Source organism: Hyaena hyaena, unplaced genomic scaffold, assembly GCF_003009895.1.
Source record: "Hyaena hyaena isolate Hyena2069 unplaced genomic scaffold, ASM300989v1 scaffold_10, whole genome shotgun sequence".
NCBI lineage: Eukaryota > Metazoa > Chordata > Mammalia > Carnivora > Hyaenidae > Hyaena > Hyaena hyaena.
In genome coordinates, this window is record NW_024080642.1 from 1,538,563 (window position 1) to 1,661,682 (window position 123,120).

General features: G+C 46.9%; 3 protein-coding genes across 8 annotated transcripts; 1 reads left to right on the top strand and 2 right to left on the bottom strand.

The window, feature by feature from the left end:
- Positions 1-23,928: 23,928 nt before the first annotated feature.
- On the bottom strand, positions 23,929-40,991 carry ZNF207 (zinc finger protein 207). 6 transcript variants are annotated; one of them, XM_039254286.1, is made up of 12 exons: positions 40,769-40,991; positions 39,186-39,312; positions 34,950-35,088; positions 32,649-32,819; positions 32,450-32,525; positions 31,892-31,939; positions 30,775-30,845; positions 28,374-28,531; positions 27,119-27,211; positions 25,891-26,133; positions 24,915-25,074; positions 23,929-24,777 (listed from the first exon to the last, which is right to left on the bottom strand). In XM_039254286.1, exons 1-12 carry the CDS (start codon positions 40,807-40,809, stop codon positions 24,617-24,619), a joined length of 1,488 nt encoding a protein of 495 aa, XP_039110217.1. In that variant the 5' UTR covers positions 40,810-40,991; the 3' UTR covers positions 23,929-24,616. The 6 variants fall into 6 exon arrangements, with proteins under 6 accessions (XP_039110217.1, XP_039110221.1, XP_039110228.1 ...); XM_039254290.1 differs by having other exon boundaries at positions 32,649-32,816; positions 40,769-40,989; XM_039254297.1 differs by lacking the exon at positions 31,892-31,939 and having other exon boundaries at positions 40,769-40,989.
- Positions 40,992-44,112: 3,121 nt separating this feature from the next.
- On the top strand, positions 44,113-55,723 carry CUNH17orf75 (chromosome unknown C17orf75 homolog). Its single transcript, XM_039253770.1, has 10 exons — positions 44,113-44,296; positions 44,987-45,067; positions 46,345-46,470; positions 47,366-47,509; positions 47,744-47,801; positions 49,723-49,842; positions 51,056-51,120; positions 51,277-51,413; positions 52,693-52,796; positions 53,600-55,723. The coding sequence occupies exons 1-10, from the start codon at positions 44,157-44,159 to the stop codon at positions 53,813-53,815; spliced, it is 1,191 nt and encodes a 396-aa protein (XP_039109701.1). The 5' UTR covers positions 44,113-44,156; the 3' UTR covers positions 53,816-55,723.
- A 5,869-nt stretch (positions 55,724-61,592) lies between these two features.
- On the bottom strand, positions 61,593-107,809 carry RHBDL3 (rhomboid like 3). Its single transcript, XM_039253578.1, has 8 exons — positions 107,695-107,809; positions 90,282-90,440; positions 86,638-86,862; positions 83,694-83,842; positions 80,730-80,842; positions 75,293-75,393; positions 65,199-65,259; positions 61,593-61,929 (listed from the first exon to the last, which is right to left on the bottom strand). The coding sequence occupies exons 1-8, from the start codon at positions 107,803-107,805 to the stop codon at positions 61,658-61,660; spliced, it is 1,191 nt and encodes a 396-aa protein (XP_039109509.1). The 5' UTR covers positions 107,806-107,809; the 3' UTR covers positions 61,593-61,657.
- Positions 107,810-123,120: the final 15,311 nt, after the last annotated feature.

Below are 123,120 nucleotides of genomic sequence, written 5' to 3' on the forward strand. Positions count from 1 at the left end.
GGGGGGGGGGGGGGGGGGGGGTGGCGCAGAAAGCCAGTTACACTTAAGAATGCCCTTGATGAGGCAATAAAAATTGTTAAACTTATTAAATTTCGACCTGTGTCATTTTTAAACCCCTAAGTGATGTGGGAAATGTGCATAAAGCACTTATGCTGCACACAGAAGTACGAGAGCGGTCTCATGGAAAAGTACATGTGTGATCGTTTGAGTTGAACCTAACTAGGCACTTTTTTTTTTTCAAAGAACGTTTTATTTGAAAGAACAACTGAGAAGGGGCACCTGGGTGGCTCGGTTGGTTAAGCATCCAACATCAGCTCAGGTCATGATCTCGCGGTCTGTGAGTTCGAGTCCCGCGTCGGGCTCTGTGCTTACAGCTCAGAGCCCGGAACCTGCTTCGGAGTCTGTCTCCCTCTCTCTCTCTCTCAAGAATAAATAAACATTAAAAAACAATTTCTTTCTCACTGTCACTGGGCCCAGTTGTTAACAAGCAATAGCCCCGGACACAGAATCAACAGTTCTATCAGTCTGTTTTCACAAGCTGACATCCCAGGCCCGGGCTTCACCTCCCTGTCCCAGCTCACCGGTCTCGGTCATGGAGCTTTCAAGGAGGTCTGTTTTACCAACTGAGGTCATACTCCTAGTCACCCGGGTTTAGACCCAGAGTCCCAAGGTGAGGCCCACTCTCACCACTACGGCTTTCTCCTACATTTTTAATCATGTGAATTTATCTGTTTTTTCTTTTTCCATTTTCTCTGTTATTGCTGGGTGTGTGAGGCAAAGGGACTGTGTTGAAGCATGAACTCACTGTACTATCATAATCACAAGCCATACTTTATTTCTACATTCTTGAAAACAAAAATCTTGGGGCGCCTCGGTGGCTCTCTCAGTTAAGTGTCTGACTTCGGCTCAGGTCATGATCTCATGGTTCGTGGGTTTGAGCCCTGCTTCGGGCTCTGTGTTGACAGTTCAGAGCCAGGAGCCTGGAGCCTGCTTTGGATTCTGTGTCCCCATATCTCTCTGCCCCTCCCCCACTTGTGCTCTGTCTCTCTCTCTCAAAAATGAACACTTAAAAAATAAATAAAAATGAGGGGCTCCTGGGTGGCTTAGTCGGTTGAGTGTCCGACTTTCGCTTAGGTCATGATCTCACGGTTTGTGGGCTCGAGCCCCGCGTCGGGCTCTGTGCTGACTGCCAGCTCAGAGCCTGGAGCCTGTTTTGGTCTGTGTCTCCCTCTCTCTCTGACCCTCCCCTGCTCACGCTGTCTCTCTCTTTCCTGGAAATAAATAAAACATTAAAAAAATTTTAAAAAATAAGCAAATAAAAATGAGAATCTTATAATCAGAAAAAAATCAGGTGTATACATATGAATTTTTTTCCATATACTCTCTTCACTACACACTTACCATAACTGAGGCAAGTAAATAATAGAGTTATGGAGGCAAGGAGTAGAAAGGGCCAAATTCTGAGAGAGGGAACTGGAAAAGGCTTCGCATTTCAATCACTCGTTTGCCAGCATCCCAAGATGTTCTACGGATTCACTGGAACCAGAATGGCAGAAGTGAGAAAAACATCCAGGCCCATCTCATGAGCTTGTGGAAAAGCCCCGTGAGGCAGCACTGGGTAGAAAGGTCCCATCACAGACGAAGTGGCAGCAGTGCAGCTGGGACAGGGGCATAGATCCCAGCTTTCCTTTGTTGCAGCCTGTCTCACCGGGCTGCTCTACTGTCATACGTGGGAACAGAGCCAGTGTAGCAGTTCAATTAGAATCAACAGAGGGCCGCCCACGTGGCTCAGTCGGTTGAGCGTCTGACTTGGGCTCAGGTCATGATCTAGCAGTTCGCAAGTTTGAGCCCCACATCGGGCTCGCTGCTGTCAGCGCAGAACCCACTTGCTCTTTCTCTCTCTCTCTCTCTCTCTCCCAAAAATAAACCTTAAAAAAATTAAATATGCTACACTTCATGAATAAGTTTTCAATAATATTCATTCACTAAAATGTAAACACTAGGCAAGACGATGGGGAAAAATAAAACTCACATTTAATAGGGTGAATCAATATCATTCTTGATGAATCACGGTATGTACATGAACATTATTTTTAAATACAGAAAAGTAACGACTAACAAAAGCAGAAAGCCAACCACTTAATATACCAGAAGCTGGAGGTAAAGACCACAATACACAGAGACATGTCTGGAAGAACACGCATCAGAATGGTAACATGCTATCTCTGCATGATTGGATCGAGGGTAAATTCCATTTCTCGAAGAGTTTGTTTCTCACCTCATGGCCCCCACCCCTCGCTCCCACCGTCTGCCACTCTCTCAGCCCGTCTTCATTCTTCACATGGCTAACTCCTTCTCTGCGTGGCTGTCTCCTTCTCATTACTGAGACAGCTCACATATAATTCATTCATTTCCTCAGAAAGGCCTTCCTGATCATCCAGAGCAGTCCCAGCCCCACCAACCACTATTATTTTATTCTGTCTTATTATCAGTATCCGAAATGCAAAATTAGCTTTTTTCTTTTCCTTTCCATCTTGTTAGTCTCTCACACTAGCATGGAAGTTCCAGACGGAGAGGCTTGCCCTGTTTTGTTTCATTGCTGTCTTTATCTCTCCTCTAGGACTTTGAAGCATACCCTGGCACATAGTATTTGTTGAAAAATGAGTATGCACCAGTCAATTTTGTAACCAGAACAAAGAAAAAAAGCTATTTTTTCTTGAGAAAAGAAAGAGTGGAGTGATTAAGTCAGCTGAAAAAGTGAAGGATGGCCAGAGGATATTTCATGCACACTTAATAGGCAAAAACAAATGTTTTTGAGAACCTTGGGCACCTACTTGGCTCAGTCAGTGGAGCATGTGACTCTTGATTTTGGGGATGTGAGTTCAAGCCCCATGTTGGGTATGGAGACTACATAAAAATAAAACATTAGGGGTGCCTGGGTGGCTTAGTTAAGTGTCCAACTTTGGCTCAGGTCATGAACTCACAGTTTGTGAGTTTGAGCCCTGCATTAGGCTCAGCATGGAGCCCTGGGATTTTTTTCTCCCTCTCTTTCTGCCCCTCTTCTACTCACTCTCTCAAAATAAATTAAAAAAAAAAAAAAAGGAAAATGGATCAATGAATCCTGGTACATCGCACAACGGAATACTATACAACAGTGGAAATGAACACACTGCAGCTACAGGAAACAACATGGATGAATCTGGGGATTCAGCATCCCGTGATTCCTATCTTATAAAGCTTGGAGACAAACAGAACCATACATAGGTATAAGTAACGGATAATGAAACTCTACAAGTAAAACTTACAAACTTACAAAAAGCAAAAGTCTGGGGTTGCCTGAGTGGCTCAGTCGGCTAAGCATCCAACTTCAGCTCAGGTCATGATCTCATGGTTTGCGGGTTCGAGCCCTGTATCAGGCTCTGTGCTGATAGCTAGCTCAGAGCCTGAGGCTTGCTTCAGATTCTGTTATCTCCCTCTCTCTCAGAAAAAAAACATTAAAAAATTAAAAAAAAAAAAAGTATGGTAAGCACGTTTGTCTATTCTTTTGTATGTGTCAAATATCATGTTAAAAAAAGGAAAGAGGGGCTCCTGGCTGGCTCAGTCAGTGGAACGTGAGATTCTTGATCTTAATTAAGGTCATGAGTTCGAGCCCCACATGGATGTGAAGCCTACTGAAGAATAAAAAAAAAATTTAAGTGGAAAAAATACAGCTACTTTTATTGAGCTAGGAATGGTTTTATATTCTTCACATGAAGTACCACGTTTAATCTTAACTTTCACAATAATCTCACGAGGCAAGTTCCATTATTATCTGCGTTCATGGAAGTATTCTTTAGAAATCTTGACTTCAAAAAAACATGTAAAACGTACAGTACTGAGTTGAAGAAAGGAAATCACTAGATGACATTTGGTTGCACATAAAGCTGATTACTGAAAGGGTGGAAGGTATGTAAAGTATAATGAATTGGCAAAGTAAGAGTTCATTTTCAGGAAGGCAGAACATTCCTGATAAAATGCTTTTTTAATGTTTATTTTTGAGCGAGAGAGAGCATGCACGCGAGAGTGCGCACACAAGCAAGGAACGACAGAGAGGGAGACAGAATCTGAAGCAGGCTCCAGGCTGAAGTTGTCAGTACAGAGCCCAACATGGGGCCTGAACCTATAAACTGCGAGATCACGGCCTGAGCCGAAGTTGGACACTTAGCCAACAGAGCCACCCAGGTGTCCTTGATAAAATCCTAATGTATAAAATTTTAAGAAAAACTTTTAAGATAAAATGGGGCTTTAGGGCAACTCCTCCGTTGGTTAAGTGGCTGACTCTTGACTTCAGCTCAGGTCATGATGTCACAGTTCATGAGTTTGAGCCCCTCATTGGGTTCCGTGCGGACAGTGCAGAGCCTGCTTGGGTTTCTCTTCACTGCCCCCCACCCCCCACCCCTTCCCCATACTCTGTCTCAAAAATAAATGAAAACCTTCTTTTTAAAAATATTTGAGACAGAGCACAGGTGGGGGAGGGGTAGAGAGAAAAAGAGAGACACAGAATCTGAAGCAGGCTCCAGGCTCTGAGCTCTAAGCACAGAACTCGATGCAGGGCTCGAACCCACAAGCCATGAGATCATGACCTGAGCCAACGTCAGACGCTTAACCAACTGAGCCACCCAGGTGCCCCCTGAAAGAACTTTCAAGAAAAAAAATGAGGTTTTATTAAGTCTCTGTGATGATTAAATACTTTAGAAATTTACATTACAAATTCCCAGTATAAAGACGAAAAATGTCATATTACTATCGGACCCCTATCTCCTTCACCTCTAAAAAGAATTTCAAATAAACGAGACCAAAAAGTGAGAAACACATATGTCTACGTTTACAAGTTGGGAAAGAGTGTCAGATTTTTCTTTTATTTTCATTTTTTTAAAAGTAAGCTCTACAGTGAATGAGGGGCTCAAACCCATGACCCCAAGATCAAGAGTCACATGCTCCTCTGACTGAGCCATCCAGGAGCCCCTATTCGCTCCAGATCTTCAAGAAAATATGACAGATACAGGTGAAGCACTTTATCCGCCCTACCCAAGAGGTAACTTCTACCCTAAATGTGTATTTAGTATTCTCATCCCCATGCAAGTCTTCATACTTGTTACCCATATATGAATGCATAAATACTAGCATGTTGCATGTTTTCCATAATACTTTATGACATTTAAATAACTTTTACTGAACATTATTGATATTTTTCCATAGTGATACACGTAAATCTTGGTTCATTTTAACTGCTGTATTTTTCTGCATTTTTCTTTTTTTTTTTAATGTTTTTTTAATTTATTTCTAGGAGAGAGAGACAGCGTGAGCAGGGGAGGGTCAGAGAGAGAGGGAGTCACAGACTGAAACAGGCTCCAGGCTCTGAGCTGGCAGTCAGCACAGAGCCCGACGCAGGGCTCGAACCCACGAACCGTGAGATCATGACCCAAGCAAAAGTAGGACGCTTAACCGACTAAGCCACCCAGGCGCCCCTTTTCTGCATTTTTCTATATATCCTTAAATTATCCAGTTCTCTATTTAATGAACACTTCGGTTGTTTCCAACTTTTCAATTACAAATAATACCACAATAAGGTTTGGTACATCTCCTTGTACAGAGGGGCTAGGAATACGTACATCTCCAACTTCACTGAATTCTGCCAAATTGGTCTCCAAACTAAATGAACTAGTTTACTGTGTGTGGCGGCAGTGGCTAGGAGGTCCAAGCTATTAATTCTATCTTTTCTCCTTTAATAACAGTCCTCCCAATTTTATAACTTAAAAAAAAATTTATTGTTGAGAGACAGAGCATGAGTGGGGGAAGGGCCAAGAGAGAGACACACAGAATCGAAGCAGGCTCTAGGCTCCAAGCTGTTAGCAAAGTCTGACATGGGGCTTGAACTCACGAACCGTGAGATCATGACTTGAGCCAAAGACTAAGCCACCCAGGCGTCCCTTATAACTTTTTAAAATGTTTGTTAAGGTTTGAGAGAGAGCAAGTGGGGGAGGGCTAGAGAGGGAGGGAGAGAGAGGGAATCCCAAATAGTCTCCACATTCAGCACAGAGCCTGACACAGAGCTTTACCCCAAGACCCTGGGATCATGACCTAAGCTGAAATCAAGAGTCAGATACTCAACCAACTGAGCAACCCAGGTGCCCCCCACACCTAGGTGTTATAAAAGTGCACAACAATCAAACGGAAAAAGAGATTCCATTGATTGACACCATCTTTAAAAACCCATGAGAACTAAAGGACATAATAAAACTAGGCACAGAGAAGAGAGACTGACTCTAGGAAAAACAAAAAGCTCCAATGGAGAGGAAATGTAATCACATTACACTTTGGCCTTTTAAGTAATATTTACAATCATAAAAATCTTGGCCAATTTCCAATTTTAAATTCAATCTAGAGGGGCACCTGGGTTGCTCAGTCGGTTAAGCGTCCGACTTTGGCTCAGGTCATGATCTCACAGTTCGTAGTTTCAAGCTCCACGTCGGGCTCTGTGCTGACAGGTAGCTCAGAGCCTGGAGCCTGCTTCAGATTCTGTGTCTCCCTCTCTCTCTAACCTTCTCCTGATCATACTGTCTCTCTCAGAAATAAATAAAAACATTAAAATTTTTTTTAATCTAGAGATAAAACACCTGTTTACAGAATAAAATGCAAATGTCCCAACCTTGACACTACAAAGAGTATAAATGTCCAAAGCAGGAAGCGAAAGGTGGAAAAAGAAAAGGGTGATTATCTTTATCAAGCGAGGGGTTTGAGATACTGTCTTCAACTGATGGAACAGGGATAAAGGTATAAGATAGAGGTAAAAGTGGGGAGAAAATCTGATACATAAAGAGGGAAGGTGTGGTAGAGATAGAACAAGTGAGATAAATCCTTACCTAATGCAGTGGAACCTGATAGATACTATTAAGTCAATAATGTAAGGATGTTATTTAAGTACACTAAGGTGAAATAAGAAGAAATACTGTTAAAAGTAGTTCCCTGGGACTGTGACTGCAGGTGGGGCAGGGAACTATTGATTTTTATTTCATCCACATTAGGTTTCTTAAAGTGATATGCAATACTTTAAGCAAAAATGTACTTAGAAAAAAGACAGCATGGGGTGCCTGGGTGGCTGAGTAAAGCATCCAACTTCGGCTCAGTTCATGAACTCATGGTTCGTGAGCTCGAGCCCCCTATCAGGCTTTCTGCTGTCAGCACAGAGCCTGGTTTGGATCCTCTGTCCCCCCTCTGTCCCTTCCTCGGTTGTTCTCTCTCTTCCCCTCTCTCTCAAAAAGTAAATAAACATTAAGAAAAAATTTTCAAATGTTTTATTTATTTCTAGGAGAGAGAGAGAGACAGCGTGAGCAGGGGAGGGTCAGAGAGAGAGGGAGTCACAGGCTGAAACAGGCTCCAGGCTCTGAGCTGGCAGTCAGCAGAGCCCGACGCGGGGCCTGAACCCACGAACCACCCAGGTGCCCCAAGAAATATTTTTAAAAGAGGATATATATAGGGGTGCCTGGGTGGCTTTCCAGGGGAGGGAATTAATACCCCATGGAGCCTGTTCTAGGCTGGGCGGAGAGCCTGTGTCCTCATACACAGATTACACGTAGTCTTCTGTACCCCTCATAACATGGTTGATTAAAAATGTTGTCCATTGTGGGGCACCTGGGTGGCTCAGTCGGTTAAGCATCTGACTTTGGCTCAGGTCATGATCTCACGGTTTGTGGGTTTGAGCCCCGTATGGGGCTCTGTGCTGACAGCTAGCTCAGAGCCTGGAGCCTGTTTCGGATTCTGTGTCTCCTTCTCTCTCTGCCCCTCCCCCACTCATGCATTGTCTCAAAAATAAACTATATAAACAAATTTTTTTTAAAAAAAAGGATATGTATATATTAAAAGACAGTATGAACTCTGTACAAATTTCCAGGGACCAGGTAAATGATCATGTGCTCTTGGTAATTTTCAACTAGTAGAGTGAGATATGTTGTCTCATCATTGTCGACTGAGAAAGACTGCCAACAGCCAGACAGTTATCAGAGGTTTATGAAGGATGAACCATTTAGTGGCAATTGCAAAGGCATTATGAACCACACGTAGAATGACTTTTCCAAAAATCAAAGTAATAAACTCAGTCACCTATTATGACGATTACCAAGATAGGCTCTCTCCCATCCAAACATGTTCACATATTGTTCTGAAGTCTTACATTTGTAATCTCAACACTCTTGGTGTACTGCAGTGCCCCAAAATCCTCCTGGGAACTGAAATGATACTGAACACTCAACACCTGCATTGATTTCCACCTGCAACCTGCGGGCGGCTCACAGTGGCCACTTACAGGCTCAACTGCCCCGGTCTCAGTGCTGCTGAGACCTCGTGCTCCATTGTGCTGACAGATCATTTACCTCCTTTCCGTTATGAAACCTTGGTCTCTGGGACTGAGTTTCCTGCTATGGGCAGCCACTAAATTCCCACAAACATCAGCTTCCATTCAAGAAGTCCCACACTGGTAGTCCAGAGAACTGGCCTGTAAGTGGGTCTCATTTTTTTCTTCAAATGTTTATTTCTGAGAGAGAATGAGCATGAATGGGAGAGAAGCAAAAAGGGAGGGGGACAGAGGGCTCAAAGTGGGCTCAATGCTGAGAGCAAGCCCGACATGAGGTTCGAATTCATGAACCATGATATCTTGATCCAAGCCAAAGTCGGACGCTCAACCTACCAAGGTACCCAGGCGCCCCAAGTGGGTTTCATTTTAATTAAACAAAATCTTTTTGATGTTTATTTTTAGAGAGAGAGAGAGAGAGAGAGAGAGAGAACCTCAAGCAGGTACCGCACTGTCAGCGCAGAGCCCTATGCGGGGCTTGAACTCAGAAACCACGAGATCATCACCTGAACCAAAATTGAGTTGGACCCTTAAACCCACTGAGCCAACCAGGTGTCCCTAATAAACGGCTTTGCAGGTCAAAAATATACAACAAACTCTTAAAGTAACTCATTTAAAAAATTGACCAAAGACCTTTACATACACCTTACCAAGAGATAAGCACATGAAAAGATGCCCCACATTATGTTATCAGGGAAATACAAATTAAAATAACACTGCATACCTACTAAAATAGCCAAAATCTGGAACACCAAATGCAGACAAGTGGAGCAATGGGAACTCATACATGGTCAGTGGGAATGAAAGATGGTACAGCCACTGTGAAAATAGTTTGGCAGTTTCTTACAGTAAAGATATGACGGAGGGTAATTTAAATGCTTATTTCTAAATAAAACAAGCCAATTTGAGAAGGCTATCTACTATAGGTTTCCAACTTCATGACATTCTGGAAAAGCAACACTATGAGACAATTAAGAAAGACCAAAGCGGGGGCACCTGGGTGGCTCGGTTGGTTAGGCGCCTAACTTTGGCTCAGGTCATGATCTCCTAGTGTGAGTTCAAGCCCCACGTCTGGCTCTGTGCTGATAGCTAGGGGCCTGGAGCCTGTTTCAGATTCTCTGTCTCCATCTCTCTGCTCCCCTCCCCCCGCTCATTCTCTGACTCTTTCACTCAAAAATAAACATTAAAAAATCTTTTTAAAAAAGACCAAAGTGCTGGTGAGAATGAGAAAAGGGAACCTTTGTGCACTGCTGGTGGAAGTGTCATTGGTGCAGCCACTGTGTTAAACAGTATGAAGGTTCCTCAAAAAATTAAAAACAGAAATATCATACAGCCCAGCAATCCCACTTCAGAGTACTTACCTAGGGAAAAGAACACTAATCTGAAATGTTGTATTTAATTCTATGTTTACTGAGGCATTATTTACAACAGCCAAGATAGGGAAGCAAACCAAGTGTCCATATCAATAGGTGAATGGATAGCGTACACATACATTACTCATAACAAAAAGTGAAATCCTGCCACTCAAAAGATGAACCTTAAGAATATTATGCTGGGGCACCTCGGTGACTCAGTTGGGCGTCCGACTGTGGCTCAGGTCATGACCTCATGGTTTCGGGGTTCGAGCCCCACGTCGGGCTCTGTCTGTGCTGACAGCTAGCTCAGAGCCTGGAGCCTGCTTCAGATTCTACCTCTCTCTCAGAAATAAATAAATAATATATATATATATAAATAAAGAATATTATGGGGGCGCCTGGGTGGCTTAGTCGGTTAAGCGTCCGACTTTCGCTTGGTCATGATCTCGCGGTTCGTGGGTTCGGGCCCCGCGTCGGGCTCTGTGCTGACTGCCAGCTCAGAGCCTGGAGCCTGTTTGAGTCTGTGACTTCCTCTCTCTCTGACCCTCCCCTGCTCAGGCTGTCTCTCTCTCTCCTAGAAATAAATAAAAAACATTAAAAAAAATATTATGCTAAGTTAATTACGACAAAGAAAGGCAGGGGCACCTGGGTGGCTCAGTTGGTTAAGCAACTGACTTCGGCTCAGGTCAGATCTCCTGGTTTGAAAGTCGAGCCCCCAATCAATGAGTTCTCTGCTGTCTGCATGGAGCCCACTTTGGATCCTCTGTCTCCACTCCCCCCTCCTCAAAAATAAACATTAAAAAAGAGAGAAAGACAAACACGTATGATTTCACTTATATGTGAAACTTAAATAAAAACAGAAATAGACTTATACAGAGTACAAGCCAATGGTTGCCAGAGAAGAGGTGAAGGAATTAAAGATGCAAACTTCCAGTTGTCAGGATGAAGCACAGCACAAGCTATATAGTTAATAATATAGTTAATAATGTGCTGACAGATGGTCATAACTATGCTTACCATGGTGAGCATTCCATAATGTATGTAATTGTCCTGTCACTATGCTGTACACCTGAAACTATTACATGTCAACTTCTTCAAAGCAAAAAGAAATCAAGAACAAAAAGAAAATACAATCAGTAGTTGCCAAGTGTGGGAATGAGGGAGATGAACAGGCAGATCAGAGAGGATTTTCAGGGTGAAAACTCTGTATGACGACAAATACATGGCATCCTTTATCCAAACCCATAGAATGCACTACACCAAGAGCAAGCCGTAAGGCATAAACTACAGACTGAGTGATTGTGATAGATGAGTGTAGACTTATCTTTGGTTTTAAAAACAAAAAAAGGGGGGGTGCCACTGTGGTAAATGAGGAGAGGCTATCCATACATGTGAGGACAGACAGCCTAATCTCTCTGCCTCCCAATTTTGTTGTAAATCTAGAACTGCTCTAAAAAATATTTAAAAAGTAAAGGATGTGGTGGTATTCCAGAATGTAGTAAAAAGGGTCAGCCATTAAAAAAAAATGGATACCTAGTTCAAAGCAATAAAAAAAGCATAAACGTAGGCCTTTGTAGGTTATTTGATAGATACGGCATCTGAAAGCTATGGATCATGGATTTTACTATCTTCATGAATTAGGAAACAAAGTCATCAGACAAATGCATGTCAAGTGGCGCAGGGTGATGTTGGCAATGGACAAAGACTTGAAGAGATGTGGGAAAGGTGACTAGATCATTATACAGAATTGCTTTGCAGCATAAACCTAGCAAACACTGACATGTGTTTGATTGCAAGATTATGTGATTGTCTTTAGTACAGTACTAAAACCAATATTCAGAGAAAGAATATTGGGGCACCTGGGTGGCTCAGTCAGTTAAGCGTCCGACTTCCGCTCAGGTCATGATCTAACAGTTCGTGGGTTCGAGCCCCACATTGGGCTCTGTGCTGACAGCCAGCTCAGAGCCTGAAGCCTGCTTCAAGATTCTGTGTCTCCCTTTCTCTCTGACCCTTCCCTACTCATGCAGTCTCTCTCTCTCTAATAAAAACATTAAAAAAAGAGAGAATATTAACCATTCACTCAAAAAATTTATTGAGCACCTAGTACACAATATACCAAAGACTTCAATGAAGGAACTTCAAGAGTCCGTGGATTAAAGGCAGAGGGATAAAGATGTCATAAGGACAAATGGAACACGTTATTTATAAATGACTCATTTCATTTAAGATTAACGAGCAGCTCAGTGATTTGCTCTCTTAAACTCCAAGTACAAATAATCTGGAAGAATGAATAGCACATTCACTCCAGACAACTATTAACAACTGTACTTCATTGGAGAACCAAGTTTCAGGAAGGTTCTATGCAGAATTCAGGTAAGAGGGGAATTCAATTATATGCAACAGGACTTCTGTGGGCCTAAACAGAAAGGTTACTGAGAGAGAGGAGCAAAGTCTTTCCAGAGGGTAGAATGGCAAGAGAACTTGAGGCATTTACAGGAAGGTAACCAGGAAAAACAAAGGTCTGAGGTATACAGGATTTCTAAGACAGTTTAAGCTAGACTTGGTGAACAAAAAAAAAAATTGTAGTTGTGTGTGTGTGTGTGTGTTTTTAAGTAAGCTCTATGGCCAACATGGAGCTTGAACTCATGACACTGAAACTGAATTGCACGCTCCACTGAGCCAGCCAGACCCCCCAAGAAATTCTGGTTTTAACTTGACCAACTCAAAAGCGGTCAGGACCAATGACAATTTTCGAATCTTACTGCCCCCATATCACAAGGCCAACAGTAACGAAGAAACAGTGGCAGCCTCTGGTGACATGGGAATACAGATTTGGGGTACTTCTGAGATGTGAAGTCCAAAACCATAGCTCTATTCAGTGCTAATTTCTTTAAATCACTCCAATTCCTAGAGGAAATGTATATCCTGAATGTGGTATTCAAGGGCCTTTTACACATTAGCTTCAGTTTACCATATCCCATTCTCTTTCATTCATATAACTCTATATATTGGATTTTCCTGTCTCCCAAACACTATTTTCAACTTGTCCATATCCTAACAATCCATCAAGACCTAGTTCAAATGCCACCTTTATCCTAACACAATGCAGGCGGAATTCCCTTTGTCCAAAACTGAGTCCATTGGGGGGCGTTTTCACGTTATTGCTAGTATCTACCGACTCAAAGAAGACTTAAGTTTGGTTTTGTTTTTACCTCTCAATGTCTTACTAGATCCTCAACCAATATTTCCTAAAGGAAAGTCTTGCACATCAGGTGTGGATCAAACCATGTGTAAAGAACTTTAAATTCCAAATCTCCTTTTTGCCTTTTTCAGTGCTTCTTACATTAAAGAGGGTTGGCATCATCTAATTTCTCCAATGATCATCCAGTCAAGTATTTCATAACACAAGTTGTTCTTGAGTTGTTTTGAGCCAGGGTTCTTCCTGCGTTCTAACTAGTCTTTATAATGCCCACTAACCCCCAACACCCATACAACACAGAGGGAACCTCTAAAAGATATAGTACTCACCAGCTCCAAGTCCTTCATTGACTTTCACTGGGTAAAATTCAAATCACAGTCCTGTGTGATCTGACCATCTAACCTTTCCAATATCCTCATTATTATACCACAGCCCCTCCGAACCCACCACTCATATTTGTTCTTCCAAAAAAGGGTTATGCTTTTCCATTTGTGCAGCTATTATCCCTTCTGCATGATCACCCAGCAAGACCTGCCCTCTTAAACCCTCAGCTCCAAGGTTCCCATTCAGATCCATTTCCTAAATAAAAATTTTTTAGGTTTTCAGCCTGCCCCCACCCCATCCTTGCAATCTCCACTGGTATGACAAGGCTAATAAGTGTCTTCTCATACAGTAACATTTTCTCACAGGTCTAGAAATTTGTACTTACCATTTGAGAGAAGTAACTTAAGGTCATAAAAGCAGGCTCTTATTTTATGCTTAATCTAAACCACTACAACCCTCTTGTTCATTCTACCTGTTCAACCTCAATTAACACTTTATCACATACCCATATACCCACAGACTAAACATCCTCATGTACCTCTAATTTCACCCAGGAGACACACCATTTTTAACAAAAATAACTGCCCTGTCTTTTCCACACCAAAAAACTGTTCAGGACAATTGATGCTTATTATTTTAATCATTCTCAATAGAAACTGTTCTGGATACAACTTAATAAAATGGGCTCAGACAAGCAATATGATAAATAATAAATGAAAGACTTTATTCATCTTTGTAAAGAACAGGCACTCAAATGTTAATGGTCAACCATAATCCTGGAATAAAGAGGCTTACTTTTAATAAGAAGCAAAAAACCTTCAACTTTTAGATGAAAACACAAACCAAAAATTCCTTCAGCTATCAAAATAAAAAATACCATTTCATAAATGGTAGTTTTGGCTTTCTCAAAGCCAGGCAAACACCCCCCCCTCCCCCCCCGCCCAGACTACCTCAAAGAGAAACAAAAAACTTCAGTGCCTTTTGTCGAGTTTTAATCTTAGTGTATGGCTCTACACACTAAGAAACATCTCTTCCCCCCAAACCGCAAAAATAGACTAAAAATTCAACACAGTCCATAACTGTGGTCATCCACTTCATCTTCTTTGGCACTAGCTTCCAGGTGATACATCATAGTGACAAAATGCAGTAATAATACTTGTATATAATCCCCCACAAAATACAGTATTAATTACTAGAGTTTTCATGTTGGTAAATTTTTAGAGCAAATAATTATTATGCTACCAGTCAAAATTTTTGTATAGCTAGATCATTTATTCATACAAGCGGAGTAGCCATTTATTCTCCCTTGCTTGTTCAGGTCCTCCTTACCATCATATCCCTTGGAGAACTTGCTTTTCCATTCCACTCCTTGCCAGTACAATGCTAAGGTAAAACCTGTAGACTGAACTAGGAAGGGCCCCCTCTTTACTACAGACCCTTTGGGATCCTGAACTGCTTCACAAAATAATGCTAGTCTGGAAAGAAATGGACATATTACTCAGAAATAAATCACCTTCCCTGATGTAGCAAGTGAATGTTTCCATTTACTATCTTATTAATACAACGTCCCAGGGAAAATATGGGAGGTTCCAAATCTCATCACCTTTTCCTCTTAATTTATAAAGCACTGCTTCCATGAGCATCAAATAGTGGCTTAACAACATTTTACTATTAGACAAGAATTCCTACAATATTCCACAAAGAGCACAAAGGTTTTTGTTTCTCCCATTTTTGATCAGCTGTCTACTGTCAGTTTTAACTGGAGCTGAAAAACAAAAGGCTTTAAGTAAACTGAAAGTTATCACTGGGTTTTAAAATAGGAACATTTAAATAATTCTTCTTTAAGATATTTTCTTTATCACCACTTACTTCTACCCTGAAAAAAGCTTGGAATAACATTAGTATTTAAAGCACCATACAAAATAAAAAGAAACCAGACAAAGTAGTAAGGTACATTTCAATTTAATCATTGTGCACACAAATTTGTAAAAATGCTAGACACACATATATTAAGTCGCAAAGGAAATTCAACTCTTGTTCAGGTCTAAAGGTTATCTTTAAACTATGGAAGTTTGGTTACTTACTCTCACCATTATTACATGCATTCACAGTTACATACTTACCACATTTTCAATGTCTGCTTATCCTTGCTAGGAAAGGCAGAGTTCCTTAGAAATTTACTTCACTTTAAATCTTAAAGACATAAATTGATGGTCCATATTTTGTTTAGTGCTTATCTAGAAGAATACATCACCATTATCACATACGCAAGACATCAATTTTCAAATTTTAGAGAAGACTATCATTTTCCATACTAAAAAGCATTAGGAGCTTACTGTTCATTGTTGGTTTACAAAGATAACCGTAGGAAATACAATGTGAAAACATCCTTAGCTTATATTGACATCAGCTAGGATGTGGTTTATGATAGAGAAGAAAAAAAATCCAGGTGTTACACTGAAGGAAAGTACTAAACAGGACATAAAATAACTAGAAATATGCCCAGAAGCTAATTTCCACTGGCATACGCAGTCTCAGAAACCAGCATTTCTAACCCACGTTTTCCATGCAAGGTTAGAGAGATTTAAAAATACACATGAAATTTTCAAGCCTCATTCAAAGAGAATCCTGTAAAGCATTAGTTTGCAGGAGCACTTCAAGCAAGTCCTTCTTCAACCCTACCCTTGGCTTTAACTGTTCATGAATCACTGCAACAGCTTCACAGGGAAAAAGACAAACTCTATTTAAATTTTATACCTATGCAGTGCGGGAAGTGAAAGCATTGAGAAAACACTTTTGGTTGTCAGCTAAAAAGAAAATCTTAACATTAAAAAAAATACTAGATAACTCTGAGTAAAAACATTTTTTCCATCTCATTAAAAAGAAATAATTTATACGTTAATATGTTTTCCAGTTAGTCTGTTAAGTCAAAGTCAGAAAAGCGATCCTGGATTATCAAGGAAATGTCAGGAAGTTAAATAATAAACTCTTAAAATCCATTTCCAATTCAGGTATGATCTAAAGAGTGTAAAAATTCAGATTGCTCACTTTGATCAGTATCCCATTTCAGTTAAACTTAAAAGGAAAAATTGTGACATATAAGTATAAAACAGTACTCACCAGAAAGGCAGCTTTATAGAGATGGTTTTAAGGAAAACCATTTCCACTGTATCTACGTCATTTCTTATACAGATTAAACTGTGAAAGGCAACGAAACTTAAGCCCTTAGGCAATTTTATATTAAAAAACAAGTGGACATCTTACAAAATATATTTTTTATCAGTTGATATATTGAGATTTTTAAACTAGATGCATGACTTTCATACAAAATAACATTAAGATGGGTCAGTTTTCAGTTGCTAATCACCATTCCCAATTAACAAGAATACAAGACCAGCTAGTTTTATGGATGGAGGGTCTCAAATTAGACATCATTACACTTAGAGTGTAAAAGAGGTAGCCATGCATCCCAGTCAATGCTACAGAATAGAAGGGTGGTTCAGGCTTGTGCAAACCAAACTGTATGCTTTATTCTTTTTTCCTTCGCATTTAAAAATTTAAGCAATATCAAAGCATAGTATTTAAAGGCTAAAGGAAATCTCTCAAAGATGGTTCAAGACCACAATGAATTCTGACAACCAATGACAGTAATAAAAACCTTAACATTATCTTTTACAAGCCATTACGACCTTACTGCCCCTCAAAAGGAATATACAAGGAATTTGTCTAAGTTTCTTGATGGGTAGTCAGTTTTCATTTGAATATTGAAGTTTTGTTATTCTTAATTCAAAGTAAAATAAGCCCATAGTGGTGGTGCACCAACAGAACAGATTATAGTTTACAAAAAAAGATAAACAAAATTAGTACTTATTTACAGCAAGAGCTACTACAAACATTTAACAAAATACACAGTATGAAAACATTTTCTAGCTTATGACTGCACACCATTTATCCCTGTTAAAGGTGAGGAAACTTGACTTTTATCTTAGGTTGGTTCATACTGTAGAAAGTTAAAAGGTAAGTGGCTTCATCAAGAGCCTGGACCCAAAGCCCTGCACTCCAGATCATACACCAACATGTGCGCAGAGCAGAGCCAATTCAAACGTTCACTCTTTTCCTTTTATGTACAATGTATCTGTTTGGGGTCAACCACATCCAGATATTAAGGAGCAGTAATACACCCTCTCTTGCTACTGAGATTAGCAAACCTAGAACTATTTTGGCCCAAGTACTGAGTGTTTAAAAGTGTCCAATGGATCTATTATTAGTTATACTCACATTTAAGTAACTGCACAGCTTTCTTCCTTGTGTGGGTTATATGGATATGTTTGAAAAAAATAGGAACATCAGGTACTTACAGATTAAACTAACCTGTACTGGCAGGGCTGTGGGATTTTTCTTCTCTACCAGTAAGTAGCAAATGCTGAAATTCTGCTGCTAGTTAACAAAAACACAAATTGTATTAAACTGAGGAGTTCCATCCATAGTTTAAAAAGTCAATGTGCATTAAATTTCCTCAGAGCCTGACATTAATACATTTTAAACTTTTTCCCTAAGACTTTACAAAAGTAACCTTACATTGGCTCTTAACTTTAGAGTGACTTTATGAGGATGACTTAAAAACACTGTGTGTCTCTTGGACATACCTCACTTCTAATAAACTATATATTCCAATACGTTTATATTACGTGGAAATTTTGGTTACTCTTAAAAAGGGAGGAGGGCAGATATCTGGGGGGAAAAAAATCTCAACATGGTAATTTCTAAATTTAAGTGTGTGTAAACACACTCCACAGAGGAGAGAAATTTCTCCTAGTTTAAAACTCAATTTTCAAAATACTTGATTTCATTTTATTAGAGATTGTGGATTTAAAACATGGGCTGAAAAGTAAACGTATTGTCTCTCCTAGAAGTACTAACAAACTACTAAAAAGAAGGCTTTGCTCAATAAATACACACCCCTTATTATTCTAACTCAAACCTATAGAAACTTCAAAACTCTTCCCTTGGCTCACGTGGGTGCTTAAGCAGCCTTGTTTTATTAGTAGAGACAGGAAATAATGCTGCATATTTTATTTTCATCTGATTGCGCAAGCATTTAGGAATGAAATGTTAAGAATAAGCTACACTATAATAAAGGATTCGGTGAAACCTTAATCACAAATGCAAACCAGGAGTGCTGTTACCTTTTACTACATTTAAGGTTCTTAGGCCTAAACACACTATGTAATGACACCTCTCCCCCAAATAATACTGGTCTGTATGAATGTCATTCTTCATTTTTATCAAAGTTGAGCGTCAATAATTTCAATACCAGTTCCTCAAATTGAACCAAAAGTGAAGGCATACAGATTCTTTAAATATAAGCTTAAAAACAAAACAAAAAACTCAGACACAGTAAGAATGCCAAGGGCCAGGAGAATTCTAAAAAAGGCCTTCTCCTCTTTACAAACACAGCAGTACACAAAGCCCTGACCAAACACACACAGCACGTGACTGAAGCTGTGCCAGAATACCACCTTACACACCATTACAGCATTCAGAATCAATGGATGGGATCCAAGTTATCAATCGTTAAAATAGTTTACTCACATGTATCTTCTCTGTAATTTGATCAAAATTAAAACATATACACAAACATAATCTAATATAGCTGATTATATGCCTTCTAAAGAACCTAACCAGGAACCGATCTTGATTTATAGTAAAAGTATTCAATTTGCTTCAATAGAAATAGTTCAAATTAGCTTCAGTGAAGAGCTTCTTTAGATCTTCAATTTCTGCCTTAACATGACTTCTACATCCTGCTTAGTAAAATAAAGATATTTTCCCGAGGATACAGGAGATTAATTGAACAGAAATTTAAAGATAGATTGTTCAAAAAATTAAAATTAATATAGTTTCAAGCTATTATTTTTCCAGAGTTAGGAAGAAAATGAAAGGCTCTTCTCTTTATGGCCAATTATGCAAGAATGTATAGCTCAGAGCAAAAAAACAATGCTTATAAAAAGCAATTCTCTTCTGAGCTTTACTGAAGAAATCTTTTTTAAAAAATGCTACTTTCAAGCTTATTATTTCTCAACAAAAATGCCAAGTAAGAACATGAAGACACTGGAGGAAAAGTTGACGTTATTTCAAGTATTAGGGCACTCAAACTGAAATCCCACTTTCCCCATTTCCTCCACATTAGTTTGACTTAGATCCATAATAGGGGTTGCCTAAGAGCAAGACATCAAGAGTACTGCTCTGAAAATTCAACATTAATCACAAAACTGTGAATATCCACTATGTGCATAACATTATATACAACATCATTAAAGTAACTTTTTCATTTTGCCAAGAAATAGCACACAGAAAAGTTAGAGGATTTCTATGCTAGAAAAACAAAAGGTCATTTATTAAAAGGATTCAGATGACAGAAAATAAAATACTAAGAGTTAAAAAAAAAAAAAAGAGTAACCTTCACTAATATTCACGTCATGAGATAGCAAGCAAAAATATAACTAGGGGAATGTTAACTTACAAAACTGCCTCAGAGTCAAGAGTCTTATAGCTGAAGCTCTCTTTTAGAAGACTTTCCCATAAAAGTTACAGTAAGAGAACACCGATTTTGTTTTGGAATAACATACAATGGTTACTAATATTAGGCAGACAAATACTGCCTCTTTAAAAAGACATACCTAATTTATACAAAATCTTTGTATTTTAAATATTCTTTTTACCCCTAACCAAGTATCAGTTCACTCAAAACAAAATTTTATCACATTTCCTTTCATTTACCAAGTTTACCAGTGGAAGTAATAGATACCTGAGGAATTCTCAAAATCATACTACTTCAGAGATATCAAGAAAATTAACTTCAACAAATTATGCCACCCTTAGAAAACCCCTCCAACCCCCAGGAGTCAAGTATGTAAGAGCCTATTTCAATTATAATTATTTCAACTATCAATATTAGATTAGACAAGCAGCCTCACTCTTAAATATTTCACTATGCTGGGGGATGGTGGATGCAATAGCAAACATCTCCAATTAAGGAGACTTAAAGGTGTAATTACAGAACAAAGTTATGAATGTATTCCTTTGTTGTAACAAAATATTCTTCCAACATTAAACTCTTTTTTCCATAATTCAGTTACAGAGAAAATCGTATGTTCTAAATTACACAGTGAAAATTTGGAATTCATTTAACGCATAGTTTTTCTTTATGCTTCCAAGAATTAAAATCACAAAGAAAACAATCCTGGGGTTAGCTAAACATTGTACTATATGCTGTTACTGTTTGAAAGAAAATGCTATCTGGATGGAACAGTTGCTTACACACAGGAAGGAACAAAAGTAATCCAGGTTAATGTTTTGGCCTCTCTTCCAGTTCCTTCTTATCCCCATAACATGCACAAATAAACGTGTTCCTCACCGAATATAAGCAAATTTTAGTTGGAAACAACTGTGGATACTCTTCATGTGTGCATACTGCATAAAATATCATTTAGTAATACGAGGCTGAAAATGAACCACAAAATGATTGTTCCAAAACCACAGTTCAATGTACTAATTTTACGATTCAATTTCCGTGTGGCTACCTGAAAAACAGTAATCTATCCATACTGACAGGTCTGTACTACTTTTAGTATCCTTTTTATCAAATGTGTAGTGTATATGCATACATACCACACACACACCACCTTCCCACTCTTCACAGGGCTCTACATTAACATTTGCTCTAATGTGGTGAAGTTTGAAAATATTAAAAATCACAAGCATTTCCACATGACCTTCCAACCTTAATGTTCAAAGCATAAACTTTGGGATTAAGAATGCACATTTCAGTAACCAGCGGCATTTCCAATGATCAAACTTATCCGTGAGGTTAAATTTAATAGTTTGGGAAGAAAATGACAAGTTTTTCCTAAAAGTGAAAGTGGAAAATTTGAATGAAACAGTTCATGCCTCCAAATCAAAAACGTCAAATTTTGTTCATTTACTAAAGTTAGATATAGCAATATGAGCTTTACTGAGGCTGTTAACACAAAGTAAATACATATATCAAATATTTTTATTAACACCACAGTCAAACGTGAATATTAATATAGAGCCTTCTCTGCCAAAAGAGTATAAAAATCCTAAGTTTAAGTAAATTTAGGGGCCTTCACCAAACTTGCTGCAAGTTTGGGGACATAAATATCCAACAGCCATAAAGCTGTGAAAGCCCCTATAAGGAATAAAATAAATCCCACTTGCCTCAGACTGAACAGGGCAACACTGAGACTCAGCCTCAGCCTGTCCTATGGCAGGGCTATAGGAAGAAGAAAATTTTAATTTTAGAAAAACATTACCCAATTAATTTAAAAGACATGCATTAAAAAAAAAATCCCAGTGATCAAGCAAGCAAAGGAAAAAAGAGCAGCTCTTTTTTTAAAAAAAAGCTATTGTCTGCTATAATTCCACTCTGAACCCATACTTAGTTTTGTTGGGGATCTTCCCCCAAATCAATTAAGCTGAGTTTAAGCTCAATATATAACTTGATCAGTGGAACAAGAGTACACAAAGAGTATTTTCCCCATTCCTGATGGAAAATGTGTGAGATTATTACTAAAATATGTAAGTACTCAAATTAAAGGAGAATTCCAGCAGCCACTCAAAAGTCGATCCTCACCTGCTGGTCTTATTCTGTCACACAGTACATAAAATCTACACACAATAGAAACTAGTGCCAGACAAAATGTTAAGTCACTTCTCTTTTTAAAGCAGGATATAGGAGTGGATGTAAGGAAGGGACAGTCAGTCAAAGCTGGTAGTCCCATTAATCGTACAACTTTCTAAATTGTGGCAATCACAATGCCTGCCTGAATGAATACAGTAAGTCCTAAAGGTTTGTCTTCTGTGAGGGTAGTTTACTTCAACTCAACCCCACCTATTATTTAAAGGAAGCATAAGTCAAAGTAAGTTATTTCAACAGGATTTGTTACACTCATGTTTTAACCACATTATGGACCCCAGAAGCAGTTAGGTAAAAGGTATTTTCTAGAAGCTTAATTATGCTGATGCATGCACAAATTACATTATAAGTATACCCAAATGGCACCATTTGAACCACATATATCTAACACAACACAGGAGACAGTGTGCTTAAGTGCCATGCATTAACACTTTGGATCAACTTTTAATTAAACTTCTATCATTTAAAAGTACTGATATTTTCTTCCTTCAAACTTCAGAAAGCAACAAACCTTGGTATAAAATATATCATCTTTGCATTAAATGTAAATAAAACTTTATAGACGTTTTGAAACATTACTAACCCATTTGTATATTGCTGATAAGCCTGTACATGAAATGCTTGAGACGTTTGGTTTGGGAAAACATTTCCTATTTAATCATTCTAAATTTAATCATGCCATTTTTACCTTACAAATTTTCAACATAGGTTCTTCTTTGGCAATATGATAAACGTGCTGACAAATCTAAGGAGTATATATTCATTCCACAATTACTTAGTAGGCAGGTGAGAGAAAAAGTATGGGGCTTCGGGCTGGCAGAAGAAACAAATGCATTCTTGGTGATACATGGATGCTTCCTTTTCAAGCTATGAATTTTTAAACCTCAATGGTACCATAAGAAAAGAACTAGAAGACATTTTCACTGGAGCAAAATGTAGGATTTAAAATACCACTCAGCTTTGTAAATATTTGTAGGTTTTGTTTAAATGAGTAACTTTTACTTGTCACTTAAATACAGACTCTTTTACGATGATTAAAACAGTTTTCAACATTTTCCTATGAGGTTAAAACTTTTTTTCAAAGACAAAAAACTCAGACGTCAGGTCTTATCTGTATCTTCACACATATGTTATAAAGACTTATCGCCATTTTAAATCTTAACTTTACGTTGAGGAAAACTCAACTTGAGTTTTTAATAATTATGCTTTGTTATAGATCATTTAGTACTGCCTTGCAAAAGCAAAAATTTTTTAAAATGGATGCCAAAGAGTCAACAAGAGGTATTATTGTATGAGACTTGCAACACAAGATACTAATAGCAATCACCTCTACAAAAAAGTTCTTCACAGGACATAGTAACATTCAAATTTCCAAGATGAAAAGGTTAACAGGGAAGCCATTTAGGCTAAATAACAGAAGATAACCATCTAATCAAGGAAATAATGTAATTTTCCAGGAACATAATAAAAAATGTTGAATCCATCTGTTAACCGTTCTAACAGGCACATTTAGATTTTTTTTGGCATTACACTTAGAAAAGATTCCAATCCATTAACAGTAAAACAAAAACTATTACTGCATGCACCTAAGCTTCTAGAAGTTTGCACCTGAAAAGCTTCTGAGGTCCACGCAGTACTGCAGTCTCAAAAATACTCAAGGAACTGAATGGGTCTGGCACTAGGCTCTAAACTTCATCAGCAGGAAAGAGGGCACATCAAGGTGTATGTTTTAAATATCTAGGACATCTAGCAGGTAGTGACACCAAGGGCGTGGAAAGGTGACACAACACAAAGATTTCATACCAGGTAATGGCTCATATGTACCTAAGTTCTTCTGTCAACTTAAGCACTAACGTACAAGTCTATACATACTGTCCAGTTTAAAACATGCAGCTAAGGAACAACCTATAATTAAAAGACAGAATCCAATGATTTATCAAAACTGTATTGGGAACTATGAATTTTATTATGTGGACATCTACTGTGGCATGCATCTGTACAAACCTTTCAGGCAGTGGTCCACAGCTGGGTTTTGAATAAAAAGGCATAAGTTTTTCTCTCATTTTATTACAATGAAGTTTAACAGTACAGAAAAGTCACATGACCTTGGTGGGTCAGATTTCTTAAACCCTGCAACATGAGGAACTCTAAATACATTAAATATTGTTATACATTCAGACTTCCAATGTACAGGTCTCGGAAACAGTTACAGCCCTCACCAAGCTAGGTTGGGGACATGAAGTCCAACAGCATCTGAAATGCTGTGAAGGCATAACTTTACAAATAGCAATGTAAGCTTACAGAACTTGCCTTTATTAAGGTGGTATGTTCATGTAATTCCAGCGCCTTCACAATATAACGAACCAAATTTACTATACTTCACTTCTAAAAACCTAGATGAAACATGAAAAAGAAGCCATACAGTATAAATTGCAACTTCAGGAAAAGTTCCTGCTTTATTATTCCAAATAATTTTTCCCATGTAAAATAAATGTCCAATAGTTCCTGGTATGTGGGAAGATAATGTTTGTTAAAGTCACAATGAAGCCTTATTGACGGAAGCTTGGCTATATAAACAGCACAAGTTGAGAAAAGGTTTAATCTCCAAACCTATTAGATTGGATGAAGTAAGATCAGTAACGGCCACCTTGCGACATTACAGGAGGTCTCATTCCCATCGGAGGTCGAGGAGGCCCACCTTGGTAAGGGGGCACCATTGGCGGTCCCTGCCCATACGGTGGCATAGCACCAGGAAGGTAACCTGGCATGCCTTGATGATGACCACCATACTGACCTAAAAAACACATTTAAAACACAAAAAATTGATTGAGTTGGTTTGTGCACTGTACTTTCAAATACAATGTATTTTGCAGAAAAACTTATGTGTATACTCAGAAAATCCACTAAATAAACAAACATAAAAAGAAATACCATGAGGCGGCATTGGGGGTCTCATTCCTTGTTGCTGTGGGATGCCTGGCTGTGGTGGCATCATACCTCCAATAGGACCAACTGGTGGATTACCAATGGGAGCCTGTCCTGGTCGAGGAAGATTACGCTGATATTTAGGTAACTGTGCCCTTCTCTCTTCCTATGAATAAAAATGAACCCAACGTTAATACCTGAATGCAGAGATAGTCACTAAGAATAAAAGGCAAACATCTAAAATCTAAAATCTTACACAGTAACTTAAACTGTACCTTTGTCAACCATTACTTCTGCTCCACAAACCAGCCCAACTACCTAAAATCTCAATGACTGAAGAAAACCTAAGCTATTTTTATATTTGAAGAATAGCTAGTAACTTTTCAGGAAATACACACTTGCCTCAGCAAAAAAGGGTCTAGTGAGAAAGGTAGGTAAGTTTCAAAGGATCTGTAGATTCTAGCTCACACTTAACTGTTTCTTTGATTTACAAATTTATGTGTAACTGAAATGACTTTTGACAGTAAGAACCCAAATTAGTGTCTTCTTTAAGAAACAGTCTGGGAGTAGGAGGAGTGTGTCTAAGATCAAAACATTCACACATGCAATATTTATCTTGGGGATTTTAGAAATCAGAATGATAAAAAATACAGAGTAAGCATTAAATCAGATTATAAGATGGGGCGCTTGGGTGGCTCAGATGGTTAAGCATCTGACTGGCTCAGGTCATTATCTAACGGTTTGTGGGTTCAAGACCCACATCAGGCTCTGTGCTGACAGCTGAGCCTGGAGCCTGCTTCAGATTCTATGTCTCCCTCTCTCTCTGTCCCTCTCCTGCTCACGCTGTCTCTCAAAAAATAAATAAAAAATATAGAAATCAGATTATAAGACCATCAGTGTACAAATCAACACTTCTCAAGAGGAAGACAAACTGCTACAACAGTATCCAAACTATGCTAGTAAAAACCTGTAAAAAACTTACCAGTGATATATCCTCATCTGGATGGATCAACTTACTGGTTGCACTGGTTGTTGTGAGTGTGGCAGGCTTACTTGTTATTGAAGCCGCTGGTTTCGCTGCAGTGCTATTTGTTGTACTAGTGGTTGAAGCTGTAGACTGTGTATAAGCAGGGAATGTAGGCTTTGGGGGTTCTGTAGTTGTTGCAGGGGTACTATTTAAGGGCTTGAAATCTGTACCGACAGGTCCTTGGACAGCTGCCTGAGCCTGTAAAAATAAAATCTGTCATTAATGAAACTTCAAAACCCAAAATTGAGTTCATCTACTATAATTAACTTCAAAGTGAGACACGAACATTCAAAAAGGACTAAACTTTAAATGAAATTAAAACAAAGTTAATATAATAAGAACTCCACAAAAATCAAGATAACATATAAGAACATCTAAAGATGCTGGGTCAAAGTCACATCCGAAACTCAGCAGCAGAGATAAAAAAGACTGCATATGTAACTTCTAAGAGTTTATCTACCTACTCACCAAAATTTGCTTTACAAAGCTTTGTTTTTACTTCAGACTGATGAAATACACTGTATCACAATAGCATGTTCTACTGTTACTATTCTAAATTAGTTGTTTAATCAATCTACCAAGCAGCTCAAAAAAAAAAGTTCAGAAATGATAGAATACAAATGTTGCATAAACTGTATCAGTGATGACATATTAAAGATGTCCTTTGGAAATATTCTTTATATAGATAATACAATGTCCTCCCACTTAACAATGACTAAATGATTATCATGGACAAAAGGGTTTAGTAGGATCTCTTAAGCATAAAGTTACCAGTAATAAATAGGTTACTTTTCATAATACCAAACATCTGAAACATGAAGACTAGGCCAACTTTAGAACCAAATGCAGAGTACTAAATTTCCTTACATTATATGTGATGCATTAGATTAAACAGCATAAATCAAAAAAGCTTAATCATGCATCAGGCTAACCATTGGCCACTATTATGCATTTACTGCTTACATGCTTTTAACCCTTTAGAACCACAGGAGTTTGGGGTACATTTTTTTCTATTAGTAGGAGTTCAAATTTTCAAATACCATCGACTTTTATACCATTAACTTTACTTAAATAAAATTAAACATCGTATATTTTTCAGAAAATATTTAGTTTTAAATTAGGGTCCAAAGGGTTAAGTTTATAAAGCCATTTTAACAAGTTTAAACTGCAACTTCCTGCGTACTTGTGCTGTGCTAGGAAACAGAGCTTTAGAAGATGCAGACAGACTTTCTGAATTGGATGAAGCTGTACTTGAGCTTGTTACAGGTGTCCCCATCTGTAGCATAAAAGAAAGGAAACAATGAAAAGTCTCCAAACAAATGGGTGAAAATAAGCCATGTGGTAGACTTTTTTTTATTATAGATTGCATTTTTATAAATGCAAAATGTAATGCAATCAAATCTGATTTATTCAAAGAGGCAGGCAGTTAATGCATTTACAATAAACAGTGACAGTATGAGCCTCATAAAATTTTTAAAAATTCTACACCAATAAACCTAGTCATTAACCAGTTTCTTTTCTAAAACTGGATGTGTTCTGCACTGATATTTCAAAAATGATACCTTCAATTGAGACTAAAGATGCATTACTACTGACACTTCAATCCAATTCTCTATCAATGATTTTTGTTAGAAGTTTGACATTTCTCAATAAACAAAATCTCCACCCCCCTCTAAACGTAAGTTAATGTGTTTTAAGGGGACTTAAAAAGTAACACTTATACTTTTAATTAACTATAAACAAAAAACTGAGAAAAGAAAACCTCTACAGGATAATGTTAAAGTGGAAAAAAAAAAAAAGAACATACATCCTGATCTTAATTCTAATCAATTAAATACATCTGCTTAATTTTGAATATAACTTGGGGGAAAAAGCACAAAAGTAACCACCATTATACACTTACTATATATAATAAAGGTATCTTTAGCTTCTGAGTTCTGAATAAAGACAAGACTAGGAGGAAAGAGAAGTCTAACTAACTAGGTCAAATGACGCCCTTCCTGAAAAAGCGCAGCACTGTAGTCTGTCACTGTTCTACATTAAAGAGTCCAACAAATGATTTGCTAAGGTCTTAGGATTTTCACCTCTGACTTTGATTTCATTCCATTCATAGTTCAAGATGTGAAGGAAGACCTCCAAACGCTATTATGTATTTACGTCCCCAGAAACTAAACTCTCATTTCTAACTAAAGCTAAGAATAACCAGACTTCACAGCTATGAAAACAAAAAAACATGCTACACTATCTGGCTCCAATCTTTTCTGAGGAAATCAACGTGTGCAAACATGGAAGAGAATAGGACACTTCTTTGTATCTAATTAATTGTACGAAAATGTTTATACACAAAATATTGACCTATAACAATTTAAAAAATTTCTATAAACGACTACACTTTACCTTTAAATGTAAGTGCACTCCTTTCAGGAATTTCACCTTACCTGTCCGGCACTGGGGAAAAGAGGCTTAGTAACTGGAGGCTGTGGAGCAGGAACTGTTGCTGTCGGTGCAGGTGGTCTATTAAGAATGCCTGGAGCTGAAACAGCCTGTGCTTGAGTCATTGGAGGAATTCCAGGCCGAGGAACAGGAGGGGGCATACCTATAAAGACGAAATATTGGAAGAAAGGGAGTTGTTTGATCTCACGGTTCATGGGTTCGAGCCCCACGTCGGGCTCTGTGCTGAGAGCCAGCTCAGAGTCTGGAGCCTGCTTCGAATTGTGTCTCCCTCTCTCTGACCCTCCTCTGCTCACACTGTCTCTCTCAGAAATAGATAAAAGATTAAAAAAATAATAAAAATAAAAAATAATTCAATGTTACTGATGAACTGCTCAATTCAACGAAGTCCAAATAACTTAGGCATTTGCCCCTGAACAATCTTGCCTCAACCTTTCTATTCTTTTGTATCTCTTCAGAATTTTGGAAAGTGAAAGATACAACTACAGACTCTTTGTACAGGGAAAATAGCAATTAAGTTACTAATATTCCTGATTTAGCAAACTTTTGAAACACGTAAGAGAACTATTTTGATCATCCGACTACTGGATGTCCTCTAAACTCTAAATCAAATTATTGTAAAAACTCTGAATAGGTCATATACTCATGTAATTTTTTTTCAGAAAACTAAGTTATTCCTGCAAACACTTTTAACTTCACATTATCAATGTGGTTATTATTCTGCATTCCTTTAAAGGCCTGAAATTCTTTCAGAACCTATGTGGAGCTACCACCTATAAATTAATGCCTGTACTGACAATAACGCACATTTTGTCGCTGCCTTATTTTTCCTGTCCCTTTTACATCAACTATCTCTTGAGCACTTCTTAATCTGCTATGGTCTGCACACCAAACTTGCTAGGATTACATATAACAAACAAGGCAACCAAGAAAGCCTCATGAAGGTCTCTGTGGCACATGTACTTGGCTAACAAAATTTCATTCTCCACATTCCAGGATACAAAGACAAGATAGTTTTTAACACAGATTCCCTTTCAGCTAAAGAGTCTATTAGATCTATTTGTGGTCAACTGTAAGAGGCTACGGAGCTTGTGGGAGAGTTACTTTGCTCCCTAATGAAAAAAAGATGGGGTGCCTCAGTCGGTTAAGTGTCCAACTCTTGACTTCGGCTCAAGTCATCCATCATCTTACAGGCAGGAGATCAAGCCCCACGTCAAGCTCTGTGAGGACAGTGCAGAGCCTGCTTAGGATTCTCTCCCTGTCACTTCCTGGGTTGCTCATGCACACACGCACTCTCAAAATAAACTTAAAACAAGAGAGTGTCCACTGTTGTTGACATCCTTCCTTGCCTGCGTTATTTTGTAACAACTGAGTGACGTGTCCCAGGGAGAAAAGCTAAGGTTGGCAGAGGAGAAAATTTTGAACACATGAGTTCTTGATATCACCAGCCACTGAATCTACCACTTTTCTTTTCGTTGAGGCCATAAATGCCTAAACTGTTTAATACAGTTTGTTAGGTTTCTCTATTATTTTCTAAAAGACTCTCCATTACTCATCTAAAAAAATTCCTAACAAATACAACCCCATTTAGGTGTATGAGCTTCAGTGCATAGGTTCTGTGACTCATTCTGTCTGCTTTGAAACCGGTTTACTATTTCAAAACTCAAAAAAAAAAAAAAAAAAAAAAGCATAAATACTAACACTTCCCCAATTTAAAAAAGAACTCACCAACCTAAGGAAAATTTAATATTAAAATTCCACCAATGTCCACAAACCTGCTGTCCAAAATACTTAAGAATAAAGCATGCCAATAGCACTGCTAGGAATTTACCCAAGGGATACAGAAATGCTGATGCATAGGAGCACATGTACCCCAATGTTCATAGCAGCACTCTCCACAATAGCTAAAACATGGAAAGAGCCTAAGTGTCCATCAACGGATGAATGGATCAAGATGTGGTTTATCTATACCATGGAATACTACATGGCAATGAGAAACAATGAAATCTGGCCATGTGTAGCAACATGGATGGACCTTGAGGGTGTTATGCTGAGCGAAATAAGTCAGGCAGAGAAGGACAAATATCATATGTTTGCACGTTTAGGAGGATTAGGAGGAACTTAACAGAGGACCAAGGGGGAGAAGAAGGGCGGAAATGGTGGGGGAAAGGGAGAGAGGCAAACCATGAGAGACTCTTGAATGCTGACAAAAACTGAGGACTGATGGATGTGGGGGGGAGGAGGGATGGGCATGGAGGAGAACACTAGTGGGGATGAGCACTGAGTGTTATGTGGAAACTAATTTGACAATAAACTATTTGTAAAAAAAAAAAAAAAGAATAAAGCATGCCAATCCTATTAAAAAAGCTATTATCTAACATTGCATACCTGGTGGCATACCAGGCATCAGAGGTGGTATTCCTGGTCCAGGTGGCATCATTCCACCCATTGGCATCATTCTGTTAGAAAGCAAATTTCAAGAAACAAACCAAGTTAATCAACAGTATAAACCATTAGAAAACATTTTGGCTAAAGCCTGAAACAACAGATAAAAGACCTGAATTTGACCCCTAATATTGAAAATCAAGCTGAAAGAACACACAAGGCTAAAACAATTCTATCAAAGTAAGTCTTCTAAAAACCAGCAAACTCTTGGGTTTACCAGTAAAATAAGAGGGGTTGGGGGGAATCAGTATTGTTTACCAAACATTTTCATACATTTAAAGTCATTAAGAACAATGATACCCTCAATATATACAAGAGGCCTCATCTAAAATATGTGTAATCAGAAATCATATTCACCTTTTGTCTCATTTGGAAAATACCCACACAATATAAAAAGAAAAGCTATTTTAGAGTCGTTATATTTTTCAAAAGGAAATATACACTGTGGAGTAAAGTTTTGGGGGAGGGTTATAAAAGAACTCTCACCAAAATTAAAGACAGTCAAAAGTAAACTCACACAACTGCCTCATTTCTAACAGCTACCTAACACTAAACCATGACTAAAAACAACCCATATTTATTTTCCCTCCCTTAAAAGAGCTCACCTTCAAATATCAGTGTCCATTCATTTAAAACATTTACAAGTTTGTGAATTCTTATTTGAGGACTTTATCAGAAAAATAACTTCTATATATAGATATCATTACAAGAAGCCCAAAATACCTTCTATAATAAAGCATGTTAATTTGGCAAAAGAGTTATCTATTCTTTCTTAAATACCAACACTTTTTACTAAATTCCATTACTTTAGTAATCTGGAGGAAAACAGCTGCACATATAGAAAATGCTTTATTTATATGGGTCTATTACTAGTTCCTCACAGACGTCTTTTTTTTCCCTCCATTAAGAGACTTTGTGTCAACCAGCTTGCACATTCTAGAAGTTTTAGTGAGGAAGGTTAGAAAATTTCTGAAGTCAACTGAATAGATACCATTAAACACACAAAAAAAATGACATTATGATTATACCTCCTGAATTACATTATGAATGAGATGCTTACATGTTTTCACCGCAAAATGACTGGGTGTATTTTCTCTGATGATGCAATCTGTGAAAATGTATGACAAAATCAAAATCTAACTGTGATTTTCAAAATACAGTGGGAAAGTGTATTGTATACCTCTCACATCCAACAATATTTAAGTAAAAGTGATAGGCACGAGCACCTCATATTCATTTTAGTTCTTGAGGATTTGACAAATAAATCATTTACAGAGTCTGCTTCTTGTCACAACTACAAAGTGTCCTGGACAGTTCTGATCTCAGAAACACAAATCAACAACAAACAACTACTTTAATTACATCAAATGCAATTAAAGTAGATGGCTGCCTACACACATCCTAAAACCCAAAACTCTATATTCTCTCCAGAGGCAAATTTATGTTCCTTAAATTTATTGGTAGACCCCTTTTTTTAGACAAATTTAAGTTTATGGATCCCATTAGAAGCCGGGGGGAAAGAAAAAAGGCAAAGGAACATTTTAAAATCCATGTAACACCCAAGTTGAAAAGATTATTACTAGGCATAAGCCCACAAATCAATTACAAGTTTTCTTACCCAGGTGGCATGCCTGGCATAACCGGTGGCATTCCTGGCATCAGAGGAGGCACACCCGGCATTAATGGAGGTATGCCTATAAACAAAAATTTCAACACAAAAAGTCACAAATATTAAGGAGTTAAGAGAAAAATTTTTAATATCCTACAGCATATCATCAAAGTCCTAAGAATGTCAAATTGTAACCCTTATGTGATACCTGGAGGCATTCCAGGTGCCCCCGGCACTGGTGGCAGTCCTGGCTGTGCCATTGGAGGGATATAACCTTGTTGAGGCTGAACAGGCTGTGGCTGAAATGAAGTTGAAGCTGCAGAGTCATCATCATCATACTCATCAGAATCATCTTGTTGCTTCTTTTTTTGACTCTCTGCTAAAAAAAGTTCCAATTAATTTTTCCCATAAAGTGAGAAAAAAGAAAAACTAGGCAAGCTTAAGACATTCAACATTAAAAAAGTTTCAGTACAATTAGCTCATGAAATTTTTCTTGCAAAGAAATTCAGTCAATGCTATTCTTTTTACTCTTCAAATGTATTTTCAACGTCTATGAAGGTTAACGTCCTTTTTCTTTTTTTTTTTTTTTTAAATATTTTTATTTATTTCTAGGAGAGAGAGAGACAGCGTGAGCAGGGGAGGGTCAGAGAGAGAGGGAGTTATAGACTGACACAGGCTCCAGGCTCTGAGCTGGCAGTCAGCACAGAGCCCGACGCGGGGCTCGAACCCACGAGCCGCGAGATCATGACCTAAGCAAAAGTCGGATGCTTAACTGACTAAGCCACCCAGGCACCCCTTAACATCCTTTCCATATCTGTGACAGGTACAAATGATTTTCCTTAAGGGGCGCCCTTAAGTGTAGGACTTGTCCTACACTTACGACCTTTGTCTCAGGTCATAATCTTGCAGTTCAGGAGTTTGAGCCCCATGTCGTGCTCCGTGCTCATGGTGCAGTGCCTGCTTCCAATCTGTGCCCCTCCCCTGCTTGTGCTCTTTCTTAAAAGAAATAAATTAACTTTAAATAATTTTCCTCAGGGGCGCCTGGGTGGCTTAGTCAGTTAAGCGTCCGACTTTCGCTTAGGTCATGATCTCGCGGCTCGTGGGTTCGAGCCCCGCGTCGGGCTCTGTGCTGACTGCCAGCTCAGAGCCTGGAGCCGTTTCAGTCTGTGACTCCCTCTCTCTCTGACCCTCCCCTGCTCACGCTCTCTCTCTCTCTCTCTCTCCTAGAAATAAACATTAAAAAAAAAAATTTTTTTTAAAAACTATTCTTTAAAAATAAATAATTTTCCTCAGTTTTATTTAAAAAAAAAAAAACACAAAAACAGCTTCCTATTTCATCTCAAAAGGTAAACTATGAGAAAAAGGTCTGAGCTTTCTACAATGCTTTTCTTTTCCTTTTTAAAAAAATTTTTTATGTTTATATACTTTTTCTTTTTTTTTTTTTACAATATGTTTATATACTTTTGAGAGCAGAGAGACATAGCACGATTGAGGGAAGGCAGAGAGAGAGGACGACAGAATGCAAAGCAGGCTCTGGTCTCTGAGAGGTCAGCACAGAGCCCAACACGGGGCTCCAACCCACAAACCAAGAGATCATGACCTGAGCTGAAGTCAGACGCTTAACCGACTGAGCCACCCAGGCACCCATGCAATGCTTTTGAAAACAAGAACTTTCAAGGCACTTAGCTTGCTCAGTCAATAGAGCATTTGACTCTTGATCTCAGGGCTGTGAGTTCAAGCTTTACACTGGGTACAGAGCTTACTTAAAAAAAAATTTTTTTTCATAAGTGATTAATAACTTCTACCATCTGGATAATAAGTGATTGCAAATTCCAAGTAACAGCATTACCAAAAAATTTACTATTAGTTGTTATATAATCAAATCAGAACAAGCTACCTTCATTTTCAGAAACCTCAACACTTGCTAATTCCACTTGGAATGCAGTTATGAACAAAACTATATTAAAGTGTTTGGAATAATGCATGTGGTGTTACTTATATACAAATCCAAACTTATACACAACTCCAAACATTAAGACATAAGAAAATAATAAAACTCAGGGTGCCTGGGTACCTTAGTTGGTTGAACAGTCAAATCTTGGTTCTAGCACAGATAACGATCTGTTTCATGGGTTTGAGACACACACGGGACTGCACTGACATCATGGAGCCTGCTTGGGATTCCCTCTCCTCTCTCTGCCCCTCCCCCACTTGCGGGGTCTTTCTTTGCTCTCAAAATAATAAACTTAAAAAAAATAGGAGTGTTGGTGTCTAAGTTGGTTAAGAGCCAATTCTTGATTTCAGGTCAGGCCATAATCTCAGTGAGTTCTCTCTGCCACCCCCCTACTCACTAACATGTTCACTCTCTCAAATGAGTATTTTTTAAAAACCCTCAAAATTGGAATTTTGAATAAATCTAACATCCATTATTAAATTTGTACTTTAAAGTAGTAGTAATACACTCATTAGTGAAGCTGTATTAAGAAAAAGCATACATTTTAATGTTTACCTTGTGTTTTCTGTTCAAGAAGTCGTCTTCTTTCATCCATGTCTTTTTCTGGAATACCTTCCATACCATATATTTCCAATTCTATATCTGTTCTCCCAGGTATTGCATTTGGTACAGCATCTATTGTCTCTTTATGCACCTAACGTTAAAACAAACTTCCATTAGATCAATTAAAGTGTCTCATAAAGTCCTTTAAGAGCAATCTGAAATTACTGGGAAAACACTTAGTATAATCATTAAGAATAACTGGTTTTGTAGTGAGACTATCTGGATTCAATCCCCAGTTTTGCCACTTACTAACTAGGAATCTGAGACTAAGCAAATCAATTGACTTAAGATTACACCACCTAGGGGAACCTGGGTGGCTCAGTCAGTTAAGTGTCTGACTTCAGCTCAGGTCATGATCTCAGGGTCCATGAATTTGAGCCATGCATCGGGCTCTATACTGATAGCTCGGAGCCTGGAGCCTGCTTTATATTCTGTGTCTCCCTCTCTCTCTGCCTCTCCACTTATCCTCAGTCTCTCTCTGTCTCAAATATAAATAAACACTAAAAAAAAAAAAAAATTAAAAAAAGATTACATCACCTATATACTACCTAACATCTAGGATCATTTTTAGGATTAAATGCATTAAATTATATATTTACATACTTATATATATTATATACATACAAATATACTAAAATTACAGGTATTAAATTATATATGTTAAGTAAAACATAGTGAATACAGAAACTACTTGGCAGGATGTCTAACATAGCAAGGGCACAATAAACACTAAGTTTACCACATAATCTTGCTTGCTTGAATTATCAGCAATGAACTGGCAGTTCCGCTCAAATCAGAGAAGGTTCAAGTTTGACTTAAGCTTATGAAAGTGTTTATTATATGAAGAATTAAAATAAAAATTCCAAGAATGATCTTGAGACCAGCCTGTAGTTAACACTTAACACTGCCACAGGACTGACTCTGTCATTATGCTAAATTTGGTAGATTACAAAGGGAAAAGACTTTTTATTATGAAACACTGGAAATATATATAATTTCTTTAATGATGGTTTTTGCTAGATCAAATGTTTCTAACCCCCAAACATGGGTAACTTCTGCCATTAAGGTAAAATTCCTGTCAGTCTTTGGTTTCTTCAGCAACTTGCTTAATTAACTTAGGCTAAAAATGACAATGCACTTTGCCAAGATGATCAGCATCACCTGGAACCTCATTAGAAATGCAAATTCTCAGGACCACCCCCCCCCCCAGCCCCCCTCCCAAGGCCCCCAGCAGAAACTCTTGGTTAAGATTAACAATCGGTCTCAAGAGCCATGCAAGTGATTCGGAGACAAGCCCAAGCTGGAGAACCACTGCTTTAGGACACATATTTGTCCAATATTCAATTTCTCTCTCCTGCCAAGACATTTTCATGCAAGAATAAAAAATTAAAGAAAACTGTTTTCTTAGACATATATCTCAAAGACTTTAAACAGTGACATGTAAACGAAATTCAGAAATTATCTTAATTTTTGATTAATCTTTAACCAGTTTCTTATTGTGATTAAAAGATCAATGAATAAAGCTTCTCAACAAGCGACTTAATCACCCCAGTTCCTAAGTTTTTTGGCATGTTACTGTTCTTGACAAATGAAGATGAAGTAACTCACATGTTCCTCAAGGAAATAAAATTATATTCGTACATTTACTATTCTGTTATATTCTAAATGGTAAGAGCAAGAATATACTAATCAAAAGCTGTTGGAAAGAGAAGAAAAATAACATGACTTACTCAACTACCTCACAATATCCTAGCCAGAATTAAATTTCTTAAAACCTGCCTAGTAGAAATTATTATTATGATCTTAGTTGAAAAGATAGGCAGAGCATGCACTGATGTTAACCATCTAAATTACTAATGTCCTAGGTTTATTATCCATAAAATTGGAGGACCTGTCTGAGATAACTGCCATGCCCATTTCACAAGTTACTGTGAAATGACACCAAAACCATAAAAAAGGAAGCAGTTAGTCAATTAAAAGATGTTACTAAAATAGTTTCTCAACTAATCTTCCAGTTCCATTCCATTTCTGTTCTTCTCTAGTACAACTTCTTGAAAGATTGCCTCTATTTTCTCTTAGAAGTACTCCAATCAGGCTTTCATCCTCATCACTCTAGGCAAGTGACCAATGACCTCCACTTTGAGTAATTCAGTCTCTGTCATCATCACCTGCATTTGACTGTTAAATAACTCCTTTAATCTTCTCATTTGGTTTCCAGGGCACTAACTCTCTTGGATTTCCTACCTTTTCAATGTCATCAAATGCATTCTTTTAATCTAACATTTAAATACTGGGAGTGGCCTAAACTGGAGTCCTTGCACCTCTTCTGTACCTATATTCTACTCTCTAAGCTAAGAGAAAAGGACATCTAGTATCATAGATTAAAACAGCCATCCCTCCAAATTTCTATCTCCAGCTCCAACCTCTCTGAACTCCAGGCTTATAGATACAACTGCTTATGTGACATTTCCAACTAGATAGTCAACAGACCATCTCAAAATCAACAACACAACCTTGACATCCTCATCTCTAAGCCTAGTCTTCCTGCAGTTTTCAACATTTTAATATATGCTCAGTTCTCACACTCCTCAGGCCAAAAACCTTCAGATCAATCTGCATCTACTCTATCAGCAAATTCTGGTCTCTGTCACCATCACCTCTTGCCCGGAATACTCCAGTCATCCTAAGTGTTCTCACTGCATTCTGCAATCTATTCACAACTCTATGCCAGGAGAATCCTTATTTAAAAAAAAAAAAAAAAGGTACCAGAACATGCTGTACCTGTATTCAACCTTGCATTTCATTCAGAATGAAAGAAAATGGTCTACAACAAGTAAGCCCTTCTATATAAAGCACATTGCTACCCTTTCCTTTTCTTCAATATAGGAGAATGCTCCTAAATGTAAGGGTCTGTCAACTGCTGTTCTCTGGAAGTTCTCTTTCATGTCCTTTCAGATCTGTTCAGATGTCAGCTTCTCATTCAGGCCTTTCCTATCTTGTGGCCCTCCCTATCCCTCTTACCTAGTTTTAGTTTTCTCTATCACTTACACTGGAAAGGCAAACTAAATATTGTGGTTTGTTTTCTTCCACAATATAAATCTAAACTCCATGACGGTGACTTTGTTTCCTCCAAAGCTGTACACCTAGTGCCTATAACACTTGCCTAGCACAATGCCGTCTCGCAGAAATTTTCTGCGGTAAACATTCTTTCTGTATCTGTATCCAATACAAGTCATTCATCAGCCACATGTGACTGAGCACTGGAAATGTGGCTACAATGTGGAGAAATTAAAATTTTTTTAAGTTTTCTTGTAAGTAGTCACATGTAGCTAGTGATTTCCACAGTGGAAAGTTACGGATCTAGCACATTGCAGGCTCTAAAATATTTCTGAATGGGTATTAAGTTGTTATTAGAGTGCTATAATTGGAGTGAAGAGGATCTATATAAATTATTTTTTATATAAACTTAATTTTTAAACTTGGGGAAACATTTTAATTTACCTCCCTGCCTCCTACCAACAGTAGTTTCCAATGAATAAAGATTTGCTCATCTCACATCTCTCTAGGGTCCAATTATGCAAAAATTCAGGCAGCTCTAGGATTGGCAAAAGTAGAAGAAATAATGTTGAATAAGACATAAAGGCATGTACTAGATCTTTAAAAACAAATTGCAAGGCTCTCCCTACCTAAGTAGTGAAAAAACTGAAGAAACCCAGAAATCATCAAATGAAACACAACGTTACCATTCCACAAGAGATTCAAGGAATAACTAAAGTAAGCCTATCCTCAGGCAAGAGATTGTAACAAATCCTTCAACAGCAGAGAGTAATGGTAGCTAATTATGTATTCTCATGGGATTAGAACTGGTCAGCCCAACCACAAAGATTAAATCCCTGATCTTTGTTCTCTAACCCAAGTAACAGATAGTCTGGGACCTCAACTTGTCTCCAATCTAAGAGTAAAAAATATTATCAATAACTTTAAGATAAACACTATGAACAGAAGTTTTCTTCATTAAAAAAATCAATTATTTAACTTAACTTTAAAAAAAGTTTTAAAATGAATGACCAGATCTGATCTTTCACAATAGACAAAACCCTACAACTGTTAAAAGAAATTCAAAATTTTTTTCTCATGTTGTTTCCAAACAAGGAAGTAAAAGTTAAATACAGAAAAAAATATCCTTACCTGCATGCAATGAATAGCTAAGCCAGGTCCTGTGTACAATTTCTTATGACATATATGGCATTTGAAATGTTTTGCTTTTTGGTGCTGTATAAGGATCTTCTCATCATCAAAATCTCTATTACAATACCTGATCCATATTGTTAAGGAACAAAAATAGCACAATAATGACACTGCCTATTTTTAAAAAATCTTCTCATATTAAGGAATAGGAAGAATAACATTAAAATATGAGAACAGTTAAAATCAAAAAGGTACTTTATATATACCTTGTTTTTGATATTATGCAATTCAGAATTAACTTGACACGTAATTTTACTCTTTTAAGTTTCCTATATACCATCTCTAAATGAACACATCTCAGTAACCAGCAAGAGAGCTTTGTCCAATCCCTGCATTTAACAAAGATTTAAGTAAAACTAACTTTTCTTTGGTTCAATATTTCAACATTTATAAATGAACCCTGTGGACTAGACAGTTCAATGTTAAAAAAAATCCCCAAGTTTAGGTCAAGAATTAATTTCAAAACAACTCATTAACTAGAAAACAAAAACAATCAAAATATTAAAAATCCAACTAATATCTGGGATTTAGGAATATTTATTTTATTTAGATCCAAAAATAAGCTCACACTGAATAAGAAGAGACATAATTTCGTATGAATAATCCACAAGGTTGTTTGCAACTTCTTACGAATTTGTAGCCATGGAATGTATCTACACTCACAGATAAGTTACATCAATAAAAGTGAGAAATTTTCGCTCACGGGGCAGTCTTAGTTAAAAGCTCATTAAGGAAATTAGTGACCGTTTTTCAACTGGTATATAAATAAATGCAGTTCCCTAATCGTTTTTAGAAGTAAAATCAATTATAACGTAAAGTAGATTAGCGCTTCCCGAAAAAAGTATTAGAAAGACGCCACGTTTTAGTAAAGAATAATAAGTATTTTTTTTTCTAGTCTTACGAAGCTAGGTAATAGATAAAAGAAACTCCACCCATTACGCTTCTTGAAGATTAAGGCGCCAGCGGGTAGGACACGGAAGCTAGTTCTTCTCACCCCCACTCACCCACCCCCGGCAAAAAAAAAAAAAGGGGGGGGGAGGCTCGAAACCTTGGTTGACCAACACACGCCTTTCCTAAACCACCGATTCTACAATAAAACGGAAAAGTGGGTGACACACTCCGGAAGCTCTTCCCTAACCCTCCAGAGTCAATCAGCATATTATACTCGGAGAAAGACCCTTTGTTGAATCGTCACCAAAACAACAGAATGTGGCACAATATCCTTAGGGGACACTGTCCTTGGTGGAGGGGTCCAAGCCGCCTCCCAGTGGTTAGGTCAACGCTCGCACTAAAGCAGGAACCTCCTGAGTCACGGAGCCCACGATCTACAACTGCCAGAGCGTCTCGCCCTAGGAACTTCATTTCCCGCGAAGCCTTCCCAAATCCGGCTCCGGCCACCAAGCCACCCACCTCGAGGCCTAGATCCCAGACACTCTGCCACAGGCCAAAGCAAGGCCTCCCGGTCCCAGTCACCACCAACCGGCGCCCCCGCTCGGCCTAGACTTCAAACCCACAAAGGATATCAGCACCACGGCTTCAGCTGCTTCTTCTTCTTGCGACCCATAACTGCGCTCTACCGACAAAGTGAAGGGGGGAGAAAACAAACAGGAAAAACGAGGCAAAAATGGCTCACTCTTTCGACCCAACGGCCACCACCGCGTCCCACAGGAAACAGACACAAAATGGCCGACGCCCTCGTTCGCCGCTCTGCTCCCGTCAGGCACTGCGGCCGGAGGCGGTGCCAGGCAGGGAAGGGTCACATGACGCAGGCCTCCTCCCTGAGTGGGTGGAGACTCGTGGCGGCTGACGGGCGGCCGCCATCTTGTCCGCGTACGGCGTCCCGGCCCTCTTTGCTTGTACTTGCGGATCTCTGGTTTCCTTTGTGAGGGAGCTGGCGTCCGAGGTGCACCGACACACTCGCGAAATGAAGGGGGCGGGGAGGGGTGGGGGGAGGACCCGGAACGATTACCAGCGTAATTAGGGGCAGACTACAAATAAAGAATAATGAGACGGCGCCCAGTTTTAATTTTGGTTCGTTACCCGGATTAATCCTTTCTGTACTAAGTGTTGGGCATTTGCCTGCTAAGTCAAAGAAGTCGCAGTCTCTGCCTGGTGACTTACGGAGTGGTGGCAGATGAGGAAACGAGGCAGTGTGGTCAGCGCAGTGATGGGGGAAATACACGCGACTGCAGACCAGAAGGGGAACACACCAACGGGGCCTCGGAGGCCACGGGGACGTCAAGAAAGGTTTTCTGAGCTGAAAAGTTGACGGGAGCAAGGGAGGTGGAGGAGAGAGGATCACACTGAGAGAGCAAAATGTGCAAGTCTTTGAGGCTTAGCGCCTGAAACACACTAGCGGTACGAGGGCTGGAGCTTACAGTGGTGGGGCTGGTGGCAAGAGATTATCTCAGGGAGGGGCGCCTGGGTGGCTCAGTCGGTTAAACGTCCCACTTCGGCTCAGGGCATGATCGCCCGGTTCTGGATTCGAGCCCCGCGTTGGGCTCTGTGCTGACAGCTCAGAGCCTGGATGGAGCCTGCTTCAGATTCTGTGTCTCCCTCTCTCACCTCTCACCCTCCCCTGCTCACGCTGTCTCTCTTCCTCTCTCTCTCAGAAATAAATAAAAACATTAAAAAAAAACATTAAAAAAATAAATAATAAAAGATTATCCTAGGGAGAAAAAACGGAATCCAGGCTGGAAAGGAAGAAGTAAAACCGTAATCACAGATCGCATGATTTTGTTATGGGCTGAACTTCACCCTCAAAGAAAAATTAGTAAGTCCTAACCCCCAGTGCCTTTGAGCGGTGAGCAAGCTGCCACTCGAATAGAGGAAAACAGACGATAAATACATGTCAGGAGTGATAGCTGTACTGAAGAATTAAACAGTATGAGGGGACACGGTAGAGACTGATGGGTTGACAGCAGAGGTTCATGTGGGATATTTTGTACAGGACATTTTCTGTCTCAGGAGCCTGCATTTGTGCGACAAGTGAATAATGGGGGGGGGGGGTGGACAGGCAGAGAGAAGAGCAAATTCAAAGACTGTTACACTGGAGGGAAAAATTGAAATGTTTGAGAAACACAGGAAATGTGACCAGGACAGAGTGAGCAAGGAGAGAGTGATAGGAAATGAAGACGAGGGTGGGGGGTGGATAGAGGCTAAATGATGAAAGCCTCTGTGTATCACACAATCAGAGCCCTTTCCTTAGGGTTGTTTCTAAGACCTGAGCCGGAGAGTACGATATAAAATAGTAGTTAAGATTATAGCTTGATCACTTATATTGACTAAGCCTCCATTTTCGTCTCGTCTATAAAATGAGGATAAACCCCTCTGTTACAGAGTCTGTGCAAGGATAAATGAAATAAAACAGGTAAGTAACCTGGCCCATGGTTACTGCGAACTAAATGACAACTATTAAAGTACAAATGCTATATTCATATGACTATTGCTGTTGGCCTGTTGGCAGTTGATAGACCCAACTTGCAAAAACTAATGTCCTCAGATTATGTTCCTAGATGGTTGGTAAGAAGCCAGAAATGAGATTCCATAAGATCACCTGTCTACATTACTTTCTCGGCAGTAATCACATTCTGCCCTTCCCGTGTGCATGCCTTTTCTCCTTCAGTTGTGTTGTACCAGGACAAAAACTTAAATATTGGATTGTCTTTCTATACAAGCACATATTCGAATTCATTCTTTTTGGTAGCTACATAATCTTCTAGGACATATGTATTTTCTCCTGCTATAACAAATTAATCACAAATTAGTGGCTAAAACAATACAGATTTATTATATTGCGGATCTGGAGGTAGAAGTTTGAAATGTAGGGGCACCTGGGTGGCACAGTTAAAGCGTTGAACTCTCAGGGTTTTATCTCATGGTTTCGTGGGTTTGAGCCCCATGTCCAGCTCTGTGCTGACAGTGTGGAGTTGGCTTGGATTCTATCTCTCTACCTCTCTCTCTGCTCCTCCCCTGCTCACACTGTCTCTCTCTCTCTCTCAAAAATAAATACTTAAAAAGAGGGTTTTTTTAATTTAAAAAATCTTAAAAAATTAAAATTAACCACGTGTAGTAATTTTATTCCCATCAACTGTTTATGAGAACGACTGCTTCTTTACACACCCCCACAAGGTATTACCAAACTTTCAAATCTCTGCTAATCTGCCAGGTGAAAAGTTGTTCGATATACCATCAATTTCGTTAGAAATTGAACAGTTTACTTATGTATTTTTCATTTTATTTCTTCTGTGAACTGCCTATTGTCTTTTTTTTTTTTTTTTCTGAAGAACGAACAGCCATTCATCTATTACTTAGGTTGCAAATATTCTTCCTAGTTGGTCATTTGTGGTTTGACTTTGGGCCACACAGGGGTGTTTAGTTTTTACCTAGTCAGATTGATTCATCTTTTCCCATGTGCCTTCAAAGTGCTTCAAATATTTAGAAAGGCCTTCTTCAAGAATCTTTTAAAATTCTCCCATATTTTCACCTGGAAGCGGCATTTTAAAATTCTTTTATATCTTTTATCAAACGGGTGCATGTGAATGCGTGTCACGCACCCTGAAAGGGGGTACGAAGGCCGATTCAACCTTTCCCAGGTGGCTAGCTGGGCGCACCATATTTATCACATGCTAAATCTTCTAGACGTCTTGAACGAGAGCCACAGGAGAAAAGGAGTCAAAAGGGAACCGGTAAAAGATTCTGCGGGAGCTGACTTGGCGCGCCCGCGGGCCCCTGCGGGAGAAAAGCGCCCCCAGGCGGCCGGCTTACCGGCCTGCGACCCTGGGAAAGCGGCGGAACGCAGGTGTGCGAGGGCTGGGAGCCGCCCGAGCCCGGCCTCGCAGGACTGTACGGCAGCGGGGGAGCGGTTTGGCGGGAGCACAGGGCCGCTCGGAGGGCCCCGCCGCCGCCGCGATGCTCCCCTCCTTGCAGGAGTCTCTGGATGGGGATGAAAAGGAGCTAGAGAGCAGCGAGGAGGGAGGTTCGGCCGAGGAACGAAGACTCGAGCCGCCGCCCAGCAGCCACTACTGCCTCTACGGCTACCGCGGAAGCAGGTGCAGCGCCCGGCCGTCCCTACGGCCCCGCCCGGGCCCCGCAGCCCGGCCCCGCAGCCCGGCCCTGGCGGCTCGAAGAGCCTTCTTCCCCTCGCCTAGCTTGAGTGTCTGGCCCTAAGGGCCCTCCTCGCTTCACGCCGTTCTTCCTGGCCACCGTCCTGCACTATCGTGCCCCTTCTAAGCCTCTGCGCTCCAGCTCGTCTCTGTCGTCTCCTCAGCCCCTTCCTGTAGGCCCTGCCTTTCGGCGCTTCGCAGGCTCAATAATGTCAATTTCCACCTCTGTCCTTCCTGTCATTATCGCCCATTTTCTTCCATTAACTCCACGCATCCCTCCTCCCCCTCGCCCTAACCTCTGATTATCCTCTGCCCTCGCCGCCTCTTATTTCCTCGGTTGGGGCAGACATCCCTGGGGCTCTCTGGGTGCTGTAAGAAATTTCTTTGACTCTTGTGCATTTTTTATTTAAACCTTGCCTCCACCCCTTAGACGGCCTGGAGAGAGAAGGGGCTCATGTCAACACTGTTTCATGGGGTTTCCCTGCCATGAGTATAGGCAGTGGAGGATCCATACACTTTTACCTTGCAGCATTTTTAGTTAACTGTTCACCCCCACCCTGCTTGCAGGGGCAGGGGCCATACTCCGCTTGAGTTATAGCCCATTATTGATAGCTGTATTGCTTTTGCCGTGTGCAGGTTGGCACAGCAGCGAGGGGACAGTGATGATGGAAGCCCAAGTGGCACAAATGCAGGAACTCCCTCTGGTGATGATTTCAGGTAAAAACAGCTTGGCCATAACCTGTGCGTGTGCAGTTATCTTCTGTGCATCTCTGTCCTGTAGATATCAGTGGGTACCCCGTTTCCATTCGGCTTTCCCGGGGTCAGACCATCAAGCTCACCACCTCCCCTGGGAACCTCATCTGGATTTCCTCATTCGTTCATTCATTCAAGGCTGGGCAGTTCCACATACTGGTGGTGCCCCTGGTGATTAGCCAGAGGCAATTAATCTTAGTTCCTTGATTGGAAACTGCATTAAAGATTCAATATCATATGGGTCTAAATAAATGTAAAATCCTCCTTCTCCCGCCTTTCAGTACCCTTTCAGAGCTTCTCTGCTATGCACTAGAATGTAAACTCCAGGAGATTATTATCTCTCTGGTTCATTGATGTCTCCCTGCCCAGCACCTAGGCAGGTACTAGGAGTAGTGGTACTAGGGTAGACATCTTTTTGGTTTATTTATTCTTGAAAGAGACAGAGAAAGTGCAAACAGGGGAGGGGCAGAGAGAGACAGAGAAGGGGAGAGAAAGAGAATCCCAAGCGAGATTCAGTGCAGAGCCCGACACGGGGCTCAATTCCACAAACCACAAGATGGTGACCTGGGCCAAAACCAAGAGTCAGACACTCAACCGACTGAGCCACCCAAGTGCCCTTAAGGTAGACATTTAATACCTATTTAATAAACAAATGGTTGAATGAATGAACCTTAACACTTGATGCAAAGTAGGGTATACTACAAAAATAGTTTTGCTGACTGGCTGAAGGATGGTTTAAGGAATTTTTCAGATGTTACAATAGTATTGTGGTATTGTGAAAAGGAGGTAAGGTCCATGGAGGGGATTCCAGTGGAGACCTAATATTAGAGAGATGGAGCGCCTGGGTGGCTCAGTTGGTTAAGCATCCGACTTCGGCTCAAGTCATGGTCTCGCAGTCTGTGGGTTTGAGCCCCATATCGGGCTCTGTGCCGACAGCTCAGAGCCTGGAGCCTGCTTCGGGTTCTGTGTCTCCATCTCTCTTTGCCCCTTCCCTGTTCTCTCTCTCTCTCTGTCTGTGTCTCTCAAAAATAAACATTAGAGAGAATGACCTGGAAAGATAGGATTATGTTAAGTGTTAGATCCTACTTGGTGACACACACTCCTAGACGGCTCACCGACAGGAATCAGATAAGGAGTTTTTCCAAGTCTGTAAAGAGATTCTGGCTTTTGGTGATATTCTGCCTTCTGGGGTATGTGTGCAGTAGTCCCCCGGTAAGGGATGTGTTCTTTGGTTTGTCAAGCCTCTCCTTGCTGGACACCAATCTGCCCTGTGAAGCGGAGCCAGAGCTGCGCAGTTTCCTCGCCAGGCGTCTCTCTAAGGGAGCAGTGTTTGAAGGGCTGGGTAACGTTGCATCTGTGGAGCTGAGGTAAGCGTATAATGTGCTGTGTCCTGAATTTTCCTTTCTGAGCTAAATATGAGAAGTGATGAGAAATTCCGAAAGATCAGCTCTTACTAGGCTTGCAGAGTGCATCTTTATTCTCAGGCAACAGCCTGAGCACTGGGGGACACACACACGGAATGGAATTAATTGAATGGCCAACTCTGCCTCCCAGCACTTATTTAGTCTTGCGCTTGGAAGAAGAGCGTTAACTGCCGAAACTAAAATTGTACACTTTACAGTTTGTAAAGCACTTTCACAAACTTTGATGCCATTTTATCTACAAAGGGGTCACAGAGCAGACAGATCCTCTTCCTTCCATTTTCAGAGGAGCAAAGGTACTCGAAGACACTAAGATCACAGGCTGGTCATCTTGATGGAATTCAGGCTTAAACAGAGGTGTCCCCTGTTGAATTCTAGCCATCTTTCCATTACATCCCTTGATTGTAGTTGACTTCAGAATATGATTTTAGCATCAAGTCCCCTCAGAGGACAGCCACAGGCCAAAGATAAAGCTGCATGATAAACATGTTGCATCTGCCTAGAGCTTCAGGGATTCATGAAGGTTTAAGGGAGAGAAAGAACATGTTTGTAATGTAAATGTGGATATACTATGAATGACAGGAGAATCGCATGGGCTTCTCACATAAGATAGGAGAATTCAAACGAATTCTGTTAGGTGCTGCTTTCGCTAAAGCCCGTAATGGCGCATGTCAATTTTCTTCTGCTATTACAAGTGAACCAAGGAGAAGTCTGGGAAAGGCTGACCTAGTTTGCAATCTAATGGCATTGCCAGATCCAGATGACCAGGGTTCAGGGCAGTCCGTAAAACTAGATGCATGAGCTGGCAAAATGATATATTTTACTGTTTTTTCTTTCCCAGGATTCCAGATTACCGGGTTGGTTGTTATTACTGTCTTTTCCAGCAAGAAAAACTGCTTCCTGAAACAGCAACAGTGGACTCTGAACATAACACTTCAGAGTATGTGGTCTGTTTTTTAGGAGGGTCTGAAAAAGGACTTGAGCTATATCCTTTCTTTGGTCTTTGGTGATATCAGGAAGGAAAACGCGGGAAGCCGAGTGGAGGAGTATTACTACCAACCTCCAAAGAGCTTTTCTACCCCTTATGTATTTGCTTCATTTCATACAACCGCTTTGTCTTTGAACTTACAGGTTGCATTATTTGAGAGATTTTATATTTCTTATTGAGAGATCAGAGCACTGTCTTGATTCATCATTTATTGCTTCCTTAAGAAAGTACTTTCAGGCTTGAATTGGACAAGTATATTCAAGGGCTGAAAACTAACATGAACTGTGAGGTAAGATGATTGTTTTAACTGTTAAGCCTGAGATGATTAACATACTGTGACTGCTGTACTTATGAAGTCATTCAGGTGGATACGAAGACACACAGATTCTAAAAATGTACTGCTTTGTGGGCTAGTGGAAGGGTACTTATTACGGGAAGCAAGGAACCTCGTCCTGTAAAAGCTCTAAGTTTCACATGACTGCTTCTAATATTTTGTATCCATGAAAAATAAGGTCCATTAAATTCAATGTATGTGGTAACATGCCAAGTGAGGAAGAGTATGCTCTTTTCCTGATTTCTAGGCCCATAAGATTTATATTCAGGTCAGACTAATGTCCATGAAGCCTCAGGCACCAAAGTCATGCTGTATAGTGGTCTGCATATCCTTGAACTTAACATCAAAGATTTTTCGAAAAATTCCATTTTTCATTGATCGATCTTTTGTGACTTAGATATATCCATATTGATTCATTTATCATACCTTTGAGAAACTACACACTCAGATTGTAGCAGTTGTTAAAGTCACAACTCTTATGACTTTACTAACCATTACATGGGATAACAATTCTTTTTACTTGGCACGAGCTTAGAAGACTCTGTGGGAAAGGACAGCATAGGAGTGAGCCAGGGCGATGAGTCCGGGGCAAGCTGCTCTCCCAGAGTGGAACTCTTCCACTAGCCCCAGGGAGCAGCACAGCCTAGAAACCCGGGTGTGCTCATGGCAGCATGTCTGACAGCTGGCATGCTTTGATGAGCTAACTTATGTGTCCTTCTCTGATCCCTGAAAATAAAGTCTTGAAAAAAATCTCCAATGAGTGTATGCTGGGGGGAGATGGACATTTAAATGCCCAACATTTCCCAGTGATGACATAGCATGGAACCCTATTAATTTGGTCTCTTTATTGTATGTAATGCACTTCTAAGTGTGTGTGTATGTGTGTGTTTGGTTTGGTTTTGGTTTTAAATTTTTTTTGAATGCTTATTCATTTGTGAGAGACAGAGAGGACAGAGTGTGAACTGGGGAAGGGCAGAGAGAGAGGGAGACACAGAATTCGAAGCAGACTCCGGGCTCTGAGTTGTCAGCACAACAACACAGACAACACAGACAACACAGACGTGGGGCTCAATGTCACCAACTGCAAGATCATGACCTGAGCCGAAGTCAGATGCTTAGCCAATTGAGCCACCCAAGAACCCTTGTTTTGTTTTTAAAGTAGGCTCATGCCCAACTTGGGGCCTGAACTCACAACCCTGAGGTCAAGAGTCACATGCTCTACTGACTGAGCCAGCTAGATGCTCCTTAAGAAATTCAGTACAGGGGTACCTGGGTGGCTCAGTCGGTTAAGCGTCTAACTTCAGCTCAGGTCATGATCACACGGTTCGTGGGTTCAAGCCCCGTGTCAGGCTCTGTGCTGACAACTAGGTCAGAGCCTGGAGCTGCTTCGGATTCTGTATTTCCCTCTCTCTCTGACCCTCCCCTGCTCACACTGTTTCTCTCTCTCTCTCAGAAATAAATTAAAAAAAATAAAAAGAAATTCAGTACAAAATTAATCCCCACTGTGCTCAGCAAGCCTAGGAAAATTATATCACAATTCGTTTTCTTTTTAGTTGATGGTGTTACCTTAAAAAAAAGGAGGTATCTGTCCTTAGTTCTTTTCACTATCGAAAGTATAACAAATTGGGGCACTGGTTGGCTTAGTCATTTGAGTGTCTAACTGGGTAGTGGGGTCCAGCCCTGCATCGGACTCTGTGCTGAGCACGGAGTCTGCTTAGGATCTCTCTCTGTCCCTCTGCCCTTCTTCCCTTCGTGTGTGCTCTTCCTCCCCCTCTCTCTCAACAAATAAATAGACTGCTACATATCATGAAGAAAATGTTAAGTCTACTGAAGTGAAGGCTTATATTAAACCCAATGACATTCTTTCTTAATCTAGGAAAGAGGCCTGGAGAACCACATGAAGCCCTACTTGAGCAGCTGGTTTGAGGACGTTGTGTGCCCAATCCAAAGGGTGGTTCTTCTCTTTCAGGAGAAGCTTACCTTTCTGCTACATGCCGTGAGTATTGCCTGAACAAAAAAGCATTTCTTTAATCAAGAGTCACGTTGGCAGAGTTTGGATTTTTTTAAGACATACTCACTCCCTCTGAACATTCCTTTGTCTCTCCTGAATATTCACTCAAGCTATGCTTGCAGTCATGATAGACCACTCTGTTTCCTGAGATCTCAAAAGTTCCATCGCCAAGGTGGCATTGCAAGTACTAAATCTTCCTAATAGGATCAACATTTTTTTTTAAATGTTTTATTTATTTCTAGGAGAGAGAGAGAGAGAGAGAGCGTGAGCAGGGGAGGGTCAGAGAGAGGGAGTCACAGATTCTGAAATAGGCTCCAGGCTCTGAGCTGGCAGTCAGCACAGAGCCCGACGCGGGGCTCGAACCCACGAACCGCGAGATCATGACCTAAGCGAAAGTCAGACGCTTAACCGACTAAGCCACCCAGGCACCCCTAGGATCAGCATTTTTGAATAATACTTTTTGAGGTGATCTCTGGGAGACGTATAATTTCCAAACCAGTTTGAGAAGGAAAATAAAAATCCAGAGTGATTTTTAACCATATAAAAATGTCCAGGGGCGCCTGGGTGGCTTAGTCGGTTAAGCGTCCGACTTTCGCTTAGGTCATGATCTCGCGGTTCGTGGGTTCGAGCCCCGCGTCGGGCTCTGTGCTGACTGCCAGCTCAGAGCCTGGAACCTGTTTCAGTCTGTGACTCCCTCTCTCTCTGACCCTCCCCTGCTCATGCTGTCTCTCTCTCTCCTAGAAATAAAAAAAAAAAAAAAAAAATGTCCAAAGAGGGGCACCCGGCTGGCTCAGTCAGTAAAGCCTACAACCCTTAATCTTGGGGACATAAGTTCGAGCGCCACATTGGGGGTAGAGTTTACTTAAAAGAAAATGTCCAGATAAAAAATGAAAAATGCACTATCATATCTAGGCAATTGGAGAAGGCGGGAGTATATATATGGCCAGGCTTTTATGTAAATATGTGGTGGGTAAATTCAGCTGATACTGGATGGTGCATGAGACCAGAGTGGTAAGGCCACGTTTTGGACTGCCCACTGACAGCCTCTGAACAAGGCTCCGGAGAGCTCCGGGCTCGTACTTATCAAGCACCGTCTGGCGCAGTGGCTATTGGGGAAGTTGACGTTTAGTCTCAAGTAGCTGCTCAATGAGGAAAACTGGAATACATGTCTCAATTAGGCTTTATTTTTCTCTTGTAGGCTCTGAGTTATACTCCTGTTGAAGTTAAAGAATCAGATGAAAAAACAAAGAGAGACATTAACAGGTAAAGAACAGTTTTGCAAGGAGGGCACCTTTTCCCACAGCAAGCCCGGTGTTAACATATTTAACCCCCCCACCCTCACCCCCACACAGAATGAATTTGCTTTCTCCCTCCTGTCCCTCCCTACTGTGTGTGGACGAGAACTTGTGTGCATGGCAGGTTTCTGAGCGTGGCCAGTCTTCAAGGCCTTATTCACGAGGGCACCATGACATCTTTGTGCATGGCCATGACGGAGGAGCCGCGCAAATCCGTGGTCATCGACTGTAGTAGCTCCCAGCCCCAGTTCTACAATGCAGGTGAGCGAGACCCCTGAGGCAGCCTTCCGGGCACTATCCGGAGTCTCCGTTTTTGCACCGGAAACACATGATTGAAACGTATCCCTCCTGCCTTGTGCAGTTTACATGTTTATCTCAAACTCACCAAACACAATAGCAATTCCAGAACCATGGAAATCCCGCCACGCCAAGCAATTCCACTACTGTGTATATAGAGAAATCCTTGTATGTGTGCATAAGGAAACAAGTACAAAAATGTTCATAAAGGCATCGTTTGAAATAGCAAAGAACGGAAGCACATGTCTATCAGCAGGAAGACTGTAAACCTGCTATATTTGTATAATGGAGTCCTACATAGCAGTGAAAACACATGAACTAGAGCTACGTGCCTTGGTATATCTCAGAGGCGAATCAGCCATTAAACAAAAATACATAAAATTTTAACATATTTTATCATATGCAAAGTAATACTATCTAGGGCTTAAAGATGGAGAAAAAATATGTGGCAAAAGTTTAAAGAAATGGGGGGGGCGCCTAGATGGCTCAGTCGGTTAAGCGTCCAACTTCAGCTCAGGTCATGATCTCGCAGTTAGTGAGTTCGAGCCCTGTGTCTGGCTCTGCTGACAGCTCGGAGCCTGGAGCCTGCTTCAGATTCTGTGTCTCCCTCTCTGCTCCTTCCCCACTCATGCTCGTGCTCTCTCTCAAAAATAAAAACTATTTAAAAATAAATAAGTGGGAATCTTTTCTGATGGGAAAGGAGGGGAGTGTGATTCGGAAGAGGCATACAGGGCTCCAGCTAGGTTTTTGTTTTGTTTTGTTTTAATGTTTACTTTTGAGAGCGAGAGAGAGAGAGAGAGAGAGAGAGACAGAGTGTGAGTGGAGGAGGGGCAGAGAGGGAGACACAGAATCCGAAGCAGGCTCCAGGCTCCAGGCTCCAGGCTCCGAGCTGTCAGCACAGAGCCTGATGCGGGGCTTGAACTCAAGAACGGGAAGATCATGACCTACATGAAGTTGGATGCTTAACTGACTGAGCCACCCAGGCGCCCCGCCAATTGATATTTCTTAGCCAGGCAGTGACTAAATTATTTTATTAGATTGTTATAGAAGTCTTTTTAATCTATCAGTATTTTTATCAAGAAAGAAAACAAATCAAATGTGTACACATATTGAATCATTATGTTGTACACTTGAAGCTAGTACGTGAGATGTCATTTACACCTCAGTTCATAAAATAGAACAAATAGCTTATGCTTTGTAGGATTTCATTTTTATTAGTCTCATTTTTCTAAATACCTTACAGGAAGCAACCGGTTTTGTGAGGATTGGATGCAGGCTTTTCTGAATGGCGCCGAAGGAGGTAACCCTTTTCTTTTTCGACAAGTACTGGAGAACTTTAAACTAAAGGTAATTTAACTGGCTCTGTGCCAAATGCCACATATAGTTTTTGCCTGAATTGTGTCCAAGTAACAAATCTACTTTACAGCTGTGATGTCTCTTAAACAGGACGTTCTCAAAACTAGAATCCCCAGAAAGCATTTACTTTATATTTTTCAGGGGCTTCTGCATTTATATCATTGCATTTCCAGTTAATCAGGTTGAACACCTGCTTGCATCTCAGGGACATCAGTCCTGTAATTTGTGACGTATCTTAGTTGGAAAGCACGCACACACACACACACACACACACACACACACACACACACACCCAGTTCAGTGCCTAAGAGTTCAGGATTCTGATGGGGGTGGGGAGTGTTGTTACTTTATGTAGTTGATTTTAAAAGTATTTTTACCTGGAGCGCCTGGGTGGCTTAGTCGGTTAAGCGTCCGACTTTCACTCAGGTCATGATCTCGTGGTTCGTGGGTTCGAGCCCCGCGTTGGGCTCTGTGCTGACTGCCAGCTCAGAGCCTGGAGCCTGTTTGAGTCTGTGACTCCCTCTCTCTCTGACCCTCCCCTGCTCACGCTGTCTCTCTCTCTCTCTCCCCTAGAAATAAATAAAAAACATTTAAAAAAAAGTATTTTTGCCTTATATAAGAAATTTTGTTCTCCCGTGGGCAAAGCATATTGGCAGTAAGAATGATGGAAATATTTAAAATGAAAAGCAAACATCTCAGCAATGCATGTCAAGTTCTCAGCTGGACAGGAGATATTTTTCAGGCTTCATTATTATCTCAGTAAGCACGTGTTTAACTGGGTAATCTTTTTCTAGGCCATACAAGACACCAATAATTTGAAGAGATTTATCCGACAGGCAGAAATGAATCATTATGCTTTGTTTAAGTGTTACACGTTCCTAAAGAACTGTGGTAGTGGGGATATCCTTCTGAAGATTGTTAAAGTAGAACACGAGGAAATGCCCGAAGCCAAGAACGTGGTGGCTGTCCTTGAAGAATTTATGAAGGAAGCCCTTGCCCAAAGTTTGTGATCACATGTTTTGAGATCATTGGACTGTGAAGTCATACATGGATGCTGTGGTGTTTGAAACTGTGCTTGTCATAATTGCCATAGGATTGCTACCGAGGATTATTTGAAACCCACTCTAGATGTTTTCATTTTGTACCTCTAAAATTCAACTTACTTAGACATAAAAGTCCGAGGACCATCTTCACTGAGTCCTAGATAGACGTGCGTTAGAGTTGTGGAATTTTAGCATACCGCCGGCCCCATGAATTCTAGACTTAAAGGGGTTGATGCTCAAAACTCTTGAGAAGTAATTCTGTGGCTTCTCTGAGGAGTCGGCATTTAGCAGCTTTTCCTCTCAGAAAAATTGTAAAACTTCTGTCTCAATGTATCATAGCTTCTTTAAGAAAATGTCCTCCTCGTCTTCGGACAAGATTAGCCCTGCGACACCGTTTCAAAGATAGATCTGTGCATCCTGTGGGTGCGTGGATAGATTTTGTTGTCTGATTGATAATGGGATGGGTGATAAAGCCAGCTTTTAAGTCAGGACACAAATCATGAGTGTGTAAGAAATTAAATGAGCTTTAAAAATAGATGCAGGAGCTTCAAGATAAAACCTTATCTCGGATGGAAAGCTACTGCCGAAGTGGCCCCCATAATTCATTTTTTCACAGGTATTTTGCCAAGAGCCTGTACTTTCTTTTTACTACAAAAACGCTAGCTTTCAGAGTATTACAAAAGAAACAAAGTACATAAATTCTACAGGCACACTGTAACTTGAAGAACGCCAACAGAGTCTTCCTATCAGAGTTACCCATTGATTTCAGTTTTTTGTAGATTTGTTACAAGCCTCACGTTGTTTTACCCTCAATCCATTGAACGTGCCCTCAGCTGGAGCCATTTATAATTCCCGTGGAAGTCAACCATAGCTACACACATATAGTGGCTCTTTGTTCCGTGCAGCTCTTTAATAAATCCATTTGATAATGATTTTTGTTTAGAAGATCAGAAGCCTCATTCTCACTGCCGTCAGGATGCTCAGAGGAACACAAGCCCATAAAAATCCTCTCCTTAAACTCATCTCAATTCACATAAGTGCTGAGTTCTGACTTTCAAAATGACTGACAGTGGCTGCCTGCTTTCTCTTCTGCAGAAGTCGAGGGACATGACTCCCCAAGCCATTTCTTTTCCTTTAATGAGAAATACAATTCAGGATCTTCATGAAGACTCTCATATGGTTTTAAACTTTAATAACTTGGATTGTAGGCAGTATAGGAAAAAAAATCCAAATAGCATTTTTTATACCTTTACATTCAGAATGACTATGGGAAATAAGCAATTGTATGGCACTACCCTTGAATCTGACTTTTCCTAATGTACTCTGTTGCTCATTTAGAAATCAATTGTTTTTAATAGACAGCATTAGGACATCAACATCTGGAGTCTAAAAAAACATATTTTTCACTTTCAAATTCACATATCAACAGCCCATGATGTAAATGGCATTTAAAAGTAAATTATTACCTGCTTCAAGCTATTTATGGATACAGTCAAGGTATAATTATATATTTCTTACATGTACTTTCATATATATATTTTGTGATGCAGGCTCACTACATTACAGTTGTATACCATACAGTCTTACTTTACAAGTCTGTGACAAACTCACTACTGTAGGCAAGGACAACAGTGACTTGGAATCGAGTATCTTGTGGGCCACGAGAAGAAACTCACAGAGCTCGAATTTTAATAATCTAATGCATTAACTTTTAAAGTTTTTAAAAAGGATTTGTTCAGGTGTGGAATACATTTATGTATTACGTGTGTGCTCTACACACAGAGCAAATGTATGTTTGTCATGTATCAAAAATGGCCTCAGTTTACCTGTAATTAGATTTGTAATAATAATAATAAACTTAGCTTCTCACCAACAGAGTCATTTTTATTTAACTAGCTTCATTCTCAAGGCTGACGTTTTTATTCATCCCAGCAAGTTTATGGGGAAATGAACACTTGTTACGCTAAGGAATTTGTTGAAGACCATCACACCACCTGCTGGAATACACCTTTCTGTACCTCGCAGGAGGCATCAGGCAGGGTGTAAGGGCAGTCTCCATCACGGTGTGTTAGTCGCTGTCCAGAGAAGATAAACCTGTGGGACCCAATAATGCAGGTCACTGCTCTTCGCTCTCCCTCACTACTAACCGTGACAGAATGCCTGTCCTTCACCAGAGGCGCCCCTACACCGGACGCTAGGAAAGCCTGCGGGCATCTGGGAAGGAAAATTCAGTCACGTGGACCATGGTTTCCTCACCACATGTCTTCTCAGTAACAGAGACCCACCCCTGGCATCAATGAGGCCTCTCCACTTGGAGGTCTAGGAAGGCAGCCCCACTTCGACAACTGCTAACCTTCCTAGATGGGTCACAGACTTCAGATCATTCAGAGTTGGCATAAATGCTAGATCGTGGGAGTCAGGGGTGATTCGGGAGCAGTAATGAACTCATAGTTCTGGATTGTCCTGTAAACTACTTCCAGGAGGGCTGATAAAGAGTAGATCCTGTTAAGTGAACACCAAACGAACATTCCAAGGTTCATTACTGTTACTAATGCAATGAGACTGCATCTTTAAACATCCTGAGGGGCGCCTGGGTGGCTCAGTCGGTTAGGTGTCCGACTTCAGCTCAGGTCATGATCTCACGGTTCGTGGGTTCAAGCCTCGTGTTGGCTCTGTGCTGACAGCTAGCTCAGCCTGGAATCTGCTTCGGATTCTGTGTCTCCCTCTCTCTCTGACCCTCCCCTGCTCACGCTGTCTCTATCGCTCTCTCAGAAACAAATAAGACATTAAAAAAAAATTTAAACAAACACCCTGACATTTCAGTGTCCTTGAACTCCCGACAAACAGCTGAGGGTTGAGAGCATGAACTTTGCAACCATGGTATGAAGCCATGTATGCCATAAAGCACCTGCAAGTCACCAAACTCTTAGCCTTCTCCTCATGTGTAAATATGGGCATATTTATACTCACTTCACATAAGTAGCTATGCAACTGAGAATAATGTATTGAAAATGTCTCATCCAGTGCCCAGCACATACTAAGTAATCAGTAAATTGTCTTCATCATTACCTTATCACTGGTTAATGTCTGTTACAAAGTTATCAGAAGAATGAGAATCTGGTAGGAGGGAGGAACCAGAAAAGTGAAGGGGGAAGTGATAGGAGGCCAAAGGCAAAGCTAACTAAACAGCTTTCGGTTGTTCAGGGAGCTTACCTGTCAGCACCTCAAGTACTGCAGCCTAGAACTGATGGGGTGTGGGGCGTGCACGGTGCTCAGCCAGGGTCCCGATTTTCCCCCTAGGGAACTTAGTTATCCACACTTGAAACAGAAATGAGTTCTTTGACCTTTAGCCTGAGCTGTACTCCCAAATTTGTTCTGGGATAACTTCTGTAGCACTTAAAAATGTGTTTTGGGGTGGGGGTGGGCGCCTGGGTGGCTTAGTCAGTTGAGCGCCGACTTGGGTTCTGTGCTGACAGCTCAGAGCCTGGAGCCTGCTTCAGATCCTGTGTCTCCCTCTCTCTGTGCCTTCCCTGCTAAGCTCTCTCTCTCTCTCAAAAATAAAATCAACATTAAAAAAAATTTAACGTGTTTTTTTTTTTCCTTTTAATAACATACAGGAAACTGATGTGAAAGAACATGATGGGAAACAACTCCCATGGTGAATTTAACAGAGTAGTTTAATACCCGAATGAAATTTAATGGTTATGAATGGCAAAACCACATGCACTGTCATCGGTTTAGAAGAGCTGGAGAAAACGATCCGCTTTCTCAGACTTCATCCATTCAAAACGCACGTGGTTGTTAAACCTACCAAGCACTAGACCTGCCCGCTTACACCCTCTTGTTTTCCCCTTCTGTATGTGAACCATGTCCTTTTAACCTGAGACCGTTCCTATCCCTTCCTCAAGATCAGGGTGTTGACTGCCCCTAGAAAGACCTACACAATAGGCTATTGCGGTAAAGAAAGAAGTAATCAGGTATTTCAAAGATTACTCCAGTAACAGTAGTCAAAACATTAATCTCTCATTATAGTATAAGGGTAGAAGGGGAAGACGGGCACCCACCAGCACGGCTGGCACGAAAGCTCTTGACCTGAAGCCGGGAGTGAGTTTCTTTATTTGCAGACCATCTCCCCCCGCTCCACATTGTACACAAAATTGTCTACCTATACATTTTCATGGCAAGAGAAAACCTAGCTCTCATCAACTGCTCCAAAGAGTACAGTAATTCACAAAAGCTTCAGGACCACCAGACTAGAAGCGCCAGCACCAAGCACCGATTCCCAGCTCTGTCTTGTGCACATCACAGGCCCGGCACCACTGCTGTCCCTCCCCACGCCACCCCCTCCCCGGCCCCCCTCACTGCCTCCCACCTCCAGAGATGAAACAGGGCTCCCACACCAGCCCTTCACACCACTCCCTTCACAACCGATGGCTTTAAAAAAAATCTTTAATGGAATCTGTGCTCAAATAATATGTTACAACAAAAATATACAGAATGTACACGATACAAAAATATTTAGAAACAAACATTGCAGCTTGTGTTTCCTTTCTCTTCCCACTTACTCAAGTCCTTGGGGGTGGAATTCAGTGTGGGGCACGGTTTTTAAGGCAGAGGAGTCTCGGTGCTTTCCGGCCAGCCCCGGGAGCAACGTGAAGGCAGCCAGGAGATGGCTTCCGCTGCACCCGGAAATCTACATTATTTGCAAACGAAATTGGACACTGGGGGAAGATCTGGGTTTGGTGAGAAATGACTCCCCTAATCCTCTGGGTAGGAACGGTCCTCCTAGAAATGGAGAGTCCTATTAGCTGGCAAAAATGCCTCATCAGGGAGCTTTTCCTAATTAAAAAAATGAATGATGAATGGTATCATTAAAGCAAAATTTCTCCTTTGAAGATTTGTTTTCCCTTCCCTAGTTCCTGTGATTCCTCTTCTGTTTAATGAGCAGGCATATCTAGGGCTGCTGTTTGGGGAATCCCTGGCTTTCCATTTCTGTTTCCCATGGAAGCAAGACCAGCCACTGGCCACAGCCCCATGAGGCAAACCGCCTTCCACACTGGGCAGTAACTGTGCTGGACCAGGAAGGAGGGACAATGGGGACGCGCTGCTGGCAGGGCGCTGGGGGTGAGGGTGGAAAGCCAGACACCAAAAACCTTTCTTACCAGACTATGGTCTCTGGCCCTGGGTTGTGCAGAGTGACTATTGACACCACTGGGTGGCCCTGCTTGGAGCTGATGGTTGGGTGAGGCTGGTGGGGGGGGGGGGTGTTAAGCACACCGAAGAACTTTGGGGTTACTTTTGGATGCCACTGACAGGGAACAGCAGCTGGGCTGGTGGCCTGAGGTCAGATGAGGCTCCCCTAGTGCGTCTCAGAAAGGATGGCAAGTGGGATTTCTGCCTCAGGCAGCAAGCTCCCATCTGAAGACCTGAGGGACTTGGGTGCTTCTCTGAGGGCTTTCTAGAGTCTAGTCTAGAGTCTAGAGTTCACAGTCTTCTCACCCCTAAGAGAGGAAGACCCTCTCCAGGCCACACCCGATGAAGACGGGGGTGACTCTCCACTCCCTCCACCCACAACCCAGAGCACCCAGGTGCCAGGTCGGGTGGACAGTCCTCAGTACTGTCAGTTTGAGTGTGGAGTGACCTCGGTGGCCACATGTGGGCACCAGGACAATGTATTTAGCACTGGGCAAAGACGGGGGGGGCGGGGGGGGGAGAGCGCGGGTTGACATAGCCTGGGGCTGAATGAAGACCCTGCCCATTCACATGTGATCACTGAGGACAGGAAGCCATCATCGCAGAAGATCCCCAAACTGCCTGGCCCAGCTGACTTTGGACCGAGCTCCTGCCCTCACTCCTGCACGGACCCAGTCCCTTTGCTACCCAGACTGGAATCTTCATCTTTCTGGGTTATCAGTGATTGGGAGTTCCACGAGCAGTAGAAAGGGAATCGCAGATTTTGTTAAAGGCCATCTTCCCCTTCCCCTCTGCTCAGGGCCTGCATCAGCTCCTGCCCGGGAGTCATTCCCTGAGCCTCGCTTTCCCACTTGTGCAGTGGGGGCAGGGACGAACCTGCCAAGTTCCCTCCCCGCTCTGAGCATCTGAGTCTCTGGGCCGCCTTCACCTCGGACACTCCTCCAAACTAGAAGTCGTTTTCCGGCCTAAATTGGAATTCCTTTTACTGCAGCCTCCCGTCCCCCTACTCCAACGGACACATGGTCCAGCCTCTCTTACACCCCCACAGCTCCTCCCCTCCTAAGGGAAACAGAACAAAACCTTTTTATTTGTGAAGGTCACTCCAGAGGAAAACAAGAACGGAATTGGGCAAAGGCAAACCACAGCATCCTGAGGGTCCCTGGGGCGGGGGGGGGGGGGGGGGGGGCCCCCCCCCCCCCCCAGACAAGTCTCCCACTGGCCAGTGGCTCTCAGGGAGATGCCGGGAAAGGGTGAGGGGTGGGAAAGAAGAGGCGAGCTTTGCTGAAAGCAAGACCANGTCCAGCCTCTCTTACACCCCCACAGCTCCTCCCCTCCTAAGGGAAACAGAACAAAACCTTTTTATTTGTGAAGGTCACTCCAGAGGAAAACAAGCTGCCTACAACGGGGAGGTGAGTCAGAGCATCCGGAGGGTGGGGGGGGGGGGGGGGGGGGGGGGGGGAAGGGCTCCCTCCGCCACAGACAAGTCTCCCACTGGCCAGTGGCTCTCAGGGAGATGCCGGGAAAGGGTGAGGGGTGGGAAAGAAGAGGCGAGCTTTGCTGAAAGCAAGACCATGGGAGTCATACCCTCCCACCTCTCAGTGCTTTCTTTCCTCTCACACAGATCCTTACACACACACACACTCCCCCCACAGGCTTCCTCTGCACCCCCCAAGTCCCCTCACGTTCTTTCCATGGCATGTCCTACAAGCACACAGGATGGATGTCCTCATCCACCACACCCATACACACGCACGTACACACATACACACATGCACACACACACACGCGTGCGCGTGCGCACGCGTCCCCGTGAACAAAGGAGAGGCACCACATAGGGGCAGGAAAAGAAGGAAAATGCTCTAGAAACAAGGCAGGGACACTGATGGGAGATGTCAGCATTCTGGGAGACGGGGAGGGAGAAGTCCAAAGTTGGTACGGGGCCTTCCCTAGGGTGGAGCTTGGGATGAAGTTTATTCCTCCTCTTCAGTTTCGTTCACTCGATACCCCCGGGGCAGGAGGGAGGCCTGGACTCACAGCACCTCCGCCCTCTGCCCACCCCAGGCACTAGTGCCCATCAACAGGAGGGCACTGCGGGCTCCTCTAGCCCCAAACTAACACGCCCACCACACGGCCCTCTTGCACTCCAGAGCTCCAAGCCCAGCAGCTGTGCAGGGAGCGTCCTGGCCCGCGACTGCACCTCTGCACTGGGCTGGACAAGAGCCGCCTGGCTCCTCTGTCCTCGGGCCTTCCTGACATCTCAGCGTGCGGATGAGGGGAAAGGAAAGCCCAATCTGCGACCAGAGAGGGGTCCCCCGAACATACGGAAATGGCCCAGCCCAAGGGAAGGGTTACTTTCACCGCACCCCAGGCCTTCGCCTTGGCCCGCTGTCCTCTGAACAGTCTAGAAAAACAATGGCAGCCACATCCAACTCATCCGGGAGGTGCCTTTCAGAAAAGAGGCTCCGTTGTCCAAACCTGAACACAAGCATCCCAGCGGCCCAGCGTCTCGTCCTGTCCTCCTGGGCGCCGAGGAGCTGGCGCTGAGAACAAGAACGTACGCGTTCCTTCCTGCCGCTGCCTCTGCCTCCCCTCCCCGACCTCGGTCCCCCCAGCCTCCTACGGAGGCGGTGGCAGCTTTAAGTCCAGCAGGGTATAGGCGAAGATGTTCCAGAAGACAGCGAACAGCACGAAGACTGTGTACATGGCCACAAAGATCCACCACAACGACTGGTCCTGCAGCCTCTGCTCGTAGTTCCTCAGGACCACCACGCCCAGGGTGATGCCCACGGCCACACCGCCCAAGTGCGCCACAAAGCTCGGGTGAGGGCACGGCGGGTAGGCTGATGGGTGGAACCGGAGCCACACGGCCCGCCCAAACTCCATGCTCACTGCAAGGGGAGGAAGCACAGAGAAGTCACAGTAGAGCCATCGGGCAGGGGCTGAGAGAGAAGCCTTGCACTCCATCCATCCGTCCGTCCACCCACCCATCCCCCGCCTCCGCCACCCACCCATTAATTCATTCACTATGCATTAGGCTGAGCGCTGTCTGTTCTCTGAGCTGGAGCTACAGTAGTGAAGACAGATCAACCCTCCTCCAGGGCTTACAGATCTGGCAGTCGACCAGCATCAATTACAGACATAAGATAATTCCAGTAAGAAACATTCCAAGGGGGGGAAAATAGGTAACTTTAAATCAATGCTGGACATAAGGAGGGGGATCCTCTGGTTTGGGGAATCAGGCAAGATCTCCCTAGAGGTGTGAAATTTGAGCAGAGATGTGAAATATCAAGAGAAGACCCTAAGAAGAAAGAGCATTCCAGGCAGAAGGGACAGCTTGTGCAGAAACCCGAAGACCCCTGTCCCCGCCCCTCCTCCCCCGCATTCATGAGTCCTGGAGGCTCAGTTTCCCCATTTGCACAGTCTCAGCCTCTATGTACCAGGCCGCACTGCTGGAACATTAATAACAACTTCAGTATGAGCTAGCACTTTACAGTTTATAAAGGGTTTTCATGTATTGCTTCAAACCCTTTAGAGAACCCTCAGAACCAGTGCTTTTGTGACTGGAAACAAGGGATGGAGAAAAGGGCAGAGAAGGAGTGGAAATAAACAGTCCCAACAACGCGCTAAAATTTCTGTCTTAACAGAGTCTAAAAAGCCCCTGTCCCATTCTCCAATTCATTCTTCTTGCATGAACTTGACTCGGCCAACCCAATGGGGTATACTCTCCTGAAAGGATAATCGCTGGGAAGTAGCCATTTCATTGCCCGCCACCAAAATAACACTAAGGGCAAGAATTCTCATCCCCATTTTACAGATGAGGAAACCAAGGCAAATTTGACAGATTCAAAGGAAGTCCTTGGAGGTGGATTTTCTTGTTCAGTTACCATTTAAGAAGGCGGGGTGCCTCTGTCCACCTTAACCACTCTGGGGCCGAGCATTCCCCTGGGAATTGCCTGATCGGCTGGCCTGGGCCCTGCAACTCCAAGGATGGCCGACAGATGGCAGAAAAGGAGCAGCCAGGAACTGACACTGAGTCCTCCCTGACCCCCTCCCCAGGCTCTGGGGGCCGTAAAGGAGGTTTAAAACACACTGGTCCCTATCTCTAAAAACAGCATTTTCGTTTTTATGATGCTTAGAGTTGGGAATTTTTTAAACAGCAAGATTCAGGCTTCTCCTCCCTTCCTTGCATCCAGACAAACTCAGAGTCTGAGCAAGACAGGGAAGCAATGCTCAGCCCACCCCCACTCCACTGCACCCCACTGCCCCCCACTGCCCTGGCTCAAAGAATCTGTGGGCTTTTGAGCACGAGACGTGGATGTAGACGGAAGTGTGGTCCACACAGGCCCACGTCTGTTCTGGCTCACCTTCCTCTTCCCCATGCAGCAGATGGAGCCAGGCAGACAGCCCAGGTGCTCCGGCCCAGCCTCGCTAAAGAGCAGGCGTTAGAAACGGCACAAGTTGGCTCTGAGTTCTGCCTCTATCTCCATCAGCTGGGTGGCCCCGGACCAGCAGTGTCTGGGCCTCGGGTGTCTGCCTGTAACCCAAGCCTCATTAAAAATACTCCCTTCATGGCCACGTTCTGAGGACTGAATGACAGACCATGTGTCCCCTCTTCTCTCTGCCCCCATCGCTTCCGGAAGAGGCTCATCATCTCAAAACGAGCCTCGTAGGAGGCCTCTGGTCTCCCCTCCCCACCCCCAACTCCTTCTCTACTCTGAGCCTCACTGGTCTCCGGAATCTCGAATCTGCCAGTAACTCTCCTGCTTAAAGCCCTGCAGCGGCCTCCCGGCACATCCAGGACGAAGTCCAACTCTTCTCTTTGCATTTATGGCCCCGAGACCTGTCTCTTATTATCTCCGATCACTAACACCCACAGTCCCCAACCTCACGGGTCGGTCTTGCCAGCTGACTCGACAGCCGTGACCCTCCACGCACTGTATCTTTCTTCGTGCCGCATCTTTGCCCAAAATGTCCTCTTGAACCTTGTCTCTGCGGTGACCACCTGCCTGTCCTGGACGCTCAAAATGACCTCTGCAGGCAGAACTGGCTTCTCCCGACGAGGGCCCCACTACACCCTGGACACAGGGGCTCATGGATTAGTCACCAAACTGCAAGTGAGTGTGTGTGGGCATGCACGCACATGTGCACATGCGCGTTATCCTGGGGAAAGGGTCTCCAGCTATTTTTTTATTGTTTAATGTACATCCAAGAGAGTTAGCATATGGTGCAACGATGATTTCAGGAGTAGGTTCCCTAATGCCCCTTATCCATGTAGCCCATCCCCCTCCCACAACCCGTCCAGCAACCCTCTGTTTGCTCTCTATATTTAAGAGTCTTTTATGTTTTGTCCCCCTCCCTGTTTTTATATTATTGTTGCTTCTCTTCCCTTATGTTCGACTGTTTTATATCTTAAATTCCTCATATGAGTGAAGTCATGTATTTGTCTTTCTCTGACTGACTAACTTTGCTTTGCATAATACCCTCCAGTTCCATCCACATATTTGCAAATGGCAAGATTTCATTCTTTTTGATTGCTGAGTAATACTCCATTGTATATGTATATACATATACATATGTATATACATTTACATCATGTCTTCTTTATCCATTTATCCATCAATAAACATATGGGCTTTTTCCATACTTTGGCTATTGTTGATAGCGCTGCTATACATATTGGGGCGCATGTGCTCCTTTGAAACAACACACCTGTGTCCCTTGGATAAATACCTAGTAGTGCAATTGTTGAGTCGTAGGGTAGTTCTATTTTTAATTTTTTGACAAACCTCCATACTGTTTTCCAGAGTGGCTGCACCAGTGTGCATCCCCAAGCAGTCTCTAGCTTCTAACAGGAGATCTCAAAGGACTGACTCCATGACCTGAAAGATTATTTAATCTGGGTGCTGGTCATTGAGCTGATAACCCATTCCGAACCTTTCTCATTCCATATTATGTCAATAAAAAGTTTAAGGAAGGTTAAGTGGTAGCAGAGTGAGCCAGACTGCTCATAATAGCCCCACTTTGTCACACACTATTGACACGTCTCCGTTTCTCTCGTGATCACACACCCCTCAAGGGCAGGGGCTGTGCTATCTTTATAGCCTCCAGGCCTGGCGCAGGGTTCCATCCCACCCAGCCTGCCCCCTTCAGTACTTACTACAGATCAAGGCCACAGCCATCCGCAGCAGCTTGAACTGACACTTCATGCCTGACCAGTTCTATGGAAAAAGGAGAAAGTTCCATTAGATCCGGATCTGACCACCACTCCATGTATCTTGTTTAAGAAAACCTGTCATCGGGGCGCGCCTGGGTGGATCAGCTGGTTGAGTGTTGGACTTTGGCTCAGGCCATGACCTCAGGGTTTGTGAGTTTGAGCCCTGCATTGAGCTTGCTGCTGTCAGCCTGTCAGTGCAGAGCCTACTTCAAATCCTCTGGCCCCCTCTCTTCTGCCCCTCCCCTGCTCACGGGCATGCTCTCTTTTTTTCATCCCTCTCCCTCTCAAAAAATAAATAAAACATTTTTTAAAAAGTCAAGAAAAGAAAAGAAAACCTGACATTAAGGGGCCCCCGGGTGGCTCAGTCGGTTGAGCAGATGACTCTTGGTTTCAGCTCAAGTCTTGTTCTCACGATTCATGAGATTGAGCCCCACGTCAGGCTCTATGGTGAGCTTACTTGGGATTCTCTCCTTCCTTCTCTTTCTGTCCCGCCTTCCTTCTCCCTCTCTCCTTCCCTCTATTTCTCTCTCTCTCTCTCTCTCTCAAAATAATAATAAAAAAAGACAGAAAGAAAAAAAAAAAAACCCTGACATTAAAAAAAAATCTCTTGGGGCACCTGGGTGGCTCAGTTGGTTAAGCGTCCGACTTCGACTCAGGTCATGATCTCACGGTTCCTGGGTTCGAGCCCCGTGTCGGGCTCTGTCCTGACAGCCAGCTCAGAGCCTGGAGCCTGTCTTTGGATTCTGTGTCTCCCTCTCTCTCTGACCCTCCCCTGCTCATGCTGTCTCTCTCTCTCAAAAATAAATAAAACATTAAAAAAAAATCTCCACTATGTCTTGAATGAAGGAGTTACAGTTTGTTCGCACAGCACACCGGCATGAGATTTTAGGCAATGGCAAACCTATGACGGTCAGGAACGCACTTGAGCTGTGCTCACAGAGGAGGAGAATCCAGGTCTAGGGAGAGGAGGTCCCTGCCCCCCTCTACACGAGCAGAGGACACCTGAGAGCTGCATGAATTGTCGGGTCTCATGTTGGCAAAAGGGATGTGGGACAGCGGCCAAGCAGAGGCAAAGCAGAACCATCAGGATGAGAAAAGGAATCAAAATCCTGCATATGAGAAATGGATGAAGGGAAGACCCAGGGTCAAGTTCACTGTTACCGAGTATCAAATGAGTCACCATAAGGAAAGGGCACAGTCAGTGTGACCTGTAAATGGAAGGCTCAATGGACGAAAACATCAGAGAACTTTTTTAAAGCTCAGGATGTTTCCATTTCTAATAAGTAGAGCTGTCCAAAGATGGAATGCTCCATCCTAGGGGGTCGTGAGTTTCCCATCACTGAGAGGTGGGCTTTACGTCACTCGGAGGGGATGCTCTCCAGGATCAGGCACTGGAAAAGGGGGGAGCCAGATGGCCTTCAAACAAATCGCTCTTTTTCCTGAGAACCTCAGAACACTCTGAGCCTCCAAAGCAGACAGACATAGAGTACAATTATTCGCCTTACAAAAGGATTTTTCACTTTACAAAAGACTTCGCCACAGGGTTCCTTTGAGGGGCTCTCCTGCACTGCATTCAAAGTGCCATGTCGTTTATACAGACGCACGCACACACAGAAGCGAGCCTGGGCTCCCCCTGGCACACATCGGCCACAGGGAAGGAGGCTACTGGCCAGAGCCAGGGGCTTCTGCTCCCTCCCACCCCCCCCAACCCCCGCCTTCCCTGCCTGGCCCGGGCCCAGCTGAGGGTACGTCTCCCATTCCTTTGATGCTGGGGGAACACACGTGTTAAACTTTACCAAGGCCCTAAGCACTGGCACACACAATAACGCCTATGAGGGGCATCTGCCAAAAAGAGGGTGAAATCCTGCAGATTCGGCTTCCTGCCCATCGTCTCCCTTTGCCCCCAGTATCCTTCACTGACCAGCACGCCCTCTTCACATAAGGGGAGGTGGGCGACGTGCAGCCCCTCTTCAGGGGGGAAGTCTCATTTTTGCCTGCTGACATGTCCTATGCTAAGAAGCCGACGGCAGGCAATGTTGTCACCTGCCCCAGCAGAAGACAGGGAACAGGAATCGGTGTCCTTCCTGGATCTGGCAACACAATCTAACCTAGACGGCAGGCGGCCCCTCAGCTCCTCTCCAGGAGGCAACGGCAGGATGGGCAGGGACGTGGGAGTCCCTGGCGGATGGACCAGCTCCTCCCAAAGGGGGGCCCCTGCGGCCAAATGGCCCTCCCACCCCTGTGACACCCCTGTGAAGGGGCTCCAACCACTGAAAAAATCCTTTCTGCTGTCGTCCGGCCGGGCTTTGCCTCCGTCATGTCCACCCACGGATCCTAATTCTCCCCTAAAAGTGACACCCACGTTCCTAGCAGTCTTATTCTCAAAAAAAAAAAAAAAAAAAAAAAAAGTGGAAGCAATCCAGTGTCCCTAGATGGATGGATGAAGATATAAGGAAATATTATTTGCTTTAACAAGGAAAGCAATTCTGACCTGTTCTAATGAACGAACCTTGAAGACATTGTACTCAGTGAAATCAGCCGGTCAAAAAAGGACAAATACCGGAGGGTCCCCTCCTCAGAGACACAGAGAGGGACCGATTCATAGAGACATCAGGTAGAAGGTGTCTACTGCCAGCGATTAGGGGAGGGAGAATTGGGGAATGGGCACAGAGTTTCGGTTTTGCAAGACGAAGAGTTCTGGAGATCTATGGTGATGATTTCACAACCGTGAGAATGTACGAGACACAACTGAGCTGTGTACTTAAAAATGGTTAAGATGGTAAATTTTATGCTGTGTGTATTTTACCACAATTAAAAGCAAAAGTGATACAGAACACTTCCAATATTCCTTTTCCTCATAAAAACCCTGTGGGGGCGCTTGGGTGGCTCAGTCGGTTGAGCATCCAACTCTTGGTTTCGCCTCCGGTCGTGATCTCAGGGTCATGGGATGGAGCCCCGCATCGGGCTCTGCACTGGATTCTGCTTGGGATTCTCTTTCTCTCCCTCTGCCCTTCTTCCCTACTCGCTCGCTCTCTCTAAAATAAAAAATTTTTAGGGGCGCCTGAGTGGCTCAGTCGGTTAAGCATCCAACTTCAGCTCAGGTCATGATATCATGGTTTGTGGGTTCGAGCCCCGTGTCAGGCTCTGTGCTGACAGCTCAGAGCCTGGAGCCTGTTTCCGATTCTATGTCTCCCTTTCTCTCTGAGCCTCCCCTGCTCACACTGTCTCTCTCTCTCAGAAATAAATAAAAAACATTAAAATAAATAAATAAAATAAAATAAAATCTGAAAAGAAATATCTTACCTAAAGACGGCGTCTCTTTCACTGTGTCCTGAGTGATACTATCAGGGAAAAATTCAGTCTAGAATACATTGGCCACTCTCTCCTTCAGCTGAGGTCCATACCTCCTTCAGTCCCTACCTGGGGTCTGTCTTCAAAAGCACCGTCTGTATTTTTGGTCTGGCAAGGCCAGCAGGGAGGTGGCTCAGAACTCCTCTTTGGCTAAGGTCTTCATTTGTAAATCTGGAGTGACACCAGCGCTCACCTCAGCTCCTACCTCACGGGGTCGTGAAGGTAAAATGAACTCAGACGCATAAAGCACTAAGAACATTGCCCGGCATGTGGTAAGCGTCATTTAAGTGTCTGATATGATCATCTAGCCCTGAGACAAGGGTGGTGGGTTGCCCCGCACAGCACCTTTACACTTTCTAAAGGACCCTGGACTAGCCAGGCAAGTCCAGCTTCGCCACAGGGCTGCCCAGGCCGGCCTCACTCCCGATCCCTGCCTGGCCCCTGAAGCCATTGGACTTGACCAGCTCGATCCAGTCACACCTCCTGAACTTTAGGAAGGAAGAAATGGAGGGAGAGTCGAAGAGGGCTGGTTCAAGGTCACGGTAAGTTAATGTCAAGGTCACTAGGGCCCTCAGTCCAGGGCTCCGTCTGCCCGCACTTCTGAGACAGGCTCCCATTCTGTCTGTGCCCGCTGTCCCCGCTGGCCGTTCCACCTGCCTCCAAAGCTGAGCAAACATGGGGAAATGACTAGTCTCCCAGCAGCTGAGGGGTTAAACTCCAGTCACCCCTTCCCACCAGCCGCTTCCTTTCCCGGACCCATGATTCCCTCCAATGAAATGAAAGCAGTGAAAAAACAGGAGGAAAGGAAGAGATCTCCCCACAGCCAGCATGGCTGCTGCTATAAATGTGGAAACGCCTGCGGCCCCAGGGCACGCACGGCCCTTGCAGACCCTTTTAATTTATTTCTCTCCCAGACCCTTGCAGGGTGAGAAAGAACCCACTCTCAGCACAGCAAACAAGGGGGTAACCAGTCCCCTGGCATTTCGCTCACCCAACCAGGTAAGAGCTCAGAGGCTGGAACCCAGTCAGGAAACTCACAGCTTCGCATATCCTGGGGGAAGCGGTTTCTTGTCAAAAGACTTGGAGAAATCCCAGCACAGGAAAGAGGAAAGCATGACACAGACAAACTGGGGAGTGATTATCTGGCCCATGAAAGGATTTTTAGTAATAAAATGAACCTTATGACATAAGAAAAACCTTAGACTTTTATGACCAGTCTAAAAGTCTGGTGTCTTTTAGACAATGCTCTTTCTTTGTGCTTTGACAAGATGGTCCTGTCGCAAAAACTGAGGATCTCGAACATTTTAGGGAAACATCTATCGCATAGAGCAAAGTGTAAGTAAATATCTTGTAGAAGTAATAATAGGACTCTGGGGGCGCCTGGGTGACTCAGTCGGTTCAGCGTCTGGCTTCAGCTCAGGTCATGATCTCGCAGTTCGGGAGTTCGAGCCCTGCGTCGGGCTCTGTGCTGACAGCTCAGAACCTGGAGCCTTCTGCATCTCCCTCTCTCTCTGCCCCTCACCCACTCACGCTCTCTCTCTCTCTCAAAAACAAATAAATGTTAAAAATGTTTTAAAAAATAATGGAACTCTGGCCTGTGGGTCCCAGCAAAAAGCAATTAATAAATTATTCAATTATGTTTATCTCAATACTTCTAGCCTTTAAGCTAAGAAGTCTTGGGACACATTCTATAGCTCCCTCTCTCTGCCCCTCCCCCAATCATGCTCTGTCTCTGTCTCCTTCAAAAAGAAATAAACATTAAAAAAATTTTTTAAATTTTTTTCTGTTTATCAATTTTGCCTGTTATCTATAGGAAGCAATTAGAAAATGTGTCCTTTTTTGGGGCGCCTGGGTGGCTTAGTCAGTTAAGCGTCCGACTTTCGCTTAGGTCATGATCTCGTGGTTCGTGGGTTCGAGCCCCGCATCGGGCTCTGTGCTGACTGCCAGCTCGGAGCCTGGAGTCTGTTTCAGACTCTGTGACTCCCTCTCTCTCTGCCCCTCCCCTGCTCATGCTGTCTCTCTCTCTCTCCTAGAAATAAATAAAATATTTAAAAAAAATTTTTAAAAAATGTGTCCTTTTTTACTTCATATACAAAATAGAAGTGTTCAGTACTTCTGTTACCAAGACTGTCTAAGTGAGAGATTCCGCCTTAAATGAAAGCCTGTCTTGTTTTTCATAAAAACCCTCTGGGTTCCAGGGATGCCTGGCTGGCTCCGTCGATGGAGTGTGCCACTCTTGATCTCAGGGCTGTGGGTTTGAGCCCCATGTTGAGAGTAGACATTACTCAAAAGTAAAATCTTGGAGCACCTGGTGGCTCAGTCAGTTGAGCATCCAACTCTTGATTTCAGCTCAGGTCATGATCTCACAGTTCATGAGATCGAGCCCCATGTCGGGCTCCGTGCTGACAGTGCAGAGCCTGCTTGGGATTCTCTGTCTCCCTTGCTCTCTGCCCCTCCCCTGCTGACATGCATGTGTGTGCTCTCTCCTTCTCTCTCTCTCATAATAAATTAAATAAATAAGTAAATAAGTAAATAAATAAATAAAATCTTTGAAAAACACACACGTTCTGAGTTCCAAAAAGCTTGCAGTTTACATCAAGGGAATAAGTTCAGAAAACATTTCAACCAAAAAACTGGATAGCATGAAAGAATTGCAATCAAGACTTCTTAGCTTAGTTTTTTATTTCTTTAAAAAAATTTTTAACATTATCTATTTTTGAGAGAGAGAGAGACAGAGAGTGAGCAAGGGAGGGAGGGCAGAGAAAGGAAGACACAGAATCTGAAGCAGGCTCCAGGCTCTAAACTGTCAGCACAGAGCCTGACGCGGGGCTGGAACTCGAACTGAGATCACGACTTGAGCCGAAGTCATGACTGAGCCAAACAGGTGCCCCAATAAACATAGAAAATTATACATATTCAAGGATATGTAAACACAACCCTGCGAGGGTGCATGTACACACACCCATGCACACGCAGGACCTCCCAGCTATATGGTGATTTGCCACACGGAAAGCATTTTCACATCTATTTTTTCCACGTCTGTCTCACAACTACCTTGTGAAGAAGGCGCTGCAGATGAGGGGACAGAGGCCCTGAGAAGTGAAGGAACTCACAGCTTTTAAGATGGTGAGTCCAGTACTCACATCTAGATTCTCTGACCATCATGCTGTTTCTCCTGTGTGTTCTGACAAGGTGCTTCATTGCACACGTGCAAGCACGCACGCACGCACAGAAATCTTCATTTGGGAATCTAAAATTCTAGCATACCTATTGGATGGAGCCACATGAAACTGCCAATGTTTCAATGCTTCTGACCCACAGAAATGGCTTCATCCTAATGCATCTCTGACGTGCTGGGCGCTGAGCTAATTTGGGTAAAGGCGGCCTCTTGTTGAAAGGAAACCAACCTTTCTAATGAGAAAATGAGGTTTTTTTCACCATCAAATAAGCATCGCACAACTTTCTAGGGAAGGCTACCATATGTCATGCTCCGGGGACTGTGATGCTCCCAATTGGCCAGCGAAAGCCATGTCTTTCTAGAAGGGCAGTGGGCTCTCGGATGGGACTGCTCAAATGCCCCACCACAGGCCATGGGCTACTTGCCAGAAAGAAGTGTAAACTGGAGGAAGACTGTTTTCACACCTCCCTCCTCAACCCCCACGCCCGCCCCGTGGCTCTTGGGGTGAGATGTGCCCTCACCACGGGAACTCCTGGGGCGTCAGGGCTGTGTTCTATGCTGCGGGGCAAGGGGTGGAAACGGGACATCTCCACGAACTCCTGTCTATTTCCTCTTAGCGGTGCTGGTCGGTGCCCTCACACACGTACACATCTGGGGGGGGAGGGGGTTAGCATTTCCATCCCCTCCAGAAAGGAACTGGGGCAGGGGGAGGGGGGAGTGGCGGTGGTGGAATTCAGAGAAAAAGCTGTGTCTGGGGAAAGCTGTGGCACCGATACAGAATGACCCATTTAAAAGGGTTGTGTGAGGCAGCCCTGTGCTGCCAGGTTCCTCAGCAGATCAGGCTGCGCGTGCCTGTGTGTACGCACGCGTGTGTAAGCCCACGTGCCCAGACACACACTCGCATGTCCACACAAGCTTTCCTACACCTGCTGTGTCGCTCCAGGTGCTACGTGACGTTGCCAAAATTCAGATGAGGAGTAAGTGTCGTCGGTGTCCGTCTGTCAATCCCTCCTTTCCTTCCCTCTGTCCCTCTCCCGCTCCCTCTCTGTGTATAAAGGGGACTTTGGCGAAAAGAAAACGGATGGTGTGCTGAGCCTGGCAGGTGACAGCGACAATAAATAATAAAGAAGAAATGGGAGAATTTAGGAACTGCAGACGTTGTAACAACCTTCACACATCAGCCACGTGGGTGAAGACAGTGACAGAGGAGGGAGGTGAGAACGGGAGGACCCTGGGGGGAAGCTATGCCTTTTCTAGACACCGCTCATTCCTTCTTCCCTTCCTTCATTCAAAATTTAGTTGGGGGAGAGGGAGGGGGAGGGGTCCTGGCTGGCTCTGTGGGTGGAGTGTGCGACTCTGGATCTCGGGGTTGTTAGAGCCCCACGTTGGGGATAAAGATTACTTTTAAAAAATGGGGCATCTGGGTGGTTCAGTTGGTTAAGCGTTGAGCTCTTGATTTCGGCTCAGGTCATGATCCTAGGGTCATGGGATGGAGCCCCGTGTGGGGCTCTGTGTTGAGCATGAGGCCTGCTTGGGATTCTCTTTCCCTCTCTCTCTCTGCCCCTCCCCCACTTGCATACGTGTACACTCTCTCAAAATAGACTTTTTTTTTTAATCTTAAAAACATTTTACTTGGCACCACCTACGATTTGGCCAGCCCTGTGCCAGGCATGGGGATGAGTAAGACCTGGGCCCTCCCTAGAGGGGATTCCCTCCTCCCACTGCCTCTAAAACAAGGATTCTGGCTTCCTCTGAGACTATCAGACTGATTCCAATTTCTCTCTTTAGACTCTGTCTCCGTTTGGAGTCCACCCTGGCCTCTTCTGGGAGGAGAAGGGAGTCAACATTTACATTGAGTGCTAATTTTCACTTTATCTCCTTTATCAATATCATTCCATTTCACAGAGGTAGAAACAGGCACAGCATGGTTAAGTAATCTGCCCAAGGTCCCTCTCTGGGAAGTAAGTAGCCAGGACTCAGATCTGGGCTGACCGGCTCCAGAGCCTGGGCTCTCAGCTCATGTACTAGAACGCCTCTCAGGACGGGCGCCTGGCTCAGTCAGCAGAGCGTGGGACTCCTGGTCTCGGGGTTGTGAGTTCGAGCCCCATGTTGGGCATAGAGATTCCTTGAGAAACAAAATATTAAAAAAAAAAAAAAAAGCCCTTCATTAAAAAGCAAAAAAAGAGCATGGGAAAGGAATGGCTGGTCCCAACACTATGAGAGGCTGGTGTAAGGGAGTAACACCTGAGTGGCTGTCAGGAAGTATGGGTTCAAGTCCTGATTTTGCCACAACCTTCACTGTGACTGTGGACAAATCATTTAACCTCTTAGAGGCTCCTTTCCCTTTTGAGAATTTTGATGAGGTCCCTTTACTTTTAATCATCTGTGACAAGCAACGGATTACAATTATGATGCATGCTAGTGGTCGAGGATTGCAATACTTTTCAAAGTTGCCTTTTTTTACATTTTTTATTATTTTTCTTAAAGTTTACTTATTTATTTTGAGAGAGAGAGAGTAAGAGAGCGGCAAAGAGAGAATCCCAAGCAGGCTCTGCACCATCAGCACAGAGCCAAATGTAGGGCTGGAACTCACAAACCAAGAGATCATGACCTGAGAGGAAATCAAGAGTCGATGGCTCAACTGACTGAGCCACGCAGGTGCCCTTTTAAATTAACTAAGTAATTATTTTTTTTTTAACATTTATTCATTTTTGAGAGACAGAGAGAAACACAGTGTGGGGGGGGCAGACACACACACACACACACACACACACACACACACACACACACAGAAATCTAAAGCAGGTTCCAGGCTCTGAGCTGTCAGCACAGAGCCTGACACGGGGTTCAAACCCACAAACTTGAGATCATGACCTGGGCCGAAATTGGATGCTCGAATGACTGAGCCACTCAGGCACCCCAAATTAATTAATTTATTTTTTAATGTTTATTTGTTTTGAAAAAGAGTGAGAGAGAACGGGGCAGGGGCAGAGAGAGAGGGAGAGGCAGGACCCCAAACAGGCCCTGCACTGTCAACGTGGAGCCCGATGCAGGGCTCGAACTCAAGAACTGTGAGATCATGACTTGAGCCAAAATCAAGAGTTGGATGCTTAGCTGACTGAGCCACCCACGTGCCCCTAAAGTTGTCTTTTTTTAAAACTAGGCTCTGGTCCCAACGTGGGGCTTGAACTCACAACCCCAATGGGGTCAAGAGTCACATGCTCTACTGATGAAGCCAGCCAGGCACCTCTACTGTCACACTTTTTAAAGCTGAATGGGAAAGGGGTAGAATAGGGAAATGGGTAACTTCATAGGCAAGAAGAAAAAGTATGAATCGTATATGAAATGTATTTGAAATCAGCCTGCAGAAAGTGAGGAGTGAAGCTAATACCAGCCAGGTCTGCCTGGCATTCCCGGGCCTGGGCTGGGGAGTCGACGAAGATCCCCAGGGAGGACTGGCATGCAGAGGGGAGGCCGAGATATGCATGCTGGGGCAGGAGGTGCTCACCATCACAATGTTGGCCAGATGGGCGGAGACGAGTGCATACACGCCTCCGGAGGAGCCCACCACAGGTGCAGTCATGTCGGCCACAGACACCGCCAAGGACCCTGGTACAGAGAGACATCAGGAGTTCAAGGGTGCTGGCGCGCACTCCCCACCCCTGCCCCAGGCCCTTGCACACAGCAGCTCTGGGTAAGACTCCAGAGCAAAGGCTCCGTCTCCTCCTTTCATCCAGGAGCCTTGGATGCCTTGGAGCCTCCTAGAGGCTTGATTTATGGCTTGAAAGAGCCATCTGATTTGAACTTCTTTTACGGGAGACCCAGTAGAGGGAAGGGATCAGCCGTCTGTCACTGCAGCCCTGCCTCACTTCACGCTACCTTGGAGTTCTGAGCAATAACAAATAGTAGTGGCACTTACTGCAGAAGCGGCTACCACGCATGGGCCACTGCGTGTCACGCACTGGCCACATGCTTTACTTACCTCGGCCCCTTTAGCCCCCAAGACTGCCCTTTGAGGAAGGTGACAGCAGCCTTACTGCAGAGGTGAGGAGGCTGAGTGGAGTCCCTTGGTACCAGGGCTGGAACCAGGATTTGAGTCCAGCTTTGCCGACACAAAGCCCACGTTCTTGGCCTCCATAGCAGCCACTCCCCAAACTGGTACAGAGAGAGGTCAGCCTCCACCCCCCACCATCGCTCTCCCTGCTCAACAGCATCTCAAAACCCACTTGGCCTCACCTCCGACCTCCCTCCAGCCGAGAGACAGACAAAAGGCCAGCAGAATCTTCAGAGTGGGGGTTCCGCTGGAGGGAAAATGTCCTTGAAAAGTCCCAGGAAGGGGAAGGTGATGTCATACCCTCTGGGGGAAAGGAAGGGTGCAGACTGGGGGATGACAAACTTTTGTGCTGGCAGGGAAGTTGGGCAGAGAAGAGAAGGGAAATGTATTGTTCTGGTCTCATTTAAGTGTGATCAATGCTTTGGCTTCCAGGGAAGGACACGCGAGACTAAAAATAACTGGGAGGTAGAGCCCAGGGCTCAGAGGCTGAGAGGTGGCTGGCCTGGGTGAGCGCGCAGAAATCACCGCTGGAAGATGCCCGCAGGCTCAGGACCCAATTAGCCGCTGCCTGGGTGGAGGCAGAAGGCACGGGCAGAAGTCCAGGCTGCAGGCTCTACAGAGATGGAGGGTCCACTACCTGGGAGGCTGGGCTCAGCCCGGGAACCAGGGCTCCTGACACATCTGGGCATGAAGAACCTCCCAGAACGGCATCATCTGCCTTCTCCCCATCTCCCTGCCCCCTCAGACCTCTCTCAAGGCCCCTCAGCAAATCCTTGGTCTCAAGGGGGATGTGATCTCCCAGGGAAAAGCACTGTCATGAACCGAGAACTCCCAAGTCCTTCTACCCTCCCAGGGTGACTATAAATCTTTCTTCTCCCCTTTCATGCTTTGCCTCTGGCTTTAATTAGGTATTGATCTATTGTCAGATAATTTTTTTTTTTTTACTGCCTAGCCAAGGGGTCAGCCATATATAACAGAGGGAAAAAAATCCCAGGGTGGCAAACAGACAGGCAGTGGGATCTGCATGACAAAGGATTCCCACGCTCCCGCTCTCAGGCAGGGACCTGCGAGGAAGGCTGCATTGCAGGGCTGCGGAGGGCTGGCTGCCGGAGGAGCCGCTCATTAATTACCGCGTGGACAGAGGAAGCCCCAGCCTCCCCGGGCTGGCCCTTTGCCTCTAGCAGGCCCAGCTTCTGCTCCGTCCGCCTCCCGAGTGCGGGGGATCGCATCGGTAGGGAGGCAGTAGGGAAGGCTCCGGGGTCCAGCCTCCCCACACTGACCTTTCTCTCACCCTACCCATGGATAGCGGGGTCTGCGACCCCAGGGTCAGGGGTCAGGTTGGGACTGTGGCAGGAGTCTGGAATGGGGGCGTGGCTGGCTAGTCGAGTGACCTTGGGCACAGCCCCGGCATTCTTTGGGCCTCAGCTTTCACGTCTGTGACATAAAGAGGTCTAAGCTTTCCGACTTCCGAGCAGCGAAACCCTCTTTTTCAAAGGAAACCTTACCCCCACCCCTACCCCACAGAGCGGAGCACAGAGAGCCTAGGGCTGAGTAGGGGTGGGGCCTAGGGAGTCAAATGTGGCACTCGCTGGAGGGGACCTCAAGAGTCCATCCAGGTCAGAGACTCAACAGTCCGAGATCCTGAGATCCAGGATTTGAGGTTTGGATCCTGGTTCTAGAACCCTGAAGGTAACAATCTGAAGTCACCAGTCCTCTGTGTGTGGCAGAGAGATTTTCCTCAAGTGGCCGCAGGTTACCCCTGGACTAGAGGGACTCAGAGCAATGGCACCCATGCATATCAATACGGTCATGAAGGCCATCCCGGGACAGGATTCCAGACAAGCTGTCTGGAACCTAGCCTGACAGCTGACAGTTCCATAAGGCCTGTATGAAGGCCCCAGAGGTCATGGGGGCAGAGGATGGGGACTGGATGGCAAGCTGGAGTGACACACACCTCTGGACGGCAGCAGGCCAAGGGACTAGTTACAGTGGCGGCTCTGAACTCTCTCGAGAAAGTTCTGGGCCTACACCAGCACGCAGACAAATCGGTGACTTTATCATACTGCACAGTTGCAGTCATGTTAGCCTGAAATAATTTAAAGCAGGTGTTTTCCAACATCTCCCTTGGCCATTACAACAAAAAAATCCAAATAGAAATCAGCAGAACATCTACCTTTAAGCAAAATAACTTTATTTATGTTACGTATTCTCTCCTTTGTTCTACAAATATTTGTTGCTTAACATATGCCAAACCCTGAGTCTCTGGGGATGCCCACATGGCTTATCATCTATGTAATCTGTAAGAAAAGCTTGGTAGAGCCCTTAAAATACTGGTTTTTCAAGTCCCTACATTTTAGCCATGTGATTGTGAGCTAGAAGCCAGAGACACGTTGGTCTCAAGCATTGGCTAGAAGCATGGGGTTCCCATTCCAAGTACTTCTTAGTCTTTCTGAGAAAACGAAGCCAGTCGTTTCACCTCTCTGAACTGCCATGAAATGGAGGTGACAGTACCCACCTCCTAAGATTTGTCACTCCGGAAAAACTCACGTGAATCCTCTATCACAAGCCCAGAGTATTGCCAAGAGCTCAGCAAAGGTTGGCTGTCATTGCTACAAGATGTGATGGCCTTGCCTTTGCAATAGTTTCTTTGGGTGGGGAGCTAAAGGTTGGGTCCTGCCATCTATTTAAGACCTCTCTTGGTGGGGGCACCTGGGTGGCTCAATTGGTTAGTGTCTGACCTCTGCTCAAGTCACCATCTCACGATTCGTGAGTTCGAGCCCCATGACGGGCTTCGAGATAACAGTGCAGAGCCTGCTTGGAATTCTCTCTCTCTCTCTCTGCCCCTCCCCTGCTTGCTCTCTCTCAATCTCTCTGTCTCTCAAAAATAAATAAAAACATTACAAAAAAAAAAAGGACATCCTTGGCTTCTGACAATAAATAACCTGCACAAGGAAAGGTCTATCTTTTGGTTCTCATAACATATGATAGTGGTTTGAAGCACAGCCTTTGGGGTCAGGCAGCCCGGGTCTGGGGCCAGCTCGTCTCGGGCAAGTCTTCTGAGACACTCTAAGGCTGTGTCTACACCTGTAGCAAGTGGAGAGTAACAGTACTGGCCTCGAGGGGGTGCTGTGAGGATTAAATACAGGCTGCGCAGGGCAGGCACTTGATAATGACTAGCTATCCACTCAGGGTCTGCCTGGCTGGGAATGGAGCCCCCTCTACACTGGGATGCACACAGAGGAAGGAAAGGGTGCAGGCAGATCAATCAACTCAATCCTGGAGATCAATGACATGATTTATGGTGACCAGAGTGCCCTCTGGTCCGAATCAATGCCTCAGACAGAATAGTACATGTAACTTGCTTTATGATACGGCCCCACACCCTCCTGTCTGCTTGGCAAGGCCTCCCTCTGCGCACCATCCCACTCTGCCCTGGTGTCCCTGGGGAGTGATACCTGCACTGCCTCCCTGCTGGGTATCATCTGGTTTGGGTGAGGCCTGAGTCATCTTGAACCTTACTTCTGTCTTCTGGGTTACGGACACTCCCATCTAATTGACTACTAACTGCAAGTGTTAGGAGTGTCTTTCCTGTTCCTCGCCATTAACCATCTGGGTCTCTGGGTATCTAGGTATAGAAAATGTGGCTATAAATCTCCAGATGTCAAGACTTGGGGACTGCGTGGGCGGCTAAGTCTGGCTCACAGAGATCCTCATGAGACCTTTGTTCAAGGATGTGGAAGGTGCTGGATGCGGGAGGCGCATGTGGGTGCTGTCCAAGGTAGCCAAGTTTTCATTCTCCGCACACAGAGAAATGAAGAAGCTCAGTGAGGGGCCCATCTCCCATGCTGAGAGTTCATGAACTGGGGGATGAGCCTTGCATGGGTGAGTGGGGTGGGACCCTTCCCTCTTGGATTCCTGAAGCCACTTCAGTTACTCCCAGAGTCCCTGTCTGCTCACTGTTTACAAGGTCAACGCTGCCCTGCTCTCCTGATGACAACTTCAATGCCACTCAGAAAGGATTAAGATCTTACTTAAACATACACACAAAGCTCCCTTGGGCACAGCTGTCAAGGTGAAGAGCTGAGGCGGCAAACCTTGTAAAAAAAAAAAAAAAAAAAGAAGCCAGCTATAAAGTTGGAAGCATCACGAGGGAGATCCCTCTGTTCAGAAACACGGCTGGTGCAGACTCTTCCTGCAGAAATGCAGTCTGCTCTCCCCAGCTCACCCTGGCCAGCCTAACCTCCCCTCCGGGGAAGGAGAGGGGGAGTCCTGCTGGCCACAGGGCCCACCATCCTCAAGGTCATGGTCTTTCACCATGTGATCAGAGTCGGCTGGGGCCCAAGTCCCCTCCAGCTGGCACGAGTGCTCACCACCTCTTAGGCCAGACGTGCTTCCTGCACGCAGCAGGTCAATCAAGGGGACAGGGGTTGGCCTGGTGGGTGGGCCTGGCCCCGCCCACACCCTGAATGTCCCTGCAGGGATCTTACTGTGCCTGTGCACAGTTTACATGGCACAGTTACTCCATTGTCACCTCACTCCACCCTCGTAACACCCTACGGGCATATCTTATTAGTTCCTTCCTAAAACCTAATGGGGCCAAGAGAGGTTAAGGAATTTCCCCAGGCTCACACAGCTACAACACGGCAGTATAAAGATGGAAACCCCAGGCAATCGCCCGTTCCGGATCCTGTGGTCTCCCCCGCTTGCCATCACATGCCTCTCTCTTTGGCTGGCAGTTCCCTTTCCAGGGGAGATTTGCTAACCCTGGTAGTCAGGAGCCTTGGGGATGGGGGTCCTGAAGCGCTGGAAGCCTGGGGCTTGCCCAATCCCATGGGGTCCCCAGCCACCCTGGGGAAGTGTACCCCCACGGACTTGTGGCCCGCCCGCCTACCTGCCACAACGCCAGCCACGTAGACAAGCCCGATGCGGGTTGCTCCGTGCACCATCTCCAAGGGCACCCCTACCAGGAGCTGCAGCACCACGTTGAGTCCCAGGTGTTCTATCCTGTACAGAAAGACCACTCCATCCATTCATTCATTCATTCATTCCTTCATCAAACAGTGTATGCCAAGATGCTGGGAATCCTGCAGGGACTGAGACCCTATACCTGCCTTTGAAGAGCTCATGGTCTGAGTCTAAGGGACAGGAGTTATAGTGCAGACAGTCCATCTTGGAAACAGCACACCTTGCCTGCCACCTGGGACAGGAAGGACCAGGGCAGGGCCTGGGCAGTGCTTGTGACGCCTGCACCTGCCATAGTGAGAGGGCGCCTAACCATGATCAAGATCCAGCAAGTCCGTCCGCTCACACATGAGAAGCCAAGACTCAGAGAGGGGCACTCACTGGCCTACAGTCACACAGCCCGGATTCCTGATGGTCAGAATCCACTCCGTTCACCAGGCCACGGAGTTATTCTGGCTCACTACACATTTGTAAGAGCTACTGATGTTCACAGAAAAAGAGTTTTTCAAAACAGGTGTAAGCATTAGATGGCCGCCTGGGTGGCTCAGTCAGTTAAGCATCTGGCTCTTGATTTTGGCTCAGGTCATGATCTCACAGTTCATGAGATGGAGTCCTGAGTCAGGCTCTGTGCTCTCTCCCTCTCTCTCTCTGCCCCTCCCCTACTCACTCTCTCTCTCCCCCCAAAATAATAAATATTAAAAAAAAATTGCAAGTTTTAGAGATATCTCGTAGAACTTAACAATTCGGTTATCCCTTAAAATCTCATGAAATCCCTTAAAATCTCATTCTACACCCCAACACTCAGGGTTGGGTTTTCTTACCCTGGGAATACTTTCCTTTTTACCCTATCATACATCTGTGACCAGATCTTGTTGCTAAGTGGTGTCTAGCCATTTAACATCCACTGTCTCGTGTAAATTGAGCCTATGGCGTCTGTACAGCTTCCTGAAGATGTTTAAGTTATAGGGTAACAGAGCCCGGCACGAGGGGTCTGGACCCTGGCCTGGGCCACAGCCTTGATCCTGGCCTGCAGGGCCCTGCCTGGAGGCTGAACGCTGTGCCATGTTGGGCACACGTGAGCAGCTGCTTCCCCAGGAGGGCACCTGCAAGCTGGCTCAGACAGATGGGGCTCTGTTCTAAACTCCTATCATGCCTGGAGTCTTCCAGCACCCAAGGCCAGCTGAAGGATCAGAAATGTCAGACAAACGCACTAGAAAAGAGCTGGCCACTGGCATCAGATTCATAGTCAGAGGGACCGCAGAGGTTTTCCGGTCCTGTCTCCTGGCTTACAGACAAGATCCTGAGGCTAGAAGTCACCAGGTGAGGGGAATCCAGGGCTCCTGCCTCCCAATCCAAGCTCCCTCCTCTCTACTGCACTGGATTCACTGGCCCAGAGTGGGCCCCTGGGTCACAGGCCACCTTGCTGGGCTCTCCCCAGATGCTGGCCAGCTGTCCCTATCTCCTGTCTGCTGCAGCACCAGCCAAGAGCCCCTCCCTCCCTCAGAATCACAGACCTGGAATCTCCGCCCAGGGCTCTCCCAGGCAGACACTGCCCCATTAGCAAGCGATAGCCAGAGAAAGAACTGAAGCCACCGCTATGGGCCTCAGCTAAGAGCATCTGTGCCCTGTCCACTTGGACCTCCAGGCTTTTAGCTCCCAGAGGCAAGGAATGGACAAAGAGGTTTTGGAGACTCTGTCCGTTCTTGTTCCTCACCCCAAAAGATCAAGGAAGGCCACCGGTCAGTCCTGGAACTAAGGCAGGCAGTCTTACCCGCTGTGGACTCAAACGCGTGGGCAGCCTGACAGGGAAGCCTCCCCCCGCCCCCCAACTTCCTGCAGTCTCCAGATCTTGGTTCACAAGAAGCCCCATGCATGAGGCTCCCCTTTCATTCCGCTCCTTAGTCCCGTCAGATCGAAGCCTGGGATACAGCAGGCAAGGCAGCTGCCCGCACTAACCATCCGCTCTGGCTCAGAGTGGGGACATTCATCGGTAACCATCGACATGTCTCCTCAAAGCCCCTTCTCACCAAGTGTGGCCTCTCAGGACGGGAGACTCACAGTGAGGCTCCCTCTTGGCCACTGTGGGTCTTTCTTCTAAGGAACAGGAGTGATGGAGCCTCAGGGACCAGGGTGATCCTCTCCCCATCCCCAACCTCAGGGACAGGCTCGCCCACAGCTCTTCCCAGGCTAACAGTGAGCCCTTTCACTTCTCTCCCCGGAGAGGCTGTAGAAGACACCGCAGAGGTGTGGTGTCTGGGGATCCTGATTCCCCAACTCAGTGCTTTTTCTGTGTAAAAACAGTCTGCAGCTAAGATCATGCTCAAGGGGACTGGGACCTGTGTGGCCACCCAGCCAGCCAATAGGTCTTTGTCATGGGGTAGACGGTACCAGTGAGAACTGACTGCATTCCACCCCCAAAAGAAGCTACATGGACTGGTCAACAGAAACTAGAATTATTGCTAGAATTCCTCAAAGAAACTCTCACCACCCATGGAGACCACCTTGGGAGAAAGGCACTTTCAAGAAATCTGTCCTTTATTTCACTTATGGGGGGCATTTTACACACACACATACACACAGTTTGTGGATAGTGTTAACCATGCTTCCCTTTTTGCTTTGGCCACTAGGAAGCTCAGAACGAACTTATAACCTACATTTGTATTGTTCTCACTGTGGGCTTACATTTAACATTTTCCTCCATCTATTTCCCCTTTCCCATACTCTGTCAATAATGAACTGATAGCTTCCGGTATTAGGTAAGTTTCAAGGAGCCGCCTCAAATCCTGTGTCCAGGAAGATAAAAATAAATGGAAACGTATTTCATTCTAGTCTCTCTGGACCTCTCATTTTCCCACAGGGACTGTGGCTAGAGTGAAAAGCAGCAGGCACTCACCCCGCATGCATGAAGATGTACGTCAGGTAGCGCCACGCCTGTGCGCGGAGCTGTGGGTGGTACACCAGCGAGTTCTTCAGGTACCGCGGATGGGTTACCTGCAGCACGAACTGACCCAGCGACACTCCGTTGTAGAGGAAAAAGGCAACCTGGGTGAAAACACAGAACGGTGAGGACCTGTTACTAGAGGCGAGACTGGCCAGGAGTCCAAATCCCCTACAGGAAGTTGTAACTTGTCCTCGGAGAATGAGGGCTGACCCCTAAGGCCAGCGCCCTGCCTTGCTTTCAGCCACCTCTCACCCCACTTCAGTTTGATTGTTTTGTGTTAAATGGTCACGTAGGCTCTGCCCACACCTCCTGGTGCCAGGCAGGAAGGGCTAGGAGGATTTTAAAATAATTGCAGTAATAACTTACATATCCATTTGGGGAAAGAGGGAGTTCTACATTAGGTGATTTTTTTTTTACTGTGGTAAAATACACATAATATAAAATGTACCATCTTCATTAGCTTTATTTTAAAAAATTTTTTAATGTTTATTTATTTGGGGGGGGGAGGAGGGGCAGAGACAGAGGGAGACACAGAATCTGAAGCAGGCTCCAGGCTCTGAGCTGTTAGCACAGAGCCCGATGAGGGGCTCAAACCCATGAGCCATGAGATCATGACCTGAGCCAAAGTCAATTGCTTAACCAACTGAGCCACCCAGGTGCCTCATTCTTTTTTTTTTTCTTTTTAATGTTTATTTCTTAGGGAGACACAGAATCTGAAGCAGACTCTGAGCTGTTGGCACAGAGCCCAACGTGGGGCTTGAACCCACAAACCATGAGATCATGACCTGAGCCGAAGCTGGATGCACAACCGAGCCACCCGGGTTCTCTTTTTGTTTTTTTTTTAAAGTTTATTTATTTAAGTAATCTCTACACCCAACATGGGGCTTGAACTCACGACCCTGAGATAGAGTCGCATGCTCCTCTGACTAAGCCAGCCAGGTGTCCCTGGGGTGTTCACTCCTACAGTAAATGGCCCCGAATTTCTGTTTCTTTAAGACTCAAGCCTGCTTCAGGCACCTGGGTGGCTCAGTGGGTTAAACACCCACCTTCGGCTCAGGGCATGATCTCACGGGTCATGGGTTCGAGCCCCGCATCGGGCTCTGTGCTGACAGCTCAGAGCCTGGAACCTGCTTCAGATTCTGTCTCCTTCTCTCTCTGCTCTTGCCCTGCTCACAACTCTGTCTCTGTCTCTCAAAATTGAATAAATATTAAAAAAAAATTTTTTTAAAGACTCAGGTCTGCTTCTAAATTTTCTTTTGTTCTCACCCATACTTCCAGGTTGTCAGCAGCCTGTTAACCAGGTGTGACAACCAGGCTCTTACTCCCTATTGCTGGCTGGTCGTGGGTGCCTTCTAGTAGCTTCCTGCCACGTCCTTTCCATTCCCTGTTATGGAACCAGAAATCCAAGGTACTGGAACTGTATGTAAAACACAAGCTTTGGGCGTTAGTACGAGTACTTTGAAACAGTTATTTCAGCATTTTCTTCTAGATCGGTGGTTTGAGTTTCCATAGCTGAGGTTTCTGGAAATTGGAAACCAATCTGGACGCCTCTCTGGATGACCTTGGACAAATTACTGGAATGCTCTGGCCCTTGGTCTCCTCATCTGGAAGCGGGGATGCCCACGCCCCCAGGGTGGTCCTGAGGTTTGAAAGTGCTGAGGCACACAAAGGGCCAGCTGTGCATGTCATGTACTCAGCAAATGAAGCTATAATCGGTGTGGGGCTCAGGCCTCCTGGGCTGGACCCGTGCCATTCCCAGCGCCCCCCACCTCCAGCAGATGGACCCCCCTGGGTTCTCTGGGGAGCCGTTCTGTCCATCTTACATGACACGGGTGGTCTGGCGGCAAATACAGCTCCCAAGGCAGCTCATTATTATTGGTCCTCAAATAGAATTTAATAAATAGACCAACACAGTAAGCGTTTGGAGAACGATTCCAAGAATATCTCAGAAACATCGGATCTTCAACATGTACTTGGATGAAGCTGTAACAACAGGCAGAGGAGCGCCTGGCCTGCAGACCAGCTATTGCTTTTCTGATTCGGGGGAAAAAAGAAGGACGCCATGGAGCCTAATGATCCTGCCATTTGATTCGGCATCAACTTCACGGGAACACATGCCAGGGTGGTAATGAGGCCCATGGCTCTGGAAGGGAAACGCTGCAGACTATAAAACACCATTCAGGGGCTGGGGTTGGGGGCCCACAGGTTCTAGGCTCGGCACAAAAGAATTCAGAGTGTCTCACACGTGGGCACGGACTGAGAAAGCGGTACCTTTGGAATCTACTGCCTCCTAAGCAGGAGACGTTTAGAATAGCGATAGGGACAGATCCTTCCCTAAGGGGAGAACATTCTTTCAAAATATGTTCAGCCCACATTTGCCTGTTCATAAACACTCCCTCCTATATGCATTTTGAGGAGTGCTTTTGCGTTCAGAAAGCGCCACCAGCCACTCTGGCGCTAAATAGAGGAGTCCTGTGGGAGGAGGCAGTGGGCCCGGTGATCCCTGCTCTATGGGAGGGAGATGGCCTCCTGGGGGAGCAAACGACTGGTCCACGTTCCTCACACAGGGAGGAACTAAAATAACTTAGTTTTAAGGAGTTAGCTTGGCCCAAATCAACAAGCTTAGGGCATTGTTCTTGGTCGTATGGGGATTTGGCTGCGGTGAGCGTCATTAGGTAGTAACAGCCTTTGGAACATCCTTGCGGTCCAGAGGTTCTCACACCCACAGGCCCCGTAACGCGGCCTGATCCGCACACCCGCAACTGAGCCCCGCCCACTGCCTTTCGGTGGAGAAGACGTTGCCCTTCCTGTCTGGATCTCAAGACACCCTCTTGCCCGCCCCCTCGGCGCCCCCCACCCGGGGGCTGGGCAGCCCCTCCCCCACCCTCGTCCTTGCCTCCAGCAGCGTGACCGTGATCATAAACCAGGGTGGGGGGCAGCAGGTGTAGCTGTCGTAGTACCACTTCCGGTCGATCTCCCGGGGCAGGGTCTCGTAGGCCACGTGGCGGATGAGCCGCTGGGAGAGGTTCAGGCCTTTCTCCTCCAGCAGGGCCTTGCTGCAGAGCCTGCGATTGCCCTGCATGATGGCCTGGCGGAAGCTGTTGGAGCGCTTGTTGCTCATCTGTGCAGGAGACACGGTGGGGGGGCGGGGAGGGCTCAGAACTGGGGTTGCGGGGTCTCATTACGTACCTCGGCCCAGTCCTCATCCGACCTTTCTCTTTCTTCTATAACAGTTAATGAGAAAAACAACACTCCCTGGGGTCTTACGTGGCCGATGTTCTAAACCAACATGTTTTGGACTCATTGGATATTCTTACCGAGTCTACCTGTTAGAGAAGGACTGCGAACATCCCCGTTCTACACAATCATAGAGTTTTAGGAACCCAGCAAGTTCAAACCCAGTGAGGGTCCAGATCCTGTTCTCATGTTCACCGTACCTTCCTTCCATCAACCTACCCATCACCCATCCGTCACAAGTGACTGTGTCTGCACACAATGGTGCTCGAGATAAGTAAGTAAGCAGCCATCGCGGGTCGTTGTGAAGGCTGCTGGGGGAGCACACGGGAGGCAGCCCAGCGCTGTCCCATGGTAGTCAGGGAGGGCTTCCTCGAGGAAGGGGTAACTGAGTGAGAACTGAAGGATGAGTAGGAGTTAGTGTCCGCAGAGGTGCTAGCTTGGGAAGAGGTGGGCAGCCGTGGTTAGGTGGACGAGTTTGTAGAGAGGTCCCTAGAACTAGAACCCAGAGCTGTGTTTGCGGAAGGTCATCACTCCTGAGTGCCTCTGAGGGGCCTGTAATGCTTGGCGAGCCCGGGGACTGCTTGAGCCTTGTCTGAGGACCGGCCCTATCCTCCAGCTGCCCCGATGCCCCCTCACTAGCGCCCTGGCGGCCTCCCTCTGTGGTCAGCCCGACTCCCAGAAACCAGACGGCCGGCCCTGCTGACTTCCAGCTCCCGCGGCCGCTGTTGCCTCCCACCCGCCCTCCATGAGCACACTCCAGGCCATTCTTACGGGGAGATAGAGCTCTCCCAACCCCAGAGCCCACAGGGCTGCCTGGGTAGCTGGGGCGGGGGCTATCAACATATTCCTGGGGCTGTGGCCCTATCAGGGAACGTGTGGCTAAACCCGATAGCAGAAGTCCAGAGAGGGCTGGCTGGGTGAACCAGGCCACACCAAGGCCTGGGCGGTTAAGGTGGAATGAGCCTCAGTCGGCAGCGCCCCTGCTCTATTCCTGAGTCCCACGGACTTCCGCCTTCAAAATCTGGTATAAACCTCGTCCCCTCTAGGAGACCTGTCCAGATGAAGCCCTACCGCTGCTCCCCAATTCCCATCCTCTCCATGGCCACACCCTGAAGACCGGGTGGGGGGCGGGGGGCTCAGCACGAGCAGCGTGCACACACTCTTGCCATTTGCCTGCACCCTTGATGGGTCTAGAAGCATCCTGGGTCTCGGGCCTCGTGGAGCCTACAAGGAGAGGCACATGAGTGTTATTCGGTGCATAGCATCATCTTCACGTTATGAAGCTGGGACTAAACCCTGGATGTGAGTACTTTTCTCAAAGACCCAAAGAGTCAGGATTCAAATCCAGCTACGTGCGACTCCGGAGTCCATGGCGGCCCGTAGGGTGCTTTCGTGCCAGTTAGATAAGGAAGCCTCTTCTTCCAGGTGGATGCACAGAACCCAAGCCACACTGCAGTCCCCGTTCGCCTCACTGGCAGGCGTCCTTGTACAGTACACAGGCCGCACGCCCGTACACGACAACCCTGACCACCCAGCTGTAATGCAATGTAGTCTGTGTTATAAGAGAGGCCTGGGCAAAGCACACTGGGGGCTCTGGATAAGGCGGGTTCGTTCTGCCTGGGCTGGGTTGGGGAAGGGCCCACCGAAGATGCAGGCAGGTTTAGCTGGTTAAAGAACATCAGAGAGGACCCCACAGACCCTCAGCTGGAAAAGCACCTCACTGGCCCAGCCAAGCCTTCGCTCTGCCCCAAGACTGAGCAGGGCATGTAGCAGTCACGCTGGCACTGCGGCTGTGGATGAGCCTATGCAGGCTCAAACCCGTGGCCCGGCCTCTGGTGGCGCTGCTGGGCTCCAAGTCCACCGCCCGATCCACGCATCCTGACCCCTCCATTTAGCTCGGCTCCAGCCCCCAGCCTCTAGGAGGTCTGCTCTCTGGCTCCACTCTGAGCAGTAGATTTCTTCACCCCTAAAAGCCCTACAGCTGTTCCCTGCAATCATGCTAACCTCCGAGCAAAGGCCGGTCTCCATCACGAGGCAATTACAACAACCCCAAAGCCTGGGCGCCCACGTCAGAGAGCTCACCAGCACAAGGGCAGGGGCAGCTGGTACTGGCCCCCGTCACCGCTGCCCTTGAATTCGAGGAGCCTGGGGAACTTTGCACGAGTCATTTCACTCTTTCCCCTCCCTGGGCGACAAGAAAAGGGGTGACTATTCTCACTTCACCAACAGGGACGCCGAGAGGAGGCTGTGGCCTTGGTTGACCCAGCTGGTTCACACAGCTTCCGCTCACGTCCCATCCATCCGCATCCCTGGTGGGATGCTTCCTGCTGAAGCCCACTGAACGCCGTTCCATCCCCACACAGTGGCCCCCATGACAGCGCAGCAGTGACTTCTGCTGAGGAGGAAGTCTCTGCTTCAAGAAACTGGACCAGTGGGCGGGGCTCACAGGCCTCCTGTCTCTGGCCTCTTTGATGACCCAGGACATCAGCCAGCAGGTCTGAGGAGCCCTGGCCTCCATCCGAGCGCCCCAATGCTCTCAGCATCCACTCCCCAGCTCTTCTCCTTCCACGATAACCTCCCACCTCCTACTCTGAGCCCCACCTCTCGGTGGAACCGACCCCACCCCCAGCGCCACGGGTGGGCACTGACTGGCCTGAGTCAATCAACACATGCCCCTGACCCAATCTAGGCCCAATGGGAGGGAGGAAATCTCAAGCCTTGTGTGGGAACTACCACAAAAGAGAGCCTCTCTTTCTCTGCATGGTGAGGGCCTGAGGGTGTAAGGGCTGGAGCAGCTGCAGCCACTTTGCTGCCACATGAGAGAGTTTGGAACTGCCAGGGGCTTCTTTAAGTATGGGCTGATGCTGAAGAAGGCAGAACTGAGTGACAGTGAGAAACCCGGTCCCTGGCGATCTCCTTTCACCTTCTGAAGCCTACACTTTTTCAAAGTTGCAAGTCAACAGATCCCTGCAGTTGTCCCAAAAGCCAAAAAGGTCTTTTTTTCTTTGAGGAGAGGGCATGAGCGAGCGAGGGGCAGAGAGAGAGAGAATCCCACAAGGTACAGAGAGACAGAGGGAAAGAGAGAGGGAGAAAGAGAGAGAATGCCATGCAGGCTCTACACTGTCAGTGGGAGCAGAAAGTGAGGCTTGAGCTCATGAACCATGGGATCATGACCTGAGCCAAAGTGGGATGCTTAACCGAATGAGCCACCCAGCACCCCCACCCCTGCCTCCACCAAAAGGTCTTCTAAGCCATAAACCCCAAACATGTCCCTTCCAACAGTGAGGGCCGCAGAGTGCTCACCAGGTTGACAAAATCCTGGTAGCAGATCTGTCCGTCCGCATGGCTGTCGGCGAGAGCCAGGAGCACCTCCCGTTTGTGTGGGTCAAGCTTGGAGCTGTGGCTCTCCAGGAGGTTCCGGAACTTTCCTGTGCTGATGTAGCCTGTGTTCCCAGGGTCAAACTGAGGGAGAAGCACACACAGCAGTGGGGTCAGTGGGGCCCTGCAGGTGCCCATCTCCATCCACACTCACGGGCTTCTGTCCCCAGCCCTCCGCCAGCAGAGGCCCAGGCCGCTTCTGGAATATTCCCAAGGCCCCCGTGGGAAACATCCAAATAGTGTACAGACAACCACTTAAAAGTCCTCGAAGGCCCCCGAAGGCCCCCGAGCCCTTTGAGATCGCCCAACCCAACCATCTCGTGCGTGGACAGGGAAACAGGCTCAGACAGGTCCGCCCCAACCCTGACCCCGGACAGAAGGAAAGCAGGAAGGGAAAGGCAAGGAGGGGAGGAAGATGAGGAATTCTGGGGCGTGGGCTAGGGGGACTCCAGTGGGGAATGCTGAGCCTCCGCACCGGGAAGCAGGGGCCCAGCCTTGCCAATCCTTCTGCACAACTGCCGGCGTCGCTCACACCTGCGCCCACGCACACCTAAAGCCACGCACACGGTGCTGCTTTGCGTCCCTCCCCCCAGGGGTCCCTTTCCACCCTCATCTCCCTGGGAGTCTCCCACTCACCCTACCCAGCTACTCCATGCAGTCTCAGGATTCCCCGGGGCGCAGGCTGCTCTGGCTGCTCCCCTGCACATGGGACAGACCTCGGCCGCCAGCCTACCCGGCCCTCCACTCTTCTCCCTGAGCCTCTTCACTGCATTGCTGGGCCACCGGCACTGGCGGCACCGTGTAGCCCAGCGTTTAGCAGGAGCCGAGTGTGATCGGCACTCAGTAACATTTCTTGGGTGTATAAATAGTGGGTGTTGGGACGAGCAGACAGGTACTAATCTTCCAGGGAAGGTACCATCGGTTCAGTAGCTAAAGATCTTCATTGTCTCTCCCAGGGAAGCCCATGGCCTTCTGTGCCTAGCCCACAGCCCCTCTTCACTCACAGAGCCCTCCCACCCACCACAGAGCACACACCCTGCTAGAGAACGATGCCAGCTGTCTGTCGCCGATGCTGAGAGCTGTCCTGTTCACAAAGTGCTTCCCCGCACGAGTTCGCTGTGCCCACAGGCACTGCAGTGTGTTGCTCAGATTGTAAAAAGCAAACAGACTGTGGATGTCCGTGAGGCCACGGCAGGGGAGCCCAGGTGACCAAACCCATGTTTCCCCCCTTTTCTTTACTTTTTTTATATTTATTTTGAGAGAGACAGAGACAAAGAGCTTGAGGGGGGGAGGGGCAGAGAGAGAAGCTGAAGCAGGCTTCGTGCTGCCAGCACAGAGCCCAATGTGGGGCTCGATCCCACGACCCTGGGATCATGACCGGAGTCAAAATCAACAGGCGGAGGCTCAACCGACTGAGCCATGCAGGCACCTCTCCCCCTTTTCTAGGTAAGGTCAACGGAGACTATTTTAGGAAGGCTGTTTCCGCGAGCAGTACCTCTAGGACAATCCAAGAGAAAACAGCCAAAACTCACAAGTCAATTCTTCCCAGAACTCAACGAGGGAGGACATCTCTAAAGAGGTCTATTTAAAACTCTGCACGTGTCCCCACCCTCAAGTCCAAGTATCAGGTTCCAGGGATGGCACCTATTTGGTTCACACTGCTGAGACTTTCAGGAAACTCGGCCCCTTCCTGCGCCATGACGGTCTTTAAAGGATGAAAACTCCTAACGTTTGCTGACTGCCTCATGGGGCCAAATACCTTTCTGGGCACTTTATGTGTATAATTTCTTTGACTCCCTATGACAACTTCACAAGCAGGTCCTATTACTATCCCCATAGGACAGAGGAGGAAACAGAGGCACAGGAAAAAGGAGCACAGAGAGGTCAGATGCTGTGCCTGGCAGGCGGCATTCTGCACCCAGCTGGCTTAGCAGCACTGGAGGCCCCCGACTTTCCTTTCCGCCTCCAGGGGCTGCCCTGGAGCAAATGTGAAGGATCAAACGCAGTGAGAGGAGGGAGAGGAGGAGGCTCTGGGGGTCTCCCGGGCCCATCGTAAACAGAGATCTTGAAAGCGGGATAGAGCCTCACCTAGCAACAGTTCTGACTTCCTTAGTGCTCAGCTAGGGAAGCGAGGCCTGGAGAAGGAAAGTGGCAATGACAGCCAGCGAGGGTCTCCTTCTGATGCCTGGGACCCGTTGCACCCCTGAGGGCCGATGCAGGGCACCTGACTCCCCAGCCCGGCCTCATACAGGCTCCTTTGTGCGAGGTGGGCTGATGGTAGGGGTGAGGAGTGGAAGTTGAGAAGCAGCCCCGAGTCCTGAGAAGATCCACTTTTCCTCACTGCCGCCCCCCATGAGCATAGCAAGGGGCGGGCACTGATATGCTCACAGGCTGGAGTCTCTGCTGACATGGTCTCGGGGAGGAAGCCTGATGGCCTCTCATTCAAGAGCAGAGACACCAATCGCTTCCCAGGGGCCGCCTCAGAGGCCTGGGAGGGCAGTGGGGTGGAGGGGCTGGGATCAGGCAAGGGCCCATCTCCCTTGTTCCAGCTCCAGACAAAGAACCACCTGCTCCCCTGCTCTCCCTCCGCCTCCAGGGCTCCCTGCTGTTGTCCTAGTGACAGGGGCTGCCCTGTGGCTCTGGGGGCCCCCACCCCCTGCCAGTCCTGCCCCAAGCACACTACAGGCTCCAGACTACTGAGAATGAGCTGGAAGCAGGCCGAGTCTCCCTTCTCTGCCAAAACTCTACCTTTCATGCCAGGACCAGACAAGCCAGACAATGGGGGTCATCGCTACCCTAATAATGAGGCCTCAGGGATGAAAGAGGGTGCCTAGCAGGGAGAGAGAGAGGCAGGGAAGGGGCTGGCTCCACACAGGATGCCTTCCACCCACCCCCCCATCCTCCCCACCTGGTGAAGATGAGGGCAAGAGCAGAGGCAGACACTGGGCATGGGGGTCGCAGAGAGAGGAAGACAAAGGGAGAGACAGAGTCCCAGAGAGAGGACGTAAACAGAAGGCAGACAGAGGCACATCCCGATGGCCCAGGAGAAAGCCCAGGGCTTTGAAAGGAGAATGCAAGGAACAAGGCAAAACCTCATCCTTGTCACAGCCACTAACTAGTTTGTATAATTTAGGGTAAACATCTCAAGCCATAATTGCCTCATCTATCAAGCATGCCTAACGTCCCTTCAGGTTGCAGTGGGTTAGCTGCTCTCCAGGGCCGAGGGCTTCATGGACTCGGTGTCCACTTCTACTTGCCTCATTCAAAGTGACACCCGTGTCACGGGGGCTTGGCTGACGCTCCTGGGCACACTTCCTGCCTTTGGGCCTCCTTCAAGGCCAGGTATGGGGGATAAGATCCACGGTTTGGAGATTTAGGGAAAATAAACTCTACAAATACAATCTTCCTTGTTAATAACGTACTGAGGACCCCAAAGCTCCCCGCTGCCATGTGCCCTGTGCCCTGGACTCATCCACTGTTAGCACTGGGTCGCCTTCTGGATGAGGTCTGGCTGGGCGGGGGGTGCAGGGGCATTCCGGTGTCTGGGGCTGGTGTGGGGGCATGGGGGGAGCAGTGACTGTGAAAGGGCTGCAGGCAGGGGCCCAGCAGGCAGCCAGGAGTCAGGAGCATCCAGGCAGCTGCCTCCTGAATGGGGCCCCGGCACTGCGGAGGGAGGGGGCAGGCCAAGTCCACATTCAGTCTGAGTGGAGGACGCTGGTGGCAGGGGGAGGAGAAAGGCAAAGAGCGAGGGCTGACCCTCCCACAGGCTCCCCGCCCACCTGCTCTGCCCTGAAAAGAGCTGCCAGAGGCTCCTCAGGGACATTTAATCCAGGCAGCACCCAGCCCTCTGGCCCCTTAATCCCCCGGGTGGCCAGTTTTCCCCAGCCTGGGGCCCCACACAAACTCTGTCACGTACCCCATCTCCTGCCCTCAACCCCTTCCTGGGGCACTGATTACCCAGGGTGGGGAAAGAGCCTGGGAATCACAGCCTGTACCACCTAGGGCTCCTTCCCCCTCTTTGGGGCAGGGAGTAGGGGGAGTTTCAAAAGGAGCCCTGCCCCACCTGCTGTGCTATCTCAGGCAGATCACTAACCACACTGCCTCAGTTTCTCTTCCAGTCACATGGTAGGAACTCTCCTTTCTCAGGGTAATGTAAGGGGGTCCATCCCCATTGGTGCACACATAAGCAAACCATATGCAAATGGGGCTTGGGGAGAGAGAAATCTACAACCCACACAGCACGTAGAGGCAGCCAGTCTTCTCTGTCTTTGCTCGGTCAAAGGGCTGACGGGAAATTTGGGATCAGGATGAGGCAGCTCACATCATGGGGGGAAGTGAGTGAGGTCTCCCTGCTGTCAGGGGGATCTGAGGATGCGGGGGGGGGCGGGCAGCAGCAGGCCAGGATCATAACTTACGGCTCAGGAGAGCTGAAAGGAATCTCTGTGGTTCTCAACTGCTCTGCAGAAACTTAGGGGCCCTGAGGCCCAGGGAGGGCACTCAGTAACCCCCCTCTGCCTAGCACTCGGCTGAACAACAACACGAGTGGAGCTACATATGTAGAATGGCTGCTAGGTATCAGGCACTACCTGAGGTCACCCTGCGTCCTGGTTTGCCTGAGACACTCAATAGGTTTATACCTATTGTCTCAGCATGATTATTACCATTGCCCCTTGCACCCTCAAAATGATCCCAATTTGGATGACAACTTATATATAGTCCCCCAGTTCACCCTCACAGCAACCCTCTGAGGCAGATACTATCATGAGCTCCCGCTTACAGGGGAGAGAAAGGAAGCGTGTGGGGAGCTGAGTTGGCCAAGTCTGAACAGCCCATGATTGGTGCAGACGGTTTCACATCTGGGCAGAGGGGCCCAAAGCCTGCACTCTCCCATGATTAGGACAGAGTGGCTAGGGGCGCCTGGGTGGCTTGGTCGGTTAAGCATCCGACTTTCGCTTAGGTCATGATCTCGCGGTTCGTGAGTTCGAGCCCCGCGTCGGGCTCTGTGCTGACTGCCAGCTCAGAGCCTGGAGCCTGTTTCAGAGTCCGTGATTCCCTCTCTCTCTGACCTCCCCTGCTCACGCTGTCTCTCTCTCTCTCCTAGAAATAAATAAAAACATTAAAAAAAAAAAAAGGAGAGAGTGGCTAAAAAAGTGTGAGACACCTCAGTCTAATCCTCTCCTTTGTTCATTTAACAAATATTTACCAAGGATCCACCACGTGCCAGGCACCGCGCCTCATTTCCTGGACAGGGAACCACAGGTGCAGAGAGCAAAAGAAACTAGCCCAAGGTCACAGTGTAAGTTAGCGATCAAGATGGGAACAGTTCTGGGTTCCTCCGTGGGAACCTGCCCCAGTCTTGCCCTTCCTTGTCTTTCTCTGTGCCATCTTGGGTGTGAAATACAGCCTCTGGCTCAGGGTTTTGTGGAACATCAGGCCCAAGATGGTGTCTAAGATAAGGGTTCCGAGGTCCCATAAGTTTGGGAAACGCTTTTGGAAGAGCCTGATGTATAAAACCATACTAAGGGGGTGCGCCTGGGTGGCTCAGTTGGTTAAGCGTCTGACTTTGGCTCAGGTCGTGATCTTGAGGCTCATGAGTTCAAGCCCTGCGTCGGGCTCTGTGCTGACAGCTGGAGCCTGCTTCGGATCCTGTGTCTCCCTCTCTCTCTCTCTGCCCCTGTTCATGCTCTGTCTCTCTGTCTCTTAAAAATAAATGTTAAAAATTTTTTAAAAATACCATACTAAGGGCCCTGCGAGGTCTCACAGTGTAGAGACCAGTCTGATTTTGTTCAGCCCAGGATTTCCCAAACTTACCGGCCCTCTGAGCATCATATTTTCCACACCAACACTCCACAGAACACCCTTTGGAAAAAACGCATGAGTCCACTGCAGTCATTGCTCCCTTTTGTTCCAAACCAGCCTGTCACACCCATTTCCTGAGTGGCAAAGGCCCTCAAGTCAACTGACACTTTGTCTGGAGGCCCCCAGCAGTTAGAAATCTGTGGGACCCAGAACACAGCCCGGGGGCTGAGGGGGGTGTCGCCAGGGAGAGGCTGAAGAATCAGGGACTGGCCTAAGGGACGGCTGGGCTGAGCTCTCAGAGAACAGCCCTGCGGGAGCCAGGATCTGCCTGTTCAGCACCCAGGACAGCGGCGCCACTCCCCTCCCCCCTCCCCCCCAACTCCTCCTGCTGGCTGGGGAGCCAGGCCAAGGTTTCAGAGTTTACCCAGCAGCAGCGAAGCATCAGAGAAAGAAGAAAGGCGCACACACGCCTATTTTCTATCTATTATGTATGTGTGAGTTGTACAAACTGCATTTCCAGGACAATTACACGTCTGGTCCCAGTTCCCAGCACTCGGATTTCCTTCCTGCTCTGAAGATGGCCCTCTCCCTCTCCTTGATCTAAAGAGGCCCAGGATCTCAGGGAAGGCCGTGGGCACCTTCGAGGACCCCAAAGGCAGCACCTGGAGTGCCATCCAGATGGAGACCTCTCCAGTCTGGAACTCAGGACCTGGAATCTCGGGAAGGCTCCCATCCCTGGCCCCGGTGTACCATCGCTGTCCTTCAAGACAGAATGAGCCCTGGGAAATGACCACATGGCATGCGGGTGGGCGGGCAGGGGGGAGTATGAACAGCTGCCCCTGCTCACTTTGGGGGTGGTTACCAAAGCTCATCTGCTGGGTCCCTGCACAATTAACCAGGCTACCCAGGGGCTGTGCTTACCCAACAGCCACAGCCCCTCAGGGAACCCTGGCCCATTATGGATATTTACTGCCCCATAAATTAGGTCCAGGCCTGCAGCTGCTGAGGTCAGGAGGTGAGGTTATGGGAATAGCAGCTTTCTCTTCCTCACAAATGAGGATGCTAATTCTCCCCATAGAGAAAACCACCTCACACCATTCCCCTGACTTCTCCCCCTAGCTCTGAAATGCTGATTTTCACAAATCTTTTATTACTTTTCTTCTCACTTCAACCCTGGACTGAGTGCATGATTAGTCCCATTTAACAGATACAGAAACTGAGGTCCACAGAGATAAATGGCTTGCCCAGAGGCTCCCCCCAGGCAGTGGAGCAGGGCACCACATGGTTGCTCAAGCTGGGGCTGGAGTGGACTTTCGGACCTTAAGCCTCCCTGGGAAGAAGAGAGACCAGTTCCCAAAAACCAGGTTCTGGGGCACCTGGGTGGCTGAGTCGGTTAAGCGTCCAACTTCCGCTCAAGTCATGATCTCACGGATCGTGAGTTCAAGCCCCGCGTCAGGCTCTGTGCTGACAGCTAGCTCAGAGCCTGGAGCCGGTTTCAGATTCTGTGTCTCCCTCTCTCTGACCCTCCCCTGCTCACTCTGTCTGTCTGTCTGTCTGTCTGTCTCTGGCTCTGGCTCTGGCTCTCTCTCTCTGTCAGAAATAAAACATTAAAAAACAAAAAAAACCCAAAAAAACAAAAAACCAGGTTCTGACTCTCCTGTCCTTGGGTCTCCCCACATGGAGGCAGGAGAAACCCCTGAGCTCCCCTGGGTTTTAGCCAGGCCAGGCCTCTGACAGCTGGAGCAGCTTTCGTGCTACTTCCCAGCCATATTATTTCTGTTCTTTCAGCTGCCACGGGAAGGGTCTGCGGGGAGGCAGCTCATCCCCTCTCAAGAGGCTTCTCCCAGAAGCCCCAAGCCAGGCTCCTGAGCCACCCTCCTCCCCACAAGTCAAACAGCTGAACGGGGCTCTGAGGTTGGTTAGGGAGCTGGAACACCCTCCCCTCAGCAGAGAAGTGGGCATCCTGGCCTGAGTCCAGGCTGAGTCGCCGGATAACGGGCATGTTTCCAGAAACCACCCAATGCTCTCAACACCTGGGCTGGAGGGGAAGCACTCCCAGACTCTCCCCGGGATGCAGGACGCTGGGGTTAGGAGGGCAGTGAGGGGTGGGGGCCCCTCTTTCCTCCAGGCTATGTCTCTTTCCACTCTGAAAGCCCCTTGGAAGACCCTGCTTCTTTTTCAGAGTCCCCTCCAAAGGTCTTGGAGACTCTGGGGGGCAGCTGGGGGCTGGGACTCAGAGGCAGGTCTCTTGGGTCCCCAGGAGCAGACATAATGCCCATGCTGACTCATCCAGGCACAGCCATCACAGCCGCCTGGGGACTGAAGCTGAGTCACAGCATCAGCCACAAAGGCAGGCATCCCGGAGGTGAGGGGGCTGTCAGGTCACAGGGGGGAGGGGAGGGGTCAGTGCGGAGGGATTGAGTGGGGGAAAGGGCTTACATCTGCTCCATCCTTCCCCTCCCTTCAGCCTAAACCCATTTCCTCCTGATGCTCCTAGAAGCCACCACCAAAGGGTCCCTTGGGTCCCTCGTTCCCCAGAAAAAGAGTCGGCTGAGAGAACCAGAGAGGAGGGGAGTGGGGGCAGGGAGCCAGGATAAGGTAGGATAAAAAGCCACCAAGCTCCTCCGCCTCCTGGGCCCCCCACCCTGTTTCAGAAGCCACCTTGTGGACAATCACATAGAACCCCTTCCACAGAGGACCCTCCTTGGCTTTGTGTCTCTGGGCAGGCCCCGCTCCCTCAGGCCTCAGTTTCCTCCTCTGTAAAGAGGGTCTAGCAACCTCACGGGGCTGCTGAGAGATCAAAATGAGATGAGGAGATATGTTCATGCAGTAGGCACTCAACACCTGCTCTCTCGAAGACCCAAACCTGTAATGCGCTTCAGGAAAGCTGGTGGGCGTGGGCGGGGGCTCCTCCCGGGTGTTCATGGCTCACGATACACAAGGACAGAAGAGTGGCCTATTCTCACAGTGGACCACCAGGCAGAGGAGGCTGGCTCTGGTCACCCGGCTGGCGGGACCCTTCACCCTTAGCCATGCAGGCAGCCAGCCAGTGACCAGAGGGGACACTTGGGCGTCATCCCTGCCCCGGCCAGCCTTGGTCCCCAAGCTTCCCTTCTTCCCCTGTGGAAAGTTCGGGAGGAATGTGGATGTCCTGAAGCCAGCTTGACAGGTAGGAGGAACCCCACCTGATTCCTGGGGGTCTGAATACTCCGATTCAACACCTGTGACCTTTACATGTCGGACGTGCTTTTGAAATGAAAACAGGGCCCATTTCCCTACATCCCAGTGACATGAAACGACCTCCATGTTTATCAGGTGCTCACGACATACTGTCCCAAGTGCCACACACACACTCTCTCTCGTGAGCCTCACAGCAACCCCGAAGGAAGGGCGTTATTCTAGGCAGCTTCCAGGTGAGAAAACTGAGGTCTGGAGCGGGTGTCTGGCTTGTCCATCACCACACAGCTGGGAGCAGAACTGGGACTTGAGCCAGACGTGTGTCCTCTCTGCTGCCCTCCTCACTCAGGATGCCAAGTAAGCAAATGGAAGTCTGCGCGGCCTGGCGGCGGGAACACCGGTCAGAGGGGAGCTCTGCTAGGACTGCACCGAGCGACCTCAGAAGGTCGCTGACCTCTGCTTCTGCGTTTGCAAAACAAGCAGATTGGACACGATGCTTCCATCAACCTTCTACTGACCTCGGGTCCTTCAGGTGGTAGCAGCCCCAGAGAGGCCAGCCTGAGCGAGGCGGCCCCGCGGTCAGGGCCTGCTCGTGGAGGGGACATCTGGACCCAAGACAACACTTGCAGACCTGGAGCCCGACGTGGCGATCGCTTGACCACGTGTGTGCCAGTACGTGGCAGGCCCCATACAAACTCGGATCCCTTGGCTCCACTGCTCAACTGCTATCAAATGTACTCCTGTGAGAGGTCAGGGACACAGGGGTCGACTCAGCACGACTGCCAGGGTCACCGGGACTGCAGCAGGGCAGGAAAGCTGGCTTTGCGGTGGAGCGACTTCCACAGCCTCAAGGGCCCTTGGAGGCCACCCAATAACGGGGTTGGAGGTACAGAGCCTGAACAAGGGCTCCCGTCAAATCCATGGCTTTGTCGTTCTCTGGGAACCTTGTTCCGCTGGCTAATCCTGTGTTCTGGGGGCCGCCATCAATGCCCTGTTTCTGGGGCAGGTGTTTCCTCTGTGGCCCCTCACTCATCCATTCAGTAGCCCCCGCGTGAACCTCTTTCCAGCTCCCAGAACTTAAGCCAGCTTGCCGGAGAATTGCAAATGAGGTAGGCTTTAGGGTCAGGCCCAGGGAAGACCCCCAAGCTGGAAGAAAGGGGGCTGAGCAAGGGAGATACTTGGGGAAAGCAAGCAAAAAAGTCCTCTGGACACAGAAATGGCTTTTTTGAGGAGCCCAGATTGGGAAGGAGCTGGTTTAGGGGGGCTACTGCCTTCCCCATGGGGGCCTGCATCTCAGAAGCAGCCCTAGGATTCTTCCAGTAAAGTCTGAATCCCTGTCCAGAGACAGTTGTCAAATGTCCACTGGGTATCAGACATTGTGAAGAGTCTCCATTTCCATTTCATTTCTACAGTTGCCCCCGGAGTTCAAAATGACTGTCCTTGTTTGGGGCGCCTGGGTGGCTCAGTCGGTTAAGCGTCTGACTTTGGCTCAGGTCATGATCTCGCAGTTTGTCAGCTCGAGCCTTGCGTCAGGCTCTGTGCTGACAGCTCAGAGTCTGGAGCCTGCTTCGGGTTCTCTCTCTCTCTCTCTCTCTCACTCTGCCTCTCCCCTGCTCACTCACTCCCTCTCTCTCTGTCTCTCAAAAAGTAAATAATAAACATTAATTTTTTTTTTAAAGATTACTGTCCTTGTTTTACAAGTAAGGAAACTGAGGCTCAGAGAGCTAATGTCACTTGCCCCCAGTCAAAGTCAGTAAGGCTTGAAGCCAGCTCTATGTGGCTCTGTACCCAGAAGGCTGCCTAAGTTGGTCTTCAAGCTGGTTGTCACATGTTTATAATTTCAGTGGTGGGACAGTCAAAACCTGTCTGCTTTCCTTCTGGGAGATTAGCAGAGTTGGGGCTCTTCTGGCAGTCTGAGAAATGCAGGCTCCCAGTGGAAGGGGGAAAACACACACAAACACACACGATCGAATTACTTTCAATCTTTCCTTTTCCTTCTTGTTCATCTGAGTTCAACATTGCGCTGTGTTGACTTCTGCTCATTAAACATTTGTAGATCTTGAAGGCATTTTAAGGGTGAACCCAGAAATGGTTTTCCCAGCCTGGAAGCCCTTTATGGGTCCTCTATCTGCCATTGACTCATTCTTTGACTTTGGATCCCTGAGGGCACTTCCCTGGGGTTCAGGAAGGGACCGAGAGGGAGACTTTCCAAGTGTAACCTGAAAACGGGGAGCCTGAAGGGAACCTATGGAAGAATATAAAGCAAGGACTGCACAGTTACAAATGTCAGCAGAATAGATAAGAAGTAAAGAATAAACCCGGGGCGGCTGGGTGGCTCAGTCAGTTAAGCGTCTGACTTCAGCTCAGGTCATGACCTTGAGATTCTTAGGTTCAGGCCCCACATTGGGCTCTGTGGTGACAGCTCAGAGTCTGGAGCCAGCTTCCCATTCTGTGTCTCCCTCTCTCTCTGCCCCTTCCCTACTTGCACTCTGTCTCTCTCTCTTTCTCTCTCAAAAATAAATATTTAAAAAAATAAGCCCAACCACATATAAAAATTTACCAAGTGATAAAATTTTCCAAACAATACCTAAAGGAAGTATTTCTTTTCTTTTTTTTTTTTAAATTTTTAATGTTTTTATTTATTTCTAGGAGAGAGAGAGAGAGACAGCGTGAGCAGGGGAGGGTCAGAGAGAGAGGGAGTCACAGACTGAAATAGGCTCCAGGCTCTGAGCTGGTAGTCAGCACAGAGCCCGATGCGGGGCTCGAACCCACGAACCGCGAGATCATGACCTAAGCGAAAGTCAGATGCTTAACTGACTAAGCCACCCAGGTGCCCCTAAAGGAAGTATTTCTTAATAAATTATGCTTGCATAACTGGATAGGAAAAAGGTCTGGATGGAATAAGGGGTTAGATGATTTTTTTAGTCATAGAAAAAGTAGTAGGAAATAGAAGTGCATATTCATAAGATCTGAAGAGGGAATGAAGACAGGGGCACTTTAGTCAGAAAAGCGAGCAACTGACTCGATCTCAAGGTTATGAGTTTGAACCCCATGTTGGGTGTAGAGATTGCTTAAGTAAATAAATGAACTTTTAAAAAAATGTTTATTGGGGCACCTGGGTGGCTCAGTCAGTTAGGCATCCGGCTTCACCTCAGGTCACGATCTCATGGTTCATGAGTTCTAGCCCTGCATCGGGCTCTGTGCTGATAGCTTGGAGCCTGGATGGAGCCTGCTTTGGGTTCTGTGTCTCCCTCTGTCTCTGCCCCTCCCCTGCTTGCACTCTGTCTCTCTGTCTCTCTCTCAAAAATAAATAAACGTTTAAAAAAACATAAAATAAAAAAACGGTTATTGATTTATTTTGAGAAAGAGAGAGAATGAGCAGGGGTGGGGCAGAGAGAGAGAGAGGGAGAGAGAATCCAAGGCAGGCTCAGCCCAGTGCGGGACCTAAACCCACAACCCGTGAGATCATGACCTGAGCCAAGATCAAGAGTTAGCTACTTAACCGACTGAACCACCCAGGCTCCTCTAAACAAATAAACTTCTAAAAAATAAGATAATCAAATAAATAAAGACAGATGAAGACTGCCCTGGGTCCAAAGCAATAGGAGGAATCATGAAGGAAAAGTTCAACCAATCCAACTATAGAAAAATAAGAAATATAGAAAAATATCATGTAATACCATGATATTACACTATAACCACAGATTTGTATTTAGGTAACTTTAAAATCTAATATTTTGGAAAACCATTAAGATCCTGAGTCTATGCGAAGGCAATTCTCCCAGCAGAAGTGTACATAGGAAACAAAGCATACGGAACATCTAGGGGTTGGAGCGATGACCTCTGCGTGTCCTGCCTGCTACAACTTCCAGGACCCACGGGGAAGAGGTCAGGGGTGGGGTGAGGAGGGATGACATGCTACTCTCCTGCTTGACAAATTCCCAGAACACCTGTGGGGCAGGTAAACCTCCAGGGACGGGGGTCACCTGTTTCCTTCACTTCGAACTCCCACAAAAGGCATCCTGGCCATTTAGTTGGGGGGGGGGGTGACCACACAGGATGAATAGGCGAAGGGACAGCGTCTCGACCTTGAGGCTTAATTAGCTTCATGTTGGGTCAAAGGGACTCTATGTGCTGAAGAACCAGACAGCAGGTCCCAATTTGAAACTGGATGATCACTGGGGTTTCCTTGACCCAGGAGGGAAAGGAGGACTGACGGGGGCCGGCTTCTCATCCCACCGACCTCCGGAAGGGGGACACATCAGCTTGCAGAGACTTGCAGAGACTCTGACAGGCGTCAGACCCCACCCACCCCACCCACCCCAGTTCAACTAGTTAGGACTCTTTCTGTCTGTCTGTCTTTCTTTTTTAATTTGAGAAAGAGAGAGAGAGAGAGAGAGCAAGCACAAGTAGAGGGGAGGGTAGAGGGAGAATCTTAAGCAAGCTCTGTGCTCAGCATGGAGCCCAATGTGGGGCTTGATCCCTCAACCCTGGGATCATGACCTGAGCTGAAATCACGAGTCGGATGCTCAACCCACTGAGCCACCCAGGTGCTCCAGGGCTAGTTCTGTATGAGATGGTTGGGCGACCGCCTCAACCCCCAGTCAAACAATCTTTCCTAGTGCACCAAGTCCACCAACCCTCAAGTCGTACCTTCTAGCAGGCCCACAGGAAGAGGCAAGGGGAAAACCCTTCCGCTTTCTGAAGGACCTAGCATCCTGAAGTTCCGAGTCTGAAGCTTCCTACCTACTCTCCGGTTAGCCCCTTGGGGGGAATGACCCCAGGGGCAGCTTCACAAAGCAGGGGGACAGGAACACAGAGGAAATCTGCCAGAGGTCAACCCCTGCCCAGGAGAGGCTCTCCTTAAACACAAAGTACCCCCAGGAAGGAAGGCAACAGAAATGGGCTTCTAATGTCACGTGAGGGACGGGGAAGAAATTACTGTGACCAAAAAAATGCTTTACCCGGGAGAAAGTCTGGGAGTTTCTTTCCTAGAATTAATTTTGTCTGTCTGGAAGGGTATCTGGGTGGGCTTTCCCAGAAGTAGGGGATGTTCGGTTGTGGCACGAGGGACCCCCCCTCCAGTAGGAGGAAATGGATTTCACAGACCACCCGCTATTTCGCTACACATTGGCTCTGCTCTCAGCACTTCCTCTCCCCTCTCTGCTCCAAATTCTTCCTACTAAAAGTTTTCCTCCATTCACCCAAACAGTTCCTTTTAAAATGTAAACACAGACACAGAAAACCAATCGAATGAGAAAGAGACACAGAGGGGAAAAAAAAAAAAGAAAAAAAGAAAAAGAAACACTTTGTTCTAGGTTCTGATTCTAAATCTGGCAGGAGGTGTGAAGGGCTGACAGCTTGCTGGTCTTAGTATCGGTGGCAGCAGGCGGCCCCTCCTGCCTCAGGGCAGCAGGCCAGCAGCTGCTGTGCTCTTAGGAGCCGGAGGGAGAGTGGGTGGCATGTGGGAGCAGAGGGAGAGATGCGCCAGCCCCCTGGGACAGGAGCCGGGTGGACGCTCCCCAGACCATGGCCAGGCCTCGTGCTAATGTGGAGGACACCCCCAAGCCCCGGCCCAGGCCTGCCAGGACGCCCGGCTGTCGCTCTGCGTACCTCAGTCCCACTTGGGCACCTGCGTTTAGTGGGTTCCCCGAACTGAACTTGTCTGAAACCAAAGCTGTCGTCTTTGCCAGCAGCCGCCCCCACCCAGACTTTCCCTTTTTCCTCCCAGCTTCAGAATCTCAAAGTTTTATCTATGTGCTTCACTCATCGACTCAGGGGCAATAAGGTCTTCCAATCGCCCCACTGCCATGTCCCTCTTCCTTTCCGTTCTCACCGTCATCCAAACACCCTGACTAGTTTCCCTCATGCCTGCAACCCACCTCGCCTCCACCCTGCAATCACGCAGGACCTTTCCAGAGCACTGCTTGGATCCCTGCTAAAAAACAAAAGAAAACAACAACAAAACTTTCAAACGCTTTCCCTGCATGCAACAGGACAATGTCTGGTCCAAGCTACTTTTAAAGCTCCATCTTCTTCTCCAATCCAACAGGTGCCCTCTGGCCCGACCAGACAGGGCTCTTAAAGTTGCACAAACTTCGTGGCACAACCATGCTGACTGCGGGATGGCAGCGTTCACTATTCCCCCTGCATCGAGGAATGGAGAGGGAGAGGGAAACACACAAACGCTTTCAACAGGAGCACCCAGCAAAGAAGAAACTGTTTCCTTGCTGAAGGTCAAACGTCCATCCATGGATTCCAAAGCTGGCGTTTCTAACTCCATCCCCCACACCTAGACGCGAGGTGTTGCAAACAATCACGTGCAATTTCCCCCTAACTCTCTCATCCGTGTGCCGCAAAGTTAGAGTCAGCTTTCAAAAGAGCCCATACTGTGAGTCACCCTCCAAGGACGCCAGAGATCTGACTTCAGTGGTAGCCACCTGGATCTCTGAGGGTGGAGGTAGGAAAGGCAGGGGATGTTAACCTCAGCCCTCCCCAGCCCCCCACTGCAATCGCCTGGCATAAAGAGAATGTCCCAGGCTCTCGATACCTATTGTCCAATTTCTATGTGGTTTAAACGGAGCTCTGGGGAGGCGGAGCTGGGAGGAGGAGGGAGGAAAGGATCTCTCCGGGGAGCCCACCGCCTACTCCTGAAACCTGGAGAGCAGTGGAGAGCCGCGTTCGGAGATGCGCTAAGCCACGCCCCCACCCCGCGTCACCGTCTCAGGAGTGCAGAGCCGGGGAAGCCCACGCAGGCAGGGAGGCCGATTGCGGGGAGCGCTGGGAGGAAGTGGGGGGATTTAAATGCTCACGTACCTGATCAAACAGGACTTTCCAGTGCTGGTAGAGAGGGAGGCCATGCACAAGAGGAGGAAGAGAAGAGAGAGAGAAAGAGAAACACACACTTATCACCAAGGACTCTCTAGCCCCCTGAGACTCCGGACATTGCCTCCCAGTTGCTGTCCAGACTCAGGGACCCGCCACAAGACACCAGGGGGAATGTGGGAACAGCTCCCCAAGTGCACTAAGCAAAGGGAGGGAACTCAGTTGTCCCCCACTTGGAGACAGGCAGAAGGGATAAACAGAACAGGGGTGATTCTCAACAATGACTAAATAAAGGCATCCAACTCTGCCCAAGGGCCTCTAATAACTTGCGCCTAAAGCTTGTGGCCGTGTTTCTTCCCATACCTGGGAAAGCACACCCGGGTGCAATCCCATCAGTCCCACCCTGCTGGGGGCCAGAGACCCCTAGTCAGGAAACCTCAGCCTGCATAACTACGAACATCTTGCCTGCAGTTTGGGAGGAGGGGTCTCTGGAAAGCACTGAAATCTAAGCAGCCTCTCTCAAGGCTGAGTCTAACTGGTGATACCTGAGGGCGGGGAGCACAGGGCTTCGGGGCCCGGGGCCCGGGGCCCGGGAGGCAGGTGAGAGGTTTAACCGCGGGAACCAGAGGGAAGGGAAGACGTTAAGCTCCCCTGGGGCACATTCATTCAGACTTGTCGGCTGAGGTTTAGCAGGTTGGGGGACCTGGCGTCACCTCCATTTCCCCATTCTGAGAGACGGCGAGGGCAAGGCAGAGCGTCTGCCCAGGTTTTCGCCGGGGTCTGCAGGTTAACCTCGGGAGGGAGTAGCTCAGGAAATTCCAGTTCCCAGGACTCCCCGGCGCGGGCTCCGCAGATGGCTCCCCGGACCGGAGGGAAGGAGACTCTCCGGCGGCAGATGGCAGGGAAGCCCTCTGGGGCAGCCCCCGCCCCCATCCTCGCCCGGGGGACCGTCGCAGGCACCGACTCGGTCTGGGACTCCTGGGCTCCCAGTACGCCCCCTCTCCCTCCTCCGGCCCGGTTCGCGGACTGGGGCCGGCTTGAATTTCAATCAGTGTCGCGACAGGGCAGGTGCAAGGAGGGAGCTAATCCGGAAGCGAAGAAGGGGGTCGCCAGGCCGGTCGGCGCTGCTGGGTGCCAGGGACTCTGCGGCGCCCGCTCGTCCCCCGGGCTCAGAGAGCCCGCAGGTCGCGAGTGGGAGGGGAGGGGGAGTCACTGCTGTGACGCGGCCGCCTCTGCGGGAAAACGCCGTGTCCCGGGCACTGCACCAGCCGGCGGGGAGGGGGCTCCGGCGGCAGACGGGTCCCCAGCGCAGCGGCCCGGCCGCGTCCCGCAGGGAAACCGCCGGAGCGGGGGGTGGCGCGCGCGCGTTTGGGGGAGACCGGCCCCTCCGCCCTCTCCTGCCCGCGGGGACCCGGCCAATCCGGGGCGCTCCCGCGTCACCTTGAAGCCTCCGAGTTGCCCCGCCGGGGAGAGACGGGGGCAGCTCCCCCACAGTGGCCCCCAGAAAGTTTGCCCGGGCGGGGGAGGGGGCACTCACGTCCTCCGGCGCCGCTGGCTGCCGCTCCTCGGCCTCGGGTTCCAGCTCCTCGATGCGCTCCGCCTCGGCGCAGGCGGCCACTGCGGGGCCCGGGCTGGGATGCTCGCCCATGCCGACGCGGGGTCCAGGGCTGGCGGGCGGCTGCGGGGCTCGTCCCGGGGCGCCGGGCTAACTTTGCTCGACGCCGGCCGCACAGCCCCGGGGGCTCTGTGCGCACCGCGCCGCCTCCGCGCCAGCCCCGCCGCCCGCGCCCGCCCCCATGGCCCCGGCCCCCGCGCCGCCGCCTCGCCACCCCGGGACGCCCGGCCCCTCGCCGCCAAACTTCTCCGTGCCCGCGGCCCCGCCGGTCTCAGCCTCCGCCCCGGCCCCCACGCCCGGCTCGGAGGCGAGGGCGCCCTTGGGCCGGCCCCGGCCCCGCGGCTCCCCGCGCTCCCTTCCCGCTTCCCGCGGCCCCAGCTCTGCGCCGGAGTCTCCTCCTCCCCGCGGACTCCTCGGGGGCGGCGCGCGGGAGGGGGCGGGGCTGCTCCCGGGGACCGCCGTCCCCCGCCCCGGGCGCCACCACCAGAGCCAAATCGGTCAGAGCGGCGCGGCCCCGGGAGGAGAAGGGGCCGAGCTGCGGCGGGGCTGGCGGGGAAGTGGCTGCACCGCCCGGGGCGGGGGCGGGGGCGGGGGCGGGGAGGGGAGCGCCGCGCCGGCCCTGGCCCCGTTACCACCAGCCTCCATCCGAGGCCCGGGTTTGTCTCGGGGCGGGGGTGGGGTGCAGTGCCCACTTCCCGAGTCCCACCGGGTTAACGATCACTTGGAGGCTGCAGATGCGTGAAGGAGGCAGAGGAGAGGTTTTCACTAAGTTGGCAGCGTCGGGGTTAACTGGGAGTGAACTGGGGGCGGGGTGCTGGCAGGACGGGATCCTGAACACCCTTCTGTGTCTCTTCCCCTCCTTTCGGCCTCAGATTCTGGGAGGTCCAGATAGGTCCAGTGATTCTGGGATGGGAGAAGTCAGACAGGGGCTGCCGGGACCCCAGATCCTCCCTACGGGAGACCTCTGTGACAGTGCCCCGGGCTTCATTGGACCAGGTTGACAGGAGCAAGCCCAGAGAAGTGCCCCAAGTGGGAGATGGGAGGGAAAGAAACGAAAGCAAATAGCGATGAAGTTAGATCAGAGGAATAGGGGATCTTTTAAAGAAAAAAAAAGGGAGGGGTGTTGTTTCCCTGCAGCAAAGTCCTCTCGGGAGACTGTCTCCCCAGAAACCGAGGCTTTGCCGCAAACGGGTCCAGCGGTCTGCTGGGACAGGTGCCATCTCTCCCAAGAAGCGCAGGGACTGGCTCCTGGTCAGTCAGTCCCCTTGCAGTCGTCGTCCTAACAGCCGACACCCACCCACTCACTGGTCTCTGCTCCTCTCTCTCCCTCTCAGCGAGGGAGACTCTTCCAACACCGAAAGTTGCAGTTAATGCTCTCATCATAAAGCAGACTCGCAACCCCAGCCCCGGGATCTAACCTGTGACCCTCTCACCCGACACTGGCTGCTCCCCTTAAACACGGAGGAGGAAATTAACTCTGTTCTAATTAGGTGAGTTTGCAACAGACACCAATTTTCATCTCAGTTTCAGAAAGTGTGATGGCTTCAACTATTTTTGTTTCTCACCACCCTCCCCCACCCCTACTCTACTAACAAGTCAAGATCCTGCCAAGATTTCCTTGTAAATAAAACTGTCTGCCTGGGTGTGATTTTGAAAACAGCCTTCGGGGGGACAGAAGAGAGGCCTAACTCCTTTGTGGAAAGGAGCCCAGAAGGACAAAAGGAAGCATGAGGCCCTGAGGTGGTGTCACTGCCTCCTCCCCACCCTCCCCATATCATCTGCATGACCACTATGGGTGCTGGTTCCACTTAGGTGCCTGGGACTGGACCAGTGGGTCAACAAGCCTGGGGGCGCGGTGAGGGGAAGCAGGGCTCAGAGGGGCAGCAGCCACTCTGCTGAGATGCCCAGCAGGCTGCACGGTGTTCTGGCCCCAGCTGCCCTTTGGTTTCTTTGCACCTCTTATCCACCTGCTGGACTCTGTCATCGCCTCTAGAAGGGACCTTGGCGGGGCGCCTGGGTGGCTCAGTCGGCTAAGCGTCCGACTTCGGCTCAGGTCATGATCTCACAGTTTGTGGGTTCGAGCCCCGTGCAGGCTCTGTGCTGACAGCCAGCTCAGAGCCTGGAGCCTGCTTCTGATTCTGTGTCTCCCTCTGTCTCTGACCCTCCCCTGCTCACACACTCTCTCTCTCTCTCTCTCAGAAATAAATAAACCATTAAAAAAAAATTAAAAAAAAAATAGAAGGGACCTTGGCAGGCTCAGTTCCATTCTCTGAACATTTACGAAGCTCTTCCTGAGTGCCAGTGACAGGGCTTTGGGAATACAGAGATAAATAGGTTCCGGACCCTGCCCTCCAGAAACCGTTTGGTTGGTGGGGACAGCCAGAGACCTCCAGGGGGTATAGAAACTCAAAGGATGGGGTCCTTGAAGGCCCAAGAAGACTTCCCAAAGGATATGTCTCCAGAACCAGGCAAACAGAAACCCAAAGGGAAGGCATTCCAGGCAGAGGAAACACCGTGGGCAAAGGCCGGGCACACGAGGGGGTCTGGCTTGGCAGCGAAACTGCACACAACCTGGTGTGGCGGCACATGAGATCGGGATATTTCATGTGAAGAGGCCGGCCGCGAAGGGATGGTGTAAAGGGCTGTGAGTTTCATGAGAAAGAGGCTTGGACTCTACCTAAGGCCAAAGGGGAGCCATTGAAGGATTGTGAGCGCAAGAATCCTATTTTAAAAGATCCTTCTGGCTGGAATATGGAAGATAGACAGGAGGAGGTTGGCTTAAGCACTGGAAGGTGGAGATGCCGTCCAAGGAAGAGATCACGAGCACAGCAGCAGTTAGGGGAGAGGGGGGATCTGAGAAGTATCCAGAAGGGTGTCTTGTTCCTCTGTCTGCCCAAGGAACATCTCACCCACACCAGAAGTATCCTAGGAGAGAATTGCCAACCACTACCCAGACTCTTCCCTTCAGGAGACTGCTTCCCTTTCCCTGGCCCTGGCTGGAAGGAGAATGGCCATCTGGCCTTGGAGGCGAGGTGTAACATCCAATCTCTTCTGTGAACCTGAGGCCATACTCTCACCTTTTGCCTTCAGTGTTGCCTCAGCCTTGCCAGCCAGCCAGTCCATTTCACCCCTGAGCCCCAGGGGAATCCGCAGCTAGGTACAGCCCACTCCCCAGCGAGCCGCGCAGCGGGACATGGGGCCTGGGGCCCCTCTGAGGGAGGGGAGTGGCCAGGCTGTCTGATAGCTTCTGTGCCACTCCAGACTAAGATAACCTGGGGACCAGCACATTCTGCGCCACCCTGGGGACAGAGGAAGGAATGGGTATCGGTGCCTACTCACTTTCACTGAATGGCTGCCATGGGCCAGGCACTTGGAGATGCCTTGGGGTAATTGTACACGGGCCCTGCCCTCAGAGAACCCTAGGTCTGGTGAGAAATAACAGCAAACAAGGGCTGCTTGGCATTGATTGATACCCTGCTCTTCATTTTGTAAGCACTCCACACCCAGGACCTCTCTTCAAGTTCCTAACAAGACACTCTCAGTCGATGCAGAACAGGATACGAACCTGGCAGAGAGCAGTCTGAGTTCTGAAGAGTCAAACTCAGTTCAGAGATGAGCCTTGAAAGATGGGGCAGCTTTGGGGTGGGGGTGGAAGGGTATGACCGCACCAAAGGAACAGAGATAGGAAAACCGCAGACTGTGTTAAGAACAACTCAGCGGTTGAGCACAAAGTAGGGGTGGCCAGGGGGGGAGAACCATGTCGCAGAAGTCCTTGAGTGCCAGGCTGAGGAGCTAGGACCTTGCTCGGTGGGTGAGGGAGAAGCAGTGATAGCTTCTAGCTGGAGCCACATTTTAGGGAGATTAAGTTGGCAGCAATTCAACTAACATTGCAAGTGGCCATTATTAACCAGACCCTGGCCGAGGTGCTGAGAATACAAAGGGAGTTAAGACCGGGGCCCTGGCCTCCTGGGAGGAAAACCAAATAATCCTCTGATTACAGCCTGGTGAGAAAAGGAGGGAGGGAAGAAGAGAGCTGTTTGGGGGCAGGGTCTCTAAGGCGCACCCACCAGGGAGAGGGAAGAGTGTAGTTTTAAGGATCTGAACCTGAGGGTTAGAACAAGGTGTTGCCAGCAGGTGGGGGGTGGGCAGCCAGAGGGAGCCACTGGGAGGGGGAAGCCAGGTGAGGGGAGCCAAGGAGTTGGTGGACAACATGAGCTAATGAGAAGCCGGGGAAGGAACATTAAAGGCTGTAATTACTGCCCAAAGCAAATGGCAGTGCAGAGCGGGGAGGGGGGACTGGTGAACAGGGGTGCTTTTCTCCAGAACTTCTGGGGCTCGGGCCTCTTCTCCAGCAACAGTTTCCCATTTGGACGTCTCCCTCGGCCAGGCATGCACCCCTCAAGTCCCTTTTCTCTCCCTAAAGCAGATCCAAACTGACCCTCACGGTCCCCTCCCACCATGCGGAGCCCCCATCTTCTGAGAAACCTGCAAACAGTTCCTGCCGTTTGCCTGCCTGAGATGAAGACATGAGTTATTTTTGACTGAGATCCAAGCCCCAGCCCTGAATTCTTTTGTCTTCCAGGAATCCCCCAGTCATGTTTGAAGCCTGCAAGTCCGAACAGCAGACACCGCTCAGGGAGGAGACCGCCACTTGGAATCCAACCACCCTCTATTCCAGCTCCTACATTCTTGCATTATTGCCTGCTGTCTTGAAGATCAAACAGCTCAACGCTGCTTTCCTTTAGTCTCTTCCTTTCTCACTCCCTCCAGGGCCCCCAATTTGCCGAGTCACTTAAATCATTACTGAAAGATGTCTAAGTTCACAGACACCAAACCCTTTCAAAGAGAGGCGTGGGCTCCCAAAAGCGAAGCTTGGAAAGGCAGACAGGAAACTCTCTCAAGTTCCAAAATGTAGCCAACCTCATGTTCAGGGAAACTCTAAGCTGCTTTGCTGGCTCTCAGCTTCCTTCTGTGCCATTTCCTTGGGGCTTGGCTGGTCCCCAGGGTGCCACTTCTGGCTCTCTTTGGGCCTCCCACACTCTATGTGGCCTTTGGTTATGCAAGAGGTCAGTCGTGTCTCCTCTGTAAGCAGCCCATTCAATCAGGTGCACCTCTCTGTGATGCAGGCCCTCCTCCCCGAAGCCCTTCCTGAACCCTCCAGCCCAAATGGACCGCCCCTTCCTTTAAGTTCTATCTTCTTTACTCAAGAATGTGTGTCCGTTGAAGGAGAGGATATGGCCTGTTCAATTTTACATCCATCACAGTGTGCCACGTTGCACTCCGTACCGTAGGAGCTGAACAAATGTCTGTTTAATGAGAAACAGAGCATGTGTTGATATGACACGAAGTCTAATTACATAGTTATTACTCTCAGCCCCCAACAAGAAACGAGTTTTCTGTCCTGGAGAAAAGGTTCCTCTGCATAATAAAAATACAATTGTCTGCCTGCTGCCTTCATGTCAGAGCACTTCTACGTTTGTCATTCCATTTCATCCTCAGAAAGCTGGCCTTTTGGAGGTAAAGCCGAATAGATAACAATTGCCTCCAGTTTACATATGGGGACACTAAAATGGCTGGGCTCGGAGGAGGGGATAGGATTCTCCATTCGCCTCAGCAAATTTCTTATTTTAAGAGTTGAGGTGGGGGGCGCCTGGGTGGCTTAGTCGGTTAAGCGTCCGACTTGCACTTAGGTCATGATCTCGCGGTTCGTGGGTTCGAGCCCCGCGTCGGGCTCTGTGCTGACTGCCAGCTCAGAGCCTGGAGACTGTTTCAGAGTCTGTGTCTCCCTCTCTCTCTGACCCTCCCCTGCTCATGCTGTCTCTCTCTCTCCTAGAAAGAAATAAAAATATTTAAAAAAAAAAAAAAAGAGTTGAGGTGGGGGGCGCCTGGGTGGCTTAGTCAGTTAAGCGTCCGACTTGCGCTTAGGTCATGATCTCGTGGTTCGTGGGTTCGAGCCCCGCGTCGGGCTCTGTGCTGACTGCCAGCTCAGAGCCTGGAGCCTATTTCAGAGTCTGTGTCTCCCTCTCTCTCTAACCCTCCCCTGCTCACGCTCTCTCTCTCTCTCTCTCTCTCTCTCCTAGAAAGAAATAAAAATATTTAAAAAAAAAAAAAAGAGTTGAGGTGGGACACCTGGGTGGCTCAGTTGGTTAAACGTCTGGGTCTTGATATCAGGGTCATGAGTTGGAGCCCTGGGGTGGGCTCCACACTGGGCATGAAGCCTACTTAAAAAAAGAAAAGAGAAAAAAAAGAAAGAAAGAAAAAGAGTCAAAGGGAAAAAAAAAAAAAAAGAAAAGAAAACCCTAATGTGGTGAGTGCCGCTGGTCCCAACTAGTGCTTGCAGTCACTTTCTCCCAGGGCAACCAGGCAGGGCTGAATCAGGGTGCCCGAGTGGGGCGGCTTGTCTGGCTGTGGGCTGGTAAGCCATAGACGTCGGGGAATGTCTGGCGCTAGAGAAGAAGCCACGGGTCTGTTTGCCTGCTTTGTTTCTCTTAAAGCACATGCGCAAGCTCCTCCCAGAAGGAGGGGAGTGGGTGGCTTTCAGGCACCACTGCACAGTGCCGGCTCCTACGAGGAGTCCAGCGAGCTGTGCAGAGAGGAAGAAACATGAAGAAGCTGCCACGAGGCCCATGGCGAGCCTTCCGCTCAAGTGTACCCTCCATGAGGGCAAGGGCTGGGTTTTGTTTGCTCACAGCGGTGTCTGTGACTCCTAGGAGGGTTCCCGGCACAGGGGAAACTCTCAAAAAGTATTCGCCCCGCGAATAGACCTGTCCTGTTTATACTCCTCCAGGCCGAAGGAAGGCAAGCCAGAAGTCAGGATTCCTGAGAAGGCTGCCGGGCGTCTGGCCTCACGGGGCCTTCTCAGCCTCCTCTGGGAAAGAATCTCATTAATCCGGCACCTACTCCGGTGAGGGGGCCCACGAGGCAGGCTGTCTGATCATGGGGACACAGCAGCGGCAGCCGCCGCCCGGGAACGCCGGGCAGGGGAGTGAGACGGTGGGCACTCAGATCTGCCTCCTCCATCTCTCCGCCGCGCAGCCCAAGTGAGGCTGTGTGAGAACTTCTCCGCGCACATTGTAAATACCATCTGTCACACTGCCTGCCCAGACGCGGCCTTCCTCCCTGGAAGGGAAGCGTGCCTTATTATTTATGCAGAACGCACCCTACTTAAGTGCTGTGCCACCAGGAGAAGGAAAGAAAGGCCCAGAGGAGTCGAGGACTCCAGGAACCTGCCCCTCCGGGAGCAGCTGGACTGGAGGGCTTGGGTCTCTCTGGGGTGGGAGGGTCTTACCTCTTCTGGGGATTAGGAGGCCTGCGTTCTCATTCTTGCTCTGCCAACAACTTGCTGCATGACCTTGACCAAAGCACCTCAGCCCTGTAGGCCTGTAAATTGCAGAGGTCAGACGAGATGAGCTGTGGCCTCTCCCCGAGCCCGAAAATACAGCTGAGTCACCCTTCTCCCTCCTGCCACTAGCCTATTCTAGCAAATTCTGCTTGCTCCCCAGCCCGGCCGGAGGGGGGAAATACGGAGCAGGATGTGATTCCTTACTGCTTGTGAGCAGGTCCAGGAGTCAGCAGACCTGGGTTCATGTCCAAGCTCTGTCACTATTTAGCCATGTGACCCTGGGGACTAAGAGGTGGCAGTGGGAGAATCCATCTTGAAATCCCATGATGTCCAACTTTCTATTCCAAAACCATGCCTATAAACCTCTTTGCAGACGGCAGCTGCAGACACGGAGATGAATGGGACGTAGTCACCGCCCACAGTGGGCTCTAAGGCAGGTGGAGAGGACACGCTAAAAACTCCTACAAGTACGTGTGATGGGTACTGAGTAGAGATGTACGCGAAGTGTGTGGCTGGCAGAAAGGGGGGCCAAGGAGGTGATGCTGGAGCTGAATCTGAGAAGACCAAGTAGGAGTTCGCCAGGTGGATGACACTTGATGTGTTCGAGATGGAGGCTACCGCACGTACCAAGGCAGGAAGGTGTAAATCTGCATGGAAACTGCCTACTCGTTAGGTGATGGGGACATTCTGAGAATCTTTGCATCGACTGCTTCCTCTCCCGCCCTTCTGGAACAGTCCAGTACTCCCTGGATGGGGGTGAGGGGGCTTGCGATCGATGGCTCAGCCGGGCCTCCCTGTTCATGAGGCACAACAGTAAGGATATGAAAGACTGACGAGAGTCTCCCCTTCCATCTCCAGCCTCTATCTGTTCTCTGAACTAGAATCGGTGAAGCAGGCTGGAAATTGGGGGATGGCTCAAGTGGCCCCAAGGCGATCCACAATTTTTCCAGCCTTGCACACCGTCAGGCCGGGTCAGAAGAGGAACGTGGTCCTGAGCAAAATGGGGCCCTGGGCAGTCAGGGTTGCTGGGCATCCTCCCGTGTGTGGCCAGAGCACGTGATTTGTCCTCCAGCTGTGGCAGCCTGTTGTGGCTCCTTGGGGAGCTGTCCAAGTCCTCTGCAGAGAGATGGAGTTAACCTGCCCCTTCTCCGTGAAGGACGTCCTGCAACGGAAGTGCGCTCAGTCTGGCCGCTGCAGCTGTGGTCTGCAGCTCACACGCCCGCTCTGCATCCTCCGAAATACACGAGAGCAGCACAGAAGAAAATGCATGCGTCCAAGTGCTCCGTTAGCTGCAAGCAGCCTCATAGGCTGCGAGCCATGGCGATAACCAGCCTTGGGGAAAACCTCTGAAGCGCTGTAAGCATTCTGCTGGCTTGGCTCGCCGCAACAATTTATACCCAAGGAAAAGGGGCTGCAAGTCAGGGAAATAGCAGAAATGCTGAAGGAACGGGCACATTTGCCAGATGGTTCCCGGGGCACAGTTGTATCTGCAGAGGGACGGTCTGCAGAGGGAGGTCCTTTCCTCGGAGAGCAAAGGCGCTGGCTGATGGCTCATTCATTATCCTAGGGCTCGTTTGGAGGAGGGTGGTGGCTTAAAGCACACCCACGCTTGTCCTCTCCCCAGAACCTTGCAGCTGTGATTGCCTGAGGTTGAAGTGGCTTCGGGATTGGGCCTCTCCAAGCACTCCTCTGTTTCTTTAGACACCTGCCACCTGTATCTTCTTTCCCAGCTTTAGCCAGTTAGTTCATTTTCCCAGCTGCCAGCTGTCATTCTCTCGCCTTAATGTATTTGACTGCATTTAGCCAATTACACAGCTTGGGCTCTTGCGATGTGAGAGTTCAGCTGCGCTGCCAGCCCTGAACCACGAGGCAGTAGGGACGAGGCTGGGGGCGGGGGTGGTTAAGTGGGTTTGAAAATACGAATAACTGGAAGGGCATCCTAAATTATTTGCTACATTAGCACTGAATGTTCACGAACTCATCGCCTTTGCTTGACAATGCATGTGTCTGCCTGCATCTTCCTCCATGAAAACTACAGGCTACCTCTGTCGTGGTTTTTCTACGTATCCCAGGCGGGTTGGTGGTCATGGTCTGAGTCATGCAGATGCCCCCAAAAGCCTGGGTCATGGGGCAGGTGGTGAGGCGGGTGGGCAGTCCACACACTCCTGCGGAGGAGCTCCAGTCTCCAGTCGTGCCCTGTTGCTGCTGGTCAGTGGGCTGCCCCCTGCAGACGGGGACCTGTATTACATCATGACCTCCATAAGGGCAGGATGCCTTTGTAATTGCCTTGTTTTATTTTCTGGTATCATGCTGGCAGCGTGGCATCTAGGGGCTTAGTGGAAAACAGACATACTTATTCACAGACTTTCATTTGCATCTGGCAGGATAACCTTCACTGAGTTAGTTCACTTAGGCTCCCCGAGACTCAGTTTCCTTGCATTGACACAAGGCTAATATGACACATCTTGCTAGGATGTAGATATAAAGGATGGACAGTGCCTGGCACAGAGTAGCTCTCTGTAAGTAAGCATCCTTTTTCCTTCCCTTTTCCCCTGGATACTCAATACATGGTGTTGAATAGATGAATAAATTATTTCAGAGATGAATACACTTTGGCATCTTTCTTGGATACGTTCACATTCCAAAAACCCCATATACTGCAGTTGTTTAAAAAAAAATCCAACACCAAGTAACCAAATTTGCAGCTTCAGGCAGGAGGCACCACCCTGTGGGGGTCTAACGGGTTTCCAACAGATGGAGAAACACCTCTGTTTAAAGGCAAATACAAAGAGACTACCTTGGGAAACAGTCCCACAGAGTTTTGTGTTTGACCTCTTTCATCCTTGCCTTTGACCCAAGAGGCACACAGTTGGTGCCTAATAAATGCACACCAAAGGTGTGGCCTTCGGTGGGCCTCCAAGTTGCAACTCAGACGGAGAATCACGTGAAGTCCTGGAGCCACAGTGTCCTCTAGTGGGGAAGACCGTCATAACACTGCACAGAGTTGACCAAGACCCACACAGGCCAAGCTTCCCTAAAGGGCCCAGGATCAGCCCCTTAGTGCAGCCACCAGCACAGTCTTCCAAGACTGTCTTCATGACTTGGAAATAACAACACATTCTCCAGGAAATGCTCTTCCGAATGCATTACTCAGAGACAGCCACTGCAGCCACATTTGTTCCTTAAAATTCATTAGGCATCAATTAATGAGGTCTAGGCAATGATTTCAGGGTGCTAACATCACACACACACACACACACACACATACACACACACACACACACACACACACACACCCCAGACGTTTGCTGCCTCTGACAGAAGTACATAGCGTCACCTTGAGGTATTCTTTAAAGGAATCTCTATACCCAATGTGGAGCTTAAACCTATGACCCTGAGATCAAGAGTTGCGTGCTCTTCCGACAGAGCCAGCCAGGCACCACAACCTATGATATATTTTTTTTACCACAGAATTGAATCTGAGCCGCATCAGATCTCTGGACTTAACCACCAATTTACAGGAAACAAATTGACAGTTCATAAATTAATAAATTTACAGAGGAATGTGTTGAACGGCACCATGGGGAATGCGATCAGAAAAATCCAGACTGTGGAAAGCTCTCTAGGAAAAATGACCTGCTTTCTTCAGCAATAAATTACCAAGAAGAGAGGAAAGAGATGAACCTTTTTTGAGATACTGATTTCAACAAAGTGAGAGGGGGGAAAAGCTTGTTTAGACAATTTGGAACTCTGAATACTTGTATATTTGATTTTAAGAAATTGTTCATTGTTTTTTAAAGTGCGAAGGTAGTATTGTGGTTGTTCATTTTTTACAGATTCCGCATATTTTAGAGGTACACACTGAAATATTTTCAGATGAAATGATGTGCTGAGATTCACTGAAAATAACTTCAGAGTGGGTGGGGGCCTATGAAATAAGGCGGGCACATTGACTGGTGAAGCCGGGTGAGGGATACCTGAGGGTTCATTATGCTATTTGCTTTGCTTCTGTTTGTATTTGAAAATTGAAAAACATAACTAAATGTTGAAAAATAACTAAATGTAAAAAAAACCTACTAGAAAAAGTTTCAACCTTGATTCTCCTCAAGAAGAGTCCACAGATGACTCCTTTAAGAGCTTTTTTCTGGCACACTTGGGTAGTTCAGTTGGTTAGGCATCTGACTTCAGCTCAGGTCGTGATCTCGTGGTTTGTGAGTTCGAGCCCCACATCAGGCTCTCTGCTGTCAGCACGGAGCCTGCTTCAGATGTTGCGCCCCCTTCTCTCTCTGCCCTGCCCCTGCTCTCTCTCTCTCTCAATCTCTCTCTTTCAAAAATAAACAAACATTTAAAAATGTTTTTTAGAAAAAGAACTTTGTTCTGCCTTCCCTAGGAGAAAACAGGGGCCCAGTATTTGAGGACTTCCGTAGAAGGAGGTGTTGGAGATTGCTTTCAGCTGGCAGGTCTGACCACTACCGGCACGATCAGATGAACTGCCATGCTTTGCAGATGCATTATTTGAATGCCCTTCTGTTCTTTTATTTATTCCTGGATAAGAGAGCAGGAAGAGCCCGGGAACTAGTGGGCAGGTCTCGTACGGGACCGCTTCGACAGATGCTCTCACTCGGGGAAGCCAGGCGCTCCCATGCTCTCTGCAGTCTCCAAAGGATCCGCACGACCCTCTCTTCTCAGCGATAATTTTTGACTCGCAACTTTCCAGCCAAAGCCACCGGACATCGGAGCATCCGCAAGCGTCAGGTGGATTCAGCCCCTCCTGCCTCCTTGCCAACCCCCCGCACTCTCCTCTGCCACCAGCTTCCATAAACACAGCTGCATCAGCAGCCCGCCAGCTGCCAGCTCTCCTAGAAGATATCCGGCACTTCTATTGTGGCTAAAAATAAGTCCCAGGCTCTCATGGGTAGCCGCAGGTGGTGTGCTCAGCCTGCATGCCGGAGTTTTCTCAGGTTGCTGTAACTCAGAAGCACGGAATTGCCTGTACCAAGTCTGCGGCAGAAACTCTGCTCCTCCTTCGGGGAAATGGTCCCGAGTGAAATCGGAGTTGAAAGGAGCTTCAGGCCTATCCCTTCAGGCCTTTGCTGAACGGGTACTGACCTCAAGTCATGGCAACTGACGGAGGGCACCTGTTCGAGTCCCAGTCCTGCTACTTAGCTGTCCTGAGACGCGTGGTTCCAGCTCCGAAGTTCTGTTACGTTTATAGTGGGGACTGTGCCTCTTGGTTATGAGAATTGAATGATATGGAGAAAGGACGTGGGAAATGGCTCTCTAGTATGTGTTAATTTCCCCCTTTTATTTTGTTAAATGTTTATTTATTTGGCGGGGGGGGGGGGGCGGTGAGTAGGAGATGGGCAGAGAGGGAGAGAATCCCAAACAGGCTCCCTGCTGTTGACGTGGGGCTCAAACTCACAAACCATGAGGTCATGACCAGAGCTGAACTTAAAAGCTGGTCACTTAACCAGCGGAGCCACCCAGGGGCCCCTTTCCCCCTTCTTATTAAACTCTTCCTCCACCCCCTGTACTGACCCTCATTTATTTGCTTAAACAAATATCTGGGTGCGTGGTATGTGCCAAGCACTACTGTGTTAGGAGCAGAGGGTAAAGGAGTCAACACAACACATGAAAATTCTGCCCTTTCAGAGCTAATAGTGTTGAGACTAACAACTAGCACAATTCATTAAATAAAAGAGCACAGTGTGTAAGGCGATGAGAAAAATAAAGCAAGGATTCAGGAAATGCCCGAATGAAGAGATTGCAGTTTTTAAAATGGGGTGGAAGGGACGATCTTAACAGAGGCCACATTTGAGTAAGACCCTGAAGGGGGCGCCTGGGTGGCTTAGTCGGTTAAGCGTCCGACTTTCGCTTAGGTCATGATCTCGCGGTTCGTGGGTTCGAGCCCCGCGTCGGGCTCTGTGCTGACTGCCAGCTCAGAGCCTGGAGCCTCTTTCGGTCTGTGACTCCCTCTCTCTCTGACCCTCCCCTGCTCACGCTGTCTCTCTCTCCTAGAAATAAATAAAACATAAAAAAAATTAAAAAAAAAAAAAAGACCCTGAAGGAAGTAAGGGATAAAGCATGTGGATAAACAGGAGATGAGCATTTCTGGCAGAGTTAAAAGCAAGTGCAAAAGCCCTGGGGTAGAAGCAAGCCTCACACATTCCAGGAGTAGAAGGATGTCAGAGTAGACGGAGAGGAGAGAGGGGAAGAGATAAAATCAGAGAGGTAATGGGTGAAGTCAAAGTCACGCAAGGCTTTGTCAGTCATTTTAAAAACTCTGACTTTTTGTCTGAATAAGATGAGAAGCCCCTGGAAAGTTCTGAGCCAAGGAGTAGCATGTTACATATTAACGGGCTCACTCTGCCTATTATGTTGACAGATGCCTGAAGATAGGCAAAAGTAGAAGATGGGGAGGTTCGAAGATGTAAAAGAGACCAAAACTGAACGTGTAGAGATGAAAAATTCCATGCATGTCTAGATGAGCAATACGCTGGATAAGTTTAACAGAAGAAGGGTGCCTGGGTGGCTCCGTCAGTTAGGTGTCCAACTGTTGATTCCGGCTCACGTCATGATCTCATGTTCATGGGATTGAGCCCCGCGTCAGGCTTTGTACTGACAGAGTGGAGCCTGCTTGGGATTCTCTCTCTCTCTCTGCCTCGCCCTCTCTCAAAATAAATAAGTAAACATTAAAGAAAAAGATTAGGGGTGCCTGGATGGCTCAGTCGGTTAAGCGTGTGACTTCGGCTCAGGTTATGATCTCATGGTTTGTGAGTTCAAGCCCCGCGTCAGGCTCTGTGCTGACAAGCCTGAAGCCTGCTACAGATTCTGTGTTTCCCCACTCGCGCTCTGCCTTTCTCTCAAAAATAAATAAACACTTAAAAATTTTTAAAGAAAAAGATTGATAGAAGGAAAAGAAAGGATTAGTGAACTCGAAGACAAGTAAATAGGAACTATCTAAAATGAAATACAGAGAGAGAAAAAGACTAAAAAAATAAATGGAGTGTCAGTGAACAGTGGGACATCAAGCACCCAAATATGTGTATGTATGTTTGAAGTCCCAGGAAGAATAGGGAGCAGAAAAAAAGTATTTGAAGGAATTATGGTCAACGGTTTTCTAGAATTGATGAAATCTATAAGCACACAGATGCAAGAACCTCAATGAACCCCAAGTGCAAGAAATACGAAGAAAAAGACACTTCTTAATCAAACTGATTAAAACCAGTGATAAAGAGAAAAATCATGAAAGCTGCCTGAGGGAAAGACACATTGCACACATGGAAACAGAGATAAGATGACAGCGTGTTTATTACTACCCACAACGCAAGCCAGAAGGCAGTGGAGCAAGATCTTTAAAATGCTGTGACCCTGGAATTCTTTACCCAGTGAAAATGTCTTTAAAAAATAAAAGCAAAATATAGACTTTCCAGACCTATAAAAGCTGAAAGAAGCAGTCACCAGCAGCAGACTGCACTACAGGAAATGGTGAATGAAGACCTTCAGACAGACGGAAAATGATATCAAGCAGGCTATATTCAGCGGAACAAAGAACACTAGAAAAAATAGACTGGTATTTAAGTACGTGTCTTTTTTAAAATTTAAATGTCTTTAGGAGGGGTGCCTGGCTGGCTCAGTCAGTAGAGCCTGTGACTCTTGATTTGGGGATGGTGAGTTTGGGGCCCATGTTGGGCGTAGAGATTACTTAAATAAATAGGGGCGCCTGGGTGGCTCAGTCGGCTGACCTTCTAACTCTTGATTTCGGCTCAAGTTGTGATCTCAGAGTTCATGGGTTTGAGCCTCTTGTCGAGCTCTGGGCTGAGAATGAAGAGCCTGCTTCAGATCCTCTCTCTCCCTCTCTCTGCCCCTCCCCCACTCACGCGTGCTCTCTCTCTCAAAATAAATGAACATTAAAAGTTTTTTTTTTAATGTTTTTATTTTATTCGAGAGAGAGACAGAGAGACAGAGAGACAGAGAGACAGAGTGTGAGCGGGGGGGGGGGGGGG

Excerpts from the sequence above, each read along its gene's own strand:
- ZNF207 (XM_039254286.1), bottom strand. The coding sequence starts at position 40,809 with ATGGGTCGCAAGAAGAAGAAGCAGCTGAAGCCGTGGTGCTG. Across the intron at positions 32,526-32,648 it reads GGCACCTGGAATGCCTCCAG|GCATACCTCCATTAATGCCG; the intron begins GTATCACATAAG and ends TTTTGTTTATAG. Across the intron at positions 30,846-31,891 it reads TCATTTTGCGGTGAAAACAT|AATGATGCCAATGGGTGGAA; the intron begins GTAAGCATCTCA and ends GCTTTCTAACAG.
- CUNH17orf75 (XM_039253770.1), top strand. The coding sequence starts at position 44,157 with ATGCTCCCCTCCTTGCAGGAGTCTCTGGATGGGGATGAAAAGGAGCTA. Across the intron at positions 47,802-49,722 it reads AAACTAACATGAACTGTGAG|GAAAGAGGCCTGGAGAACCA; the intron begins GTAAGATGATTG and ends TTCTTAATCTAG. Across the intron at positions 51,414-52,692 it reads GCCCCAGTTCTACAATGCAG|GAAGCAACCGGTTTTGTGAG; the intron begins GTGAGCGAGACC and ends AATACCTTACAG.
- RHBDL3 (XM_039253578.1), bottom strand. The coding sequence starts at position 107,805 with ATGGGCGAGCATCCCAGCCCGGGCCCCGCAGTGGCCGCCTGCGCCGAG. Across the intron at positions 86,863-90,281 it reads ACCAGGATTTTGTCAACCTG|ATGAGCAACAAGCGCTCCAA; the intron begins GTGAGCACTCTG and ends TCTCCTGCACAG. Across the intron at positions 61,930-65,198 it reads GGCTGTGGCCTTGATCTGTA|TGAGCATGGAGTTTGGGCGG; the intron begins GTAAGTACTGAA and ends CTCCCCTTGCAG.